The sequence below is a fragment of the Schistocerca nitens genome, chromosome 6 (genome assembly GCF_023898315.1).
Source record: "Schistocerca nitens isolate TAMUIC-IGC-003100 chromosome 6, iqSchNite1.1, whole genome shotgun sequence".
Lineage (NCBI taxonomy): Eukaryota > Metazoa > Arthropoda > Insecta > Orthoptera > Acrididae > Schistocerca > Schistocerca nitens.
Window position 1 is genome coordinate 230,427,807 of NC_064619.1, and position 144,179 is coordinate 230,571,985.

The window sequence follows — 144,179 nt, forward strand, 5'->3', positions numbered from 1 at the left end:
GGTTCCGTACACAACCGCAAACATTTCTCCACTAATTTATTGACCGGCTTGCCTTGCAGAGGATAAATATATTAATAGATTAGACGACGACTTTTGAAATAATAAACGTATTACTTACTTCTTTCCATCTCTGTCGTTTTCATTTGATTATGCCTTTTATAATTAAAGATTTCTTTCCAACGTAGATAGAATCTTCCAAGTAATCTCTCAAGATTACACCCCTCAAAGTGATCTCGTAAGAAGTGAATCTTGTGTTACAGATTTGAAGTTCATTTGTGACGTTTCCGGAGCTACCACATTCCGAAGTCAGTTAATCGAGCACCCTTTTGAATAGCTTACACCTTCATTTCAGTCAACAGGTTAACAATAACACCGACCGTTGGGAGCATAGTGCAGCACGTATGTGTGCGTATTTAATCGTTGTATTGTTTCAGTTAATAAATCTGGATCGTTACCATACACCTGGATGCTATGATTAACTTAGTAATAAAATATTTCTCCAGTTCCATTAATCAGTCACTCCCTGGCAAAACGTGGTTCGTTGAATAACACGTCACTTTTCTCGTTCCCTCCAGTGGACAAGGGATCAGAGGATTTCATTAAAAAAGAAAAGAAAAAAAAAACGGTGGACGCTCCAGTTTACTGAAATTTCGGTAGCACAGAAATTCTCTGCGGGGGCAAAGTCGCGTCAGTTCGGACAAAGAACGAGAATATTCGGTTATGTTCTTCATTTTTGTCTATATTTTTTACTGTAGGGGATATCAGCTCGTTTTAGTACTTTCTCTTTCTTAACTCTAAAAGCATACCGGGCATAAAACTGTTACCCTGTTGCAGTGTCATTGTAGTCGATAATGGCCTCAGTTCACCGAGGAAGAGACTTCATAAGTTTCTCCGTAAGTACCATAGCAAGCTGAAGTTACTCATTGTTGACGAGACCCCAGAGATCTACCGAAATGCGAGGACGTTGATTGATACGTTCCCACAATATTCCACACAGTCCAAGACATTTTACATTGATTTAAGACCTATTGATTTATGAAAACAGTCGGGAATCGGTAGGGTGCCAGTGCGTTCCTTGAAATCAGGAATGTAAATGTGGTGCACTGCGAATCGGCTGTTACCATCTTGAAGACAGGAAGTTACATGGATTATTAATCAAGAACAAAGGGCAACACGTGGCAATCTAGGATGGTGAAACACCTTGATTTGTCTTCACGGTAATTTGAATGATGGAACATTTACATCTACATCATGTACATCAATATTCCGCAAGCCGCCTGACGGCTTGTGGCGGAGGGTACTTCTGGTACATCTTCTTCGTTCCACTCGTGAGCGCCGCATGGGAAGAATGATATTCGGTAAACCTCTGCACTAGCTGCAATTCCTCGAATATTCTCTTAGTGGTCATTTCGCAACATGTACGTGGCAGGCAGGAATATGTTACCCGACTCTTCCCGGAAAGTACTCTCTCGAAACTCCTACAGTAAACATCTCCGCGATGCAACACGCTTCTCTTGTAGCGTCTGCCACTGCAGTTTGATCACGATTCCGTGACGAAACGCGCAGCTCTGTCTCTTCTAAACAGTCCCGCCTGGTAAGGATCCCAGGTTGATGAAAAATCCTCACGAATCGCTCGAACGAGCGCCGTGTAAGCCTTTTCCTTCGTGGATGAGCTACATTCCCTCAACATTCTTCCTATGAATCTCAATCTGGTGTCAGCTTTTTCTCCTATTTTTTTTATATGGTCATTCCACTTAAGGTCGTTCTGGACAGTTACTCCTAGATATTTTACTGTAGATACTATTTTCAGCAGTTCGTCTTCAATAATGTAGTTGTACAGTAGTGAATTTCTTTCCCTATGAATGCGGTATATGTTACACTTACTTACATCCGGGATCAACTGCCAGAGGCTACATCATTCATCAATCTTCTGCAAGTCGATACTATCTTATGGCGTTGCTACCTTCTACATCTACATCTACATCTACATGACTACTCTGCAATTCACATTTAAGTGCTTGGCATACTATCTCTCTACCATTCCACTCCCGAACAGCGCGCTGGAAAAACAAACACCTAAACCTTTCTGTTCGAGCTCTGATTTCTCTTATTTTATTTTGACGATCATTCCTACCTATGTAGGTTGGGCTCAACAAAATATTTTCGCAATCGGAAGAGAAAGTTGGTGACTGAAATTTCGTAAATAGATCTTGCCGTGACGAAAAACGTCTTTGCCTTAATCACTTCCATCCCAACTCGCTTATCATATCTGCCACACTCTCTCCCCTATTACGTGATAATACAAAACGAGCTGGCCTTTTTTTGCACCCTTTCGATGTCCTCCGTCAATCCCACCTGGTAAGGATCCCACACCGCGCAGCAATATTCTAACAGAGGACGAACGAGTGTAGTGTAAGCTGTCTCTTTAGTGGACTTGTTGCATCTTCTAAGTGTCCTGACAATGAAACGCAACCTTTGGCTCGCCTTCCCCACAATATTATCTATGTGGTCTTTCAAACTGAAGTTATTCGTAATTATAACACCCAGGTACTTGTTGAATTGACAGCCTTGAGAATTGTACTATTTATCTAGTAATCGAATTCCAACGGATTTCTTTTGGAACTCATCACCTCACACTTTCTGTTATTTAGCGTCAACTGCTACCTGCCACACCATACAGCAATCTTTTCTAAATCGCTTTGCAACTGATACTGGTCATCGGATGACCTTACTAGACGCTAAATTACAGCATCATCTGCGAACAACCTAAGAGAACTGCCCAGATTGTTACCCAGGTCTTTTATATAGATCAGCCGGCCGAAGTGGCCGTGCGGTTAAAGGCGCTGCAGTCTGGAACCGCAAGACCGCTACGGTCGCAGGTTCGAATCCTGCCTCGGGCATGGATGTTTGTGATGTCCTTAGGTTAGTTAGGTTTAACTAGTTCTAAGTTCTAGGGGACTAATGACCTCAGAAGTTGAGTCCCATAGTGCTCAGAGCCATTTGAACCAACCATTTATATACATCAGGAAGAGCAGAGGTCCCAGGACGCTTCCCTGGGGAACACCTGATATCAGTTAAGTTTTACTCGATGATTTGCCGTCTATTACTACGAACTGTGACCTTCCTGACAGGAAATCACGAGTCCAGTCGCACAACTGAGACGATACCCCATAGGCCCGAAGCTTGTTTAGAAGTTGCTTGTGAGGAACGGTGTCAAAAGCTTTCCGGTAATCTAGAAATACGGAATCAACTTGAGATCCCCTGTCGATAGCGGCCATTACTTCGTGCGAATAAAGAGCTAGCTGCGTTGCACAAGAACGATGTATTCTGCAACCATGCTGATTGCGTATTAATAGATCGTTCCCTTCGAGGTGATTCATAATGTTTGAATACAGTATATGCTCCAAAACCCTACTGCAAACCGACGTCAATGATATAAGTCTGTACTTCGATGGATTACTCCTACTACCCATCTTAAACACTGGTGCGACCTTCGCAATTTTCCAATCTGTAGGTACAGATCTATCGGTGAGCGAGCGGTTGTATATGATTGCTAAGTAGGGAGCTATTGTATCAGCGTAATCTGAAAGGAACCTAATCGGTATACAATCTGGACCTGAAGACTTGCCCGTATCAAGCGATCTGAGTTGCTTCGCAACCCCTAAGGTATCTACTTCTAAGAAACTCATGCTAGCAGCTGTTCGTGTTTCAAATTCTGGAATATTCCATTCGTCTTCCCTGGTGAAGGAATTTCGGAAAACTGCGTTCGATAACTCCGCTTTAGCGACACAGTCGTCGGTAACTGTACCATCGGCACTGCGCAGCGAAGGTATTGACTGCGTCTTGCCGCTTGTGTACTTTACATACGACCAGAATTTCTTCGGATTTTCTACCAAATTTCGAGACAATGTTTCGTTGTGGAACCTATTAAAGGCATCTCGCATTGAAGTCCGTTCCAAATTTCGCGCGTCTGTAAATTTTAGCCAATCTTCGGGATTTCGCGTTCTTCCGAACTTTGCATGCTTTTTCCGTTGCCTCAGCAATAGCGTTCGGACCTGTTTTGTGTACCATGGGGGATCAGTTCCATCTCTTACCAATTTATGAGGTATGAATCTCTCAATTTCTGTTGCTACTATATCTTTGAATTTGAGCCACATCTTGTCTACATTTGCATAGTCAGTTCGGAAGGAATGGAGATTGTCTCTTAGGAACGCTTCTAGTGACACTTTATCCGCTTTTTTAAATAAAATTATTATGCGTTTGTTTCTGGTGGATTTGGAAGAAACGGTATTGAGCCTAGCTACAACGACCTTGTGATTACTAAACGCTGTATCAGTCATGATGCTATCTATTAGCTCTGGATTGTTTGTGGCTAAGAGGTCAAGTGTGTTTTCGCAACCATTTATAATTCGCGTGGGTTCGTGGACTAACTGCTCGAAATAATTTTCGGAGAAAGCATTTAGGACAATCTCGGAAGATATTTTCTGCCTACCACCGGTTTTGAACAAGTACACTCCTGGAAATGGAAAAAAGAACACATTGACACCGGTTTGTCAGACCCACCATACTTGCTCCGGACACTGCGAGAGGCCTGTACAAGCAATGATCACACGCACGGCACAGCGGACACACCAGGAACCGCGGTGTTGGCCGTCGAATGGCGCTAGCTGCGCAGCATTTGTGCACCGCCGCCGTCAGTGTCAGCCAGTTTGCCGTGGCATACGAAGCTCCATCGCAGTCTTTAACACTGGTAGCATGCCGCGACAGCGTGGACGTGAACCGTATGTGCAGTTGACGGACTTTGAGCGAGGGCGTATAGTGGGCATGCGGGAGGCCGGGTGGACGTACCGCCGAATTGCTCAACACGTGGGGCGTGAGGTCTCCACAGTACATCGATGTCGTCGCCAGTGGTCGGCGGAAGGTGCACATGCCCGTCGACCTGGGACCGGACCGCAGCGACGCACGGATGCACGCCAAGACCGTAGGATCCTACGCAGTGCCGTAGGGGACCGCACCGCCATTTCCCAGCAAATTAGGGACACTGTTGCTCCTGGGGTATCGGCGAGGACCATTCGCAACCGTCTCCATGAAGCTGGGCTACGGTCCCGCACACCGTTAGGCCGTCTTCCGCTCACGCCCCAACATCGTGCAGCCCGCCTCCAGTGGTGTCGCGACAGGCGTGAATGGAGGGACGAATGGAGACGTGTCGTCTTCAGCGATGAGAGTCGCTTCTGCCTTGGTGCCAATGATGGTCGTATGCGTGTTTGGCGCCGTGCAGGTGAGCGCCACAATCAGGACTGCATACGACCGAGGCACACAGGGCCAACACCCGGCATCATGGTGTGGGGAGCGATCTCCTACACTGGCCGTACACCACTGGTGATCGTCGAGGGGACACTGAATAGTGCACGGTACATCCAAACCGTCATCGAACCCATCGTTCTACCATTCCTAGACCGGCAAGGGAACTTGCTGTTCCAACAGGACAATGCACGTCCGCATGTATCCCGTGCCACCCAACGTGCTCTAGAAGGTGTAAGTCAACTACCCTGGCCAGCAAGATCTCCGGATCAGTCCCCCATTGAGCATGTTTGGGACTGGATGAAGCGTCGTCTCACGCGGTCTGCACGTCCAGCACGAACGCTGGTCCAACTGAGGCGCCGGGTGGAAATGGCATGGCAAGCCGTTCCACAGGACTACATCCAGCATCTCTACGATCGTCTCCATGGGAGAATAGCAGCCTGCATTGCTGCGAAAGGTGGATATACACTGTACTAGTGCCGACATTGTGCATGCTCTGTTGCCTGTGTCTATGTGCCTGTGGTTCTGTCAGTGTGATCATGTGATGTATCTGACCCCAGGAATGTGTCAATAAAGTTTCCCCTTCCTGGGACAATGAATTCACGGTGTTCTTATTTCAATTTCCAGGAGTGTATTTTTGCCAACATATCGAGGGAAGGTTGAAGTCCCCACTAACTATAACCGTATGAGTGGGGTAGTTATTTGTTACGAGACTCAAATTTTCTCTGAACTGTTCAGCAACTACATCACCGGAGTCTGGGGGTTGGTAGAAGGAGCCAATTATTAACCTAGTTCGGCTGTTAAGTATAACCTCCACCCATACTAATTCGCACGGAGTATCTACTTCGACTTCACTACAAGATAAACCACTACTGACAGACACAAACACTCCACCACCAATTCTGCTTAATCTGTCTTTCCTGAACACCGTCTGAGACTTCGCAAAAATTTCTGCAGAACTTATTTCAGGCTTGAACCAGCTTTCTGTACCTATAACGATTTCAGCTTCTGTGCTTTCTATTAGCGCTTGAAGCTCAGGTACTTTCCCAGCACAACTACAACAATTTACAACTACAATTCCGACTGTCCCTTGATCCAAGCACGCCCTGTATTTGCCGTGCACCCTTTGAGATAGCAGCCCACCCCGTACTTCTTACAGACAAGAGCATCATCTGCGTTCTAAAAGAGCTTCCGACACTTTCTACTGGATAATTTATATACTTTGTAAACAGTGATGGTCTTGCTATGCTTCCTTGAGATACTCCGCAAATTCCGCTGACATGTGTCGATTTTGTTTCGTTAAGAGCGAAATGTTGAGCTCTGTCTGCAAGGGGATTCTGAATTCAGTCTCAAATCTTGTCCAACACTCGGTAAGCTCGTATTTTTTCACTTAATTGCCCTAAGCCAAGGAATATGGCATCAACGAAAGACACTCTTCACACGGCACAGCAGTCCCTCCGACCTCACCTACACACTGTGGATTAAATGCGTCATGCCCTCGACACCCTGCATCGTATGAAAAGAGGCGAAACCACTACTCGTCAGACCACACCATACGTCTCCAGTCAGCAGCTATACAGTTTCTGTCCTGTTTGGCCGGCCGAAGACTTGCCGTTCTATGTGCCGATGTGAGCTATGACCTTATGCGAGGTACTCGACCCGAAACTACCATTTCAAGCAGTTCCCTTTGCAATTTTACCGCTAAAACTTGTTGGGATATACCTGCATTCCCTGACAGCAGCAATTCCTCTCAGATTAGAAACCGACTGTCATCGACAATATGTGGTACTCGTTGCCAGTCCCTATTGGCTAGGATATTATCATCAGCTATCGTATGCAGTGCTACGTGGTTGCGAATGGTACACCATTCCTTGTAGACATCTTACACAGTCCTCGCTTATATCAGGCGGCTTCATTCACAGTGTGGTCAAGGGCACGATAGCTGCTCCTCTGCCATTACGTCACGTCTCTACGTGGAGTGGGGCTGAGTAGGGGATGTGGGTTTGGGGGAGGGGGGGGGGGAGCGTGTAGGCATTATGCAGGTCTTGGAGTCACTCACGTCCATCTAGAAAGTAGTTACTGAGGTTAACGAAAGGGATCTTGGCTTGATGTACTCGACGATGCTCTTTAGCTACACTGTCTAATGGATCGTCCTGAGAAATACCAAACAAAGATCAGCCTGAAGATGCCTAAATAAGGTGAAAGGCGTAGTTGAAAAAAAAAATAATAAAATTGCAACCAAGACTGTTTTCAACTAATAGAATTTCCACATTTTGAAATTAACTGAGAATATTTCAGCTTTGAGGAAAACATCACAACTACAGAAAAAGAAATTACGATGTTAGTACAGAAGATTATTTACCGTTCCGTTGCTGCAGTAGTTTGTAATCTCCCATGACACTCATCTGTCACATAACATAAAATCTGTTGTTGTAGATCACCCACCACGGTTTAGCAAATAGTCCATACCTTGTAACCAGGTGCGTAGGGGCTAACTGTGCTGGGTAACCGGAGCGTTGTGCCTGACCAACGAGTTTGAGGGCCCTTGCGCCTGACAGAAGGAAACGAGGAAAACAAGGAATAACTAAAGCGGAAAGAACGCTGTAGTGAAGTATTTTTCTATGTTATTACAAACAGAATCATTTTTTGAAGTACTTATGAGGTAGATCTGAGAGTCGTTTACCTACTACACACAGGCCACTGATTACTCTGCATGAGATCACTTACAACAATTAGTTAGACCTACAGAAAACACACAGGAACATACATAATAATAAATGCAATCTCAAACCACCCACATAGTGACAAACAAGTTGCGATCAGATAAATGCTAAACAGACGCAATCACATTCGCTCAAACACTTCTGATTGCCACTATATTAAAGATAGTTACAAAGAAATACAAGCACACACGCGTAACACAAAAATAAATACACAAATGATAGGACAAGCAAATCAAATCACTCCAACATATACAAAGAATTATCATAGGATAGTAGCATATTACCATAGTAAATTTACATATAAAATAGGTAATATATTCAAAATACAGACCATAATGATTGACTACAAAATAAATAACTCAATATAAGAAACATATCCCTGAATTAAAACAAAAACCAGAGAGATACCAACAATATATCCAAGAGCTCTATTGCAGGGACTGTGAAAGATGGTGATGATGATGATCGGTTTGCGGGGCTCTCAACTGCGCGGTCATCAGCGCCTGTACAAAGTCCCAATTTTTACATAGTACCATTTTTTACACGGTCCAATCTAGCCACTGTCACGAATAATGATGATGATGAAGTGATGAGGACAGCACAAACGCCCAGTCCCTTAAAAGAGAAAATCCGCAATCCCGCCCGGAATCGAACCCGGGACCCCGTGATCCAGAGGCAGCAATGCTAGCCACTCGCCAACGAGCTGCGGACGGGGACTGTGAAAGAATGTACCTTTGGATGACTGGGAAAACATTTGACACAAGTTATAAAGAGCATATCACGGCACGGAAATACGGTGAAAACCCCTCAAAATTTGTAGAGCACCTTAAACAGGAATACCAAAGGCCAAGCACAAAAGATATGAGTATCACAAAAATCAGTAAAGACAGAGGTCTCCTTCCTTTTCAAGAAAACTCCCACACATACAAAATGTAACACACAATAAAGAGTTACTCAATGGCCTGATAAATACTGTAAACAAAACTCTATATAAAATAATTGGAAAATCAAGTAATGAGGGACGAAACACTTTTTCTTTCCTATCCCCCGCTCTTTCTGGCTCTACCCCTCCTCAGCCCTCTCCCTGCAACTCACTCTCTGTTCCAGAACTTCGCATTCACTGTTCACTCACGTTTCCCTACTCTCCCAGCTCCTCCCCCACCTATTCAGTATTTAGAGCTCCATCCCCGTCACTATGGCTTCATTTCTCTTACACATTAAATAAATACATGGTAACGTAATTAAACGAGGTAACTTACGAATAACGAAACGCAGAGGAAGGGAACATTTTTTGACCAAAGGACAAGCTAACGATAAAGTTGGCAATACTCTACAAAAAACACGAGACATACGGTATTTAGTCGGAAAGATTCAAACAAACAACAGTGGTGGACATTGTGTTGCGCTTCACATCAAGAAATGCAAACTTCTCCAGAGCAATGTGGGATAGGCCTGAATCAATACTGCCAAGTGAAGGAATACCTTCGTGCAAGCAGAAGGCGTTTTCTGACGCGAGCGAAAACTAGACATGAAATCTGTGTGGACATCAAGCCAAATCGTAAATACCTTTCATTACGAGCCACTGATAATATTTTATTTCAATAAATAATACGCGTTTGGTGACCAAGTTACGCATTTTCTTGTAGCCGCAATGACGGATTTAAAATACGAACAATAATTATAAAGCAAGTACGTACAATATCGTCACGCAAACGAAGAAAGGAATGGACTAAATTTGAACAAATATTGAGGCCAAGGCTATGACGAAATTTAGGACCTCATGATAAAAAAAAAGCTCTGAGCACTATGGGACTTAACATCTGTGGTCATCAGTCCCCTAGAACTTAGAACTACTTAAACCTAACTAACCTAAGGACATCACACCCACTCATTCCCGAGGCAGGATTCGAACCTGCTACCGTAGCGGTCACGCGGTTCCAGACTGAAGCGCCTAGAACCGCACGACCACACCGGCCGGCCACCTCATGATACAAATTGGCACTGGAAGCAAATACAGAACACACATGACGTGAATGAAAAATGTAGTACATTATTTAACATAGACTTTCGAAAGAAGGATCCTGAAAATTAAGGTTCCTAGATTAAATGCTCCTGAATCCACAGTAACAAACAAAATCACCAAATCACGCAGAACAAACACTAACACACTTGGAAGGCTACAATGTTAAATCACTTTACAATTTAAACTGTAAAATACTGAGCAAAATCATTATAGAATCTAATTATAGGCATTATCCCGTCGATGACGAAGTGGTTCAACACGGAGCACACCCACGAATTAAGGAAGGTTCCGTGAACTTCTGAAAGCAAGAGGAATATACAGCTGTTATTTGTCTCCGAAATCGAACAGATCTACTGCATGGTAAAATGATGAAGGTGTCCTCTTGGTTAAAATATTCCGAAGGTAAAATAGCCCCCATTCGGATCTCCGTAAGGGGACAACTCAGGAGGAACTCGTCATCAGAATAAAGAAAATTAGTCTTCTACGGGTCGGAGCGTTAACTGTTAGATCGCTTAATCAGCCGTCACGTTAGAAAATTTTATAACGGAAGTGGATAGGTTCATGTTAAAGGCACTGGCAAAAAGTAAATTTCGATTGCAAGAAGAACAGGACTAACGGTCAGGTGAACACAGTGTTATAAATACAAAAGCAAATACGAGTAATGCAGAAATAGGTGTAATAATGAAGAAGAAAATAGAAACGTTGGTAAGTTATTATGAACAGCGTAACAGCATAGTGAACGCATTATCTTAGCAAAGATAGACACGGAGCCAACTCGCACCACCTGCCAACTAGAGTCTCAGGTAATGAAGCAATTGAAAGAATGTATGATGTAATAAAAGAAGTTATTCAAATATTTAAGGGAGAGGTAAATTTAATTGTGAGGTGGGACTGGAATTCAGTAACTGGGAAAGAAAGCGAAGGAAATATGCTAGGAGTGTATCAATTGGGCGAAAGATATGAAAGAGTAATTCATGTGGTAGAATTTTGCACAGAGCGTACTTTAATCATCGTAGACACTTGGTTTAAGATTCCTACAAGAAGGTTGCATACATACAAAAGTCCTGGAAAGACTGTAAGGTTTCTGATTGATTACACAGCTCTATAAAAAAAAATATTTTTCTTGTTGACAGTGATATGTGAACGTATAATGGGCATATTTGGTATGCTGAATCTGAATTTGAAAAGCGATTTCCCCATTTCGTTCTAGTTTGTTAGATACAGGCTACCTCTGACATGTAGCGAATAATCGTTAAATTATTATCAGTAAATCGATTGTGAATTCCATAATTCTGTATGCCTATTTGTTTCATATTTTGCGACTGCGTATGTACAAACATAATATCTTACACGTTACACGGTATAGAGGAGAAGGCGAGGTTGTGGGATGTGGTAGTAATTTGGGACAACCTCACGTGTCTCACAATTTCAAGGAGAGTCAGTTGGTCACACTGCTGCCTTGAAGGTCAGGGACCTCCACCCCCTTGTTTGTGCTCAGAGCGGCAGTCGAGGGAGGAACGAATGTGTGAGAGGACGCCATTTGTGTAATAGCAGTTAAAAGGTTTTGTTAGTGAAAAATATCTCGTCCATTGTATCAAGAAAAAGGGATGTCAAGATTAGTTATTACATTACTGTTACTTAATAGGTATAGATTATACTGTAATATGTCTTATTAGTTCCGCCTTGTCATATTTATAATAATATACTTCTGCCAACATAATTTTTATTTTATGTCATTCTTTTCATAGATAAACATGAGTTCTTCACGTAGAGCTTGCTTCAACTTTCTTGATGTGTTCTGCTATATTTGTGGAGAATACACTCTGCAAGAACAAGGGAAGAACATTGCTGACTTTGTGAAACAAACTTATTTGCGTATTTTGGGATTAAACAGGGAGACGAAGATAAACTTTGGGCTCCTCATAAAGTTTGCAGATGCTGTCTCTAGTCTTTACGACTGTGGACTAATGAAGGAGTTTAAACTTTGGAGTGCTAGTGGTGTGGCGACAGCCAAAAACCACCATAATGATTGTTATTTTTGCATTGTCAATGTAAAAGGTGTCAATCGCTATAAATAGCGTAAGTGGGAATATCCCTATCTACAGTCAGCAAGGTGACCTATGCCACATAGTGATGGCATTCCTGTACCAGTGCTCACCAATCTGCCATAACTACTTGCTTCAGATTATGATGATTTGCAGGACTTGAACACTAGCAGTAGTAGTGAATCTGATTACGAAGGAAGTTCCACAAGAAATCAGCTCTTCAGTCAAGAAGCGTTTAACAATTTGTTAAGAGACCTGGCCTAAATGAGAAGAATTGCCTACAACCAGGAACTAAAATCACAGCTTACCATACAAGAGAAGAACATCTGCCTCCATACTTCAGTCAAGATGATGCACTTGTTTACTGAAGTGACATCCCTGGTTTACTACTTAACTATCAATCTCAAGACTGGAGGCTTTTTGCCGATTGCTCAACCAGAAACCTAAAATGCGTCTTGCCACATAATGGTAACTGTGATGCATCCATTTCAATTGGCCAGTCGACTAAATTTCATGAGGAATACGAAAACATCCAGATGATTCTCCAGAAACTTCATTATAGGCAACACCAAAGGCTTATCTGTGTTGATTTAAAAATGGTTAACTTTTTGCACGGACAGCAAACTGGATACACAAAATTTGCATGTGGAACAGCAGAGAAAAGCACGACCAGTGGGTAAAAGTTTCATGGCCATCAAGAGATAGCTTTACTGTATGAGCAGCTAATATCGTAAAAGAACTATTAGTTGATAGAGACAGAATCATGATTCCACCACTTCATATCAATCTTGGTCTAATGAAGCAATTTGTGAAGGCATTGAACAAAAACAGTGACTGTTTCAAGTATATATGCAAATCATTCCCTGGAGTCAGTAATGAAGAATTAAAAGCTGGTATATTTGATGGAGGGCAGTGTGGAGGGTAAAAATCGTAGAGGGAGACCAAGAGATGAATACACTATGCAGATTCAGTAGGATGTAGGTTGCAGTAGGTACTGGGAGATGAAGGAGCTTGCACATGATAGATTAGCGTGGAGAGCTGCCTCAAACCAGTCTCAGGACTGAAGACCACAACAACAACAACATATTTGATGGTTCCGAGATTCGGAAGCTTATACGTGATTTGGAATTCATTAAAGTTACGAATTTCATTGAAACATCTTCCTGGAGCAGTTTTTTTTCTGTTGTCAAGAATTTCTTGGGTAACCACAAAGGACATAATTATGAGGAACTGGTACAAAACATGCTCAGAAACATCAAAAGCTTGGGGGCTGATATGAGCATTAAGATTCACAACCTCCACAGCCGCCTTGATAGATTTCTGGACAATATTGGTGATTACAGCTAGGAACAAAGTGAAAGGTTCCATCAAGATATTCAGGTGATGGAAGAACGATATGGAAGTAGATGGGACAAGCACATGGTGGCAGGCTACTGTTCGAATCTTCAGCGTGACTGTCCTGACGATCAACACAAGAGAAAATCACAAAGGCGGAGTTTGTCCATATGGTAATTGTAAATGTTTTTAAGAGACTGTCTGTGTTTCCCTTTCTTCTTCTATTACAAGCTGAATCTACAATTAAACTGCATTTTTGTGATCCTTTTCATATATTTCTTTCATTTTCATTTGACTATGTACACAACATACCTCACAACTGATATTTTGAATATTTGTTTATTTTTTTATCTACATATTGTATGTTGCCACAATAAAAAGGGCCAGTCTAGCAAAACGAATGACATATTCGAATTCAGGGCCATAAAGTTACCCTAAATTCACTGTCAATTAATAGGCAAAATATCACTGTTGACCAGAGTTATATAATGGTAAGACAGAGATTCCAGAACTAGACTTTAAACGGCAAGACATTCCTAGGGGCAGATGTGAACTCTGACTACAATGTGTTGGTTATGAAATGTAGATTAAAACTAAAGGAATTGCAAAAATATAGGAATTTAAGGAGAAGGGACCTGGATAAATTCAGAAACCCAGAGGCTCTTAAGTGTTTCATAGGGACCATAAGGCAAAAATTGACTCAAGCTGGGCAAAGGAATAGAACAGAGTAGTGGGTAGCTTTGGAAGGTGAAGTAGTAAAGGCAGCAGAGGATGAAATAGTTAAAAGGATAACGCCTAGTCGAAATCCTTGGGTATCAGAGGATACACTGAATTTAACTTACGTAAGGACAAGATATAAAATGTAGCAAATGAAGTAGGGAAAAAAAGGAATACGTGCATGAGATTGACAGAAAACGCAAAATGGTTGAGCAGGAATGGGCAGCGGACAAGTACAAGGCTGTAACAGCATGTATAACTCGAGGAAAGATAGATACGCACTATAGGAAAATTAAAGAGACCTTTGGAGGAAAGAGAAGAAATTGTACGAATATCAAGAGCTCAGATGGCAAATCAGTATTAATCTAAGAAGAGAAAGCTTGAAGCCATTATTATAGAATCGGAAGAGGAAGTACATGAAGATGAGAGGGGAGATATGTGACACTGAGAGAACAGTTTGAAAGAGCACTGAAACACCTGAGCCGAAACAAACTCCCAGAAATAGATGACATTCCTTCACAACTGCTGTATCATTGGGAAAACCGTCCGTGATAAAACTATTGCACTTCGAGTGCAACATGTGTGAACATGAAATACCCTTAAATGTCAAGAAGAACGCAAACATTCAAATTCCAAAGAAATCTGGTGCTGAAAGATGTGAATATTACCAAACTATCAGTTTAATAAGTCTTGGTTGGAAGATATTGACTATGCTTAGTTACAGAAGAGCGGAAAAACTTGTGGATGCCGATCATAGAAAAAATCAGTTTAGTTTTTTGACAATGCTGATAGGAATACACTCTGAAATTCTGAAGGCAGTCGGGGTAAAATACATGCAGCGAAAGGTTAGAACTCGTACAGAAACCAGTCGGCAGTTATGAATGTCGAATGGCAGGGTAGGGAAGCAGTACCTCAGAAGGGAGCAAGACAGGGCTGTAGTCTATTCCCATTGTTATCCTATCTGTACACTGAGCAGTCAAGAAAATTAGAGACGGAATTAAAATTCAGGGAGAAGAAAATAAAATTTTGAGGTTTGCTGATGACATTTTAATTCTGTCAGAGACAGCAAAGGGCTTGAAAAGCAGCTGAATGGAATGGACATTGTTATAAGATTGACATCAGTACAAGCAAAACAAGGGTAACGGAATGTAGCCGGCTTAAATCAGGCAGTGCCGGGGAAATCAGATTGTGAAATGAGAAACTACAAGTTTTATATGACTTTTGCTATTTGCAAAGTAAAAAAACTGATGATGGCCGATGTAGAGAGGATATGAAATGTAGACTGGCAAGGGTAAGAAAAGTATTTCTGAATAAGAAAAATTTGTTAACGTCGAATATAAATTTAAGTGTTAGGATGTCTTTTCTGAACATATTTGTCTGGAGCATATCCTTGTACGACTGTTGCACGTGGACAACAAGCCCTTCAGACCAGAAGAAAATAGAAGCTTTTGAACTATTGTGCTAGAGAAGAATGCTGAAGATTAGATGGGTACATCGCGTAACAAATGCGGTAGACTCTACCGAATAGGAGTGAGGAGAAAAGAAATTTGTGAGAAAACTTGACAACAAAAAGGGATGATTGATAGAAGACAACCTGAGACATCAAGGAATCTTTAATTTATTATTGGAGGGAAGTGTGTGTGGCAAAATTTGTAGAGACCAAGAGATGAATACAGTATGCAGGTTCGAAAAGATGTAGCTTGCAGTAGTCGTCGAAGATGAAAGGGCTTGCACAGTATCCTTAGAGCTGTATCAAACCAGAATGAGATTTTCACTCTGCAGCGGAGTGTGCGCTGATATGAAACTTTCTGGCAGATTAAAACTGTGTGCCGGACTGCGACTCGAACTCGGGACCTTTGCCTTTCGCGGGCAAGTGCTGTACCAACTGAGCTACCCAAGCACGACTCACGCCCCGTCCTCACAGCTTTACTTCTGCCAGTACCTCGTCTCCTCCTTCCAAACTTAACAGAAGTTCTCCTGCGACCTTGCAGAACTAGCACTCTTGAAAGAAAGGATATTGCGGAGACATAGCTTAGCCACAGCCTGGGGGATGTTCCCAGAACGAGATTTTCACTCTGGAGTGGAGTGTGCTCTGCTATGAAACTTGGTCGTGCTTGGGTAGCTCAGTTGGTAGAACACTTGCCCGCGAAAGGCAAAGGTCCCGAGTTCGAGTTTCGGTCCGGCACACAGTTTTAATCTGCCAGAAAGTTTCATATCAGCGCACACTCCGCTGCAGAGTGAAAATCTCATTCTGGAAACATCCCCTAGTTCTGCAAGGTCGCAGGAGAGCTTCTGTTAAGTTTGGAAGGTAAGAGACGAGGTACTGGCAGAAGTATAGCTGTGGGGACGGGGCGTGAGTCGTCCTTGGGTAGCTCAGTTGGTAGAGCACTTGCCCGCGAAAGGCAAAGGTCGCGAGTTCGAGTCTCGGTCCGGTACACAGTTTTGATCTGCCAAAAAGTTTTGTATCAAACCAGTTTTCTAAATGAACAAGCGAATGATAGAAAACGCTTCGCATGGCAGCTTTGTAGGAGCATGTAAAGTTTGTAGTATGCCAATTTTGTTGTAATTAAAAAATTTATAAAATTCAGTCTCTTCAGGAAAAGCCGCTTCAGACAAACAGTGAAAAACGGTGACTGGCCTACAAAATAAAATTACTCCGAATATAACTGCTGCGTCGAAGATCTTTCTGTTCATTAAACGTACATTCTTGTGAGGATTTGTCATGCGTTCGCAAAAATACGTCCGCAGAATGATGTAATGAAATTGGCGCCAATATTTTGGGCGCCAAGGACTGGCAGATGTCAGATATGTGTTGACGGGTTACCTCATGCCCTGGATGTCGTTGTCCCTTTCTCTTGCTGTATTTCACGGTCTTTTTAAAGTTTTTCTGAAGAGGGACAGAAACATTCGTGTTACTAGCCATTCGACTAGTCTTGCACTGGTGCAGAAGTGCGGCGAGGGCCGCTGGGCAGGCTCCTGTATTGTTAAAAACTGCCTCATGTAGCAGCAGATATGAGGAAAACAAACGTACAATTAAAGAAATTATCCGGCGATAACTGCAGGTGGGTAAATGGGCTGTGGCGTGCAGGACACTGCCCGCCAGGATGAGCTGCCTCTGCTGACCGAAGGAAAGAAAGGAAAGAAAGGAAGGAAATAAGAAAAATTTAAATGGGAAGGAAAAGTGAAAATGTAGTTAAAATTTTCTGGGTTATTATGCCGCGTCATATTTCTACTAAAATGATCGACGTTCCACTCCTCTGCTGGTATCTTCCTCAGGAGCTTCTGGTGTTCACTACTGCTAGAACACTGTCAGAGACGAGTGTCGCGTTCTCTTATAAAGGGCAGTATCTCTCGTTCGTGCTGGAGAAGTGACAGTATTGGTTAAAATTCATGTGGCTACCATTGGTGGGGCTTAGTCATAGGCTAATATTCCCGCTCTGATGCAGAAGAAGGGGCGTTGTTGTCTAATCTCCTGTGGATACCCTTTATAAGAGGACGCGACACTCGTCTCTGACAGTGTTCTAGCAACAGTGGACACCAGAAGATCCTGAGCAAGATCCCAGAAGAGGGATCGAAACGTCGATCATTTTAGTAGAAATATGACGCAGCCTAATAACCCAGAACATTTTAACTACAGTGATAACGGCCAAGAAAGCCGGCAGAAGTACATAAAAATGAAAATATTTATAAAATCGAAGGGTACAGAAAATCCGTTCCTGTGTTAAAATAATCAGCCTTTTGGAAATCATTCTGAGGTTAGAGTATGAGAATCATTTACCTCCTTTACCCTGTTGAAAGATGACTTTCGAACGTTAGCGAACAATAGTTAATTGAATCTATATAACTGAAAGGACAAGATGTCAGCAAGTTGTTTTGGCCAACGATATGATGATTGTATCTCACTGTGTTTAACTCCCTATGCACTGTCATTGTTCAAGCTGGACACTGATTGTATGCCATTTTTTACCACCACGCTCCGCAATGCTCGACGGTCCCTCGTGCGTCAGTGCTTGAGTTAAGCCTGGTCATAGCTGGCCGCGGTGGCCGAGCGCCTCTGGGCGCTTCAGTCCGGAACCACGCGGCTGCTACGGTCGCAGGTTCGAATCCTGCCTCGGGCATGGATGTGTGTGATGTCCATAGGTTAGTTAGGTTCACTTAGTTCTAAGTCTAGGGGACTGATGACCTCAGACGTTAAGTCCCGTAGTGCTCAGAGCCATCTGAACCATCTATGCCTGGTCGTGGTTTAGCTGCGGTTGTTCCTTCACGTTTCCACCTCACAGACACATAACCAACAGCAGACTTGGACAGCTCCAGAAGGGCAGAACGTCCCTGATGGATCTGTTTCTCGGCAGACATCAAATGACCAGGCCACGTTCGAAGTCACCGAGCCCTCCCGTTCGAAAAATTCAGCTGCCACTGCTTCTCCACTGACAACGCCATACACCCCACCTCCTGTTATAGTGCCATGTCCGTCTCTCACGACATCTACTTATCAATGCTATATTTAATATGGGTGTTCAGATCCTCTTTACCAGATGGTGTGTTCGGTAAATGTCGAGTCCAACAATAAATGAGCCTAGCAGTGTATCATTTGAGAAACTGAGTGGTTAACATCTAGCACATTTTCCCATCTATTATATTAATGATAACTCTGTTATATCACTTGCTACCATGTAAAATACGCACGTGTTTCATTTATCATTACATTTCAAACAAATCTAATCGTATCAACTGCACACTTCAACTCCTTGCTTTCAGAGCACTCACACAAGGTTGGCGCCGGTGGCAGCACCTACAATGTGCTGACATGAGGAAAGTTTCCAACCGATTTCTCATACACAAACAGCAGTTGACCGGCGTTGCCTGGTGAAACGTTGTTGTGATGCCTCATGTAAGGAGGAGAAGTGCGTACCATCACGTTTCCGACTTCGATAAAGGTCGGATTGTAGTCTATCGCGATTACGGTTTATCGTATCGTGACATTGCTGCTCGCGTTGGTCGAGATCCAATGACTGTTAGCAGAATATGGAATCGGTGGGTTCAGGAGGGTAATACGGAACGCCGTGTTGGTACCAATGGCCTCGTATCACTAGCAGTCGAGATGACAGGCATCTTATCCGCATGGCTGTAACGGATCGTGCAGCCACGTCTTGATCCCTGAGTCAACAGATGGGGACGTTTGCAAGACAACAACCAATCTACACGAACAGTTCGACAACGTTTGCAGCAGTATGGAGTATCAGCTCGGAGACCATGGCTGCGGTTACCCTTGACGCTGCATCTCAGACAGCAGCGCCTGCGATGGTGTACTCAACGACGAACCTGGGTGCACGAATGGCAAAACGTCATTTTTACGGATTAATCCAGGCTCTGCTTACAGCATCATGATGGTCGCATCCGTGTTTGGCGACATCGCGATGAACACACATTGGAAGCGTGTATTCGTCATCGCCATACTGACGTATCACACGGCGTGATGGTGAGGGGTGCCATTGGTTACACGTCTCGGTCACCTCTTGTTCGCATTGACGGCACTTTGAACAGTGGACGTTACATTTCAGATGAGTTACGACCCGTGGCTCTATCCTTCATTCGATCCCTGCGGAACCCTACATTTCAGCAGGATAATGAACGACCACATGTTGCAGGTCCTGTACGGGCCTTTCTGGATACTGAAAATGTTCGACTGCTGCCCTTGCCAGCACATTCTCCAGATCTCTCACCAACTGAAAACGTCAGGTCAATGGTGGCTGAGCAACTGGCCCGTCACAATACGCCAGTCACTACTCTTGATGCACTGTGGTATCGTGTTGAAGCTGCATGGGCAGTTGTACCTCTACAGGCCATCCAAGCTCTGTTTGACTCAATGGCCAGGCGTATCAAGGCAGTTATTACGGCCAGAGGTGGTTGTTCTTGGTACTGATTTCTCAGGATCTACGCACCCAAATTGCGTGAAAATGTAATCACATGTCAATTCTAGTTTATAGATTTGTCCAATGAATACCCGTTTATCATCTGCATTTCTTCTTGGTGTAGCAATTTTAATGGCCAGTAGTGTATTATGGCTCAGAGCATCATGAAAAAATTCTGATATATCGAGGGCGTCGGGACCAAAAATATTTGGGACACACAGCTTGACAATATTCCACTGCACTTACTCGTAAGCGTACAACAAAGTTTTACAGACGTTTCAAACTCTTAGGTATAAGCCAGTTATATATAATGCATAAACGTCTAAAATACTACTATAAATCGCTTTCTGAAACCATAGCATTCATAGCGCTCAGTGTTCTGTCATAAGTGGCTCATTAATAAATACCTCAACTTTCGTGTGGTAGAATAATGAAAAGGAAATTTACAGACATCATATTTTCTTCTGAGTAACTTTGAGACGATGAATTACCGCTTGATAACAGCTAAAAAGTTGCAGTATACCAACAAGATACTCATTCTTCATCTAGCTATACTTTAATAAGAGTCACGATTACACACCACAGCAAAATTATTCAAACGCCGTCTGAATGGGAATTAATATTAATACTACCATGTCTATCGCACGTGTTTGACATGATTTCTCCATTCTAGATTACTTCAAGATGTGCCTTGGTTGTGGATGCAGGAATATATGTTCGCTGGAATGTGTAAACAGTGCTCTTCGAAACAATGTAACAAGTTTACGTATTCCACTATGTTTTGAGAACAGTTTCGCGTATCGTTAGGTTCTTCTACATGTTTGATACAGATACAATTCCTTACTGTCATTCTAATCAATGGTACAGCGCGTCTCAGAGATTTTTTTTAATCTAAGTGGAAAGAAAGTACTGCTTGTATACATATAACGGAATTAAGTTGATTTAGGAACAGCTTCAGACCGAAGTTCAGTATAAAAAAAAAATGTTGAGTCGGCATGAAACGACTCTGCACCAGGATGTTGCGGCAGCATATCTGCGCAGAGAGACTGCCCGTTAGACAGATATCGGAGATGAGATTATGAGACAAGGTGACATTACGTGTAGGCGCGATTATTTTCCGTTACGACACTGAAAGACTACGTAGTAAAAGCCAGTGTCTCAGCCTCCAGAAAGCTGAGACATGTAAGTTGCAGCGCCATTCACAGCGTCTATAATAGTTAGCTTAGTCTGTCGTCGACGCAGTAGGAGATATCGCCCGAAACACTGGTGGTACCCGTCTACTAATGCTGTTAGCGAGTGGCTTAAAGTATTTCACTTTTGTCTCCTGCGACTCACCGAACGCTTTCAAGTGTCACACTTGCTTTATATTGATGAAATGCTGTTGGTTTCTCCCCTATGCGACACTTATCTACGAGCTAAACTTAACTAGTGTGCAAAATATTTGATCAGGTGAACATCCGCAATTGGGGAGCATATTTATAGAATAAAAAATCCGCATCAGTTGCTAGTAATTTTCTTAATTTATTCTACGACCGGTTTCGAAACTTAAAGTTTCATCTTCAGGTGCCACCATATAATTATGAAAACACGGATGTGTGGTGGTCGGACCAGTCAGTCGTTGGGGATCACACCCATGCCAAACAAACGCGTCGCCCACCTGGACAGCACGACACGGAAGAGAACATCAGTCGGCCACTGTGAATAATTCTGTTTATTTACACAAATAGTGACCTTCAAGGGTTCGAACCTACAGCTTAAGATGGCTGTCCACGTTTATATAATACCTGCTGTTGCTTACATTAATTGTTGAAAAACACGACCAACAACTAATGTAAACAGCTATAAATGTAATACAAACGTGAGCAGTTATGTGAAAATAAGCCAGTCGGTTGGGAGCCGGTAACGGCGCTGTTTCTGTCAATAAACAGCAATATTCACTGCTGATGGCAACTGTTTGCTTCTTTGCAAGAAACAACATCTGAAAACTTTAGAATCAGTCTGTTTCCTGGTATTCACTTACAAAATTCTTAATTATATATATTTATTTCCTAATTTGTGTCATTATTTTTATGAGGTTGTGAACGAGCAGTATAATTCTGTGGAATCAGAATACCTTCTCAATATTTTGGATAAAAACATAGCTACCTTGTTTTTTCAATCTCCCAACGAATGTTGGATTTCGCACATAGAGCACCTTACATTTCTACTCTTCATTTCATTTTAGTATTACTGTATATAAACCTTTATCCATCTGTGATTGTCAGATGGTTTTTGATTATAGGGTGAACACTAGCCACCGAGAATCATCAAATAAAGGCCAGTCTTCCCAAATTTATTAAACACTAAGATACAGACGTAAGCCCTTTTTAATGTAACTGTGTTTTCTTCTGTTTTTGCTCCAGAATACATCTCTATGAGAAAAATTCAGCACTAAAGCTTCTTTGTAGGTCTGACAATAAAGTACGCAGTAAAACCACGTTGAACTGGGGATTTTTGTACTATTGTTTGCGGCCGAAAGCTGTCTGACTGATAGCAGAGTGAGATTTGAAAACGAACTGAGGAAGTTTCTTCTTGACAACTCCTATTCCTTAGAATAATGTCTATTATTGCAATGTTTAAAAGGTGGTTGGTAGGAATTACTAACGCACATCTGTACATCTTTTTTCTTAAAAAACCTTAGAAAAGTTCAACATGTAACGTAATACACAAATTAATTTACGAGAAACGTAAAATGACAAGTTCCAAGTCTTTACGATTTATCGTGCGAAACGATCCACGGGACTTGAAACTAACCAACCGACTGAATAGTAAACTGTCCGGATGTTCATTCCTAACGTTTACACCTCTCTAGTATGTAATATGGGCTTCCATGTGGCGATACATTAGTACGACCGCAACAGCAGCACAAAAATACCCTTACTCAGTCTCTTAATTTTGAGGAAATACGAAACAGCTTCTCGGTTTTGATGTCATTCTTGAAATTCTAACAAACTATTTGCTTCTGTTCATACCAACTATAACTAGAGTATTTAATGTATTCCACTACCCTGGTGTTAAGTCTTATCTCATTCTACCAGAGAGAGATTTGTTTTTGTTTAGTACATCCCCTGTACTCCCTGTCTTCAGCCAGCCCGTACTTCTAGTCAGTGCCTTTGTTCTCTCAGGCTTTTATAAGCTGACTAAAATGTTTTGCCGTGACTGCACCCTCCGGCTGACAGTTTTTTCCTTGTTTGCGAATTAACTGTGGTTTTCTAAAACTGCACCTTCTGCAAAATACGATTTCTTTCAATTTCCTATTCTTCACCTTGCAAGGTGCCCTGGGTTAAAGCTCTAGTCAATCTTTTTTTGCCACTGGCATGCTCAGAGTATCCCTTCTCGAGATGCAGGTCCCTCACAACGGTCCAGGTCAATGAAAAGAAACTGTGCTCAAGGAAACAAAAGAAAAGCGTTGGCCCTGACACGTAGACTGTAGCTGTGAGGCCTGATTAAACATTAAAAAAAATTATTAAGTGGTGATGCGGACTGTCAGCTACTCTAATGAAGTAACGGTTACAAATTAAGTACATTTATTGGGTATGAAGTCAATGATGGTTCAGAAGAAACAATTATCAAACATCGTCACGGAAGAATGAGTGCATATACACACATGAGTGTATGGTAACTGAGGATGTTCATAGAAAAAGGACTGGAAAAGTTACCTGAAAAAAGGCCCAACGAACAACAAAGTGTGTTAAGTAACTGCTAATCGTGAAATTGGAGTGTCGGTGACGACTGCTTGGCAAGGTTAATGAGTAAAGAGAAATAAAACCCCAAAGAGTAAAATCAAGGCCGAAAGGACATCACACAGTAACTGATTGATTAATCTGAACTAAAATGCCGATCATCCCGTACGAACTTCTTACATCATTAGTGCGACACTTGCATCATTTATGGGAGACGAGACGCGGTGAGGTCACAGGCGGCGACGGATAATGGCAGTATGCAGCTCGTCTGCTCGTGAATAAACTGCCCCTCTCACGGTAACGAAATCTGTTCTCTATTCATATCAATGACGAAGGCTATTTACTATGGCTCCATGCGTAGAAGTGCGTGTACTACGGCTCCCGGGTCTTCCGTGGTGCGAGCCCACCAAAAGTGGTATTTTGGCCAATCTGAAACGGCGTTCTTGATTCCACCAATCAGAAACGTCCTTACAATTTTGTTCTGGAAGATTTGGCATCGCTTTTTGGAAGATTCTGAACGCCAACCTATCGCACTGCTCGTTTCGGGAATTTTGCGAGTGCCGTCCTATGACACATCACCGTTCCCAAAGATTCCAAATATAACCTATCACAGGGTGTCCCACCAAAAACTTCATGTAACCTTGTCTTGTCAATGTTTACGCTCAGTACGTCAGCGGCCGTTGGCACTAGACAAAAGACTCACCTGTGGAGGCGCCCCGTGGTTACTGCACAATGTCGCGATGTTATCGCACGCGACACACCATTTGCGTGGGTGGTCTGTCCTTTGGAGAAACCATTGTTTTCATATTCGCCACGCGAGGACAGGGAGAGTTCGCTGAACTCAGCACGCAAGTGCATTCTTTCCCGAGTGTTGTTAATTACCGTATGGCAAAGACGCACGCCTTCTTCTGCCGCCGAGAACGCTCCCACAGTCGGGTAGCCGCCGCTGCTCCCCCCTCGCGCATCGTGTCAGCTGCCTCGTCAACTGAAGGCAGGCCAAGGCGAGCATAAACTGTAAGGGCCGTGTTTTTACCTCCCACTAATTACCAGAAATAATTCAGCGTGCAACTTTACAACTAAGACAAGTTCAAGGAAATTCTCGACAATCGTGACTCTCTCATACGGATAATTCCACGCTTCTGCACGTACAGCGGAATTTATTGATTAATTAGACTTATCGTACGGAAGGATGAAGTGTGCTGAGGAAAAAATAAATAAAACACGAGGCTCGCTACAGCCAACATGTTTCGGCACCTGTGTGTCACCTTCAATGTGTCTCGTTCTATTTTTGTGAAAATATTATACAATGTTTGTGGGTGGTTTCATATTTTACGCCTGATAAATATATTTTGTTCTTATTACTCGCCTAAAACTGTATATATCTACATCTACATTAACATCCATACTCCGCAAGCCACCTGAAGGTGTGTGGCGGAGGGTACCTTCAGTACCTCTATCGGTTCTCCCTTCTATTCCAGTCTCGTATTGTTCGTGGAAAGAAGGATTGTCGGTGTGCCTCTGTGTGGGCTCTAACCTCTCTGATTTTATTCTCATCTCTCTTTGCGAGATATACGTAGGAGGGGGCAATATACTGCTTGACTCCTCGGTGAAGGTATGTTCTCGAAACTTCAACAAAACCCCGTACCGAGCTACTGAGCGTCTCTCCTGCAGAGTCTTCCACTGGAGTTAATCTATCATTTCTGTAACGCTTTCGCGATTACTAAATGATCCTGTAACGAAGCGCGCTGCTCTCCGTGTGATCTTCTCTATCTCTTCTGTCAACTCTATGTGATATCTATATATATGTGGTTTATCTGGTGGGGAAAAAGTTTAGGACGGCACCGGCAGCTGTGTATGCAACACCAAATTTTACTACCTCTTGCCTTGATTCGATGTACTGTCGGATGAGTCTATAGTGCACCATCGCTTTACATCGCAAATATTAAAAACAGAAATATTCCTCAAACTCTTATTTAGTAGACAGTAATTTCAGTGATAGTTAAAGATATCGTCAGGCTTTGCTAATGTGTCTGCCTGGAAAGGGTAAATAAAATAGGCTGGAGAACACGTTAATTAATTGGATAAAATCATTTAGGATGATATTGTGGAATAAACCAGGTAGCTATGGTTCAAACCAAGAGTGAGCACATGGAGAATGTTGGCCTCACGTGGATTTGCAGACACAAATAAAAACAGTTAAATAATGTTTAATTTGTGCAGTGGAAATTATGTTGTCTTGTAGTGCGCGCAGACACAGCAAGACCTGCTAGCAAAGTTCATGAAATTGCACATTAAGTCTTGAAAACATCAACAAATGTTCAAAATTATAAAGTATAGTTTCCCACTGCCAACTGCCATGTACACTGAAGTTCGATACTCTCAAGAATCATTACGCAAAAAAACACCCATCAACTTCATCAGACAGAATAGAGATAATAAATGCAGGGAATATTCGCAATTCACAGCTGCCTCCAATCCCGTACACCAAATTACATCTCGCATAATCAATTACCAAAAATAACTCACAGTCAAATCTTCTAAGTCGAGTGAAAAGCTAGAGTCTGTAACTCGCTGTCATGGCATTACTTTGAGTCTAAACAAATTGTGGAGTATTTCCATTGAGCGCGGCTCCTCGGCCGCACTGCCTCTCGACAATAACGCACACAGCAGCAGCGACAAAAGTTTGCTGACAGACTTCCTCTCGCACCTATCCAGCAGCGCTTGAAACTTGTGAGACGTCACACACTACTGAATTCCATTTAATTACTTAAATACTGCCTACCCCCATGAACCATGGACCTTGCCGTTCGTGGGGAGGCTTGCGTGCCTCAGCGATACAGATGGCCGTACCGCAGGTACAACCACAATGGAGGAGTATCTGTTGAGAGGCCAGACAAACGTGTGGTTCCTGAAGAGGGGCAGCAGCCTTTTCAGTAGTTGCAAGGGAAACAGTCTGGATGATTGACTGATCTGGCCTTGCAGCACTAACCAAAACGGCCTTGCTGTGCTGGTACTGCGAACGGCTGAAAGCAAGGGGAAACTACAGCAGTAATTTTTCCCGAGGGCATGCAGCATTACTGTATGGTTAAATGATGATGGAGTCCTCTTGGGTAAAATATTCCGGAAGTAAAATAGTCCCCCATTCGGATCTCCGGGCGGGGACTACTCAAGAGGACGTCGTTATCAGGAGAAAGAAAACTGGCGTTCTACGGATCGGAGCGTGGAATGTCAGATCCCTTAATCGGGCAGGTAGGTTAGAAAATTTAAAAAGGGAAATGGATAGGTTAAAGTTACACTCCTGGAAATGGAAAAAAGAACACATTGAAACCGGTGTGTCAGACCCACCATACTTGCTCCGGACACTGCGAGAGGGCTGTACAAGCAATGATCACACGCACGGCACAGCGGACACACCAGGAACCGCGGTGTTGGCCGTCGAATGGCGCTAGCTGCACAGCATTTGTGCACCGCCGCCGTCAGTGTCAGCCAGTTTGCCGTGGCATACGGAGCTCCATCGCAGTCTTTAACACTGGTAGCATGCCGCGACAGCGTGGACGTGAACCGTATGTGCAGTTGACGGACTTTGAGCGAGGGCGTATAGTGGGCATGCGGGAGGCCGGGTGGACGTACCGCCGAATTGCTCAACACGTGGGGCGTGAGGTCTCCACAGTACATCGATGTTGTCGCCAGTGGTCGGCGGAAGGTGCACGTGCCCGTCGACCTGGGACCGGACCGCAGCGACGCACGGATGCACGCCAAGACCGTAGGATCCTACGCAGTGCCGTAGGGGACCGCACCGCCACTTCCCAGCAAATTAGGGACACTGTTGCTCCTGGGGTATCGGCGAGGACCATTCGCAACCGTCTCCATGAAGCTGGGCTACGGTCCCGCACACCGTTAGGCCGTCTTCCGCTCACGCCCCAACATCGTGCAGCCCGCCTCCAGTGGTGTCGCGACAGGCGTGAATGGAGGGACGAATGGAGACGTGTCGTCTTCAGCGATGAGAGTCGCTTCTGCCTTGGTGCCAATGATGGTCGTATGCGTGTTTGGCGCCGTGCAGGTGAGCGCCACAATCAGGACTGCATACGACCGAGGCACACAGGGCCAACACCCGGCATCATGGTGTGGGGAGCGATCTCCTACACTGGCCGTACACCACTGGTGATCGTCGAGGGGACACTGAATAGTGCACGGTACATCCAAACCGTCATCGAACCCATCGTTCTACCATTCCTCGACCGGCAAGGGAACTTGCTGTTCCAACAGGACAATTCACGTCCGCATGTATCCCGTGCCACCCAACGTGCTCTAGAAGGTGTAAGTCAACTACCCTGGCCAGCAAGATCTCCGGATCTGTCCCCCATTGAGCATGTTTGGGACTGGATGAAGCGTCGTCTCACGCGGTCTGCACGTCCAGCACGAACGCTGGTCCAACTGAGGCGCCAGGTGGAAATGGCATGGCAAGCCGTTCCACAGGACTACATCCAGCATCTCTACGATCGTCTCCATGGGAGAATAGCAGCCTGCATTGCTGCGAAATGTGGATATACACTGTACTAGTGCCGACATTGTGCATGCTCTGTTGCCTGTGTCTATGTGCCTGTGGTTCTGTCAGTGTGATCATGTGATGTATCTGACCCCAGGAATGTGTCAATAAAGTTTCCCCTTCCTGGGACAATGAATTCACGGTGTTCTTATTTCAATTTCCAGGAGTGTAGATATAGTGGGAATTAGTGAAGTTCGGTGGCAGGAGGAACAAGACTTTTGGTCAGGTGATTACAGGGTTATAAATACAAAATCTAATAGGGGTAATGCAGGAGTAGGTTTAATAATGAATAAAAAAATAGGAGTGCGGGTTAGCTACTACAAACAGCATAGTGAACGCATTATTGTGGCCAAGTTAGACACAAAGCCCATGCCTACTACAGTAGTACAAGTTTATATGCCAACTAGCTCTGCAGATGAGGAAGACATTGATGAAATGTATGATGAGATAAAAGAAATTATTCAGGTAGTGAAGGGAGACGAAAATTTAACGGTCATGGGTGACTGGAATTCGAGAGTAGGAAAAGGGAGAGAAGGAAACATAGTGGGTGAATACGGATTGGGGGAGAGAAATGAAAGAGGAAGACGCCTGGTAGAATTTTTCACAGAGCATAACTTAACCATAGCTAACACTTGGTTCAAGAATCATAAAAGAAGGTTGTATAAATGGAAGAATCCTGGAGATACTAGAAGGTATCAGATAGATTATACAATGGTAAGACAGAGATTTAGGAACCAGGTTTTATATTGTAAGACATTTCCAGGGGCAGATGCAGACTCTGACGACAATCTATTGGTTATGAACTGTAGATTAAATCTGAAGAAACTGCAAAAAGGTGGGAATTTAAGGAGATGGGACCTGGATAAACTGAAAGAACCAGAGGTTGTACAGAGTTTGAGGGAGAGCATAAGGGAACAATTGACAGGAATGGGGGAAAGAAATACAGTAGAAGAAGAATGGGTAGCTCTGAGGGATGAAATAGTGAAGGCATCAGAGGATCAAGTAGGTAAAAAGACGAGGGTTAGTAGAAATCCTTGGGTAACAGAAGAAATATTGACTTTAATTGATGAAAGGAGAAAATATAAAAATGCAGTAAATGAAGCTGGCAAAAGGGAATACAAACGTCTCAAAAATGAGATCGACAGCAAGTGGAAAATGGCTAAGCAGGGATGGCTAGAGGATAAATGTAAGGATGTAGAGGCTTATCTCACTAGGGGTAAGATAGATACTGCCTACAGGAAAATTAAAGAGACCTTTGGAGAAAAGAGAGCCACTTGTATGAATATCAAGACCTCAGATGGAAAACCAGTTCTAAGCAAAGAAGGGAAAGCAGAAAGGTGGAAGGAGTATATACAGGGTCTATACAAGGGCGATGTACTTGAGGACAATATTATGGAAATAGAAGAGGATGTAGTTGAAGATGAAATGGGAGATATATTACTGCGTGAAGTGTTTTACAGAGCAGTGAAAACCTGAGTCGAAACAAGGTCCCGGGAGTAGACAACATTCCATTGGAACTACTGACGGCCTTGGGAGAGCCAGTCCTGACAAAACTCTACCATCAGCTGAGTAAGATGTATGAGACAGACGAAATACCCTCAGACTTCAAGAAGAATATAATAATTCCAATCCCAAAGAAAGCAGGTGTTGACAGATGTGAAAATTACCGAACTATCAGTTTAATATGTCACAGCTGCCAAATACTAATAATAATTCCAATCCCAAAGAAAGCAGGTGTTGACAGATGTGAAAATTACCGAACTATCAGTTTAATATGTCACAGCTGCAAAATACTAACGCGAATTCTTTACAGACGAATGGAAAAACTGGTAGAAGCTGACCTCGGCGAAGATCAGTTTGGATTCCGCAGAAATGTTGGAACACGTGAGGCAATACTGACCATACGGCTTATCTTAGAAAATAGATTAAGGAAAGGCAAACCTACATTTCTAGCATTTGTGGACTTAGAGAAAGCTTTTGACAATGTGGACTGGAATACTCTCTTTCAAATTCTAAAGGTGGCAGGGTAAAATACAGGGAGCGAAAAGCTATTTACAATTTGTACAGAAACCAGATGGCAGTTATAAGAGTCGGGGGACATGAAAGGGAAGCAGCGGTTGGGAAGGGAGTGAGACAGGGTTGTAGCCTGTCCCCGATGTTATTCAATCTGTATATTGAGCAAGCAGTAAAGGAAACAAAAGAAAAATTCGGAGTAGGTATTAAAGTCCATGGAGAAGAAATAAAAATTTTGAGGTTCGCCTATGACATTGTAATTCTGTCAGAGACAGCAAAGGACTTGGAAGAGCAGTTGAACGGAATGGACAGTGTCTTGAAAGGAGGATATAAGATGAACATCAAGAAAAGTAAAAGGAGGATTATGGAATGTAGTCGCATTAAGTCGGGCGATGCTAAGGGAATTAGATTACGAAATGAGACACTTAAAGTAGTAAAGGAGTTTTGCTATTTGGGGAGCAAAATAACTGATGATGGTCGAAGTAGAGAGGATATAAAATGTAGACTGGCAATGGCAAGGAAAGCGTTTCTGAAGAAGTCAAGTTTGTTAACATCGAGTATAGATTTAAGTGTCAGGAAGTAGTTTCTGAAAGTATTTGTATTGAGTGTAGCTATGTATGGAAGTGAAACATGGACGATAAATAGTTTGGACAAGAAGAGAATAGAAGCTTTCGAAATGTGGTGCTACAGAAGAATGCTGAAGATTACATGGGTAGATCACATAACTAATGAGGAGGTATTGAACAGAATTGGGGAGAAGATGAGCTTGTGGCACAACTTGACATGAAGAAGGGACCGGTTGGTAGGACATGTTCTGAGGTATCAAGGGATCACAAATTTAGCATTGGAGGGTAGCGTGGAGGGTAAAAATCGTAGAGGGAGACCAAGAGATGAATACACTAAGCAGATTCAGAAGGATGTAGGTTGCAGTGAGTACTGGGAGATGAAGAAGCTTGCACAGGATAGAGTAGCATGGAGAGCTGCATCGAACAAGTCTCAGGACTGAAGACAACAACAACAACCTAAATACTGATCACTATTCAGTTTTGAAGATAATTACATACACATGTAACACGCTGAAAAAAACAGAGAAATTTATTATGGATACTTAGCGATCTCTCACTGAAATATCGACACAGCATTAAACAAATTATTAATAAGCTTCACGAATTCATGCCTGAATCTGGCATTGCAATGTGTTAACCCTTACGAAAAGTTACTAATACTTACCAAATAAACTATGGTCGCTCACCCACTACGAATGTTTTAAGAATCTGAGGAGACCATGCGCCATTCATACAATGTGTAACTGTGGAGAATTTGCATATTGACATTTAATAAACCGTCTATAGTTGTTGATACACACATCTGATTTTAAATGCAGCTATTGTGGTGGGCACAGACGTCGTCAACTTTCGTGTATGAACGTATTGTTTCAATGGTTCATTCGTTATTAATTTTGCAAGCTATTATAGTGAAAAGCGTGTAATAATATTTAATATATTGGGTCTAGAATATTATTCTTGAAACTGCAATTAGCTCGACTCATGGACGTGAAATTTCTGGTGTATTTGGTTTTTCAGCAAAATGTTTGTGGGGAGTGTTACGCATTTTCGTATAAATATGTTGTTCCGTGTTCGATTTCAACCAAGTTTTCCGCCCATAATATTGTGGCCAGCCACATCCTGCATTCTTTACACGCCTCGCGCTAGCCGGTCATTTCTACATACCCAGTCAACCTCAGCCGCCAGAATCACTCACCACCTCTTTCCACCCCGCATTCCCGAGTCTCGCAATCTCATAATTTGTTGTGTGTGTGTGCGTGTGTGTGAGTGTGTGTGTGTGTGTGTGTGTGTGTGTGTGTGTGTGTGTGTGTGTGTATGTGGCTGTGGGCCAGGGGCTGGATCACCTCAAAAACTCTCACTAACCAGTCAAAATTAGTGATATACTTGACAAAAGCAAAACGATGAACAAGTGGACGGCGTGAATGACATAGCATCTCTCGATGTGTGTGGCAACATAAATTATTAATAAATCTTGTTTTTATGCATGAACACATATGATGGCAGGTGAGAGAGATGTAAAATGTATTTAAAAATAACAATCCTTACGCAAATTTTCCCAGTACATTTTACGTGACTTGCTGTCAGTCCACAAAAGCCAGTAAAAGCAAGCGAGCCTATGGAATTCCACATTAACAGTTGTTGTAGTTTCAGGAGAGCAATCAGAACGAACAAAGAAAAAAACATGATGTAGTATTTGGGAGTAAGACCAAAGATGTACTTCTTGTGATATTATTAGATAAATGAAACTAGACGCACTGAAGATGATACATGGGTGCAGATTCATGTTTGGAAAGAGAACAGAAAAAATTAATAAACAATGTTTTGCAGAAGTCAGACTATAAAAAAACCTGAATTTGAGTAAGATATAGCTATTCAATCTAACCTATCTCAGTTTCGTAGGCTTTGAATAATTACGATGATTCCTCTCCTTTGGACCTGCATTACTACTATTCGAAACATGACGTAAAACACAAAAACAGCCGACATTTCCCAATAACATCTTACGACTAAACGAAATAAGAAATTGAGCTACAACACTGAAATGCCATTCATTTTCTATTGTTTTCATCGTGATGTGTTTTGCCCCCCGCTGTAACAACACATCTGTCGGTAATCGGCTTTGTTGTGTGCCTTAGACCGTAATATTGATCATCGTATACGTACAAGGTGTCCCGCATTTTTACGGTCAAACTATTACAAATAGTAGAGTATCCTAACCTGAATATCTTAAAATACGAACTAATGGTCGAAATAAATATTTACCCGACGTAAATACACTACACTTTATGGTAACAACGTAAATTCACAGTAACTACGCTGTCTAACATAAAAGGAAAGCAACGTGAAGAGAACGGGAGAACGAAATAAAACTTCACGGGTTGAAAGGGTATGTGATTTTATTTCAATGATCAGAACATCGAATCAAATTTATGGAGAAAATGGTAATATGCGCCCATTTATTAGCATGGCGTTGCAGCCCGTCTGGTCTGGATGCACGCACTGCCTCGATTTCGAAGGATGTCATAAACCTGTCGTATCCACTGCTGAACCACGTTCGCTGTCAACCGTTGTACACGGTACATTACACAGGATGTTTGCATAAGAACATGCAAAAATTTAACTGGACGTAGAGGATGCTCGACTGAACAATTTGAAGCAAGGAAGCTGGCGCTGGAGAAGTCACCTTAAGGAGATAACAGGAATAAAATCACATTTTTTTATTTAAAATAGTTACAGTTAATTGCAAAAACCATCACTGACACAATGAACGTAACATTTGTACCGTATCTTACAGAATGTACTGAAACTGAAGGCCATCAGAGCAAGCATGACATCTGCGAACAAGATTCTGACTCACCCTGACAAATATCGCTGGTGTGTTTAGAATCACTTTACAGGCAGCGACGATTCTGGCGACTAATTCCATCTCCGTATCCACAGGGGTCTCATACACAAGTGACTTTAAATATCCCCATAGGAAATAATCAAGGGGATCTAGGCCAGGTGGCCTCGCGGACCATGGAATAGGACCTGTCCCTCCAAATCCAGCGACCAGGAAATACAGCACTGAGATGGTTGCGAACATCCATAATGAAGTAAGGCGGTGCGCCGCCATGTTGTATCCACGTCCTCTCCCGAACAGCCAACGGTACGTTCTCAAGCCACTCGAGCACGAACCTCAAGCACACGTGGCCATTCAGATGGCCATGTAGACTTCCAAGTAATCAGGCTCGCCCTCCATGTTTCCTTCCAGGAAACAAAGAATGTACATGTCAATAAAAAGCAAAGTACTTGTCAACATGTACACATGTTAGTTGTAAATAAACTGGAAAACAGTAATGGTAGACAAAACTGTGGACAAGTTTACTTCCATATCGCCTTAAGCTGGCTTATCCAACACCAGGTTCCCTACCTCAAATTGTTCAGTGGAGCATTCTCTATGTCCTATTCCATTTTTGCACGCTCTTACGGAAACACCCTGTATAAAAACTCGGTACTGACACTGGTATGGTGTGCTGGCCTGTGTGGCCGTGCGGTTCTAGGCTCTTCAGTCTGGAACCGCGTGACCGCTACGGTCGCAGGTTCGAATCCTGCCTCGGGCATGGATGTGTGTGATGTCCTTAGGTTAGTTAGGTTGAAGTAGTTCTAAGTTCTAGGGGACTGATGACCACAGGTGTTAAGTCCCATGGTGCTCAGAGCCAACCACTGGTATGGTGTTCGTTTATCAGATGGTGCCACATGCGTTCTATTTGGGACATATCTGGATATCTTGCTACCCATGGGTTACCTCAGAATCATGTTGACTATCTACAGTCACACATGTCATGTACGGACGAGCAATGACCTGTAGAAGAATGGCACCACAATACTGTCGCGTGAGAGATAAGACCAGAGGGCACAGGATATCCGTGACGTTCCATTATGCCATCGGATCTCCCTCACTCGCTTCCAGGCATGACTTGACGTCAAACCCACTCGTTACCCACGCCATGATCCCAGGAGTAATACCGTTGTGCCTATCCAAAACGTTGAGAGAATGAGACCTCTCACCAGGTTGCCGTCATACTCACCAGATATGGTCATCCGTGATAATGCTGGGCCGCGATTCATCGCTGAACACCAGCTGAACATGATACGAAGCCATTCACCCAGCTTTCCATGCTTCCTGTTTATGGAAGGATTCCAGATGCAGCCTACGCCTGAGACAGTAATTCCCTAGTCCGGAAGCTGATAGTCTCCGACCAATGGTTCGGAATGACACAGCATGCTGCATGGAATCCTCTACTTGTTGTTGCGCGACAGGCACAGGTATAAAGCGGTTAGGATGTGCATCGTGCACGATTTGGTGATCTTCCCGTCCGGTGGTCAGACGTGATGGACTGGAAGCTTGGCGACGAATAAGTTTGCCTTCATGTTCCCACTCAACAGTCTACCATTGTGACGTCCGAATGCCCCACAAATCTGAATATTACCTGATTCGACCATCAGACGCATTGGAGACCCACAATGACACTATGTTAAAACTCTGTCAGGTGCTGATGACGCTGTCTCACAGCAGTGTGCGGTATCTCTGTGTCCTTGACAGTGATCACTCGACATCTGTGCTGCTCACACCTCTTGTATATACTACCACAGTGACGACCATGATAAACACTTTCAAGACCCTGTTGGCCCTTCTACCTGCGATAGGGAAATGCAACGTCCGCCGATGCATATCCGGCGATGGTGAGCAGGTGTACGAAGTTACACTGGTTTCTGGCCATATCTTATGGGTGTCTCCGTCTTTTTGTCAGGCAATGTATTCAAAGACAAAATGCATTAGTAATCCATTAACGAAACTGAACTCTATAATCAAATTACTTGGATCCATTACTTGCGCACTTTGTTGATGATAGAGGTACAAGTGCTGCTCTAGAAATGTTGTCCGCGCCTCGTTCTACGACACGTGCATTTCATGGACAAGCTGATGGGTGGTTTACAGTGAATCTTCCCCCAAACGTTACAAAGTGTTCTCCTAAAATTTTGCTGTGCGTGCAGCCCTTTCTGAAGAACTCCCCCAGTGACTTGAAGCACCCATTTTCTTATCAGCTTCTGTACACAATGAAAAAATTATTCCAATGAGAATGACGCATGGTGCGAATTTTTTCTTTGCACATACATTAGCCTTTCTGGGCGCTGCTTCCTGCTGCACCATAAATTATATGCGTTTTTGCAAGTTCTTAAGACAAATAACCTTCCATCGTGTACATCCATCCATGTACTTAAAAAAAAATTGAACTCCTCCATGGTCACACCACACAAAATTGTGGAGCGTTTGTAACACAACGCCTCCAGCGTCGCTACTGCGTGCAGTCATTTGTTTTGAAACATGAGCATTTTACAAACAGGCATTGTTCAATCAAGAAAACATACTAGCTAAAGTATATATTTTTTTAAAAAAGGAAACACAGTCCGAACACGCCGTGAAAACCCAACATACCTGTGATAATATCTTCTCGGATTGACAGCCGAGTCAATGCGTTGTTCTCCAGCAACGTTTCAGCAAGTTTCTTACTTGCCATCTTCAGCCGAAGTGTCGGGTTCATGTCCCGTACGGATCTTTGCTGGAGGACAGCACATTGACTTGGCTATCAACCCGAGAAGATTTTATCATCGAGATTCGCCGAGAAGGTCTGCGTGCCCAGCATACCTATCGGCCGCCCGCCGTGTCATCCTCAGCCCACAGGCGTCACTGGATGCGGATACGTTGGGAGGGGGGGGGGGGGGGGGTGGTCAGCAAATCTCTCCCGACTGTATGTCAGTTTACTTCTCAGTCAAGTAGCTCCTCAGTTTGCCTCACAAAGGCTGAGTTCATCCCACTTGCCAACAGCGCTCGGCAGACCGGATGGTCACCCAGCCGAGTGCTAGCCTAGCCCGACAGCACTTAACTTCGGCGATCTCACGGGAACCGGTGTTACCACTGCGGCAAGGCCGTTGGTAAATTATTTACTTAGCAAAGAAAAATCTACCAACAGTTGCACATTTTCAGAAGCTGTTATTTTATTTACACAACCAGTTTCGGCATTTCAAAATTCCACCTTGATGCCCATATGCACTCCATGTAGAGAGAATTAGATACAGCGATGCATGCATAATCGGAACCATCAGTACATGAATTTCGTGAATATTTTGTGGAGTGTGTACTTCGACAACGACTGCAGCATCTATGTATCTGATTCTCTGCACATAGAGTGCATATGGGCCTGAAGATGGCATTAATGAGATCCACAAACCGGTCGTGTAAATAAACAACATCTTCCGACCAGCCGCGGCCCGTATCCACGGAAAATCAACAGAGTTTGAAGTGTTTATTTCCGACCATTGGTTTCTTACACAGAACACGAAGGCTATAATCCTGTACTGGCTGTTCACATTTGACCGAAGAAGTATGGGACGACCGGCATATTACGACATAAGTTGCACCGATGAGGCAAGGCATTGTGACCACCTGCTTAAAGTATTGGTTCACCCTTGGAACGCAATACAGCAGCGATTCTGCATGCCAGGGATTGAACGAATCCTTGGTACGTATTCGGAGGTTCGTGGCGAGGGATGTCTACGCACAGGTTACTCAATTCCTTTACATTATGGGCCGGTTGTTTGTGGGCCTGTGGCTGGCGTCCTTTACTTGTTCCACCGAGATCAGTTCATGAGAATTTGGTGGACAAGACACGAAAGTGATGGGCTCTGAACACTATGGGACTTAACTGCTGAGGTCAGCAGTCCCGTAGAACTTAGAACTACCTAAACCTAACTAACCTAAGGACATCATACACATCCATGCCCGAGGCAGGATTCAAACCTGCGACCGTAGCGATCGCGCGGCTCCAGACTATAGCGCCTAGAACCGCTCGGCCACTCTGGCCGGCCACGAAAGTGAGCTCATTATCAAGTTCATCAACTACTGTAACACGAGTCTGGCCGTGTGAAACGAATAGTTTTCCTACTAAACCATTTCATCGCCGTCGAAGAAGACATCAGAATACACTGATCCAATAGATCATGTGCAACCGCCCGCTCGACGAAAGATCCCTACCTAAAGACGAGAAAACCGCACAGGTCACACCCATATACAAGAAAGGCAACAGGATTAATCCACTACATTACAAGGCCATATATGCAGAAGGATTTTTGAACATATGATCGAACGTAATTAACTGTCTCGAAGAGAACGGTCTATTCACACATAGTCATCACGGATTTAGAAAATATCGTTCTTACGAAACACAAGTAGCTCTTTACTCTCACGAAGTGTTGGTTGCCATCGTCAAGGGATTCAAAAATGGTTCAGTATTTCTAGATTTTCGGAAGGCTTTTGACACCGTAACTCACAAGCGGCTTGTAAAAATGGTTCAAATGGCTCTGAGCACTATGGGACTCAACTGCTGAGGTCATTAGTCCCCTAGAACTTAGAACTAGTTAAACCTAACTAACCTAAGGACATCACAAATATCCATGCCCGAGGCAGGATTCGAACCTGCGACCGTAGCGGTCTTGCGGTTCCAGACTGCAGCGCCTTTAACCGCACGGCCACTTCGGCCGGCACAAGCGGCTTGTAACCAAATTGCGTGCTTATGGTATATCACCTCAGTTAGGCGCCTGGATTTGTGATTTCCTGTCACAGACGTCACACTTCGTGGTAACTGACGGAAAGTCATCGAGTAAAAACGAAGTGATTTAATGTGTTCCCAAAGAAAGTGTTATAGACCCTCTGTTATTCTTTATACACTCCTGGAAATTGAAATAAGAACACCGTGAATTCATTGTCTCAGGAAGGGGAAACTTTATTGACACATTCCTGGGGTCAGATACATCACATGATCACACTGACAGAACCACAGGCACATAGACACAGGCAACAGAGCATGCACAATGTCGGCACTAGTACAGTGTATATCCACCTTTCGCAGCAATGCAGGCTGCTATTCTCCCATGGAGACGATCGTAGAGATGCTGGATGTAGTCCTGTGGAACGGCTTGCCATGCCGGTGCACAAATGCTGCGCAGCTAGCGCCATTCGACGGCCAACACCGCGGTTCCTGGTGTGTCCGCTGTGCCGTGCTTGTGATCATTGCTTGTACAGCCCTCTCGCAGTGTCCGGAGCAAGTATGGTGGGTCTGACACACCGGTGTCAATGTGTTCTTTTTTCCATTTCCAGGAGTGTATATATAAACGATTTAGGAGATAATCCCAGCAGCCCTGTTAGGTTGTTTACAGATGATACTGTCGTTTATCGTCTAGTAAAGTCACCAGAAAATCAAAACAAATTGCAGAGAGATTTAGAAAAAAATATCTGTATGGTGCGGAAATTGGCAGTTGGTCCTAACAATGAAAAGTGCGAGATCTAGCACATAATTCTAAACGGAAACCGTTGAACGTCGGTTACATGATAAATCAATCAAATCTAAAGACCCTAAGTTCATCTATGTATCTAGGAATTACAATAACGAGGTATTTAAATCGGAAAGAATACGTAGAAAATTTTGTGAGGAAGGCGAATCAGAAACTGCGTTTTATTGGCAGAACACTTAGAAGATGCCACAGATCTACTAAAGAGACTACCTATACCACGCTTTTCTGTCTTCTTTTGGAGAACTGCTACACGGTGTGGGATCCTCACTAGATAAGATTAACGGAGTACGTCTACAAAGTTCAAAGAAGAACAGCACATTTTGTATCATCGAGAAATAAGAGAGAGAGTGTGACGGACATGATATAGGAATTTGGGCGGACATCACTAAAACAAACTCGTTTCTCATTGCGGCGGAATCTTATTACGAAATTTCAATCTCCAGCTTATTCCTCCGAATGTGAAAATATTTTGCCGACGTAGAGCTACATAGGGCGAAACATAATCGTAATAAAAGAAGTGAGATCAGAGCTCGCACGGAAAGACATAGGTGTTCGTTTTTTCTGAACGCTGTTCCAGAGTGGAATGAAAGAGAATTGAAATTTTAAACATTTTGATATGCTGAGGTCCAGCAACAGTATGTTAACTTAATTACAGAATTTAATGAAATTGTTGTCAAACTGACCACGGTTTCGACAGCTCTAAGACGGTCTTCGTCAGAATAAAAATTACATAGGATAACCAAGAAAATATAATGAAATGACTCAGAAATACAATATAATTAATAGGATTATTTCCATATACTGCACAAACAGTGTACTTACATGTAATCATACCATAGGTGAAAAACATCTGACCAAAACGCTCTTGACAAATTGAACTAATCAAAAGAATAACAATTGAACTGTAAAAATATAACATGTTTGTCAATTAAAATAAAATGTTCCATCGAAATACGATGGCAGTCACGAAGTCTCTTAGAACCAAACAACTGCATCAAACCACCGCTACCGTCAGACTAGACGCCTAACAGGACAAGGCACCCACAAGTTGGACACGAAAACAGCTTCGAGCCATCTAGCAAGAAGTGACTGAATTAGAGACAATAACAAATGAGGCACTGTATAGACAATTTAACATTACAGGCAACAGCAGAAATAAATGCATGAAAATTACAACACACAGCAAAGGTCTTAACTTATAAATGACATACAGTTCAAATGTACAGTCGTGGACAAAACGAGCGAGACCCCTCGCCTTTTCGTTATGCTGATCCGCACGGCTTTAAAGTCTGCTACACAGCATAACAGGCAAGGCGACGAAGTGCTACCAACATACTATGCACAAGCGTGAAATTGACAAACTATCTGAACTTTTTTAGGCTGTTTTCAATAATTTGTAAGACTATATTAATGCTGATTAGTGTGTTAAATACAACACGTAAATATAAGACAGAACTGAAAGAAGAAACGCTAATTGGTATGAACTGTACCAATAAAAATGAATTTCAACTTATCGAGATATCATAGTTGTTTTAGTAAGACAAAGAACCCCGGATCGTTACGAATTAGCAAAATATTATCCGCTTTCGGCCGCGAAACGGTCTGTGTCAACGTTCAGACCAGTCATACTGGATTACCGTTGCTGACCTACCATGAAAGTGTGCAAATTTAACAATGCATGAAGATTCATAACGAAATTCAGTTAAAAATCATTCAGTGCCACACGTAAGTCAGTTCCGTTATTGACAGAAGCGGAAAAAGTAGGCAGTAACATGTATGAAATTCTACAAGAGTGTCATATTGACATGCACAGAGCGACAGTACAGAATAAAGGTAGCGATAAAACGTATTGGGGGCGCGAGAATTTCTTAAAATTGCTTTACTGATATTCTACCTGCCTCCATCGAGATTAGAACCGAAAACAAACCAGACCTTCCTTTCACTACGCTAGCAGACAACCCAGGCAGCCCTCTATTATTACCCCAGACATGAATAAGCCGGCAATTTCGCAATGAAAATGGCAAAATCATCTGCAGTTTCTGTTGCATAGAGCTTTCTGGACTCAAAAACATGAATTTTCTTCGTTTATGTAACCGCTTATGTGCAACCATTCGGGATGTTTATCGAAATAGCAAAATACTGTTATTAGAGAGTAAATTTAGTAGGATATTTCTGCACCACCCCAGGAAATAAACGGCTACACAGCTGCCAAACGTATTCTACACTGTTTCGAATTCTCCACTAGACTCGCCACAGCCGGAAAACGTTCATTAGCCTAAGTGTTTCTTAAGCTAGCTAGCAATGGGAATGTTCGCACTTCTAAAACGCGGTAGCATTAATACTGGGATGTGAATTACCACGTGTATAGGCAAATGGATTCTATTTGCATTCCTGTAAACGTTATTTGGATGGAAAGCGTAGCTACGATTAATATGCTGATGTATCGACTACAACTAGCACATTTCGAATAAAGAGTAGGGGGTGTTATTTATGCGGCCCTCATCTTCAGTAGCTGTCGTAGCTGTTTTCGTTGTTAGGATTTCGTCACCTAAACCGGTAAAAACGGAACCCTACAAGTCTCACTATCTTGACCGTCTATCGGTCTACCCAACCTTTAAAACCCGTTTACCGCCAGAACGGGTAGACATCATAAGCGGAAATGTATCGCACTTCTTGCGGTAACCGGTCCCTTGTTGGTGTAAAAAAGTGAGCTTCTATGTCAACGCAATCTAAAGATACGGCCGTTTATGAAAAGAAAATTTACGCGAAAGGTCAAAAAATGGCTTCAAGAACTATGCGACCAAACTGCTTATGTCATCAGGCCCTAGACCTAGAACTACTTAAACCTAGCTAGCCTAAGGACATCACAGACATCTATGCCCGAGGTAGGTTCCAACCTGCGACTGAAGTAGCCGTGCGGTTCGTGACTGAAGCACCTGGAACCGCTCGACCACAGCACCCGGCGGAACCCTATTCACCTCATGTATAATGATAAACTGTATTCGCCAGCAACTCAGATCGTTTGATCACGGAACTTTTACGAAGCTACATTCAAACTTTGTTCGAAGTCGTCTGCAATATCCATTTATAAACACCCTAGGAACGTCGTATGCGATATCCACTTCTGAAGACGCTGGCAGATACTGCAGTACCATAACAAGTAGGTAAGAATTTATTGTTAATGGTCCATGCATCACACTTTATTTCAATATCAATTTAACGCGCCTAGGTGTTCGTATATGGCTGAAACTAATGAACAAAAAGTAAATAAATAGCAAACAACTTCGATATTCAAATCAAATGAAAGTCACATGTCGCAATTACAACATAATTTCGTTGTTACATCTACATGACTACATCAACAAGATTTCTTTGCAATACAGACTTACGTGCCTGGCAGAAGGTTCGGACTATTTCTCTACCGTCCCAGTCATTAACAGTGTGCGGGAAAAAGGACCACTTAAATCTTTTCTTGCGAGCCTTGAATTACATTACTACTATGGTTTCTTCCTGTGTAAGTTCTCGAGGATTGGCATTCAGAACAGATGTTGGTGATTGAAATTTCGTGAAAAGATCTCGCAGCAACGAAAAACGCTTTTGTTTTCATGAATGTTACCCCAAATCGATTATCAAATCTGGGACCCTCTCTCCCCTATTTCGTGACATTACAAATCGTGCTACCGTTCCTTGGACGTTTTTTGCATGCGCAGTCAATCACGTCTGTCAAGGATATTATAGCAGTGGACGGACAAAAGTAGTGTAGGCAGTGTTTTCAGTTGGCCTGTTGCGTATTCTTAGTGTGCGGCCAATTAAACGCAGTCATTTGTTTGCCTTCCCCACAAAAGTATGTTTTCGATCGTTCCAGTTTGAGTTTTACTGGGTACTGAGATGAACTGACAGTGCTTCGACTTGTGTTTTGTCATATAACCGAAAGTTAATTGCCGGCCGCGGTGGTCTCGCGGTTCTAGGCGCGCAGTCCGGAACCGTGCGACTGCTACGGTCGTAGGTTCGAATCCTGCCTCGGGCATGGATGTGTGTGATGTCCTTAGGTTAGTTAGGTTTAAGTAGTTCTAAGTTCTAGGGGACTAATGACCACAGCAGTTGAGTCCCATAGTGCTCAGAGCCATTTGAACCATTTTTTTTTTAAAGTGAATTATTGTTATTGGACGCAGCTTTCGTCTTTAATGTATTCCTCATTCAACAGAGTACACTCCTCCTACACCACTTATAACTGTTTCAAAGTATTAAATTGTTACTGATGTTACCAAGTTGCAGTTGTCATCTACATCTACATCTACATCTATACTCCGCGAGCCACCTTACGGTGTGTGGCGGAGGGTACTTATTGTACCACTATCTGATCCCCCCTTCCCTGTTCCATTCACGAATTGTGCGTGGGAAGAACGACTGCTTGTAAGTCTCCGTATTTGCTCTAATTTCTCGGATCTTTTCGTTGTGATCATTACGCGAGATATATGTGGGCGGTAGTAATATGTTGCCCATCTCTTCCCGGAATGTGCTCTCTCGTAATTTCGATAATAAACCTCTCCGTATTGCGTAACGCCTTTCTTGAAGTGTCCGCCATTGGAGCTTGTTCAGCATCTCCGTAACGCTCTCGCGCTGACTAAATGTCCCCATGACGAATCGCGCTGCTTTTCGCTGGATCATGTCTATCTCTTCTATTAATCCAACCTGGTAAGGGTCCCATACTGATGAGCAATACTCAAGAATCGGACGAACAAGCGTTTTGTAAGCTACTTCTTTCGTCGATGTGTCACATTTTCTTAGAATTCTTCCTATGAATCTCAACCTGGCGCCTGCTTTTCCCACTATTTGTTTTATGTGATCATTCCACTTCAGATCGCTCCGGATAGTAACTCCTAAGTATTTTACGGTCGTTACCGCTTCCAATGATTTACCACCTATGGCATAATCGTACTGGAATGGATTTCTGCCCCTATGTATGCGCATTATATTACATTTATCTACGTTTTGCCGTTTTGAAACAAAGGAAAATATTATAGCGAAATGTAGCAACTAAGAAGCGGAGTATCCAAATAAATAAACATTTCCGGTTTAAGAAGTTGCAGTAGGTCTACTATACAGTAACGTAAATTAGGAGCCAAGTCCATTAGTAGATCGTTATCAGGAAAATCAGCCCTCATAATGCAAAGTGTCACTACAAGAAATAAAGTTTCCGAACATGTCAATGAGTAGTCGAGGAAAGTGGACGCATTCTGTCTACTGAATCCCAACGCACGCCACTTACGAGGGGACACGCCAAGCGTCATATCCCGATCTTGCTGAAACTTCGCTCAGTGAAAGAGGGGACAAAATAAGCGAACACGTGTCTTGGCTTATCTGCTTACACTCTACCGCTTCTGAGAAAACGACGGTCAAAGTTATCAATGCGCTGTCGCTATAGTGTAGATACCTCTTAGCGGGTAAGGATTCAACTGAAGCGGTGGCTCTGCGGCTACCATAGCGACTTCGGAACTTTGCGCTGCGAGTTCGAAACCCGGTTTTTCCTCCCCCCCCCCCTCGCTCTCTGAATTATCTACGAATGTTTATTCCAATTTATGTTGAAACACTGTTGTCGTTATTCGTCAGTTAATTTACTGTGTAAAGAAATAAGTTAAAAAGGGAACACGTAGTGCGTAGTGGGGCGATCACTCTGTTGTACAAATAATTCAGAAGCCAAGATCGCTTAAATACTGTCTGCTGGATAACCGGTTTCAACACACTAAAGGTGCCATAATCGGATCTGAATGTAGATTAACATTTATAAACCATTTGGATATAACGATACATGAGGCAGACCAGATGATTTTAGATCAGCTTGTCTCATTCGTTTATTATTTTTTAATTAATTTATTACACATAAAGTTAATTGGCGAATAATGACAACATTATTTCAACATAAATTAGAAAAAAACATTCGTAGATAATTCTGATAGAGAGGCAGGAAAAAATAGTAATAAAAAACCCAATATGGTCTCGAACACGGGAATCAAAGTTAAGAAGGAACGACGGTAGCCACTGAGCCACCGCTTCAATTGCGTTCTCGGCTGCAGAAGGTATCTACACTATAGCGCGTTGATAACTTTGACCGTCGTTTTCTCGGAAACGGTCGAGTGTCTGCAGATAAGTCGAAACACATGTTCGCTTATTTTGTCCTCTCCTTCACTGAGCAAAGTTTCCGGACAATCAGACCGAGCGAGGTGGCGCAGTGGTTCGACACTGGACTCGCATTCGGGAGGACGACGGTTCAATCCCGCGTCCGGCCATCCTGATTTAGGTTTTCCGTGATTTCCCTAAATCACTCCAGGCAAATGCCGGGATGGTTCCTCTGAAAGGGCACGGCCGACTTCCTTCCCCATCCTTCCCTAATCAGATGAGACCGATGACCTCGCTGTCTGGTCTCCTTCCCCAAAAACAACCCAACCCAACCGGACAATCAGCCTATGACACCTGGCGAGTTCTCCTCGTTAGTCGAGTCGCTTCTTACGCCCGGTGAGAATTATGTATGCCTCAGAGTAAACTGCGCCACTTGGAAACACGGCGAGCGAGGATAAACACGTTTTCCTTCTTATAAGGCAACCTTCTAGAGCTAAAATTCACGAAGTGTTCTTCAGGTTGCCTCATATATTTCAGAAATGTTTCTTGCTTTAGACCTGCCGCATATGCAAAACGTAAACATTTCATTTCATGTAATATTTATCAGGATAAGACATGACAAGAGTGGACCAGTCCCTTCTGAGAAAAATTACAGATTCTAAGTTGCTCCACTATGTAATGACACGGGTACGGGCTTGCGACCTCTCGTTTATGCCATCGATTTCCGTGTTACACATACTTGGCCACTGCGTTGTGGCTGCCGTCGTGGAGGAGGCAGTCTGTTTCCTACAAGCGCTGTTTCCGCAGCAGATAATAACCGCGACGAATCATTCAGTCAACGCTAAATGGCCCATCTGGCTGAGGAAGACAAGGGCGCTATAATAGCACTCCATGCAGAGGGATCTTCAAATGGCTATATAGCAAGAACTATGGGTCTTCCCAGGTCGACGGTAGCCAGGTGGATCAGACGAAAGGAAGAGAGTGGTAACCTGAATGGGAGGCCTCATGGCCGTCGCCGCAAAACAACAGCAGCTCAGGATCAGCAGATACGCCGTTTCAGTGATAACCACCCATTTGTCAACGCACGACAAATTCAGCAGACTTTGGGTCTCAATGTTAGTAGTAAGACCGTCACTCGTCGTCTAAGGGAAGGTGGACTGAGAGCAAGAAGCGCTGCTGTGAAAGTGACATTGACTGTTTCCCACAGAGAAGCTCGCCTTGCTTTTGCTGCTGAAAATGTCGACAAACCTCTCCAGTTTTGGAGGCGAGCGATTTTCACGGACGAAAAAGTTTTCTCTAAGGCATCAACCGGAAAAGTATTTGTTTACCGGCCTGAAGGTGCTAGGTATAATCGAAAATATATTACAAAAAAATGGTTCAAATGGCTCTGAGCACTATGGGACTCAACTGCTGAGGTCATTAGTCCCCTAGAACTTAGAACTAGTTAAACCTAACTAACCTAAGGACATCACAAACATCCATGCCCGAGGCAGGATTCGAACCTGCGACCGTAGCGGTCTTGCGGTTCCAGACTGCAGCGCCTTTAACCGCACGGCCACTTCGGCCGGCCGAAAATATATTACAGTTGCCGAAGGAATGGCAGGGAGTCGGTAACGGCATGGGCATGGATATCGGCCGAAGGGTGTGGGCTCCTGTGGGATGTGGAAGGAAGATTCGATGCGCGCAATTACATATCAATTCTGGAGAACGTGATGTAGCCTTCTGTGACAGCAAGATTTGGCGATGATCAGATCATGTTCCAACAAGATCGCTCGCCTATTCATATGGCACGTGTAGTTAAGAGGTGGTTCGACGACCATAGTAATATTACTGTAATGGAATGGCCACGTAAAGGAGCTGACATGAATCCCATTGAGAATATTTGGGCAGAAATGGTCAGAGTAATACGAGAAAAGGGGCAGTCACCGTCGACTCACCTACAGCTTTCTGATGTGATTCATGACGCTTGGAATGAGTTACTTGAATCTCCTAGTTATGTGGCTCGAGTTGTGGGCTCAATGCCCAACAGACTTCGAGCTGTTGTGGAAGCCGAAGGAGTCTATACGCGATACTAAGCAGCATCAGCGGAGGTGTTTTTTTTTCAGCCCTTCACCAATCAGCTGCAACAGCTGTTTCAAGTTTTTTCTTTATTTACAGACGTATATTTTATGTAATTTCAAGGAAACGCAGTAAGTGAAATGTGGACAAACAAATTAATTCACAGCAAGATATGTAATATTTAATTTGACAAGAGAAGAAATACACACCTTATATATTCATGCAGTCTGTAAAAAATACATGACACACGTGTATATGCAAGACGGGTACAAAACAATTCAGCACAAATGAAAAATATTGAGGAGAAGCTCGCCGACGAAGGCGTAATTGGAGAACAAATGTTGGGCTAGAAGGAGAGGTAAGGAGGCCCGAGAAAGCAGAGAAAAATCAAATACCCAATAGACTTTGAGTCGTTGTCGGAGCAGAGGGCGGTTGGTATATGCGATTCGGAGCAACAGTAGAAGAATAGTTTTATTTACTGATTTTTGAGGCTTTATTTTGTGACGGTTAAACACTGCTGCGTCATGAGACTCACTATTTGTTCACATGTGGCTAAACATCAGAGGTGTAAAAAATTTTGAGAGATGCCGAAGTTCTCTGGAAGAGTAACGTGTTTTAGACAAGAAGATGATTTTTAGTTCATTTCATTTTAACCATTCACACTATGCTTTGACATTCTAATCTTTGATTTCATTTTATTATCATGTATCTTTTCTTCAGTGAAAGTCAACGGTAGTAAGTTTCAAGATATGAAGAATAACTGGAAGTTTTTAATTTGTGGAATAGAGTATAATATTTTCAACAAATCTGTAGTTATAGGACATATTAAGAAGCAAGTCAAAAATGGCATTGTGGAAAGATCAGGTTGGTTTCTAAAGGGTAACGACGGTAAAATAGCAAATACGAAACTATGGGTAACAACTATTGTTGATGGTGAGGAGCCATAATCGATATGCCACTATTCTGTAATTGTTTTTCGGAAGTTTATCGTCAATCCTAGGACTGAAACCGATACTCTGTTTTACGTAAAGAATATAACCTTCAAAATTTATTTAGCAGCGCAGAATATTAAATCATAGTTTATAGATCAGGAACCTAATCCAACTGCCTTTAATTTTATTCTCACGGATGACATTGAGACAGTAAATAACAAGAGAAATAACAAAACTCTCAGAATTAATATAGAGAATTCAAGTGTCCAGTGGATTCAAAAGTTTGCTATAATAGCGAATAATTGCTTTTACTGACTCCTTCATGCCTACGTCTTCTGTCAGACAATATTTGAAACTAGGACAAGCAAGGTAAACAATTTTTCCACAAATTGTCAAATTGGAAGTCGGAGAGCCAGTTACATAAATTACGATGACAACAAACGTTTTTCAAATAAACTGATCACAGGAGGCATCCAACACATTTATTGTGTGTTACATGCACAGTATGTAAACTGGCAACGCCACCAACACACAATACCACTAACAAGGGAACATCCCCATCGCACCCCCCTCAGATTTAGTTATAAGTTGGCACAGTGGATAGGCCTTGAAAAACTGAACACAGATCAATCGAGAAAACTGGAAGAAGTTGTATGAAAAAATAAGCAAAATATACAAACTGAGTAGTCCATGCGCAAGATACGCAACAACAAGGACAGAGGAAGCTCAGGAGCGCCGTGATCCCGTGGTTAGCGTGAGCAGCTGCGCAACGAGAGGTCCTTCGTTCAAGACTTCCCTCGAGTGAAAATTTGAATTTTTTTCTTTTCAGACAATTATTATCTGTCCGTCCGATGCGAGGTAACTGCGCCGTAGTATGATGACGCTACACCGAAACAAACATCGAAACACATGACGTCAGTCGACTACAGCGCACGGAAGAGAGAGTATTCCTGCTAACGAGGCTCCCTGGCTGGCAGTTGACTGTTCGCTACTTTGGAAGAGAGTGCATTAAATACGTGAGACGCATTCCGTGGGCAATACGAATCCAGCAAATAGAGCTCGCGACTTCAGTAACAATGTCAATGAATATTTTCCGAGCTGTAAGGCATCGGAAAGTTCCTTAAGGGATCGAACGATTGTCGAACATTTGTATGATTATTTCATACATTTGTTGATAAACAGTACGTGTGGTGATGATTGTCTGAAAATTAAAAATGAAATGACTCACTCGAGGGAAGACTTGAACCAAGGACCTTTCACTCCGTAGCTGCTCACGCTAACCACGCGACCACGGCGCTCCCGAACTCACACTATCCCTGCGCATGGACTACTCAGTTTGTATATTTTGCTTATTTTTTTTCATAGTTCCACACAACTTCTTCCTGTTTTCTCGATTGATCTGTGTTCAGTTTTTCAAGGCCTATCCACTGCGCCAACTTATAACTAAATCTGAGGAGGGTGCGATGGGGAGGTTCCCTTGTTAGCTATGAAACAACTGTAGCAAAACGGAGCATCCTCGTTATCCATGTGATGAATAAGACGACTAATTCGCAACATAAATGTCAATGTAAGCATCAATTTATGTTGGAACGTGCTTCCTGGACCAAATAACATACGTTTCCTACGTCTTCAATACGAATCATGAAGCAAATGTAATTTAAAGGACATAAAAATAACGAGCGATTTTACTAACATAATTATGAACCACCCACGAACATAAATCGATGATCACATAGTTGTCAAAGTACTCTACAGTATTGCCATTGTCCATTAGACTAGCAGCAGGAAGAAAACGTTCGCTCAGCTGTGCTGAGATATCTTGCACTGACGAAGCTCGCACTTCGAAGACGCCACAGCATCGTCTGCCACCATTTCATGGGAAACGAAATATCTCAAGTGTACAGCCTTAGACATTAAAACACCGCCGGCGCAAGCACCGTGCGATCCGCGATATGACGCCGTTGAAAGCACGGCTAACCCGCGCCGGCAAGCTGTTAATCTCATCTGATGTTGCTAACAAGTTATTTACTTCTGGTGAATGATTTTCTGCGCAGTTCATTTAAAATAGAATAACTAAAATATATTTGATGTTACGGAAGACGAAGGACGCCTAATTCATTTCCCTCTCTTTACTTATGATGTTACATTCGCAATCTGAGCATACGTATTATCCATAACCACACTTCAGCGCCACACAGATATGTGAATTCTATTCACCTAACGTAGCCAATAAAACTGACCGGCCATCTGCACAATCTGGCAACACTGTAAGATACGGAAGCGTTAGGAGGAAGTGTTGTCTACTTCCGAAATGTTCTCGGATTGTGTGAGCCCGTGGTCTAGTGCTAGCCGGCACGGTAGCTCAGCGTGTTCGGTCAGAGAGCCGGTTGGCCTCTGTAATAAACAAACTGAGTGGAAGGATCAACCACCGAACTTGAGCAGGATGTCCTGCGACGTCCGCAACGACCAAACACAACGATCAATAATGAACAATAAGAAAAAAAAAGAAAAGAAAAAATGGTAATCGTCATGCATTCTAAGCTTATGGTCGCCTGTTCGTGTCAAACTATTTTTTTTTTTTTTTTACCACATTTCGGTCTAAAGTTATGATTCTGATTGAGCATCGAAGGTAATTCGTTTAACATTCTACCACCAGCAACGACAAGTATTCCAGAAACAATTCCGCAGGACAGCTCATAGCTGCGCCGCGATCATAACAGCTTAAGCCGTCGGCACACGGACCGTGCATCCGAACGTTGAGCGTTGAGCGTGCAGAGTTTCTGACGTCATAGCGTGGAATAGCACGTTCGGGAGTCTTTCCGAACGTGCAGAGCAATATCTGGCATGTCAGATATTAAGAGCGTGGGTCTGAGCGTTGACCAATGAGATGGCACAACGCCACCTACGTCACACGCACGCCTTCCCCCTTCGGTACAGAGTTGTGAGGCGCCATATTGGCATTCATTTGAAGCCTACAAGTATATATGCCATTTCTGAGCACCAGCAAATTGAGAATCGTTGGAAAACCCGTTGTTAACTCTGTGATTCGTTCCAATAAAATAATGAGAAACATCATATTCGTGGCAAAAGAATTATTGTAACTTGCGTATTATGAGAGTAGGCAATTTGAAGGCAGCGACATACTGAAGATTCACCCAAAACGTATTGTTCTTGGCACAATTTCTTATAATTAAATTTCAGTTAGTAACATATCTACGATTAAGGTTTCCAGCAAAGGGTAACATAATATATTACATATACTGGACGATGGTCGTTCAGCGTAATGTGTACCGTCACTGTCCTCGAAAGAGTGGTTTGTTAAGGGCGGCGGTTCGCGACTCGACACTTCCAAATTTTTTTTCCTAACATTCGCGTTTTTATTAGTTTATGATGCTTTATTATTACTTTAATATAAATATATACTATAATATTTGATGTTACGTAAATATAAGTTCTCCTTTTTTTGAGGGGTGACTTTGTTCGATTGGCTTAATCTACAGGACAGCTTGCGCTACTTGACCTTGGGGTTTTACTAAAATGTGAGAATGATGAAATAATGTTTATCTTATGCGGAAAAGTATTCCAAATTTGTAATGCACTGTTTGTAATGGAACTTTTGTAAGCCTGTGTCCTCATTGATTGGACATGGTACTTTCCTTTTCGTGGACAATGGAGCAAATATGCGTTTTAATACACCTAACGTGGGAATTTTACGCGCTCCCGTTGAGTAAACAGTTTTATTTACGAACTAGAAACATCCCTCAACTGCCGCTGGAGTGCGTTGCGATCGCGTATACCACGTTGGGTCCCACGTCCCGTATGCACAAGTTGCATCGTTCCTGAGCGTTCAGCAGCACGTTCAACTTGGCACGCTCAACGTTAACGTTCGACAGCAAGGTCCGTGTGCCGACGGCTTTACGCTCGAGCGTTTCCTCGCGCTGCAGCGGCTACCGGCCACCGGCCAGACGCCACCCGCCGCCTGAAATCCGGCGCCGCCCATATGAACGCGCGCGGCGTTGTCAGTGTATGTATCAACTGTCATTTTCGAATTTGAAGTTTTAGTTATCATCTTGCAGTTAAGCACTGGATTTTGCATACTTGAAAATCATGAACTGCAGTTAAGCATTGTAAAATTGAGTCGCAAGTGGAAAAAGGTGTAACATCTGCGACACAACGTTTACTTTTGGTATAACAGAGGGCTGAATGCAGAGGAGGCAGCTAGAAAGATTTGAACTGTGGTTCCAGCGAGTGCTTTTGGAAAAAATACGCCAGAAAAAGATATTCGTGTTTCAACAAAGATCGTTCTGGCATTAATGATTTTCCACATTAAGGAAGTCTCGACTACTGATATATGTGATAGATTACCATTTATCCATCATGCGACATTTGCATTCAACAGGCAAAGTTCAGAAGTCTAGTGTAGGAGTACTGCATGCTCTAATTCGAAACAACAAAAATCAACGGAGTGACTATTATTGAACGTCATCAGGTCACTCATCGAGCATTCCTATGCAGTACTGTTACTGGTGACGTATTTTGTTGCCTTTATTGTTAACTTCCTAAGAAGAAATAAAGGCTGAGCCCCAACAAAAGACGTAAACTCGAGGAAAGAGTAACGTGAACATGATATTTTACATCTGATAATTCCAAAAGTGTGTTTTGGGCTACGAATTCTGCCCCCAGGGTGTGTGCAACACAGCTGGAATTTGTTGCCAACAACTGAGACACCTTTCTTTCGCAGTGTAAGAAAATCGAGCAACAAAACTACATCACCTGTGCTACTGCTTGATAACTCACTCTGTTGATTTGAGAAACAATACTATCCAGGAGATTGATAGGAAAGTCGTCTGTCAGGCACTTGTATTGATAGGGAAGTCCTCTCTCAAGCACTTGTCCCTCTCGTCATATATTTGTAAAATTTTACCTTTCCCGCTCTTGATCGATCAACCGTCAAGGCAATTCATTTCTAGACGAAAATACTCTTAAAACTACTCTGGTTTAATAACATCGTTAGAACCAGTAGGTTTCTACAGGCGTAGAATTTGTAAACAACTTTAGCATTGTCAGATCGTTTTAGATATCGTGAAAGAAAATTCTGCTGCTGATTAATTTCTCTTTGATAATTACTGTTGCGTTTAGTAAACTAATGGAAAATGCAATTAAAATATTCACTGTACTAATACAAATTAAATTCAGCTTACTACAGAAACATCACGACGGCAGTCTATCTTAATAAAGCATTAAGTGTCTGTGAGACGATTGAGCCTATTTTAACACGAATTAGTAGGATATTACCAACTTTTGACTTCGAAAAGATCTGTATTTATTTCATTTCCTGTACCATTCGTAAGTATTATGAAAATGTGACATTTCATAGATAAAATTATGTATTCACAACAACAAAAAATATGTCGGCAGAAAACAAAAGTGGCATTATGAATTTGGCAGTACCGTAAGGTTTTCGCTCTGACACTAATAGTTACTGAAAGTAGCAAGGCGAATTTTGCTCGAGCGTTGTCTTACGATTCCCTTATTGAGTTTTTATCAGCTTGCTTGTAGCTGTGCTACAAAAGAATTAAAAATCTGGCTTTCTGCGAGTCTCGAAAGGCGAACGAAAGCAGCTTGCACCTGTTAGCTAAGCATGAACTGGTTTTTTCCTAAAGTGGGAAGACATCCTTTTGTGGTTGAATTGTTGGCAAATGTCAGTCAGACGTGTGCCGTTGGTCTAAGCGTTTCGGTGTGTTGAATTTGTACCAAAGATTTTTCTACAGGTTTTTTCTGCCCAAATAGAGAGTTGAAGTTTCCCATTAGTATTTTCACGTCATCCTGGTGAATTTTGCTCATAGTATTTTCGAGTGTGTTCCAGAATTTTTCCCATTCGGTTCTAAGCGCTACAGTCTGGTACCTACCTCGGGCATGGATGTGTGTGATGTCCTTAGGTTAGTTAGGTTTAATTAGTTCTAAGTTCTAGGCGACGACCTCACAAGTTAAGTAGCATAGTGCTCAGAGCCATTTGAACCATTTTGAACCAGAATTTTTCGACATTTTCGGTGTTTTTCTTATTTTCGATGTTGGTGGGGACACGTGCATTGATGAGTGTATATTTTTTACTGGGGCTCTGAATGAGGATAGTACCTAAGCTTACACACTACTTAACCTAAATTATCCTAAGGACAAACACACAAACTCATGCCCGAGGGAGGACTCGAACCTCCGCCGGGATCAGCCACACAGCCCATGACTGCAGCCGGCCGAAGTGGCCGTTCGGTTAAAGGCGCTGCAGTCTGGAACCGCAGGACCGCTACGGTCGCAGGTTCGAATCCTGCCTCGGGCATGGATGTTTGTGATGTCCTTAGGTTAGTTAGGTTTAACTAGTTCTAAGTTCTAGGGGACTAATAACCTCAGCAGTTGAGTCCCATAGTGCTCAGAGCCATTTGAACCATTTGAACCCATGGCTGCAGCGCCCGAGACCGCTCGGCTAATCCCGCGCGGCTACTTAAAGTATACTCGTCCACAAAACCCATGTGGACAATTATCTGATAATCGGTCAAGATTTGCTTTGTCGCAGCTCTTTAGCATACAAGTCCATTTACTTTCAGGCTCCTCCTTACAATTCTTGCAATGCAAGGTAATTGAAAAATCCCATCCACTCGACGCCAACTGAGGAACTGACTGGTGCATGTGTTGTTCAACACACAGTAGTTGTCAGCCTCACTAGAATCAATGACTGTGTGTGTGTGTGTGTGTGTTTTCGTGTTCATGCACAATCTGAAATAATACTATTAACATTAGAGAGACAACCAACAATAAATAATTCATCAAATGTGACTGTAAAGTATTTTAATGCGATGGGAAGTTACTAACTGAATTTTCACCCAACCCACGTCCTGCATATTACGTTAAGTAAGATGTATCAACTCCATAGTATCGTAGCAGAGACAGTGCGCTCTTGTTGTCGATGCTCGCGACAAGCGCAGCGATCAGCAGTGCCCAATGCCGCCGCGATTTGTTTATGTTGGCTGAGCGTGGACACTGCAGCAGACGCTTCGCCATAAACAGAAAGAAATCACCTTGGCTCTGACCGCAGTGAACGGATATCACTGCCTGCGTGTTCTTATAGTAACCAACGTGAGACTCTGCTCACAGGTGCCATGGAGCAATTGCAACAGGTATCATGTCATTAGTCATCAGAATATTAACCAGTGATCAAATGTCCACTCTATTTGAATCCCAAGAAAATAGGAACCTTCTCACAAAGGAATGTGAGGTGATATCAAAATTTATCCAACATACAAAGATTAACTGCAGGGCTTTCATGTATGCAGTAGTAGCACACAAGGAAATATTATGTCTTGGAAGCGTATATTTCATTTCCTCTTCTCATATTAACGCCCTTGTTTTAGTATGAAGTGGGAAAATAAACACGAAAAACTTAAGTTCCTGAGAAGCATATAAGTCATTTCCTCTTCTCATATCATAACTTTTGTTTTAGTATGAGGTAAAAAAAATAAACAGTTTAGGGTTCTGAAACATAATATGACACCAGATTCTTATCGTAGGCGCTATCGGAAACGCAAAAAGCAGGGAGCTGTCCATTGTTTTGTCCAAAAGTCTGTTTCCTTTCATGCATTACTCACGTTAGGAGAACCGGCCGTGGTGGCCAAGCGGTTAAAGGCGCTACAGTCTGGAACCGCGCGACCGCTGCGGTCGCAGGTTTGAATCCTGCCTCGGGCATGGATGTGTGTGATGTCCTTAGGTTAGTTAGGTTTAATTAGTTCTAAGTTCTAGGCGACTGATGACCTTAGAAGTTAAGTCGCATAGTGCTCAGAGCCATTTGAACCATTTGAACCACGTTAGGAGATTCTTATTTAAGGACTTGTGGGCATCAAGTTCTTCAGCAGAACAAGCCTTATGTTATTGTGCTAATTACGGTATAGAAAAAATGCAACAAAGACGAGTTCCCCTGGAGCAGTGAGGATATTTGCACATGTCTGTATTCAGCAATGACCGCCAGCTGCCACAACACTTCACAGAATCCTTGCGGCAGGCAACACATCTGTGCGTGCACTTCAGACTTCATTCAGTAAGACGTCAGGAGTTGGATGGAAACGTCAAAGTCGTATTCAATCCAGAATGAGGTGTTATTAAGGTAGTTGAACGTTCTAGCAATTACACTTCTATAATCCCCATATGCGTATTCCGATAGCCAAAAGAACCCGTTAGTGCGAAACCATCTGGAACTGCATTAACATCAAACTGCAAGAACTTGAGACAATACGTGGACTCTTCTCTTCGCTAAGTGACCTGTTACTGATATTTAGGATTCTCTCCGTCCTAGGCGTAGTGGAAATGGAACTTCAGAGGCGCCGGCCCGGGTGGACGAGCGGTTCTAGGCGCTACAGTCTGGAACAGCGCGACCGCTACGGTCGCAGGTTCGAATCCTGCCTCGGGCATGGATGTGTGTGATGTCCGTAGGGCCGGCCGCGGTGGCCGTGCGGTTCTAGGCGCTTCAGTCCGGAACCGCGTGACTGCTATGGTCGCAGGTTCGAATCCTGCCTCGGGCATGGATGTATGTGATGTCCTTAGGTTAGTTAGGTTTAAGTAGTTCTAAGTTATAGGGGACTGATGACCTGAGATATTAAGTCCCATAGCGCTCAGAGCCATTTGAACCATTTTTTGATGTCCGTAGGTTAGTTAGGTTTAAGTAGTTCTAAGTTATAGGGGACTGATGACCTCAGCAGTTAAGTCCCATAGTGCTCAGAGCCATTTGAACCATTTTTTTTGAACTTCAGAGGAGCTTTCGCTATTCTTGACAAACATGAGAAACTTGTAATCACTGCGAGTTACAACTGCGTGATGATAATGGTTTAGGTTGTCAGTAGTTTTGGTGGTGTTATGCTGTCAAACTGCTTACAGCAACGTTAATGGTGGCGCACATAATTTAGCGCTGACTACCTACTTAAGTAAAGATAGTGTTGTGGCGTCGTCGCTTGTCTTTATTTGGCCTCAGCTTGAGTAATCCGATTTAACAAACACAGTACTACATTCGCGGGCTGCTATGATACAGTATGACTACAGAGATGATCGTGCGGGTATTACATTAATTCTGCAATGAATTGCTTAAAAAATATTACCCTCAGCTATGCAGCTGGAATGACTCATTACACAGGTACTCTATGTTGCACTTAGTTAAGTGATCAGTTCGCTGCAATCCTGCTTCTTCTGTTTGTAAATGCTTGTATACGTCGAAAATGGTTCAAATGGTTCTGAGCGCTATGGGACTTAACGTCTGAGGTGGTCAGTCCGCTAGAACTTAGAACTACTTAAATCTAACTAACCTCAGGGCATCAGACACATCCATGTCCGAGACTGGAGTCGAACCTGAGACCGTAGCTCTCGCGCGGTTCCAGACTGTAGCGCCTAGAACCGCTCGGCCACCCTGGCCGGCATACTTGTATACTGACCATTCGTTATTTGACTAAATATGAACTACAATCTAATTCGCATGTATATGACATGGGTTAGCTCCGGCACGAAGATATGACTAACGATTGGATGCCGTTGGAGTCCCGTTATTTTGATGGCAAGACTAATGTTCGCAAATCACCTCTATTGCCTCCAAAAACAATTGCATCTTAAATATCGAAGGACCGACGTCCACACTGTCACAGCGCGTTGAAATACAGCAACGACAGCAGATGAAAATTTGTGACCGACTGAGCTTCGAACCTAGACCTGCTGCTTACTAGACAGACGTGCTGACCACTGCACTATTATTTTTTTTTTTAAGTTTGAGAAGTCTTTCAGCACCAGGTAGGCGGAGGCAAAGAGGGCAGGGGTCGAAAATCCGAGGCCTGGCCACAATGCCTCCCCCATACCCGTCACTGAGCAGCTGCATTATTCGCATGTATTCCATGTTTGCACCCATATATTCCTTTAAATTGTTAAACAAAATTGAAGTAGTAATTAAGGTAAAATAAATTACAGATTATCGCCTCCAATGGAGTGCGTTCGTTGTGGAACATAACTTATAACAGTGAACAGGGTGACGGAAAAATAAATAACAAACATTCATTCAGAAATATATTCACAATTTAAGTTATTATGCACTGGATGCATATGAAGTCTGTAAGGAAGCCATATATTTTTCAACAAATGGAAGAAGTTTCGGAGCCGGAGGGGGTTTGCCAAATTAGAACAGTTCTGATTTAAGAACCGACGTAAAAGAATATTCCAGGAATAAAAAAAAGTGAAAGAATAGTATTCTGCTTCTAATCAATAAAACTGTCCACCTCTTTGTAGCCCACATAAAGCAATAGATAAAAAAATTTTAAACCATTCCTTATATTTGTTATTCTTCTTCAGCTTAAAATGTTCTTCTGCAATATAAAACATGCACTCTTCTAAGTTCTAAGTTTTGTTTATTACGACCTAAAACAAAAACTGTCCCAGAAGCCACGAATAACTGTTATTCTTTGCGGATGGGTAACATTTCCAGTCAGGTTTAAATGGTTCAAATGGCTCTGAGCACTATGGGACTCAACTGCTGTGGTCATCAGTCCCCTAGAACTTAGAACTAATTAAACCTAACTAACCTAAGGACATCACACACATCCATGCCCGAGGCAGGATTCGAACCTGCGACCGTAGCAGCAGCGTGGCTCCGGACTGGAGCGCCTAGAACCGCACGACCACCGCGGCCGGCTCAGGTTTAAAGCTTCAGTTATCGGTATATGACTTTCTGAGGTTCTGTGGATAGTGCTAATTTCTTCCTAGTCCAGTTCCAAATTCTGATTCTATTTTCACATAAGAAGGTGTGCGCTACAGTTTCTACAAGCCCACATTTGTCGCAGTATGAAGATGGTCTCAATTTGATGTTTCATAATCGTTCCGCTGTGGGTATGGTTTCGTTTACAACGTCGCACCATACGACACTGACTCTAGTTGGTATAATTTTATTGTTGATATTTTTCCAGACGTTCCTCCAGTTTTTTGTAGGTTAATTCACAGGAATTGGTTTGTGTAGACGATGTCTGGTAATATAATCATAGACGGTTCTAGTGTTGGTTTGTGCTGGTGGAAGTCTTGTACAGCTCCAATCGCCATAGTACTTTCGGACGTAATCTAGGCTGGCGTGCTACATTAACAGGAGCGTTCCTATCTCCAGGATCTAACGAGAGGAACAGAAGTTTCGTGATGCTTATCTTAGTGGCATGTATTAGTTTAAAGGCACGTCTTTAATTCCAAGTCGTCTGTTTTGCCTCTGCAAAGTCGCCGTGTGGAAGGGTACTTTGAAGATATTTTGTTTCCACACATACCAAGAGGCTACAGCAAATATTTTATGTGCAGTGACCTGCAGTATCGGTAAGACTGCTGTGACATGATAAATTTTGCTAAGTATGTATGTATTTATAAACTGAACTTTCTGCAGTCAGTCTAACGATCGCATCTCATGGTCCATCAACACGGTTCCGATGACATTAAGTTTCCGCTCCCAGTTGTTCGTGGCCATGCGCTTGGGGTTCGCCCTTAACCACAATCCGAGATGGAGACTCACTTCAGTTACATCTAACCAGTGCGCACTTATTGCACTATTGTAGGAACCGAGATGCAGTATTTTGGATTTAAAATTTTGTAAATTTGTGGTGAGAACGTATGGGACGAAGTAAGCTTACACACTACTTAATCTAACTTACAATATGGACAATGCCGGAGGGAGGACTCGAAGCTCCGACGGTGGGCACTGTCGGGATACAGCAACCAACCTCTCTGCAGCACATATCTACACACGCTCCTCATCAGACGCGAATTCCCATCTTTGCCGTATACCACATACGCGGTACCCCCCTCCCCCCCCCCTCTCCACCCCGGCCATTATTCCACTAGTTCGCGGCCACACTGTATTCCCGCGAGGGTTCGGACGATGTCGTGCGTCAGGGTTCGGACGATGTCGTGCGTCTAGCACTGAAAACTTTAGATGACCCGTCGAAAGCCAAATAATTATACAGGATGTTTCAGGAGAAATAGTAATTATTGTAGGAGATGGTAGTATAGACAAATTGCAGAAACAATGACATATAACATGTGTCCAATTTTTATTGAACATACATATAGCTGGGTTGTAATGAATCTCGAGGTAGCCCTGGATGGAAAAATATTATGAACACCTCACATAAATAATGTGTTCCACTGCGAAAGACAATCTTATTAGCACTAGAAGCTGCTGTAGGGTAAAATGGGGTCTAAACCCAGTACTTACTGGATATACACCTCTGTAAAAAGACCATTGGTAATTTATAGGCCTATAATATGAACAAAGTCGAACAGAAGGTGGCTGCTAGGGAGTCTGGCAAAGTGCAGAGAGTGATCCGCTTTCACAAACAGATGGAATTAGCAGGACATCCACTCCTGTGATTGATATTACGCTAGACATGCCCGCCTTACACCTGTGGCTTAAAATGGAGACAGCGGCAGGGACATAAAGGCTAAAAATTGGAAATAGCTGGATATAGTTAGAATATACGGAATCCCAAATCAGTATGGCGCTGGCTCGGGAAATGCCGACTAACTATACAATAACTTGTAGCTGTTTCAATAAACCTTGCCATGTAACAGTTGGAGGCAGGGAGCAGTGGAAGAACGAACCACTAAACCGTGCAGGAGACATAATATAGTGGTTTGCTGACAGGTCGAAAACAGATGAATGTACCGGGTCTGGTGTACTGCCTAGAATCTCTTTAGGGAGGACGGCCACAGTATTACATGACATCTTCTATCAGCAAGTGCACGGAGGAGAATTAGAGTAGACCCTACAAAAATCGTAGCATCTACTTTTATTCAGACAGCCAAGCAGCTCTGAAATCTCTATCAGCCCGTACAACTAGATCGAAGGTCGTTGCAGAATGCCATGAAACATTTTCTTTCGGACATGTCCGAAAGAACAGACACCACACATATATCCATATACAGGGTGTTTCAGGAGGAATAGTAGATATTTTAGCACGTGGTAGTACAGACGAAATGGATAAAAAAATTCCATATAAATGCGTCCACTTTTTATTGAGGACAGAGATACAGCTGTTAGTACGTAACCCTAACAAACTCAAATCAAAGGCAAATGAGGACGTTCAAAGTTGATTTTCAAAAATTTCCCCACCAACTTCAATGCACATTTAACTTCTCTTGATAACACCACGTGTAGCTCTTCTGAGGTCGTCTTTGCGTTCTTTTGTGAGGGCTGCACTATTCATAATCCGAACGATCAAATCGGCTCTTGGGTTTACTTTTTCTTTGTAGACTTCGCCTTTAACCATCCCCACAGGCAAAAATCCAAAGAGTGAACGTCCAGGGACCTTGAAGGCCAAGAAAAGTGCCCATATCTAATGATCGATCTTCCAGAAAATGTTAGGTTTGGAGAATGTGTCACCTGACGACTAGAATTTGCAGGAGCCCCGTCATGCTGGAGGAACATATGCATTCCTGTAGCCAAATAAAACTCTTCCAATAACGCTGGAAGTCATTTTCAAGGAAATGTAGACAACTGGGTCCTGTAAGGACCAACATACGAAACGGAAATGCATTGAACCCAGCTGTATGTACGAATTAAAAATTGGACACATGTTATATGGCATTTCTTCTGCAACTTGTCTATACTACCACCTCCTACAATATTTACTATTCCTCCTGAAACATCCTGTATAATTATTTGGGTCTCGGCGGCTCATCTAAAGTTTTCAGTGCTAGGCGCACGACATCGTCCAAACCCACTCGGGAATACAGTGTGGCCGCGAGCGAGTGGAATAATGGTCGGGGGGCTTGGTCTCATAAGTTAGATTAAGTAGTGTGTAAGCTTACTTCGTCCCATACGTTCTCACCACAAATTTACAAAATTTTAAATCCAAAATACTGCATCTCGGTTCCTACAATAGTGCAATAAGTGCGCAATGGTTAGATGTAACTGAAGTGAGTCTCCATCTCGGATTGTGGTTAAGGGCGAACCCCAAGCGCATGGCCACGAACAACTGGGAGCGGAAACTTAATGTCATCGGAACCGTGTTGAAGGACCATGACATTCGATCGTTAGACTGACTGCAGAAAGTTGTGACAGTGTGGACGTCGGTCCTTCGATATTTAAGATGCAATTGTTTTTTGAGGCAATAGAGGTGATTTGCGAACATTTGTCTTGCCATCAAAATAACGGGACTCCAACGGCATCCAATCGTTAGTCATACCTTCATGCCGGAGCTAACCCATGCCATATACACGCGAATTAGATTGTAGTTCATATTTAGTCAAATAACGAATTGTCAGTATACAAGTATGCCGGCCAGGGTGGCCGAGCGGTTCTAGGCGCTACAGTCTGGAACCGCGCGAGAGCTACGGTCGCAGGTTCGACTCCAGTCTCCGACATGGATGTGTCTGATGTCCTTAGGTTATTTAGGTTTAAGTAGTTCTAAGTTACAGCGGACTGACCATCTCAGACGTTAAGTCCCATAGCGCTCAGAACCATTTGAACCATTTTTGAAGTATTCAAGTATTTCCAAACAGAAGAAGCAGGATTGCAGCGAACTGATCACTTAACCAAGTGCAACATAGAGTACCTGTGTAATGAGTCATTCCAGCTGCATAGCTGAGGGTAATATTTTTTAAGCAATTCATTGCAGAATCAAAGTAATACCCGCACGATCATCTCTGTAGTCATACTGTATCATTAACAGCCCGCGAATTACTCAAGCTGAGACCAAATAAAGACAAGCGACGACGCCACAACACCATCTTTACTTAAGTAGGTAGTCAGCGCTAAATTATGTGCGCCACCATTAACGTTGCTGTAAGCAGTTTGACAGCATAACACCACCAAAACTACTGACAACCTAAATCATTATCATCACGCAGTTGTAACACGCAGTGATTACAAGTTTCTCATGTTTGTCAAGAATAGCGAAAGCTCCTCTGAAGTTAAAAAAAAATGCCTCAAATGGCTCTGAGCACTATGGGACTTAACTGCTGAGGTCATCAGTCCCCTATAACTTAGAACTACTTAAACCTAACTAACCTACGGACATCACACACATCCATGCCCAAGGCAGGATTCGAACCTGCGACCGTTGCGGTCGCGCTGTTCCAGACTGTAGCGCCTAGAACCGCTCGTCCACCCGGGCCGGCGCCTCTGAAGTTCCATTTCCACTACGCCTAGGACGGAGAGAATCCTAAATATCAGTAACAGGTCACTTAGCGAAGAGAAGAGTCCACGTATTGTCTCAAGTTCTTGCAGTTTGATGTTAATGCAGTTCCAGATGGTTTCGCACTAACGGGTTCTTTTGGCTATCGGAATACGCATATGGGAATTATAGAAGTGTAATTGCTAGAACGTTCAACTACCTTAATAACACCTCATTCTGGATTGAATACGACTTTGACGTTTCCATCCAACTCCTGACGTCTTACTGAATGAAGTCTGAAGTGCACGCACAGTTGTGTTGCCTGCCGCAAGGATTCTGTGAAGTGTTGTGGCAGCTGGCGGTCATTGCTGAATACAGACATGTGCAAATATCCTCACTGCTCCAGGGGAACTCGTCTTTGTTGCATTTTTTCTATACCGTAATTAGCACAATAACATAAGGCTTGTTCTGCTGAAGAACTTGATGCCCACAAGTCCTTAAATAAGAATCTCCTAACGTGGTTCAAATGGTTCAAATGGCTCTGAGCACTATGCGACTTAACTTCTAAGGTCATCAGTCGCCTAGAACTTAGAACTAATTAAACCTAACTAACCTAAGGACATCACACACATCCATGCCCGAGGCAGGATTCAAACCTGCGACCGCAGCGGTCGCGCGGTTCCAGACTGTAGCGCCTTTAACCGCTTGCCACCACGGCCGGTTCTCCTAACGTGAGTAATGCATGAAAGGAAACAGACTTTTGGACAAAACAATGGACAGCTCCCTGCTTTTTGCGTTTCCGATAGCGCCTACGATAAGAATCTGGTGTCATATTATGTTTCAGAACCCTAAACTGTTTATTTTTTTTACCTCATACTAAAACAAAAGTTATGATATGAGAAGAGGAAATGACTTATATGCTTCTCAGGAACTTAAGTTTTTCGTGTTTATTTTCCCACTTCATACTAAAACAAGGGCGTTAATATGAGAAGAGGAAATGAAATATACGCTTCCAAGACATAATATTTCCTTGTGTGCTACTACTGCATACATGAAAGCCCTGCAGTTAATCTTTGTATGTTGGATAAATTTTGATATCACCTCACATTCCTTTGTGAGAAGGTTCCTATTTTCTTGGGATTCAAATAGAGTGGACATTTGATCACTGGTTAATATTCTGATGACTAATGACATGATACCTGTTGCAATTGCTCCATGGCACCTGTGAGCAGAGTCTCACGTTGGTTACTATAAGAACACGCAGGCAGTGATATCCGTTCACTGCGGTCAGAGCCAAGGTGATTTCTTTCTGTTTATGGCGAAGCGTCTGCTGCAGTGTCCACGCTCAGCCAACATAAACAAATCGCGGCGGCATTGGGCACTGCTGATCGCTGCGCTTGTCGCGAGCCTCGACAACAAGAGCGCACTGTCTCTGCTACGATACTATGGAGTTAATACATCTTACTTAACGTAATATGCAGGACGTGGGTTGGGTGAAAATTCAGTTAGTAACTTCCCATCGCATTAAAATACTTTACAGTCACATTTGATGAATTATTTATTGTTGGTTGTCTCTCTAATGTTAATAGTATTATTTCAGATTGTGCATGAACACGAAAACACACACACACACACACACACACACACACAGTCATTGATTCTAGTGAGGCTGACAACTACTGTGTGTTGAACAACACATGCACCAGTCAGTTCCTCAGTTGGCGTCGAGTGGATGGGATTTTTCAATTACCTTGCATTGCAAGAATTGTAAGGAGGAGCCTGAAAGTAAATGGACTTGTATGCTAAAGAGCTGCGACAAAGCAAATCTTAACCGATTATCAGATAATTGTCCACATGGGTTTTGTGGACGAGTATACTTTAAGTAGCCGCGCGGGATTAGCTGAGCGGTTGCCGGCACGGTAGCTCAGCGTGTTCGGTCAGAGGGTTACGTGCCCTCTGTAATAAAAAAACTGAGTTAATTGATCATCAACGAACTTAAAACGGATGACTTACGACGTCCGCCCCGAGCAGACACAACGAACAAAAGCGAACAAAATTACATTGAAAAAAAAAAAAAAGCGGTCTGGGGCGCTGCAGTCATGGGCTGCGTGGCTGATCCCGGCGGAGGTTCGAGTCCTCCCTCGGGCATGAGTGTGTGTGTTTGTCCTTAGGATAATTTAGTTTAAGTAGTGTGTAAGTTTAGGTACTGATGACCTTAGCAGTTGAGTCCCATAAGACTTCACACACATTTGAACATTTTTTTATACTTTTAGTAACCAACCCACCCACGATCATTACGTAAGATTTCTCGAAGTCTTAGGGAATTGATTTCATTAAGTCGTCGACAGTGTAGCGTGATGGTTTACTTCCCAACATATGTTTTCTATATTTGTCCAAAGGTCGCTTGCTTTGTAGATCCACGTGGCAATGGCCTTGTTACCTCTGCCCACATATTCTCTATCTGGTTGATGTTTGGTGATCGTGGAACAAACGGCAACAGCTTTATCCTCTCTTGGGCCTGAAACCAATCTCGCACTGCTCTGCTATGATGGATGGGGCTCTGCTCCTGTAAATAAACTATTATCTCGTTAGTCCATGTATTTATATTTAAATAACGTATTTGTAATAAGCACATTGGATTATTATTTTCCACAGTGTTTAAGAATTCAGGCCCTGTCTTAGATAATTGATCTATTTTCAACAGTCCGATTAAGAATGTGATTTGCCCAGTCTATCGCATGATGAGAGTCGTAGTCAGATATCCACATTAAGACTGCCTAGCTGAATCCGATTAGAACTACAGAAATCGTATAATTTGAACGTCTGTATTGCAACAATGCTGCGCACATAAATTCCTATATGGAGTAACAGGTAGCAACTGTCTAAGAAAAAGTGAGAAATATGTCTTCTAGCAGCAATGTAACGTAATTATAACCCATATTTATGTGATGGAAATACTGAATCGAACAATACACATCTATTTCAGTGGTGGGAAGATACACCATATCGGATTTGCTGATGACATAATGACAATAATAATAATAATAATAATCGCGTGTGGCGGATAGGGGAAACCCTCCCCCATATGGGTGGTACCGAGGAAATCAAATACTAGGGGTGAACCAAATAATAACACAATCCTGAACGGCTACCAAATCCGTTGAACCCAAAATCCAGACACGTCTGAGTGAAAATCACCGCTACTCTGGTCACCGTCTCTTAGCTCAATGAGCTTGGCTGAAAATATTTGCTTTCAAAGGCTTCAACACCCTCTGGTCCTGTCCGGTCCTGGTAACACCCAAGCCAAACCAATGAAACACAAGCAAACATGAACTATGCAAGCAAAGTCAACTTTACCCCAGGTGGTACACAACCCGGCTGTCGACAGGCGGCAGTTGGATTTTCGGATTCTGAGGAGTCCAGGTTAGCACGGCAGAGAATATCGAAGATCTCTGGTAAATTTCCCTACAAGGAAGAAACATGCATTTAAAAGTAAACACCGATACATTGATCCAAACACGAAAACTAAATAATCTCACAAAAGAAATCCACCGACAAAAAATTCTCATCCTTGCTCTTTAAGAACCACGACTAATTGACAATGAAACCTTGCATTAGGGAAACCATTGCGTCTTCAAAAGCAAAATACAACAAAAGGTAGCGAAAGGCGTACCAATCTTCGGCATTGCATTTCTCGAACACAGATCTATCATCAACTCTGTCAAAGAAATCACACCCATCAACAATGAAAAGGTTCAAATGACTCTGGGCACAATGGGACTTAACACCGGAGGTCATCAGTCCCCTAGAACTTAGAACTACTTAAACCTAACTTAACCTAAGGACTTCACACACATCCATGCCCGAGGCTGGATTCGACCCATCGACCGTAGCAGTCGCGCGGTTCCGAACTGAAGCGCCTAGAACCGCTCGGCCACCGGGGCCGGCCCATCAACAAGCGACTTATGACTATGCTCATTCAGTGCCACAGTAAAAAATATACGCTCATCATGCACGTGTCCCCACCAACAACGAAAATAAGAAAAACTCCGAAAATGTCGAAAAATTCTGGAACACACTCGACAATACTATGAGCAAAATTCACCAGGATGACGTGAAAATACTAGTGGGAGACTTCAACTCTCTATTTGGGACAGAGAAAACCTGTAGAAAAATCTTTGGCACAAATTCAACACACCGAAACGCTTAGACCAACGGCACACGTCTGACTGACATTTGCCAACAATTCAACCACAAAAGGACGTCTTCCCACTTTAGGAAAAAACCAGTTCCCAGGTAACATGCTTAGCTAACAGGTGCAAGCTGCTTTCGTTCGCCTTTCGCGACTCGCTGAAAGCCAGATTTTTAATTCTTTTGTAGCACAGCTACAAGCAGGCTGATAAAAACTCAATAAGGGAATCGTAAGACAACGCTCGAGCAAAATTCGCCTTGCTACTTTCAGTAACTATTAGTGTCAGAGCGAAAACCTTACGGTACTGCCAAATTCATAATGCCACTTTTGTTTTCTGCCGACATATTTTTTGTTGTTGTGAATACATAATTTTATCTATGAAATGTCACATTTTCATAATACTTACGAATGGTACAGGAAATGAAATAAATACAGATCTTTTCGAAGTCAAAAGTTGGTAATATCCTACTAATTACTGTTAAAATAGGTTCAATCGTCTCACAGACACTTAATGCTTTATTAAGATAGACTGCCGTCGTGATGTTTCTGTAGTAAGCTGAATTTAATTTGTATTAGTACAGTGAATATTTTAATTGCATTTTCCATTAGTTTACTAAACGCAACAGTAATTATCAAAGAGAAATTAATCAGCAGCAGAATTTTCTTTCACGATATCTAAAACGATCTGACAATGCTAAAGTTGTTTACAAATTCTACGCCTGTAGAAACCTACTGGTTCTAACGATGTCATTAAACCAGAGTAGTTTTAAGAGTATTTTCGTCTAGAAATGAATTGCCTTGACGGTTGATCGATCAAGAGCGGGAAAGGTAAAATTTTACAAATATATGACGAGAGGGACAAGTGCTTGAGAGAGGACTTCCCTATCAATACAAGTGCCTGACAGACGACTTTCCTATCAATCTCCTGGATAGTATTGTTTCTCAAATCAACAGAGTGCGTTATCGTGCAGTAGCACAGGTGATGTAGTTTTGTTGCTCTATTTTCTTACACTCCGACCGAAAGGAATGCTCGATGAGTGACCTGATGACGTTCAATAATAGTCACTCCGTTGATTTTTGTTGTTTCGAATTAGAGCATGCAGTACTCCTACACCAGACTTCTGAACTTTGCCTGTTGAATGCAAATGTCGCATGATGGTTGAATGGTAATCTATCACATATATCAGTAGTCGAGACTTCCTTAATGTGGAAAATCATTCATGCCAGAACGATCTTTGTTGAAACACGAATATCTTTTTCTGGCGTATTTTTACCAAAAGCACTCGCTGGAACCACAGTTCAAATCTTTCTAGCTGCCTCCTCTGCATTCAGCCCTCTGTTATACCAAAAGTAAACGTTGTGTTGCAGATGTTACACCTTTTTCCACTTGCGACTCAATTTTACAATGCTTAACTGCAGTTCATGATTTTCAAGTATGCAAAATCCAGTGCTTAACTGCAAGATGATAACTAAAACTTCAAATTCGAAAATGACAGTTGATACATACACTGACAACGCCGCGCGCGTTCATATGGGCGGCGCCGGATTTCAGGCGGCGGGTGGCGTCTGGCCGGTGGCCGGTAGCCGCTGCAGCGCGAGGAAACGCTCGAGCGAAAGCTGTTATGATCGTGGCGCAGCTATGAGCTGTCGTGCGGAATTGTTTCTGGAATACTTGTCGTTGCTGGTGGTAGAATGTTAAACGAATTACCTTCGATGCTCAATCAGAATCATAACTTTAGACCGAAATGTGGTAAAAAAAAAAAAAATAGTTTGACACGAACAGGCGACCATAAGCTTAGAATGCATGACGATTACCATTTTTTCTTTTCTTTTTTTTCTTATTGTTCATTATTGATCGTTGTGTTTGGTCGTTGCGGACGTCGCAGGACATCCTGCTCAAGTTCGGTGGTTGATCCTTCCACTCAGTTTTTTTATTACAGAGGCCAACCGGCTCTCTGACCGAACACGCTGAGCTAACGTGCCGGCTAGCACTAGACCACGGGCTCACACAATCCGAGAACATCTCGGAAGTAGACAACACTTCCTCCTAACGCTTCCGCATCTTGCAGTGTTGCCAGATTGTGCAGATGGCCGGTCAGTTTTATTGGCTACGTTAAGTGAATAGACTCGGACTTAGTCTCTGTAGCAGGCGGCCGGCGGTCAGTTTTTATGTCTAAAACTGCACGCCAATGTGTTTCATTCACGTATCTGTGTGGCGCTAAAGTGCGGTTATGGATAATACGTATGCTCAGATTGCGAATGTAACATCATAAGTAAAGAAAGGGAAATGAATTAGGCGTCCTTCGTCTTCCGTAACATCAAATATATTTTAGTTATTCTATCTTAAATGAACTGCGCAGAAAATCATTCACCAGAAGTAAATTACTTGTTAGCAACATCAGATGATATTAACAGCTTTCCGGCGCGGGTTAGCCGTGCTTTCAACGGCGTCATATCGCGGATCGCACGGGTGCTTGCGCCGTCAGTTCGAATCCTTCCCCGGGCATGGATGTGTGTTAAGTTAGGTTGGTTTAAGTAGTTCTAGGTCTAGGGGCTGATGACGTAAGCAGTTTGGTCGCATAGTTCTTGGAGCCATTTCTTGACCTTTCACGTAAATTTTCTTTTCATAAACGGCCGTATCTTTAGATTGCGTTGACATAGAAGCTCACTTTTTTACACCACCAAGGGACCGGTTACCGCAAGAAGTGCGATACATTTCCGCTTATGATGTCTACCCTTTCTGGAGGTAAACGGGTTTTAAAGGTTGGGTAGACCGATAGACGGTCAAGAAAGTGAGACTTGTAGGGTTCCGTTTTTACCGGTTTAGGTGACGAAATCCTAACAACGAAAACAGCTACGACAGCTACTGAAGATGAGGGCCGCATAAATAACACCCCCTACTCTTTATTCGAAATGTGCTAGTTGTAGTCGATACATCAGCATATTAATCGTAGCTACGCTTTCCATCCAAATAACGTTTACAGGAATGCAAATAGAATCCATTTGCCTATACACGTGGTAATTCACATCCCAGTATTAATGCTACCGCTTTTTAGAAGTGCGAACATTCCCATTGCTAGCTAGCTTAAGAAACACTTAGGCTAATGAACGTTTTCCGGCTGTGGCGAGTCTAGTGGAGAATTCGAAACAGTGTAGAATACGTTTGGCAGCTGTGTAGCCGTTTATTTCCTGGGGTGGTGCAGAAATATCCTACTAAATTTACTCTCTAATAACAGTATTTTGCTATTTCGATAAACATCCCGAATGGTTGCACATAAGCGGTTACATAAACGAAGAAAATTCATGTTTTTGAGTCCAGAAAGCTCTATGCAACAGAAACTGCAGATGATTTTGCCATTTTCATTGCGAAATTGCCGGCTTATTCATGTCTGGGGTAATAATAGAGGGCTGCCTGGGTTGTCTGCTAGCGTAGTGAAAGGAAGGTCTGGTTTGTTTTCGGTTCTAATCTCGATGGAGGCAGGTAGAATATCAGTAAAGCAATTTTAAGAAATTCTCGCGCCCCCAATACGTTTTATCGCTACCTTTATTCTGTACTGTCGCTCTGTGCATGTCAATATGACACTCTTGTAGAATTTCATACATGTTACTGCCTACTTTTTCCGCTTCTGTCAATAATGGAACTGACTTACGTGTGGCACTGAATGATTTTTAACTGAATTTCGTTATGAATCTTCATGCATTGTTAAATTTGCACACTTTCATGGTAGGTCAGCAACGGTAATCCAGTATGACTGGTCTGAACGTTGACACAGACCGTTTCGCGGCCGAAAGCGGATAATATTTTGCTAATTCGTAACGATCCGGGGTTCTTTGTCTTACTAAAACAACTATGATATCTCGATAAGTTGAAATTCATTTTTATTGGTACAGTTCATACCAATTAGCGTTTCTTCTTTCAGTTCTGTCTTATATTTACGTGTTGTATTTAACACACTAATCAGCATTAATATAGTCTTACAAATTATTGAAAACAGCCTAAAAAAGTTCAGATAGTTTGTCAATTTCACGCTTGTGCATAGTATGTTGGTAGCACTTCGTCGCCTTGCCTGTTATGCTGTGTAGCAGACTTTAAAGCCGTGCGGATCAGCATAACGAAAAGGCGAGGGGTCTCGCTCGTTTTGTCCACGACTGTACACTCCTGGAAATTGAAATAAGAACACCGTGAATTCATTGTCCCAGGAAGGGGAAACTTTATTGACACATTCCTGGGGTCAGATACATCACATGATCACACTGACAGAACCACAGGCACACAGACACAGGCAACAGAGCATGCACAATGTCGGCACTAGTACAGTGTATATCCACCTTTCGCAGCAATGCAGGCTGCTATTCTCCCATGGAGACGATCGTAGAGATGCTGGATGTAGTCCTGTGGAACGGCTTGCCATGCCATTTCCACCTGGCGCCTCAGTAGGACCAGCGTTCGTGCTGGACGTGCAGACCGCGTGAGACGACGCTTCATCCAGTCCCAAACATGCTCAATGGGGGACAGATCCGGAGATCTTGCTGGCCAGGGTAGTTGACTTACACCTTCTAGAGCACGTTGGGTGGCACGGGATACATGCGGACGTGCATTGTCCTGTTGGAACAGCAAGTTCCCTTGCCGGTCTAGGAATGGTAGAACGATGGGTTCGATAACGGTTTGGATGTACCGTGCACTATTCAGTGTCCCCTCGACGATCACCAGTGGTGTACGGCCAGTGTAGGAGATCGCTCCCCACACCATGATGCCGGGTGTTGGCCCTGTGTGCCTCGGTCGTATGCAGTCCTGATTGTGGCGCTCACCTGCACGGCGCCAAACACGCATACGACCATCATTGGCACCAAGGCAGAAGCGACTCTCATCGCTGAAGACGACACGTCTCCATTCGTCCCTCCATTAACGCCTGTCGCGACACCACTTGAAGGCGGGCTGCACGATGTTGGGGCGTGAGCGGAAGACGGCCTAACGGTGTGCGGGACCGTAGCCCAGCTTCATGGAGACGGTTGCGAATGGTTCTCGCCGATACCCCAGGAGCAACAGTGTCCCTAATTTGCTGGGAAGTGGCGGTGCGGTCCCCTACGGCACTGCGTAGGATCCTACGGTCTTGGCGTGCATCCGTGCGTCGCTGCGGTCCGGTCCCAGGTCGACGGGCAAGTGCACCTTCCGCCGACCACTGGCGACAACATCGATGTACTGTGGAGACCTCACGCCCCACGTGTTGAGCAATTCGGCGGTACGTCCACCCGGCCTCCCGCATGCCCACTATACGCCCTCGCTCAAAGTCCGTCAACTGCACATACGGTTCACGTCCACGCTGTCGCGGCATGCTACCAGTGTTAAAGACTGCGATGGAGCTCCGTATGCCACGGCAAACTGGCTGACACTGATGGCGGCGGTGCACAAATGCTGCGCAGCTAGCGCCATTCGACGGCCAACACCGCGGTTCCTGGTGTGTCCGCTGTGCCGTGCGTGTGATCATTGCTTGTACAGCCCTCTCGCAGTGTCCGGAGCAAGTATGGTGGGTCTGACACACCGGTGTCAATGTGTTCTTTTTTCCATTTCCAGGAGTGTATATAAGAAATGTAAAACTGGAAAGGAAAACGATGTTTAAGAGTCTACATTGAGGAGAGTATCGCCATTCAGACCTATTTTAATTAGCGGCTCTTTACCTTGAAAAAAGTCTCTATTGGGTAATTGCAACTGTTGGTTCAGAATGATACCGTCCTTCAGAGATAGGTGTTTAAAACTCTCTAGCTCTTCTAAGATGTTAAGTCTAAAGCTTTTCTTCTCCGACTTCAAGTCTTTTAGATCTTTTAGATCTTTAGGATTACGCCCTGTGATTAACAAATGGTCAACGAAAGTTGAATTTTGAACAATGGTGCCTTTTTTGCCGTGAAACCGTTCCTTAAATCGTGTGGCAATAGCTCGGCCTGTCTGGCCTATGTAATAGGCAGGACAATTGCCGCAAATAATTTTATAGACATCAGAATTATGCGGAGGGGAGGTATATGATATTATTTTTTAAAGAATTATTAGTGGAGGAGGCTACTCTACAGCTATATTTACTTTGAAGTAAATACTGTATTCTGTGAGAATCTGGACCCAGAAATGGTACGGAGAAAAAATTTTTCCTTTCGTTAGTTCGTTATTAGAAACGCCTAGGGTAGTGACTCTGTTATTGGTTTTCCTACAAAAAATACTATCTACTATAGAAGGATCATAGCCATTATTGGCAGCCACAGTTTTAATTAGATTGATTTCGGAATTGCTATTGTCAGGACAAAGGGGTGTGGAGGTGGCTCTATGAATAGCTGAATGAAAAAAGGCCATCTTATGAGAATGCTGGTGTACTGACGCGAAAGGAATAATTTGATCAGAACTGGTTTCTTTGCGGAAGATATTCAAGCTAACTTTATCATCTACTATCGTAAGAGTGAGATCTAGGAAATTCAATCGCCGAAACTCATTTTCGCGTTCACAGGTGAAACAAAGATTTTCATGTAACTCGTTGAACATTTTAAAAAGTTTATCAATACCGTCATTAGGCCCTTTTTATATGATCAAAACCTCATTGACGTTGAAAAATTACTGAAAAACTTTACTTCTAAAGAATTAATGAGTACATCTGCAAGGATACCCGCTAAGGGGTTCCCCATTGCAAGGCCATCTACAAGTAATTGCTGATATAGTATTCCATTAAATTCAAAATACTTGTATTTTACTACAATACGAAGCTTAATTTTTATTCTTGTGATTATTTTAATTTGACAAGAGCTTTATTGCTCAGATATTGTTCACCTATTGTGTGATTACATGTAAGTACACTGTTTGTACAGTATATGGAAGTAATCCTGTTAATTGTATAGTATTTTTGAGTCGTGTAATTACATTTTCTGGGTAACCCTATGTAATTATTATTCTGATATAGACCGCCTTAGAGCTGTCGAAACCATGGTCAATTTAACAGCATTTTTATGCACCCAAGGTGGCTACACGTACATCCTGTAATTATGTTAACACACGGTTGCTGAATTTCAGCCTATAACAATGTTTTAAATTTCAAGATTCCTTTCTGCCGAGGTCTAGAGGGCTGTTGCGAAATACAAAGGCTTGAAAATGAACATTGTGAATACAGATATGGCAATTAATTTCAATAAACAACGAGAAGCAAGGGGACTAGTGCTCAATTATATGAAGTGTTATTTGAACTTTTATGTCTGAAAAAATAATTTCCCTGTATGCTAAGGAAGATACTTTAAATGAAAAAGCATATTATTTGTATTTAGAATTAACAAAAAATTTTTAATGCTCATTATAATATTCAAATTGATAATTTTTGTTTCCACCTTAATGAATAATTAGAGAACTGTAGACAAAACGTTCTCATTAGACATGAAAAGAAAGTGAACAAACTGCAATTCTTCCTACCTGTAAAATCAAGTAATCCACCTAGTTCTAAAGAAAAGTGGTCTTATATTCTATGACAGAGTTTTAAATAAGACTGGCATTAATTTTACAGAAGCAGAAATGTCTCTACTAGAGAAAGGCATTAAGTATAACGTCATGCCCAAAGTATCCAGCCAAAATGTACTTCAAAAGTTTCTTGTTGATTTAAAATCAGGCCTAGACAGTGCAAAAATTGGATAGTTCCCGTCAGACTAGACCAGCTCATGATGTTTGTAATAATGTCAGCAAAAACCTAACGAATTATCGTAATATCGTTAAAACATAAATACCAAGCTTGTAGAAAAAGACTCTTTGGTAACGAAGGCTGATAAGGGTAATACTGTTGTCATTGCTAGCAAACAAGAATATGTTGCAAAAACTGTACGGTTCTTTCAGGAAAACGATATTTCCGAGCTACATGGAGGACCCCACGCCTACTTTGTAGAAAGACATCAGAACAACTCTTAATGATGCCAAAGCTCTTTATAAACCTTTCCATAAAAAATAGTTCCTCAACATGAATCCCCAACCGCCAAAGTTACGAGCTCAGTTTAAAGTCCATAAAAAAGACCATCGGATCCGCCCTATTTCCAATAGTATGAATGGTGCTTATGTCGACTTAGCCAAATTCGTGAAAGATATATTGAAAAAAATCGTTTGTTTTGCATAGCAATTATTCTGTTTCCAATAGTCAAGATTTAGTTGGTAAAATTAAAGACGTTCACTTTGGTTGAGATACGAAATTAATTTCCTTTGACATTAACAATCTTTGCCCAAATCTGCCGCTACATGAAGCTTTAGAGCAGGAGAAAATAATTTTGGTTCTTTGAAAAAAGATTTATCTGATGAACAAATCACAGACTTCATGAATTTACTGCGTATTGTAGTAAACTATAATTATTTCGATTTTAATGGAAAACTATATTAGCAATTAGATGGCCTTGCAATGGGGAACCGCTTAGCAGCTACCCTTGCAGATATGTAATTAATTCTTTAGAAGTAAAACTTTTCTGTAATTTTTCAGCGTCAACTGTAGGCATTCTTTCATACGCTAGATACGTTGATGACATTCTGATCGTATACAAAGGGCCTAACGACGGTATTGATAAACTTTTTAATATGTCAACGAGTTACATGAAAATATTTCTTTCACGTGTCAACGCGAAAATAGGTTCCGGCAATTGAATTTCGTAGATCTCATTCTTACGACAGTAGATGACAAAGTTAGCTTCAATATCTTCCGCAAAGAAACCGGTTCTGATCAAATCATTCCATTCACGTCAGTACACCCGCATTTTCATAAGATCGCCTTTGTTCATTCAGCTTTTCATAGAGCTACCTCCACACCCCTTTCTTCTGAAAATCTCAATTCTGAAATCAATCTAATTAAAACTGTCGCTGCCAATAATGGCAATGATCCTTCTATAGTAGATGGTATTTTTAGTAGGAAAACCAATAAGAGAGTCACTACCCTAGGCCATTCTAATAACGAACCTAATCAAAAAAAACAAAAATTTCTCCATACCATTTCTGGGTCCAGTTTCTTACAGAATACTGTGTTTACTTAAAAATAAATGTAGCTGTTAAGTAGCCTTCTCCACTAATAATTCTTTAAAAAGTAATATCATACATAACTTGAAACCTACGCTTACCTCTCTGCGTAATTCTGGTGTCTATAAAATTATTTTCGGCAATTGTTCTACCTATTACATAGGACAAACAGGCCGAGCTATTTCGACAAGATTTAAGGAATACCTTCTCGGCAAAAAAGGCAACATTGTTCACAATTCAACTTTCACTGAGGATTTGTTCAACACAGGGCATAATCCTAGATACGTAAAAGACGTCCAGATCTTGCACTCGGAGAAGAAAGGTTTTAGGCTCAACATCTTAGAAGAGCTAGGGAGTTTTAAACACCTATATTCGAAGGACGGTATCATTCTGAAACAACAGTTGCAATTACGCTATAAAAACGTTTTCCCAGATACAGAGCCGCTAGTTAAAAATGGTCTGAATGGCGATACTCTCCTCAATGTAGACTCTTAAACATCGTTTCCCTTTCCAGTTTTACATTTCTTATGTACATATGAGCCTTATCTCATATATCAAACAAGACCGTTACGGTATGTTGTAATTTTAATGTGTTGATTCCTGCTGTTGCCTGTAATGTTAAACTGTCTATACAGAGCCTCATTTGTTGTTGTCTGTAATTCGATTACTTCTTGCTAGATGGTACGAATCTGTTTTTGTGTCCAACCCGTGGGTGCCTTGTTCTGTTAGGCGTCTAGTCTGACGGCAGAGGTGGTTTGATGCAGTTGCTTGGCCCTAAGCGACCTTGTGACTGCCATCGTTTTTCGATGGAACATTTAATTCCAACTGACAAACATGTCATATTTTCATAGTTTAATTTTTATTCTTGTGATTATTTCAACTTCAAAAGAGCTTTTTTGCCCAGATGTTTTTCACCTATGGTGTGATTACATGTAAGTACACTGCTTGTACTGTATATGGAAGTAATCCTATTAAGTATACTGTATTTTTCAGCCATGTCATTATATTTTCTAGGTAATCCTACGTAATTTTTATTCTGATGAAGACTGTCTTAGAGCTGTCGAAACCATGGTCAATTTGACAACAATTTTATTTGGTCGAGGTGGCTATACGTACATTCTGTAATTAATAGAGAATTAGTGTGAAGGTGGTTCAGTGAATCCCCTGCCAGGCTCTTAAATGTGATCTGCAGAGTATCCATGTAGATATAGGTGTGTATGAAGGGATACAGGTGGCCACAATAATGTTGACGTAGTGCACAGCTGTCATAGTGCGTTCAGATACTAACGCCGGTGCTATGGAGTCCCAGCTAACTGTCCGACGTGCGTAAGCGGACACGACCAACGATCAGTTGTATCAAGAAAATTAAAAATGGTTCAAATGGCTCTGAGCACTATGGGACTTAACATCTTAGGTCATCAGTCCCATAGAACGTAGAACTACTTAAACCTAACTAACCTAAGGACATCACACACATCCATGCCCGAGGCAGGATTCGAACCTGCGACCGTAGCAGTCCCGCGGTTCCGGACTGCAGCGCCGAGAACCGCACGGCCACCACGGCCGGCAGTTGTAACAAGAAACGTGATTCGTCAGACCAGGTGGCTCGTTTCCACTGAGTCACGGTCCAGTCTCGGTGTTACCGTGCGCATTGCAAATCCTGACGATGTCCTAGAGCCAACATGGCCTCTACTGTTGAGACCCTTTTTCAGCAGTCAGCGCCGAATGGGGTACCTCGTAGCAGTTATGTCTGCACCAGTACTGCACTCGCTTACCTGACACAGATCGCCGTCTATCCTGTTCTACAAGCCAGCCGAAGTGGCCGTGCGGTTAAAGGCGCTGCAGTCTGGAACCCCAAGACCGCTACGGTCGCAGGTTCGAATCCTGCCTCGGGCATGGATGTTTGTGATGTCCTTAGGTTAGTTAGGTTTAACTAGTTCTAAGTTCTAGGGGACTAATGACCTCAGCAGTTGAGTCCCATAGTGCTCAGAGCCCTTTGAACCCCTTTGAACCTGTTCTACATAACGCCCATGCCTTCGATCTCCACGTTGTGTGAGGAGGCGTAGAGTAGAACAGTCAGACACCGGACCAGAACAATCTGCCCTTTGTCAAAGTCGTTTATGACAATGGGTTTCACCACCTGTGCCCCATATCGCGAGAACGATTTCCTCTGTTTACATACTTTCTTAACGCGTCACGCGCCCAAAACACCACATGGAGGTGTGCACTAAGTGGTCATAGTGTTTCGGCTCATCAGTGTATTTAGCACTGGGCTAGAAATAATGGGGCGTATGAATAAAAAAGGGAACATTCTGCGGAGAAGACTGTCAGTTTCGCGTTAGTAAAAAATTCGAAGCATGTTCTCTGACGCGGTAGTTTCTTCGCACCAGCTTTCTCCTTCCTGAGTAGAATTTCGCTGTATAGTATTTCGCTGTGTGTAATCTTCCGTTACCGGCACAGAACACACGTGTAATTCTACATTTCATTCAGCTCGCTCAAACAGGCAAACTATTAGATGCGCAATTATGGAACTGCCTTCACTGTGTAATGGAATAGTTGCACTACGTCTCGATATTACCTTTACGTACACTGACAGTTTATGATAATACATTTTCTGTCGATGTTACCTGATTTTCCGACATGCAAGGAACTTTGTTGTTGTTGAAGTTAAGAGGATACATTACGCGAACAAAATCTTAAGAATACATTACATGTTCATCTGCTCCAAACATTAACTTTCTTCGAGTTTTCTAATACAAGTTAATTTTATTTAAATGTGGCACATAATGGTCCGCTCGCGCGTCAAGTACTTAAATGTTCGGCCGTGCGGTTTCTTTACGAGAAACAGAACGCTTGCTTTGTAATAAATCAGTTAGTAATTTTACTGGTCCGCTTACTTATTTTAACATAACAAAATACAGTATAATATTTGTGCTTTGAGGAAACATGATGACGAAGATCTGACAATGCCAAAAAAATGATCGTGTCGCAAATGACGACCGACCCGGGAATGTTCAGGTGACGCCACACTGGGTGACCTCCGCATCTCTGATGATGAGACGATGATGAGGACAGCGCAACTCCCAGTCTAGGAGCGGAAAAAAATCACCCCAGTCACAGAAATCGAACCGACGCCCGCTGCGTGGTAGGCAAACCCGGTACCACTCAGCTAAGTAGGCGGACTCGGAATGTGAAGAATATCAGGGATACAGTGCACTCTGGTTATACCTAAGTCTTCTCGTACACCAGTCTGAAAATTTGGCATTGCTAAATAGTACAACATTGTTCTCATTTTCGCTTGGTTCGAAGTCTCATCCCCTCTTCCTTCATCATTTTCGGGAAGGAAGTTCGCCAGCTAAATAATGCTTTTATAGTTAAAATTATAAATATTTCTAGAGTTTTTTCTTTTCAGTATTTCTTCGGGCTATATATATCTTTTCTCCTATTCCGAGCAACAAAATTGTGCCATTTTTACTTAAAAATATTCAGTATAAATTACCATAAATTACCCTCAGTACAATTTACTCATCACGACCCATGCTACAAAACTTATTTTAAAAAACCGAGAATTTTCTCCGGTTCTGAGAAACTTCACTAGTTTTATTCGTATGAAGTCGGTGAACTTTCTCCGCAAGTTCCCCCACCATTTTACTCAAGCCGAGAAAATTATCAGACGATGTATTTTCTACTACTCGTTTTATTCATGAGAACCTGAGAATACTCTTCGAAATTCTGAGAATGAAGTACGTTCTCCGTTTTATTCATACTACCAATAACTCAAATAAAACAGTCTTAATGAATTTGACGTTTCAAATTTAATAGAAACACTGCCAGCATCCTGTATCTCCTAGTTAGCTACTTACTTTAACTGGAACATATGGATGAAACATGGTCATTTAAGATTTTAAGTCAGTGTCTTTATTCCAGGACAACGATGGCGCTTCTCTTGGACTCGTGGATTAGTGAATTCATACTTGTCGTTTCTGTGGTGACTCTCGCTATCTACCTATGGTTCGATCGTGGCTTCAAATATTGGAAGAAGAAGGGCGTACCTTTCGTGGAGCCGAACATTCCGTTCGGAAACTTCAGGAAATATATTTTGGGCCAGGAGGCCCCATGGTTTGACGACGCAAAGCTTATATAAACAGTTACCAGATGCGTTTCAAGACTTGCGGCAAAGGTAAGTTAGGCAGAAGGTTTTCTTCCACCGTAATTTGTTCTGGTAGTGTGTACACTGTCGTCAAGGTTCCTAGCATAAATAAAATCTTTGGTAAAGATTTTGTAACCTAACAGGACAACTCCATCGTGTGAAACGTATGAGATATTATAGAGGGACTGCTTTCAAAATGGTAACTTGGGCGAAAAATGTGTGTATCTGAAGATACGTAGTGATGCTTTTATATCTAGAAAGGTCAAAAAATGGTTCAAATGGCTCTGAGCACTATTGGACTTAACTTCTGAGGGCATCAGCCCAATAGAACTTAGAACTACTTAAACCTAACTAACCTAAGGACACCACACACATCCATGCTCGTGGCAGGATTCGAACCTGTGACCGTAGCGGTCTTGCGGTTCCAGATTGTAGCTCCTAGAATGGTCACGCAAGTTCTAACACAAAAAGATGAACCAGGTTTTCGTGTTGCAGTAAGGTGAACTTCGTGTCACAGTGCAAAGGAGCAGTAGATGAACAAATTTTTGCACAGTGTATATCAAAAACAGTCATCCGATTTTAAAGAATTGCGAGGTGCCGGGGCTAGCAGTGTATTTAACGCTAAATTCTTCTAGAATCTACATATGTAAATGATGCTCTAGGCCCCCCCTATTGTAACTCCGACTTTTGCTGTTGCACAAGGATAAAAAAAAAAAAAACATGCGAACTGACTCTAATCAACCCTGCCAGTGGAGTAGAAGAGAGTTTGGCACCTGCAATAATTTAATTTGATAAATAAGTTAAATAAACGAAGGTTTCATTAACATAGTGAGAAATGATGGGTTGCTCTACCGATTAACAGAATGAAAGTTCTGTCCAAAATAACAATATGATTTATTAAGACTAAACACAAAATAATAAAAGAAACACCTGAAATATTTATAATACATCAAATTGGCTCAAATTGGAGACTCATACAAACACTGTAAAGGTGAAGTTGTCCCTAAACTAGATCGTGAGGTTTAAGACGAAGTGGTATGTGGAGCCAATTCCTTGCCACTCAAATCTTATGAGAGACACACAGCTAACCTAACATTAATTGCTGCTACTCAAGACAGAACAAAGTTAGAAAAAGACGAACAGGCGCGCTCTGCTGAGCTCTGATTATCACCTAGGAAAATCCCTATCTGCCGCTGCTGCGGACATACATTACCACACTGTCTTCTTAACTGCCAGAACACGATCTGGCGTACAGGAGGCGATGGCTGGTTGCTTCGACATCCTCGACCGAAAGGCGAGAGCCGACTACCCACAAGAGCACCCGTACAAAACCGAACACAGAACATTCCCGCCCCCACGACAGTGGCCGTGGTTAAACGTTCCAATCAGCAACTCGAAAACCGGCGGAAAATTCCACTCCATTGCCGGAGCACTACCATTCCACCAATTGAGATTCTTGGCGCCAATTTCTGCGCTGATTTTGCTACGTCACGGAGCTATGCCCTGAGCAAGCCAATCACAGTTACTATTTTGCAGAAAGCGCGGGAATTTTCCCGCCACAACTGCCTGGGTACACAAGTCATTCCCACGCCTCGCTGGTAGCCCGCCAGAAAGTGTTTTCGCTAAGTTTCTGCGAAGTAACGGAACCTCTAGCCCAGCCGCTACTTCAGGCCACTGCGGGCGTGCCTCTTGACAATGTCGGCGTCTGGAAAGCATTCACTCGACTGCCTCACACACGTCGGCTTAACCCTCTCGAGATCAGTGGAGCCCGCCTGTCCCCGGGCCACCTGGGTGACGAGAGACGCTGCGTGGGAAGTCCGCGTGTGAAGGAATAGCAACTTTCCACTGCATGCAATTAGAGAGGAGAATCGTAAGATAGAAATATGAGAGGGGGCTCATGCCACCTCTCATTGCCCCTACGCCATTTTAGATTGTAATTGGAGAGCGGTTGGCTCACTTAGGAGCAAGGTAGTGAGTCAATCGCTCAAGAACAATCTTACAAACTGGCTCCACATGCCGCACTCTATAAAAGAATCACTGCAACCGAAAAATGCAGCTCATAGAGGGAGGATTATTTATGATGTAGCCAACTTCACCTTCTTAATATGGAACACTAACACTCACATCACACATCCATACCCAGGGAGCCCCTTCCAAACACCGATTCACACAGACATTCACGCTCTAAATATGCCCGGGCATGTGAGCCAAATATGGAGCAGTTTATTCTTTACAATCAGAGTTGGAGTGCTCCGCAATTAAATGCCCAAGATTTTACAACAATTTGAATCATGAAACTAACCTGAACTCACTCACACATGATACTATTTAAGTTAACAATCTCTTTGTGAGCTTTCAGAATCTAGTTACAACCTCCGATTCATTCTGTCTCCCTGCAGCAAGAATAACCTTTACAAAATGTTCCCTGAACTGATGGTCCATTCACAATGACAGTGGTGGTATCTGCTTCAGTTTATGGGGACTTCAGGCACACTGTTTGCATACACACAACAATAAATACAAAATACAAAAAAAACATGGTGTGTAGAACAATACAGTAATTTGTAATAAGAATTACAGTGTAAAACACAAACACATACAAGGTATAACATACATTACAAAAACAACACTCGAGAAAGAAATTTAAGAAAAAAAAACAAGGTTCATGGGGCATCAAGTTGTGCGTGCACATTGCACAAAGTTCACGACTGTGCTGAGAATGAGGCACTAAATCACATTGTTAGAAATATTCGAAGCACTTCACAAATTCGACAGTACTGACATCTCATAGGGCTAAACGTCGGGTGTTGTTGCTACGTTGTTGCAACGGCAATAGGGTAGGAAGACACAGTGATAGGCTCTCCTCACGTCGATTAATTGTCTCTGAGGTCTACTTGTTGGGATACATCACTAGTCTAGGCCTCTTCTCTCGCTGGACAGTACTTTATGTTTCCCAATATTGCAGTTCGATGAGGCATGATGGCACGTGGAGTGACTCCACAAGTGTGTGAGGTCATCCATACAGGATCGAACTAGGAGCGACGATTGCTAAAACTGCTCTCTAATAGAGAGGAGAAGTTAGAAATGAGACCATACATTTGTTAGTGTGGCACAATACTGCTTTGTGTATGCAGATCGGCCAATGCTAGTGAGTTGTAAAAACCCAAACAGGTGAGTATATAGCGTCCCTTTCTGTCCTGAGGCACATGGGGCGCAGGTTCTGACACGATATGTGATCTTCTTCGTGTACTCACGACAACGTGGTCTGCCGCAGGGAATCCCTCCAAACGGCTGCCGCGTCCGGAGAGCTAGCAGGCTGTTGCGTGTGGGTCGCGTGTCAGTGTCAACGGCCAGCCTCACTTTCGCTTGTGGCCCGGCGAGGATCCCGCGTAATCCCTCAGGTATACGGCCCGGTGACTGTCAGCTTGTAGGACCGGATGTTCTCGCGCCCTTCACGTCAGGTAGCGCGCTGACGCTTTCTTCTTGCAGGTAGCCGATGACCTCTGGCTGGCCTCTGTATTGCCACAATCCCCGTCATCTGCACAATTCTTACAAAAATCTTATGCCTAACTTTTCCCCATGACCTTCTATGTTATAATAAATTTACATCATGATACATTGATGGTCTGTCATTTCAGACACTCTAATTTTAATTTTATAGTTATTTATCTGTAGCTATCATAACAAAAATCATGGAAATAAATTTATCTTGATATTTGTGTAGAGACCGATCTCACTATTGTACATGGTGTGTGACGCTATATTGGATGAAGAACTAAATGTGCGGGCCCGCACTAATATTACTATTAATTATATAGATCGACAGTAGACATGCTCAAGAATTAACTACCATTAGCCAACGATCTACATTCTATGTCCTTTAATTCAATTATGTTGTTATGCAGGTCTAAGTTTTACTGTGCTATAAGGAACATGCAACTATGCTACTTTCGCTCGCTCGTCGTCCCTCCATCTCGGGTCTGTGGTTTGGTGACCTGAAAAATAGCATCTCAACAGGCGCGCGCCACACTTGTGGTAGAAAACCCCCACAATAATAATCTAGTTATTGTTAAATCCTACAGTTTAACTTATCCTAGTATATCGTACTTTCCCTTTTATTTATTTATTTATTTATTTATTTAGTTATTTTATTTATTTATTTATTTATTTATTTATTTGTTTTTTTGTTTACCTTATACAATACTCTTACATAATTCCTGTTACGCTGAGATGTCTCGCTGCACGCCGCTATTGACGACAGTGATGTGCACGCCGTAAGACATGACCTCCGAGTTTTCATTACGCCTCACTGAAACTCCGGAGACTGGGTTAGCCATGGCTATACAAGACAATAAATTTATAGTTGAACTTAATTTTGTATGTGATGCAGTATTCGCGATCAAAGCACACCTTTCCAGAGGCAATGTAATATGACCAAGCCAGGACTGGTTCCTGTTGCGGATTGAGTCGCCCAACACACGCCAGCTACAGAGTATGTCACGAATCTCCAAGTATAATTCCTTGGTTATTCATCTGTGACAGTCACGAGCAGCACGCTAAATCCCCAACCTGCACATTGGCATGGTAGGCTTTATGCCCGCATTTCTATCGTCAAGGGCACCATTGGCGTCAAACGCTCACAGGTTCACCCCGACTTGCAAGACAACGATGCTGGCGCAGCTCTGCAAAAACTATACTGCCCATATTCATCCTCGAAATCACGCAATATACCACAATCTTGCAGTGCACTGACGCGTGCCTGCAAGCATTGGTATGAACGTCTTACGAACTGGTTGTGGCCGCTATGGAGCGTATCACGACTTCTCAGAACGCTTCTAAGAGCACGTTCTTGTATGCGCCCGTTTGTGCGACATCTCGTCACTCATCTTTATCCCTTAACATGGACACCAGATAGGAAAGGACAAAAACATTGCTCATTGAAAGGTAGTGCCTCTTATCGCAACGACAGAGGAGATCCCGAACATAGACAAAAAAAGTTAACAGCAGAAAATTCTTATGCGAGAAAACGCAGCGTGTTAATACTTTAACAATCTTAATCTATTAATGCAACGATTATTGTTCCCCGAAGAAAGGTTCATATATTTGCCTATTCTACTATGTACACCACTTAAACTACTATTATTCCACGAACTTCTTTGTGTGAGAGATGTGGTGGAGTCCTATGGACTAGCGCCAATCCCTTGTCAGACTCCCCCTCCTCTGACGTGCCTTAGGATTTGCAGGTCTAATTTCAATCTCCTGGTTCTCCTGTGGTCCTTGATTTCGCTCTCTCCAGTTACGGTCGCTTCGCCGTTCGTTATTCCTCCTGACCCAGATTCCTTGTCTAGATTGACCCTGTTCCCTGACGTTCTGGTTTCCGTGTCTCTGGTTTCCATAATCTTGAATTGCGTAACCTTGATTTCCGTAACCCTGGTTTCCTAACTGACGTGCGCGATTATGCGATCTGTTGTCGTCTGCCCTTGCTGGCCCGTGGTATTTGTTACTTTGCGCCATCTTCCTGTCCTTTGCGTCTTGTTTATCGAAGACTACTTCGAGTTCGCGCAATAGACTCTTGAATGCTTCGATGTCAGATCCACACTTGCCGACAAGTGTCTGTTGATACCTAACAGGCAATTTGGAAAAACAAAATTTGATGATTTCTCCCTTGCTATATGGACTATCTAAAAACTGATTCTTCTTGAGTAAATCATCAAAAAATTTGGTTGCGCTCTTATGCCCGGACACTTCCAGTTCAGGACAAAATATTATTTCGCCTTTAATCCTGTCTTGCGTTTCCTTTGACCAGTAGATCCCCAGGAACGCATCAACAAATTCCTGATAAGTCTGACACGTCGCTGCCACACCCCGCATCTTTTCCGCGGCTTGGCCTTCGACGTGTCCACACATGAATTCTAATTTTGTCAGGGTTGGCCATGATGACGGTAATGAATTTGAAAACTGCATCACCCAGCTCTTGGGATGCATCGACCCTACATTATCTCTGAACTTTGGAATTTTAGTATCGACAGGAAGTGATTGTGATCAAAATCCTGTCCGATCCTCGCACTGGTGTTGTCACTCGTTTCCGATACTTGCACGTCTGCTGAGTGTCCTGATCTATCTTGCTGATAACTGTGATGTGCTACCTCCGTATCACAGTGGCAGTGGCACTCAGAATTCACTCTCCTAAGTGGGCTACAATTATTTGAGCTATTACTAGGTGTTTCTGCGTGTGCATTGTTAGTTCCGCACTCTGTCACTGGGCTAGAGCACGGCGGGCTTTTCCTCGGAGACACAATTCTGTGTACTCCATCATTGGTATCCGAACGCGCAGAGCTCGTGTGCCCGTTTCGCTCTAGTTTTGCTATCCGACTCTCTACTTCTTTCATTCGTTTCGTGATGTTCGTAACCGCAATATTACCTTGGGTTTTTAAGAGCGTTAGGGATTTTGAGTGGGCTTGTGTCGCACGTCGCAAGCAACCTGCGAGTTGAGAAGTTACTTTTGCGATTTTCATTGCCCCTGTTGCTGCCGTTCTGGCTAGGCCTGCTACTTTTTGTGCTACAATTGACATTTTTTTTGCTTCTCCACATTCTTTCTTTATTGTTAGTAATTCCCCACGAATTTCTCCTATACGCGAAACTATTGCCTCAGTGTCCTTCTTACGCTGTTCGAGATCAGTGGAGCCCGCCTGTCCCCGGGCCACCTGGGTGACGAGAGACGCTGCGTGGGAAGTCCGCGTGTGAAGGAATAGCAACTTTCCACCGCATGCAATTAGAGAGGAGAATCGTAAGATAGAAATATGAGAGGGGGCTCATGCCACCTCTCAGAATCATAACTATTATGTTGAGATAGGTTCGTGAACAACGTACTGTGTGGAAGAGGAAACTCTCGCGTTTGACATGGTTCCCGCTACGTAGACGCAACGTACGGCCACTTCAGTTCTAGCAAAAATGGTATCGGGAGAAAAAATTGTCAAATGGCTCTGAGGACTATGGGACTTAACTTCTAAGGTCATCAGTCGCCTAGAACTTAGAACTACTTAAACCTAACACCTAAGGGCATCGCACACATCCATGCCCGAGGCAGGATTCGAACCGGCGACCGTAGCGACCACGCGGTTCCAGACTGTAACGCCTAGAACGGCATCGGGACAAAATAAAGCGCAATGTGTTCTACGTTTTGCGCAGTACGGGTCAGTAACAACCGTTCAGCATGACTTTCGTACCAGGTATGGTGTGGATCCTCCTATAGCACAAAGCATTAGGCGACGGCGTGAGCATTTCCGAGAAACAGATTGCTTGTGTAAAGTCAAATCGCTGGCTGTCCCCGAGTGTCTAATACAGACGACGAACACGTCCGCCATAGTTTCACAAGAGTCTGCAGAAATCCGTTCGCCGTGCAGCTCGACAGCTGAACATACTCACGTCTAGCGTGTGTTCAATGAATGAACTGATACATCGCATAACAGCAGCTGTAGAAGATATTCTACATGTTCATTACTTTCAGAAATATAGGCGTGCCAAATTGGATGTCTCTTTTCGATACACCCTGTATTTTGTTCTCGATTGGCACTCTTATATTCTTTCTAAAAATACTCGGGGATTCAAATGCCCTTTAGAGAATCTGTGAAGAGTCAATTTGTTTATATTTTTTTAAATGATTTCGGAATGTAAATAAAACTATAGATAATGCTTCGCTTTCGGGTTGACTACCGCATTATATAACGATAGGCACAGCAACTGCGACAGATAGTGGCTTAAAATACACGACTGTATCTGAGACAAACATCGAAAGATTTGGTGACTAGCGTCACACACGAAGAATTTCTGTCATATAAACTGACTGACGGCCAAAAAGGGAGCGCAGATAGACATTACAGTAGATTTTATAGACGAATGTTGTATAATCTCACTTTTACATTAAGGCAGATCAAGAAACTGCTGCCTCCTGAAACAAATAATCGGCGAGAAGCGTAAACAAAGTGGCATGTGTATCTCTTGCAGGTGGCTCCTTTTGAGACAGCGTCAGCAGAACCTGCAGGTAAGCTATGCTGGAGCAGGAATTCCCAAACTTTTCCTCTGACGGAATACTTCGAAAATCCTGGTATTTAGATGGAACAATTGTTTATTTCGTGGGTTAATTAGTTTTTTAAATGGGAATGATTTGATTTATTCGCTGATTACTCCAGTCTTAAAACATAAAAAAATTAAATTTTATAAATCGGCAAAAAGTAAACAAAAAAAACGCCCTGTTATTAATAGTTCTTTGCGGAGTGCTAGAGAAGAAAGAAGGCAGGGAGGGGGAGTGGGTGGGATATTATCAGCTTAATAGATTTGCATTTGGTGTATCAATAAAGTAACTTGCGTAAAAAGATAGCCTTAGGTTTAAACTATGAAAACAAAAATTATGTAGAAAATTACAATTAAAATATTAAGAGTATACAGGAGTGCGGGAGGAACGTCATAACCATACCTGATTTACGTACGGCAAAACATTATAGGACACTGTGTAAAAAGAGAGAACCTTCGGTGAAATTATGTAAACTTATCGTTAAAATATTTAGTGTGTGGAACAAAAGATGTGTAAACTGTAAAAGGTATAAAATAATGAAATTATACGTGATCCGGGTAGCCGTGAGGTCTAGGTTGTCTTGTCGCGGTTTGCGCAGCTACCCCTGTCGGAGGTTCGAGTCCTCCCTCGAGCATGGGTGTGTTTGTTGTCCTTAGCGTAAGTTTGTTTATGTTAGATTAAGTAGTGCGTAAGCCTAGGGACAGATAACCTCAGAAGTCTGGTCCCATAGTCATTACCACAAATTTTCATTTTTTTATACACGCTCCAGTCTCGTCAACGTGATCACCGCCTATGTTCGACGTCAACCGGCTACAATTACCCATGGACGGCAGGTAGCAGAACTAGCAGAGGAGGATAATAAGTCTTCCCGGGCCACGCGGGAAACAATGGAATCGTTGTTGTAATGCGGAAACGAAACGCTTTGTCCGACTCGCAAAAGGCCATGTAAGTCATGCTCAAAAGCGTCCGATCGACCTGAAAATGCATTTCACCTGATTCGCATGCAACCGGCATAACACGCGCAGGTCCTCTAATCGCTCCTCGGTACAGTCGTTTGACTATTGAAAATCAGTCCAACATGTCACCACTAGAAAACCCTGCTCTGTATCGCAATGACTCAAGATGTGAAGTAATACCACGACACTACAAATATCAGGGAACACCTTATCACAGGTAAGACTGTCCTTAAGGCTTGTAAGCTCACATTTATTACAATAAATGACATACCTGAAATGTTACCACTCTTATTATTACGTCAGATAGGTAATGCACGTAGTAAGTTCGTCGTATTTATGATTTCTTCTTCTTATTATTTAACAAAAAATTACATAAAAATTTAGGTTTTTCACGAGCAGCTAGTTGGGAATATGTATGAACTTAAATTGACACGACCGTCTCGTTCTGCATATGTATTCAAACCCAGGTCATGCAGACTAAGCAAAGATTTCATGAAGGAAACTAACAGTCATTCCTGACTAGGCATACAGAGCGTGATATACCTCGATTTTAGGCAGAATCAGTTACCAAATATCAACTTTAAATTATATAACTAAACATTTTTAACGGACGTGAATTCCTACCCAGCATCTATCGTCCCTGTTAACGAACTACGAGAGATATTAAATATTACTTTTTCACAAGTAACTTACTTGAAATGCCGTGAGGTAAAGCTTTGTGTTGGACAGGGATTCGAACCCAGAACTTAATCCGATTGGTATCGATGCACATTCAACTGTGACATTTCGGATTTTCTGGGCAGTAGGTAGATGTTTTAACTGAAATGACGAGACGACACATTAATTTTTTCCTTCCCAGGAAACATCTATTGCTGTTATATTCTAGAGAAAACGAACGTTAAATATGGATTTGTTACACCAACAGCGACATGTGAGCATGTTTGAACCAGAAAAAAATGTGACTAAGAGTTCAGTGCTGACTGGGAATCGAACCCCACACATATCGTTGTTGACTACATACAAAGAGACGTCAGCTACCGAATTTTTCTCCACCAGTAGCTCCGAGTAACATCCTTGAACTTGCAGTGATCTCGCAAGTAGTTCTGTGTCTCGCTGGGAGTCAAAAACGTCAGATATCATTAGTGTTGACAACGAATGAAAATACATTAAATATCAAAATTATTATCCACCAGCAGATAGGTGTTCTCATGCTAGAGCTTGATAATACATAATGAAAACTTTAGTGCCGGGCCAGAAATCGAACCCATTCACGCGCAATATGTGGACTTGTTGAGGAATGTGCAGTTTTGAACAAACAACAAATTGTAGTCGAGCTGTATTGTCAGGAAGGGATCAAATTCCGCGTTAAGGGTGGTCTGAGTTGCATTAATATTTCAGAACCAATTTTATCGACATACAGAAACTCAAATAAAAGGTAGAATAAGTGTCCTGTGACCCTACATAGCGTTTGTTCCGTCACTAGAAATAAATAACTAGTATAAGAAAGGTTACAGGTGATAGAGTTTCTACATGTCGGCACTCCTGACTTTATTATGGTTCAACCTAACGTCTACTTGGTAGAGAATGAATATCATTTTTATGATAGAAGAATGAGTCTGATAGGACAGGATTTGGTGGTCTGTTGGATTGCTGATGGGTTCAAATAATTATGGTTTGGGTTTGATTCCAACTTCTGCTGATGATTTTTGATAGGGAGAGACAGATTCTGTTCTCTTCTGGCTACGCCAAGTGAAGAACGTATAATGGAATTGTGGTCTGAAAATCACAGTTGCGCCACACTGGATGAGAATTCAGACACACAAGCTCCCTGTAGTGGTTTGCAGCATGTTCAGTACATTCATTCACTTGGTTACACAAATCACCATGAACTAGCTGCCTCGGCTACCCAGTGCATACATTCGACTCTACTTTGTAATCACTGAAATAAAATCATGTAACTCCCACCTATACAGAACTGCCAACAGTGTAGGATGCAGACATTTAAATAGGAAGTATTCCTTTCCACTTGAGCTACTCTATAGCGCTACCTGTTTGTTGAAAACGGCGTGCAGTGCAAAAGGAGAAAGCTGTAACTGTCTCTCAGAAGTCTGGATCCGGTCATATGCATTATCTCGCAGCACTGTGGAATGCGGAAGTTCTGGAGGCATTGTTGATGACTTCTGGAGGTGCTGTATCCATGTGTTAGCTAGTAGCGTAATGGTAAGCATCGCCCACCGTGGGTAAGACGTCGCGAGTTTGAGTACATTCACTGTTACATTTTTTCAAACGCAATTCTGCTGCCTGATGAAGATATCAATATAATGGAACTTTGAACACAATCCCTTCACTTCTCAACCCAAAAGAGTCGCATGTCGAAAAAGGGCTAACTACTGCGACATTTTGTTCTTTTCAGGTTTACTATATGGCCAGCCAGCAGATGCATCTCGAAACTGTTGTATTATGTATGGGTAGAGCACATCGTGCCAAAATACATCAGTAAAATATTTTCTACATTACCTGTCGTGTGGTAGTGGCATTTATTCTTCCTCAAACCTTGTTTGACAGCGTTAACTCAGAATAAGTTTTCTGCATGCATTTAATCAATAAACAGCATGTGCATTGTCAGACTGTTGTAGATAACATCAGAGAATTCGCATATATATATATATATATATATATATATATATATATATATATATATATATATATATAATTTCTCTCTCAAGTTTACTATGTTTACTATTGTTTCTGCAACACTAAAAGAAACCTTACGAAAATTGTGCACTGTATTATAAGAAATGAAATAAGACTACCCACGATAACCTTACGACGAAAGTCTGTTTTAATAAAACTGAGTATCTGTACACAAGCATGCCTCTGTCGGCACGGATTAGTAAAATACTACTCACTTGCTGGCCTGAGTGGCCGTGCGGTTCTAGGCGCTACAGTCTGGAGCCGAGTGACCACTATGGTCGCAGGTTCGAATACTGCCTCGGGCATGGATGTGTGTGATGTCCTTAGGTTGGTTAGGTTTAATTAGTTCTAAGTTCTAGGCGACTGATGACCTCAGAAGTTAAGTCGCATAGTGCTGAGAGCCATTTGAACCATTTTACTACTCACTTAGATTTCGATTGGGTCTGTATTTAATTGGTATGCTGTGTCATACTCAGGAGGTATGCAAATGTGGCATTTGATAAATAAAGTTATGTATTCCTAGAAACCCAAAATTAGCTTGTCAGCATCTGAAAGAGGCGTTATCTGTTGTTCAGTATTGTACGTTTTTCACCAATACACTATGAGCCGAAAGATTTTTCTTGCGATTTCCTAATCAGTGTTTGATCTGACTGCTTATAGCTCTTTCACAGAGGGGATTAAAACGTTACAGTTAGCGAGACTAGAACAGCGAACCATAAGAAATGCTTTTTCAGAGGTCAAAAGTTACCACAGAACTAGCGAATAAGTATGTGCCTTGGCTTCCTCTTACGAGTCCAATGGTAGTTAGAACTCGTAAACCGCAATTTAAAGGACGAGATTAGTTGCGATTCTCCTGGGCTGAAAACCGTAAATTTACAACCTTTTGTTGCACCTCAAGCCATAATAACTCAGATTATTCAATGGAAATGACAGGAAAAATCAAGTGAACTTGGAGGCTTAATTCCGTGCACACCAGGAAGTAAGTCGTCGATCACAGAGTTGCCAAACATACCTTGCCTTGTTGCCAAATCTCAGTCACAGTACCAGCAGGAAGAAGACGAACCGATGTGATCCTACAGCGGACTGGGAAGTGACCATAGCTGACATCTCAAAGACGCGGCTGCGTGGAATACGTAATGCGTCTGATTCGCATTTATGTAACTAGGTTTAGGGACTGGAGCGTAGTTGCTAATAATACTCACAACTGACTGCCAACTAAGCATCATAAATCCGTACCTCTCATAGTTGTTCCTTTCATAAGTGTACTCAAAACTAAGAAATTCATCCACGAATGTTTTCGTGCCTCGCCGATAGTCTAGCACAACAAAAAAATTAAAGTAAAAAATAATGTGTGTGTGTGTGTGTGTGTGTGTGTGTGAGAGAGAGAGAGAGAGAGAGAGAGAGAGAGAGAGGGAGAGAGAGAGAGAGAGAGAGAAAGATAAAAATAAAAAAGAATGAGAGAGAGTAAAAATTTGTTGTAAAGAAATTGAATCATGGTATGTAAAGAGATCTTTCATTAAAATGACACATTCCACATCATTACGAAATTTCGCATTCAGGATCTGTGGCACAAGTATTAAGCTAGTCAAATCTAATCTAATCTAATCATATCATATTGCTGACTAGTCACGAAGAATCATGAATTAAGGAAATTTTCGCCAATATCAGTACCCAAATCTAAACTTGAAAATAAAAGACGACAGTTTTTGTAATAAACCGGGACTCCTATCAAGACCCTTTCGTCCCTATTTACTAACCACGAAAAATGTCTGATATACCTCCATTCGGAACTAACGAACTGTGCACGCATGTAAAGATAAAAAAATAAATAAATTGTTGAAATGGCTCTGAGCACTATGGGACTTAACTTCTGAGGTCATCAGTACCCTAGAACTTAGAACTACTTAAACCTAACTAACCTAAGGACACTACATACATCCATGCCCGAGGGAGGATTCGAACCTGCGAACGTAGCGGTCGCGCGGTTCCAGACTGTAGCGTCTGGAACCGCTCGGTCACTCTGGCCGGCTTTAAAGATGAAGTGCATGATGTGAAGTTCTGTGACGGAGATACGAACCCAACACATAATCTGATTGTTAACTGAGTACAATCAAATGTTATGATCGGTTTTTATTACCAGCAGCTAGGTGTTTGAATCTAAAATAAAATACAAATTTTTGTGCCTGAGCGACAATCGGACCGCACACCTACCGTCCTTCTTTATCATTCATGAATATAGCTTAAGTATCAATTGCTTACTCACCAAGAGTAAGATTTGTGCGTGTCTGACCAGAAATAACGACACCTATTGCGCTTGTTGGCAACACATGAACAGATGTTAAAAATGCACGTTAATTTTCGTTAGCACTCCGGTGTGCATGTGATAGGGCTTGAAATTAAATTATGAATATTTTTGTACTGGATCAGGATTCGGACCCACATACTTACCATTGGAGGAGACCTAGAGAAGAAAATTCTTGGGAAAAGGAACAAAGTGTTTGAGCTATACTGTTCCGAGAGATTTAAATCCTCGAAAAAGGAGATACGAGTTCGAATTACATTGCAGCACCAAATTTTTCAACGTCTCTAATTCAATTAAGTAAAAGTAAAATAAGAGCTCTGTTCCTTTAAATGGATATCCGTTCATAAAATAAAATAAAATTTTCTAATGTAAATAAGTTTACTGGTGAGAGCATTTCTCTTTACCATGAATTCCGCCTACGTAATCTCCCAACGTAAACCGGCTCTGCTCAGTTGGTAATGAAGGAACGTGATGTATAATGCGGATTCTGGATTGTAACGTCTTTCTCTTGAGGTAACCAGAGGTAAAATAAATCTGTTTGTGCCTCTTAAAAGTAAATGCCTGAACCCACGCATTGCACCTGTGATAGTTCGTTCCACCAGTCCATTGTGGCCACATTTCCCAGCCCCAGGAGTGAGCCGTAGCGGATGATGTGCTTAGCTTACAAAGTTAGTCACGGTGGAAAAAATGCAAGTTTATTGAATGGTTTAGTAGAAGCAAGATTCTGACGCGGAGTTTATGCTATTCTCATGTCAGCAGGATGTAAACACTCTTCTAGGCATCATAGCCTCGATGTGAGGCCATTTTGAAATTTTCACTAATTCAGCAATATTTCTGAGTTCGAGAAAATCCACTGCGAAGTGTGAAGTTACCAGGTAATTCGATTATTACCGTCATTATTACTATAATTTTTTTCATACCGCTGCTGGAAGACATGTGTTGAAGATCATTTAATGTCTTTTGTCGTTATAGAAGTAGTTGCCCAAGAACAGGTTCTTTCCCTGTCTACGGAATCCATATGGTTTGGTCGACGTGACCTGTTTAAAGTTGTGAATGACGGAGAATGTTTTAGAAAATCAATTGTTTTCCTTTGCAATAAACAGGAGCATTTTCATTCTAAGCTATCCAGGTTCAAAATTTTCGCAATATTAGTTCAAATTTTATATTCGGTTCTATAATATAGGAAAGTATTTCACAGTTGTAAAACCCACATTCGATTCATTAGTCGCTGACCATAAATTCTAGCTCAGAGTGACACCAGTTTAAGGAACCTAATGTACCGAAGACTGTTTGCCAGAGCTTTTTCTCGCCGGAAAAAATGCAATTCACTCATTGGCCTCCATAAGTACACTGTAACAGTAAGTACTGTGTGTATGCAATGCATAGGGTTTGTAGAATTTTGTGGTGCTGTCTCTTCCTTTTCTGTATACGATATGCCCGACCTAAACGGGCCCTTTATCATTACAGGCCCTTGGCAGTGCAACATCATACTGGTAACAGTAATGTGCTTTTACTGACAACCTGGCTGTTCGTTTTACCCGATTTTGTAATCATTTAAATAAATCAACATGACCTTCCAGTGGGAGACATTTCGTCCCCCTTTTCCTTCTGTGAAATTTGTCAGTAAGATTTTTGCTTCCAACCGGCGAAATGCAGCAGAGTACGGCCGATAAACGATTCACTAACCAATATTTAGTGCCGTCAAGACGATTTCTTTCAAAATTGTGGTAGCTGAAGGAATGTAGTTTCTTCTTAAATCATCTTATGCAGCAACGTTCACAGATATTTCAAATAGGAAAAGCTCTTTATCCAGGTACGACGGTTGTAAAGCAAAATTCCCACAGTCTGTGTCAGGTTGATCTTTTCGTCTGATAGCACTGTGTAGCTATTTTGTCTAAGAGGTATGACAAGTAGTGTTCCTGTAGCTGTGGGAATCATTGGTTGAAAACGAGTTTAACACCAATGGATACAGCACTGCTAAATATTCAAAATGATTATCAACCTAAGTTTTGAGTTCATCCAGAAACTGAGGCGTATTTATAACATTGAAGCTAGACTGTGTATCCTTGTCTTCCTTGAGTGGGCATTGGAAGGCGTTTGCACACACGTATACAATACCATGAATACTTCGAACGCATGCAGCCAATCTTTTAAGACACTGGTTTCAGATGAAAGGAAACATTGCGCTGTTGGACTGGCCTCCAAAAGCTGCTGACCTCAATCCCATAGAGCACGTGTGGGCAGAGATGGAAAAAATTATTAGGAGCAAAAGACCTGCACCAATATCCAAGGCAGCGTTGTCGGAAGCAGTTCACGCTACGTGCGAAGAGATGTCACAGAGTGACAGATTCATTAGAAAGCTTGTTGCTTCTGTTCCCCGGCGATTAAATTCAGTTGCAGAAGACGAAGGGAACTGGACGCGGTACTGAGCCTACTGTGTTAATAGGAAGAAGACATTTTTTAAAGCACATATTGTTTCAGTTAAGTTCTCTTTACTTTGGTGCAGGGACACGCAAGTGCCAACGCAGGCACAAACGAGAGATCCGTAATTTGAATGTCAAACAGAAGGCACAGTGGTGGCTACATGGTGGCAAAGGGGTAAAGAACAAGACTACAAATAGAAAGGTTTTGGGTTCGATCCCTGGTCAATTCAACGATTTTTATGCGCCATTTTACCCTTATTTCCCCTCGGGCAGTGTTTGTCGATGTGAAAAATTCCGAGTTGCACTGTGGTCCGAAAGCCACCTTAAACTGTAGGTTACCCTATTAACTGCCTAGGTTAGTCAACTCAAAGGTCGGAGGAAAGCGACGGCATACCACCTCCAACAAGACCGTACCTAGTAAGGCACTGTGGTGTTCAAACCAATCTTCCGACTGATGACAAAGTTAATGATCTTCGGGTTATTAACATTTTTGTGTTTTCATGCTGTAGCTTTGATACCAGTAAACGTAAGTAACCGTCCGAGCACTGTTACCGTTCAAGTTGTCAATGTGGTAGACGGATATGCTGTCGAACCCAGTTACAATTTTTGTCATGCCTATGTTTCAGTCGAATACCTCTCTGTGCCTTTTATCGAAGCCGCACTTATGACTGGAAAGTACAAAGGACACACTCTATATATCCCCAGGATACCATTTATCTCTACGGAAGTGCCATTCCAATTTAAAAGACTGCAGTTCCAATCAAATTAGACTACAGCTTTACAATTAACAAAGCGCAAGACAAACTAAAATGTTGCAGCATGAACCTCAAAGACTCCTGATTCTCTCACGGTCAACTGTAACTAGCTTGCTGTCGAGTAGGAAATTCGAAAAATTTGTACATATATACCTCAGATATCAAAATGAAAAATGTTGTTTATTAACACGTACTATGCCGGCTGGGGTGGCCGAGCGGTTCTAGGCGCTACAGTCTGGAACCGCGCGACCGCTACGGTCGCAGGTTCGAATCCTGCCTCGGGCATGGATGTATGTTATGTCCTTAGGTTAGTTAGGTTTCAGTAGTTCTAAGTTCTAGGGGACTGATGGCCTCAGAAATGAAGTCCCATAGTGCTCAGAGCCAACACGTACTATAAACAGAGTACGTTTTCAATAATAGTTTTTTACTCCTTATACATTAACCAGTATTGTTAATAGTTAGAATATGTTTTCGATAAAAAATTGTTACCTTTTATGCTTTAACTAGTATTGTAAATAGTTAGAATATGTTTCCGAAAAAAATTTTAGGTCTTGTACTTCAGAGACTACCCTTTTATTCCATTTACCACATAATCTCATATCAACTCCCTAAGCGAAGACGGGTACCACAGCTAGTAACTTATAAATACACCAGAACAAAATATACCAACTTTATTCCTACATCTAATCGTCAATCATTTTGACCTCGAGCGATGTCTAGCTACGTGCCCGTAACGCTTGCGTGTGAAACATACCACTGCTTCCGACTCTGTACATGGTGCTGTATGATCTGGCAAATTATACACGTATATTTAACAGGCATTAACGAATCCTGTTTACTGTTACTTCTAAAGCCAGACACATCCATAGATTTCTTACTCTTAACAAGACTGACACTCCACACAGCATGCTAGTCGAGTCTTCTCACCATGGCAAATAAACTACTCTCAGTAAACAATGAAACCTCTTGGCTCTCCGCACTGTAACCTGTACATTCGACCGCTGCACTAAAGAGACGACGATGGCAACGCTGCCACGACTGTCTGTGTCAGTGTCGATAGCTGGTTGCGGTTGGACGGACGCCTGGCGGCGCTTGTGAAACAGTCTGAAAACACTCAGCACTCTTTATTGTTGCATCTTGTCACAGGACAGTACAGGGTGGCGCTGACTTGGCAGAGGAATTCCGCTGTCACAGGCATTGTTGATGACAAGAACTGCTGACGGAGAGCAGCGTCGACCGACCGTGGCCTTCGTGACGCAACCGCCTCCTCCAGTGGTGCTCCTTGGTGCTAAGCAGCCCCTGTAAAGCCGTCGGCACACGGACCGTGCATCAGAAAGTTGAGCGTTGAGCATGCCGAGTTTCTGACGTCATAGCGTGGAATAGCACATTCGGGAGTCTTTCCGAACGTGCAGAGCAATCAATATCTGGCATGTCAGATATTGTGAGCGTGCGTCTGAGCGTTGACCAATGAGATGGCACAATGCCACCTACGTCACACGCACGTCATCTACCTTCAGTACAGAGTTGTGAGACACCATATTGGCATTCATTTCAAGTCTATATGTATATATGCCGTTTCTGAGCACCAGCAAATTGAGAATCACTGGAAAACCCGTTGTTATTTGTGTGATTCGTACCAATAAAAAATGAGAAACATCATATTCGTGGCAAAAGAATTATTGTAACTTGCGTATTATCAGAGCAGGCTACTTGAAGGCAGCGACACACTGAAGATCCACCCAAAACGCATTGTTCTTGGTAGAATTTGTTGTAATTAAATTTCAATTAGTAACATATCTACCATTAAGATTTTCAGCAAGGGTTAATGTAATATGATTAAGTCACAGAGGCATGTTGTTCGTTTAGTATGGCGGCACGGTAGCTCAGCGTGTTCGGTCAGAGAGCTGATTGGCCTCTGCAGTAAAAATCTTAGAGGAAGGATCAACCACCGAACTTGAACAGGATGTCTTGCGACGTTCGCAGCGACCAAAACACAACGATAAAAAAAAAATTGTGTAGTGAGTAGCGTCACTGACCAATATAGAGTTGTTTGGTGAGGCGGTGGTTCCCGTCATATCTCTTCCAAAATTTTGTTTTTCTAACATTCGCGTTTTTAGTAGTTTTTGATACTTTATTATTAGTTTAATATAAGTATATAAAATAATATTTGATGTTACGTAAATATAAGTTCACCTTTTTGATTCAAAAATGGTTCAAATGGCTCTGAGCACTATGGGACTCAACTGCTGTGGTCATAAGTCCCCTAGAACTTAGAACTACTTAAACCTAACTAACCTAAGGACAGCACACAACACCCAGCCATCACGAGGCAGAGAAAATCCCTGACCCCGCCGGGAATCGAACCCGGGAACCCGGGCGTGGTCACCTTTTTGAGGGGTGACTTCGTTCGATTGGCTTAATCTACAGGACAGCTTGCGCTACTTGTATAAAGATATTTTGCTCCTTCTTCTTTTATGATTCGTAATTCACATGTTGCAAAGATTCTGCTACTGGGTAGGAACTGTGATCAAGTAAGACTGACCTTGGGGTTTTACTGAAATGTGGGAATGAAGAAATAATGTTTATCTTATGCGGAGAAGTATTCCAAATTTGTACCGCACTGTTTGCTACGGAACTTCTATAAGTCTGTGTCCTTATTGATTGGACGTGGTACTTTCTTTTTCGTGGGCGATGGAGGAAATGTGCTTTTTAATAGAGCTAACGTGGGAATTTTACGCGCACCCGTTGAGTAAACAGTTTGATTTACGAACTAGAAACATCCCTCAACTGCCGCTTTTTTTTTTTTTAATCTCGTTTTGTTCACTTTTTGTTCGTTGCATCTGCTCGGGGCGGACGTCGTAAGACATCCGTTTAAGTTCGTTGTTGATCGATTAGCTCAGTTTTTTTATTACAGAGGGCTGCTAACCCTCTGAACGGCTGGAGTGCGTTGCGACCGCGTATACCACGTTGGGACCCACGTACCGTATGCACAAGTGGCATCGTTCCTGAGCATTCAGCAGCACGTTGAACTTGGCACGCTCAACGTTAACATTCGACAGCACGGTCCGTGTGCCGACGGCTTAAGGCCCTCGTGCTGTGACGGCTCGTTTCACGCCCCGCCCAACAGGCGGCGGACTGGTGACGTAGCGGGCAGTAACCCACTGCCCCGTGTTGGCGGTCGCGGCTGCTCCTCTGAGTCGGCGTTGGCCCGCTATAGTGGCAGCTCCAGGATCGAGCAGCCTCAGGGCGTGCTGCACCGACATAGACGCGACCTGCGGTACTCAATCAGCATCCCACATGGTGGCCAGGAAACAGCGACCCCATGAAGTGAAACTGATGCTAACATCAGCGATTTTAGTATATTTGGCTTGGCTATATGCAGAGGTGTAATCGTCCAAAAAGCATAACTTAAACACTTTGATGGTCGCCAGTGTGGAAAGGCTTGTGATACCTTGCCGCTTGAGTACAGCTGCGTTAACTAATTCCACACCATACCAGGCATACCCTCCTCGCCACATTTTGACAGCCATGTTACGAGACAATTGAGTAACGATGAGGAAACTATTGAGAAAGCAATTATGGAGATCGATGCTGTTCTTTTCTCCATTGTATGCATTTAAAAATCACTGCACACAACGGGACGGTATGGATTCCAATCTAATTAAGCTATGTTACTATTCGCAAAGCGCAACACCCCGCTAACTTGCAACTACTGCTGCTGCAATCCTCGTTCTAACTCTGAGATTTAATGACGAAATGTTGTTGGTGTGCAACAATACCTTGGAGCACGCATTTCAAAGAAAATATCACCACATTCAGAAATAATTTTTACTTTGCTAATTACCACAACGTAAGTACAAGAACTGTCAAAAAGATTGTGAGATATTCCAGAAATATTTAGGTTATCTTTTTAGTACATTTACAGTTAAAACATTTTTATTTGACTTCTTCCTCAAATGAGTGTAATCATTTCCTACTTGTAACCTACACATGATTTAAGTTTTCTTGATGTTTGACAACTGTTGCGTTCATACTGCATTTGTTGAAAAGTTCTTAAATATTCAGTAGTTTATTCATTTCATATTGTTTAAGTAGTTATAAATTTAATTGCAGTACATCTTTACAGACTGAGATATGTGAACTTTAATCGCAATATTACTTTCATTACTCCTCACTTTTACAATATCAAAACAAACTTCCTTTCGTCAAAACACAGGTTCTCTACGAGAAAAGGCACCTACAGAAGGCGTTCGAAAACTGCTTTGTTACATCTTGACGACTTACAGACTTTGTGATTTTTTTAACTGGGAAATTCTTTCCTATTACATCGTTTGACCACGAATTCGGCGATCAGAGACTGAAATCAGTCACCCTTCAAGTATCTAGCTGTCTCTGTCCAGATATATTTAGGGTCGAATAAACGTAAATCCAACCGTGTGGAACGCAGAAACGAGGCTCAGATTTGTTGTAATGATCCTCAGGAAGTGTGATTCACGCATCAAAGAGGTGACTTACAAACTCTTGATTGACAATTGCCTAAGTTAGAGTGATGAAGAAGATAGGAAATATTGAAAGAAAAACGTCACGATCTGTTACATGGTTGTTCCGTGTGAGAGCATCACGGAAATCCTTAACGAATTGCAGTTAGAGACGCTGCAGCAAGCAAGATTTGAAGGTGGCGGGGAATTATTACGCACAAAACTTGAAGAGGTGATGTCCCAAAGAGAGCGATAAACTTTTCTTTCTTCCGACATATATCTCGACCACTGACCACGAAACGAAAGCAAGCGAAATTCCGGATCAAATGGAAGTTTTCAGACAGTCCTTGTTCCTTCATATCATTTTGGAATGGTACAGGAGAGCCGGGAAAAGAGACTGAAAGACTGCGTACCCTGCTTGACACATAGTACGGTGACATGAGTTCACAAGTGTAGCCTACATGCAGAGGACAGCTCTCCAACTTCACTTTAGCTCTGTGAGTCTGCGTATACGCACAGACCTGACCACATGGCAGCTGCAGGATGTTTGCTGCGCTCAGAACGCAGCCCACGGATGCGTCCCCCTGAATGAGGGTACCGAGCCGTCAACAGATTTCTTCCGCACAGAGGATCAAAGCGTCCAGCAGAGCGGCGCAGCCCGAGCTGAGCCGACGCCGCTTGCCGTCAGCCGTGCCCCAGTGACAAACTCAGTCCGGTGTCTGCCCGCCTCTCATTTCCCTCTCAACATCCAGTCCTCAATTGCAGCATAGTCTGACGTTTTTTAAAGGGGCGACGTTCATGAAAAACACACACTATTTAAAAGATGTACCAAATACACAACTTCCAAGGTAAGGCAACGAAATTTTTTACCATGCTCTCCATGATATAACTATTTACTATTAAGTTCCTGGGATTGTACACAATTACCTTCTTTATGGCATTTAAAAATTTTATTTAAGAAAAAATAATACATTTACATTTTCCTCAAACACTATTCAGGAGATTTCTACAAAATTTTACCTATAGTAAGCTTCTCTCATGAGGTTTCTTTAATATATCGTATAGGAGAATATTAATAATTTTTAATTATAGTTCTGTAAATATAATATAAAATTCAGCAAAATTCCACCGCCTTTGTTCCGTATCTCAGCTTATACTCAGAATTTCAAAATTTACTGTTGAGACAGCAACTATTGGCTTTATAGAAATAAGTGCACAAACTTCCATAGTTCTAGCCTTCATAGGTTCTGAGAAAAATGTACACAAACGTTACATAAATGTAATTTTCAGGAAATGCAATTTAAAGTTAACTGTAACGTTTTCTCTTATCACCTCGTCATAAGGCTCCAAATTTGTACTCAAAGGTACTTTTTCTGTTTTACTGTTTTCTACGTTCTTTCCTGTAACGTGTCTTCAACCGACTTTCCAGATGAAGTGAGGCACTGTGAATCTACTTCTCTCAAGATGTCTTGAGTTAAATTTGCTGTCTCACAGCCCACTCTGTCTGATACCTTCTTCCTCCTCATATTTACGTCATTTAATACAAGAACTGCAACATACGTGGCAACTCTGACAACTGAAGCAGATGAAAATGTGGTATTACTACACCGTTTCCATAGGAGTGAAATTAGAAACTCATTTGGATTCTGGGTTTTGCCATGAACACACTGTTTTACAAGTTCATTATCAGCCAGAAACCATTAAGTGGACATCAACGATACAGTCTGTCAGACTCTCCTTGTGAATATAGAGTTTTATACTCCTCTGAGCCCATTGATATTTACACCAGCTAATGGGGCGCAGATGAATGGGAACTCATCTATTTACAAAATGTGGAAAGGTGTAGGTCATGGGACCAATGTATCATTTGCTAAACGAGCCTAGAAAGGCATCTAAACACCACAATCAAGTTCTTTAGTGTTAATTCACCGTGAGCATACCCCCTTGTCTCGGAACATAGCACTTTGCACATGAAGTTACACTATAGCTCGCGTCACGTAAGACGACGCTTCCGCGCGCAGAGCCGGAGCAATGGAGGGATGAGAACTGCACATGCGCGAGAGCAGAGAGCGGTCAAAGTCCACGTTGCCGAACTCCGTTGCGCGGACAGCAGTCAGGTTCATTTGCCTACAGGATATCGTAAAATACGTTCAACTCTATGAGGGAATGGTAAATATTAAAACCAATTTCGATCAGTAGTCGTGAGAGAAATATTAACTCATGTCTTGACGACGTTGCGTCCACTGCTCCATAGATTTAACTCTGCGTGACGTCGGGAGGTGACAACAGCCGACACAGCTTTGTGGAGACGTGAAGGAAAATTTTTCTAAAAATGACAATTATCTTACAAGATCACTGAAACTCTTTGCCGTAATTACCATTTTTTCTATTTGAATTGTATTATAAGTGAAAATTTTATATACCACAAAATTAACTTCAAGCACAAATCGAAATCATTATGTTTGCTTGACAACTGCTTCTACTCAACAGAATTTTTAAAATGTGTATAAGATGCGTCTGTTGATGTGTTTGACTCAAGCCGGCCGGGGTGGCCGAGCGATTCTAGGCGCTTCAGTCTGAAACCGCGCGACCGCTACGGTCGCAGGTTCGAATCCTGCTTCGGGCATGTATGTGTGATGTCTTTAGGTAACTTAGATTTAAGTAGCAGTCTGCTTTCGGCTGCGGTGGGGCGAGGACGTCCGCTGCGCCCCGCCGTGCGCGACCGTGAGCGCTTGCTTGTGTTTATCTTCCCGCGGCGCGAGTTGTATTTGTTCCAAGTTCAGTGCGATTATGGCACACACATGGCTCCACGATACGATCAAAATTACTTTCCAACCAGATCACGCGCGTCCTCGAGCCTATGAAATAGAACAGTTCATACGCGACGATCTACGTTTAGATCCGGCGACTGTCGTCGGAATACATTTTTCTATAACGGCGAGCGTGGTTTATGTTAAAATGACCAGTGCAGAGGTCTGCGCGACAGTGGTTTCTAAATACTCGAACTCTCTCCGATTCAAACATTCTGACGGGCATATCGGTGCAGTGACGGTGGATCATGCAGGCATGGGCCTAAGGACTGTAAGAGTTTTTGAGCTCCCCTTCGAGGTCCCAGAGGAAGTTGTCAAGAACGCCTTCCGACCATATGGCAATGTTATCAGCCACGTTGTCGAAAAGTGGCAAACTTTCTCGACGTATAAGGTCTACAATGGTGTGCGCCAAATTAAACTTGAGCTCAAGAAACATGTGCCGTCCTATTTGAACATCGGTGGCTGTCGTGCAATCATCATGTACGACGGTCAACCGCGTACCTGTTCCGGATGTGGGCAGGAAGGCCATGTTCGATCGAGCTGCTTACAACGTAGAATTACGCAGATACCAGTGGGAGACTCCGTTTCCCCGACGGGGACGACAATCCTGCCCCTCACGTACGCTCAGACGACGATGCGCACCATAGTTGAGGACGAAACGGGCGATCAGACACATCCATCGACGCCAGAAGTACCAAGGGAGGAAGAGGAAGGACCCTCGGTGCCAACCCATATGTCGCCCCCTCCACAGCAACAACAGCAGCAACAGTCCCACGGACTCCAGACGCAACAGAACATTCAGAACGCGATGGACGTGGACACGAACATTGTCCCGACTGCGGCTTTCCTAGCTGAAGGTGATACGACGCTGGATTGCCTCCCACATTCGGATGCGGATGTCCACGTTCGAAAGCAACGTTCGCCCCGACGACGCAAGCGACGTCGACGGACCCCTTCTGACGATTGCCTCCTACACACGGCCGGTCAAGAAGGTGACATCTCATCAGACAGCATGGATGCTGCGCCTGCTGATGATCTAAGTGGTGTAGACGGTTCACTTGCCCATACTACGAGTGCCCAGTTACTTCTTGCACCACAAACGCGGCAGGTCGCGTCGATGGATGGCGATCCGTCTACCTCTACCAAAGACGACGTACGTGAGAGAGATTTAGGTGCCAATCAGCCACACAGCATCGTGTTGCACCCACTGTGGTCGGACGATGTTGAGGAACTTCCTGAAGAGGGCACGGGTGACAGGGGAGGGGGCGGCATTGGGGATGCCACTACTAGCGTGAACGACTCATAATTTGTAACGGGTTTGGTGGGTCCGGCATCTCTTGCGGTTAGCTTTTATTGCCATGGCGTCTACCCTAGGTGAAGAGGCTAGGCATCACACCTTTCGCCTTGCCACAATCAATATCAACGCGATAACGGCACCACACAAACTGACAATGCTACAACGCATGCTTGATGCGGCGGACATCGACGTGGCCCTCTTACAGGAAGTATGTGTCGCTAGTTTCCCTGACTTCTACGGATATACCGCCCACATCTCCCACGCCTCTTCTACCGATTGTGGTGTGGCTGTTCTGCTACGGGACGGTTTGGCGGCTACGGACGTACTGTACTTACCGAGTGCAAGAGCCATGGCAGTAACTGTCAACGGTGTACGACTCATCAATGTATATGCCCCTTCAGGATCAGGGAGACGGAGAGATCGGGCCCGCTTTTTTTCGGAAGATATTACGCGTCTATTTATGGGCCACATAGACGATATGGTGATCGGAGGAGATTTTAACTGTACATTATCTCCATCTGATCAGCAGCCACATCACGTCCCGTGTGCGGAATTGGAAATGCTAGTGCGTGACCTCCACCTCATTGACACGTGGCGCCACATCCACGGCCCAGCTCCTGGTTACACCCATTATACAAGCCATTCATCAAGTCGGTTGGACAGGATTTACGTCACAAGCACCCTTTCGACGGCGACGAGAGGAGCAGAGCTCTGGCCCACTGCATTCACCGACCACACAGCCTATATTTGCACCATTGCCCTCAAACCTGCACGTGTGTGGCGCAGTAGGCCCCCCTGGAAACTGAACGTCGCCCATCTGGACGAGCCGGCATGTAAAGGTGCTGTCGAAGAGTCATGGAACGCGTCCTTACGGCGTCGTGGTCGTTACCGATCGACCCTCAGTTGGTGGATTGAATGTGCGAAGCTTGCTCTTAGACGCACCTTCATGGCTTACGGCCGGGAAGCAGCGGCATGGAGGAGGAGCACGGAAAACTTTTATTACACCGTCCTACGGGAATGTCTTGCTATGGAGCCCTCACCTGACAGGCAGATCACAGTCAATCGCGCGAAAGCGCAGCTCGTCTCCTTAGCACGCCATCATTTACAAGGCGCTGTTATACGGTCGCGTGCTCCAGACATGATACAATCAGAAAGGCCATCTATGCACCACGTGCTCATGGAACGCAGGAGGCGCCGCAGGGCACTGGTAACCGACATGATAACCGACGACGGTCGACATGTGGTAGAACAAGCAGATATAGCAGAAGCCTTCTATGGGCATTACGCTCAACTTTATTCAGCAGTGCTCCCTGATATGGCGACGGTAGACACCGTTTCAGCACATGTCCACGGTACAGTTCCACCAGACATGGTACCGACTTTACTGGGAGAAGTGACAGAAGAGGAAGTGCTCGACGCCATTGGTAAAGGTGCTCACCATAAATCACCAGGAATCGATGGGTTACCATTAGAGTTCTATCGAGCCTTTAAACAACTGTTGCTACCGTGTTTGATTGAAATTTGCCAGGAATTGATGTCCCCGGGTATAACATTGCCTGCACCATTCTTGGAAGGTCTGATTGTCCCCATCCATAAGCCGAAGGGACGGAATCATGTCCGCGACTATCGTCCCTTAACGTTATTGAACAGCGACTTCAAGATCTTTTCGAGGCTGCTATCAGAACGTATTCGCGGCACACTATTGCACGTCTTGTCCGGCGATCAGACGTCCTTGGGGGGACCCAACAACATCCGCACTGCGTTATGTCGTTACAGAGATCTCATCTCCCTTGCACGGGTGAGACGTTTGCCGGCTGCCCTCGCGTCTATCGACTTTAGCCAGGCTTTTGACCGTGTGGGCCACACTTTCCTCACGGCCGTTCTACGGCGCATGGAATACCCCGACCCCTTTATCACAGTGTTGACACGCCTACTACATGGTGCAACTTCTCGAGTTCTTGTCAATGGAAGACTGACGACACCCATGCCGATCCGCCGATCAGTACGACAGGGATGTCCATTATCAACATTGTTATTTGCATTGGCCTTAGAACCCTTGTTGTGTGGTCTCCGAGACAGGCTCACTGGGATACAGTTCGGCGGCTCCATCTATCGATGCACCGCATATGCGAATGATCTGATGATCGTCATACGAGGAGCTGACGATATGGCCGCGGCTTTGGACTGGGTTGCAACCTACGGTACGGCTTCTGGTAGCCAAATCAACGTTGACAAGTCCGTCGCCTTGAGCATCGGGATTGGGCTACCGCAGGAACACATTGCCCCCTTACGCTTCAGTGATACTGTACGCTGCTTGGGCTTAGATTTCATGAACGACATGCGACGCGCGACGACGCTCAATTATCGACGCCTTCTTAACCAAATTCGGGCCGGAATTGCAAATCAGCGCTTGCGATCCCTCAACATCGTTCAGCGGGCGTATTATGCCAATGTATACCTTGCGTCCCGCATACCGCATGTCGCCCAAACGCTACCCATTCCGAAGCCCTTGGCTCGTAGCATTACGGCAGCGCTGGGATACTTCGTCACCGCTGGTATGTTACTGAAGATCAGATACGTATCTCTTACCCTCCCCAAGGAAAAAGGTGGTCTCGGCCTAGTTAACGTCCATGATAGGGCCATTGCCCTCTATGTTAGCTCACATTTATGTCTGCTGCGCCGTTGTCCTACGAGCCTCACGAGTCTGCTTCTGACGGCGCTACGTCCTGCTTCACTAAGAGCGCCGGTGCCACTACAGGACATCCCAGCGCCCCTCTTTTATATAGGACGGTTCTATTTAGAACAAAGTTATTGCAGTGTCGCGCTCACGACACCACAAATGGCCACAACTCGACGCCTATATCATGACATGCTGCAACACCGCCCCCTAAATGTGGTCGAACTAAAATATCCTGACGTACGGTGGCGCGTGGTGTGGAAGACTGTACACGATGCCATGCTTGATTCCGATGTTGTTTCTCAATGGTACGTCGTCGTTAATGGGAAGCTCGTGACGCAAGAACGTCTCTACAATATCCACATGACAGAATCTCCCAATTGTGTGGGTTGTAATACAGTAGATTCTGACGAGCACCGCCTCAGCTGTGGAGAGGCGGAACCGGTTTGGCACCTAGTGCGGCAGATGCTGGCTTATCTCTTGCGAGTTAGGCTGGAGCATATATCTGCGCGCACGTTATTGTTTCCGGATGAGACATTTTACCCCAAGACTCGAACCAACTCTGTCACCTGGATACGTGGACATGCAGTCCATTACCTCTGTCGTGACGGACACAAGGATTTCCTTGACTTCTGGTTCTATTTGCAAGAAAGACATCATGCTATTTCCGGGCATACCAGATATCGACAGTGCTTCGCAAACTACCTATGGAGTGCCTTTCACAGCCCGCCGTGTAGCTGGAATGTTCCAGGCAGTGGCAGATGAGGTCAGAACGAACTGCAAACGACCATATATTGAACAATCTTATCAGTGGGCACAGTCGCTGGGAAGCCTCACTACGACGTGGTAGCTTTCTTTTCATGCTATTTATGTTTCATATCTTCGATGGCGTCTTCATTCTGTTTTAGTTTTCCAGGCTTGGTTAACTGTGACTGTTCGCACATTGATTTAAAAAAAAAAAAAAAAAAAAAAAAAAAAAAAACGTGGGCAGGAGACCTGCGTTCAAATCCAAATAAATACACAAGAACAAAATAAGAACAAAATGAACAACAAATAAAATTTAATAAAGTATTATACCCTTTCCTTTCTTCTTTTATTTTATTTATTTATACAAAGTTCAGAGGCATATTTAAAAAAAAAAAAAAGTAGTTGGGGACTGATGACCTCACAAGTCCCGTAGTGCTTTGAACCATTTGTTTGACTCAGTTAAGCGTAATCACTGCGCGTAAAAAAGAATCAGTGGTAGTAAAGACTAATGAAAAGACTATCATAAAAATAGTAAGTTGTCATATTTTTCGCTCTTAACGGCCCTTATGAGTGTAAACTAACTCGTTCGACATTACAGTGAGAGACTGCATTTATTATCCATCGAACAAGCAAATAACTAACCATCATCTGCGAATGACTCCAGGGAATGATGACCGATAACATCGAAAACCACCGATATCTCGACTAGTAATGGCTACTGTCATTTTAGGGCCTTATCCAGTTCGTGCCTTGAAAATGACGGGTGTTTACATGTAGAAATATTGTACTTTTGACGAATTTATCCAGTTGCCTTCTCGCGTGTTATTACAGCATACAACAAGGTGGAGGAAGCTTAACTTCTCCTTGGGCAATTATAGTCTTCATAATTCAAAGGATTCAAAGTCCTAATCAAAATGGTTAGGAAGTTCTCATTATAATGTATGAAACTAATATCTTGACAAACACATTTTTTTCAAAAATATGATTCTTTAAAACTAAAAAATATTATCACTCTGTTCCAAAGTCTATATCGTAATACCACCGTCACTTCTATTTGAGTCTGTTTCCGAACAATCTTTTTGTAAATTTACGATGGTAGGTTCAAAGCGTATATCCATCATCACTTCCCTGTCAAATTACTCCTTCTGAAGCTTTTCAGCATGTCGCACAGACTATCTGCACGCTACAGCTTGGGTGTTGTCTATTGCCTCATGCACAAGCGATTCGGCGAATCTTATCTTTAACGTTTTTTTTCTACAATATCGTTGTATCCTTGCTCAAATTAACGCCATAGGGCTACACTTGCAGTGACACGTGGGTAAACACAAAACTGTGTGAACTCATCCACATGCAAGGAAGTTAAGTGTGTACGTCGGTCACGTGACTTGTATAAATTAATGAGCTGCAGGAGATCGGCACAAGTCTGGTTTATACTGTGCTTAATATTTTTGTTTTTAAACCAGGGAAAAATATCCGCTTTTCTGGTGTTTATACTTGTTGTTTCCTCTGTTACAATGAATTATAACTGGCAATGACCGACTTCGAAGCAAGTTATGACAAGAATTGTGAATCACATCACGAAACTGACAGCGTTCATTTCCGAATGGTAATCACTGCTGTTCTTCTTACAAGCAAATACAAGTTTACTCTTAGAAACAAAACCAGAAGAAGAGTCAGCATGCAGAATAATTATCTGAGAATCTATTCCTATGAAAACTTTAAAACTGCCAGTACTATCACTCATTTTCCAGCAGATCTTCCTGGAATGATTGTAATTGGCCCATGTTTAAATCGAGGTAATACACTGTTGAACTACCTCCCTCTCTTGTATCGTGAATCTCTGTATGATATGTAGTTCGTGCTGCACCTATGTCACTTCTTTGAACAAAAAACACTCTTCTAAACATATCAGGAACCAACGTCTCTTACAATTCTCTACATTGACGAAGAGCTTACCGTTGAAGCCTATTTTCTCCTTCACAACTGACCCACATTTTTGTGATGTCGGGCATTCATCATTCACATGGAGCGCTTTAAAACATTGTTGTTGAAAGCATCCATTTGTATTACAGGTTTATTGCAATTTTTATGGTTTCTAGGAGACACGAAACCAACTTTTCCTACGGTTCCTGCAGCTCTGACACGTTCGTTTACAATTCTCTTTACGGTTCTCTTGCCGACACCACATGGTTCTCAATACATGAAGATGGTATCTTTTCTTTCGGACGTGTCTCACGCTCCCCGTGAGACCCACATTCCCAACATAATGTCCACACACTACATTCGTAGTGTCCCTGCCCACGTAGACTCATTACTCGCGGCAGACAATCTTAGCGCGTCCCGTAAGAGCTCGGGCAATGCGTGTGCATCCAGCGCGGAAGAAGGTCAATGGCCGATTAGCTTTAACTGTATTTAGGAGTGTGGAAATCTCGCGTACAGACGTATGACACAAGTGACATCCAATCACACTGTCCACATTCGAAGTCCGTGAGTTCCGCGGAGAGCCTCATTCTGCTCTCTCACGATGTCTAATGACTAATGAGGTCGCTGATATGGGGTACCTGGCAGTAGGTGGCAGCAGAATGCAACTAATATGAAAAACGTATGTTTTTGACGATGGCCGGATGCTTTTGAGCACATAGTGTAGGTGTACAGGAACTTACAGTTTTCGTGCTTCACGCATATCTGAACGCCAAATTTTCATTAAGTATGGCTGTAAGTGGGGCATACATTTGTTCTTCCTTTCTTTACTGATATTTTTCTATCGTTATGCATTCATTTTACATAGTATCATACGTAATGGGTAAACTGAGCGAGGTGGCGCAGTGGTTAGCACGCTGGACTCGCATTCGGGAGGACGACGGTTCAATCCCGCGTCCGGCCATCCTGATTTATGTTTTCCGTGATTTCCCTAAATCGCTCCAGGCAAATGCCGGGATGGTTCCTTTGAAAGGGCACGGCCGACTTCCTTCCCCGTCCTTCTATAATCCGATGAGTCCGATGACCTCGCTGTTTGGTCTCTTCCCTCAAATAACCCAACCAACTTAATGGGTAATCTGCTATGCATATCTTTAATTTCCATTTCGAAAAAAATGTATGAGTAAATGATCGAAACTTGGCACCACTGAAACTATGCATAAAATAATTATACAAAAAATTTTAAAACATTCCTTCATAGAACATATCTACAAATCATGTGCACAGTAATTGTAGATAGTTATGTCATACAAATTTAATTCATTAAACATCATTTTTAACGCGATTTCATTCTTTTGGATTGAGTCCAACATTGCAGGCGATGTTGGAAAGAGGACATCTGCGTTAACAACGCTCGAATAAATGATTTCTCTTATGTATTGTACTTGGTGCATGAAAATAATTGATGATTCACGTCTTCTTCTTCATTACAGAGACTGTATAATGGGGAGTCTAGAAATCCTGTTACCAAAAACGTGTTTCGATATTTGGTACCGTCGTAAGTCCACGAGCGTAATCGTTGTCGTGAATCGTCTAGTGATCTTCATCCCACTATATTATTTTTGGCACCTTTCATTACTTTTGGGTATACCTTTTTATCCCACACTAAAAGAAATATACTTATCATAGATGTTCCTTCTATAAGCATTCGAGAGTAACTTATGTATCGCCGATATCTGCCTCTTCATACGAACACCCGACGTCCTGTTGAGTTGGACTGTATCTGGTCCCTCAGCTAATTCTTCCACTGCGCCCAACTGCCGGCCATACAGGCCAAACAAGCCAGAAGTGGCACTTGCCACGATAACATGCGAGGTATGTGTGTTGACAATGTTGGGAAAAATTAATACACTCTCTTACAGCTTTCCAATCCACTCAACATTTATTGTTGCAACAGTGTATATGGAGTATATAGGATGATTTCACGAACGCTTCTGAGGTACCAGGTATCGAAAGGTGATGAAACACACATATTAGTATGTGGTGTAGTCTCCACGGGCAGCAATGTAGGCGCTGTCTTTGGCATCCAGGCCATCGTAAGGATGACGTTGTCTGTCCTGGGATGCATTATTCCACACCTGCTCGACGTGTTGACGTAGTTCTGTCAGGGTTGTTGGTTGACGAATCGAACAAATCACTTCTCGTCCCATCATGCTCCACACGAGCTCGATTGAAGACAAGTTCGAAGATCATGGTAGCCAGAAAAGTTGATGAACGTGTTGCCGAGCACGTTGAGTTTCACTGTCAATATGTCGGTGAGCATTATTCTCTTGGAAAAGGGCATCACCTTCCTGCTGCAAGAACAGCAAAAGAACGGATCTAACAACATTTTTCATGTATCGAGCGCTGGTTAGCGTAACGTCCAGAGATACCAAAGGTGAACGAGAGTTGTAGCTTATGGCACCGAAACCCTAAGTCCTGGGGTGGGGCCAATGTGTTTAGGATGAATGCACTCTACGAAACAGCGCTCACCAGGTCTGTGTAGTACTTGCGAAAGACCTTCAGATTCGTGCAGGTAGAATCTCCTTTCATCGCTGAAGACCACGGCGCACCATTACACTTTCCAAGTGATCCTCTGACGGCACCAGTCAAGCCGTGCACGTTGATGCCGTGGGGTGAGCAGATCACGGGCTAGAGGGGTGCGTGCCCGTATGTCCACTGCTAATAACCGATTCGCAGCAGTTCGTGTTAAAAGCCCTCTTATCTGTGCTGTGGTAGTTGTACAGTCTGCCACTGCTGCCTCCACAGTGCGGCGATCCTGACGGAAGCCTGTGCTGCGTGAACGCCCAGAACTTCGTCTGTGGGTGTGATAGTGTTCACGTGACCACTGACACTAGCACTGTTGGACAGCTGACGCAGCGCGTCCAACTTGTGTGGCAGTTCTCCGAAAGGACCATTCTGCTGCTCGAAAGGCCACAATTTCACCCCTTTCAAATTCGCTCAGTTGGCTGTAGGGAGCACGAGTGCATCTCTATGGCATGGTTGCCTGTATGCTTCATACGTCCACATTGAGCCGTCTGGCTGTGAGCATTCTCTGTTAAAGGATAGACAAAGATAACGCTCTGTCAGCTAAGCCACTATGCTGTCTGTTCGCGGACGACGCTGAAATCATTAGCAGCACATCTACTATTCCGTAGATGACATATGACATATGCCGTTGTTGTTGTTGTTGTTGTTGTTGTGGTCTTCAGTCCAGAGACTGGTTTGATGTAGCACTACATGTTACTCTGTCCTGTGCAAGCTACTTTATCTCCCAGTACCTACTGCAACATACATCCTCCTTCTGAATCTGCTTAGTGTATTCATCTCTTGGTCTCCCTCTGCGATTTTTACCCTTCACAACGCCCTCCAATACGAAATTGATGTCCCCTTAATGGATCAGAACATGTCCTTCAAACCGATCCCTTCTTCGAATCAAGTTGTGCCACAAATTTCTCTTCTCCCCAATTCTGTTGAGTACCTCCTCATTAGTTGTGTGATCTACCCATTTAATTCTCAGCATTCTTCTGTAGTACTGCATTACGAAAGCTTCTGTTCTCTTGTTGTCTAAACTATTTATCGTCCATGTGTCACTTCCATACATGGCTGCACTCCGTACAAATACACTCCTGGAAATTGAAATAAGAACACCGTGAATTCATTGTCCCAGGAAGGGGAAACTTTATTGACTCATTCCTGGGGTCAGATACATCACATGATCACACTGACAGAACCACAGGCACATAGACACAGGAAACAGAGCATGCACAATGTCGGCACTAGTACAGTGTATATCCACCTTTCGCAGCAATGCAGGCTGCTATTCTCCCATGGAGACGATCGTAGAGATGCTGGATGTAGTCCTTTGGAACGGCTTGCCATGCCATTTCCACCTGGCGCCTCAGTTGGACCAGCGTTCGTGCTGGACGTGCAGACCGCGTGAGACGACGCTTCATCCAGTCCCAAACATGCTCAATGGGGGACAGATCCGGAGATCTTGCTGGCCAGGGTAGTTGACTTACACCTTCTAGAGCACGTTGGGTGGCACGGGATACATGCGGACGTGCATTGTCCTGTTGGAACAGCAAGTTACCTCGCCGGTCTAGGAATGGTAGAACGATGGGTTCGATGACGGTTTGGATGTACCGTGCACTATTCAGTGTCCCCTCGACGATCACCAGTGGTGTACGGCCAGTGTAGGAGATCGCTCCCCACACCATGATGCCGGGTGTTGGCCCCGTGTGCCTCGGTCGTATGCAGTCCTGATTGTGGCGCTCACCTGCATGGCGCCAAACACGCATACGACCATCATTGGTACCAAGGCAGAAGCGACTCTCATCGCTGAAGACGACACGTCTCCATTCGTCCCTCCATTCACGCCTGTCGCGACACCACTGGAGGCGGGCTGCACGATGTTGGGGCGTGAGCGGAAGACGGCCTAACGGTGTGCGAGACCGTAGCCCAGCTTCATGGAGACGGTTGCGAATGGTCCTCGCCGATACCCCAGGAGCAACAGTGTCCCTAATTTGCTGGGAAGTGGCGGTGCGGTCCCCTACGGCACTGCGTAGGATCCTACGGTCTTGGCGTGCATCCGTGCGTCGCTGCGGTCCGGTCCCAGGTCGACGGGCACGTGCACCTTCCGCCGACCACTGGCGACAACATCGATGTACTGTGGAGACCTCACGCCCCACGTGTTGAGCAATTCGGCGGTACGTCCACCCGGCCTCCCGCATGCCCACTATACGCCCTCGCTCAAAGTCCGTCAACTGCACATACGGTTCACGTCCACGCTGTCGCGGCATGCTACCAGTGTTGAAGACTGCGATGGAGCTCCGTATGCCACGGCAAACTGGTTGACACTGACGGCGGCGGTGCACAAATGTTGCGCAGCTAGCGCCATTCGACGGCCAACACCGCGGTTCCTGGTGTGTCCGCTGTGCCGTGCGTGTGATCATTGCTTGTACAGCCATCTCGCAGTGTCCGGAGCAAGTATGGTGGGTCTGACACACCGGTGTCAATGTGTTCTTTTTTCCATTTCCAGGAGTGTACTTTCAGAAAGTTCCTGACACTTAAACCTATATTCTTCAGAAACGCTTTCTTTACCTTTGTCAGTCCATATTTTATATCCTCTCTACTTCGACCATCATCAGTTATTTTGCTCCCCAAATAGCAAAACTCATCTACTGTTTTAAGTGTCTCATTTCCTAATCTAATTCTCTCATCACCACCCAATTTAATTCGACTACAATCCATTATCCTCCTTTTGCTTTTGTTAATGTTCATCTTATATCCTCCTTTCAAGACACCATCCATTCTTCCAGGTCCTTTGCTGTTTCTGACAGAATTGCAATGTCATACGCAAACTTCGAAGGTTTTACTTCTTCTCCATGGATTTTAATTCCTACTCCAGAATTTATTTTGTTTCCTTTACTGCTAGCTCAATGTACTATCGGGAGTAGCATACAACCCTGTCTCACTCCCTTCCAAACCACTGCTTCTCTTTCATGTCCGTCGACTCTTATAACTGCCATCTGCTTTCTGTACAAATTGTAAATAGCCTTTCGCTCCCTGTATTTTACCCCCGCTACCTTCAGAATTTGAAAGAGAGTATTCCACTCAACATTGTCTAAAGCTTTCTCTAAGTTTGCAAATGCTAGAGACGTAGATTTGCCTTTCCTTAATCTATCGTTTAAGACAAGTCGTAGGGTCAGTATTGCCCCATGTGTTCTAACATTTATACGGAATCCAAATTGATCTTCCCTGAGGTCGGCTTCTACCAATTTTTTCATTCCTCTGTAAAGAATTCGTGTTAGTATTTTGCAGCCCTGACTTATTAAACTGATAGTTCGGTAATTATCACGTCTGTCAATACCTGCTTTCTTTGTGATTGCAATTAGTCAAAAAATGATTCGAATGGATCTAAGCACTATGGGACTTAACATCTGAGGTCATCAGTCCCCTAGACTGAGAACTACTTAAACCTAACTAGCCTAAGGACATCACACACATCCATGCCCGAGGCAGCATTCGAATCTGCGACCTTAGCAGGAGCGCAGTTCCGGACTGAAGCGCCTACAACCGCTTGGTCACAGAGCCTGGCTTGGAATTATTACATTCTTCTTGAAGTCTAAGGCTATTTCACCTGTCTCATACATGTCCTCACCAGGTGGTAGAATTTTGTCAGGGCTGGCTCTCCCAAGGCTATCAGTAGTTCCAAAGGAATGTTGTCTACTCCCGGGGCCTTGTTTCGACATAGGTCTTTCAGTGCACTGTCACACTCTTCACGCAGTATCGTATCTCCCATTTAATCTTCATCTACGCCCTCTTCCATATCCATAATTTTGTCCTCAAGTACATCGCCCTTGTATAGACCCACTATATACTCCTTCAACCTTTCTGCTTTCCCTTCTTTGCTTAGAACTGCGATTCCATTTGAGCTCTTGATATTCATGCAAGTGGTTCTCTTTTCTCCAAAGGCCTCTTTAATTTTCCTGTAGGCAGTACGTATCTTACCCCTAGTGATATACGCCTCTACATCCTTACATTTGTCCTCTAGCCATCCCCGCTTACCCATTTTGGACCTCCTCTCAATCGCATTTTTGAGACGTTTGTATTTCTTTTTGCCTGCTTCCTTTACTGCATTTTTATATTTTCTCCTTTCATCAATTAAATTCAAGATTTCTTCTGTTACACAAGGATTTCTTCCAGCTCTCGTCTGTTTACGTTCTTGATCCTCTGCTGCCTTCACTATTTCATCTCTCAAAGCTACCCATTCTTCTTCTACTGTGTTTCTTTCCCTCGTTCTTGTCAATCTTTCCCTAATGGTCTCCCTGAAACTCTCTGCAACCCCTGGTTCCTTCTGTTTATCCAGGTCCCATCTCCTTAAATTCCCACCTTCTTGCAGTTTCTTCAGTTTTAATCTACAGTTCATAACCAATAGATTGTGGTCAGAGTCCTCATCTGCCCCTGGAAACGTTTTAAAATTTAAAACCTAGTTCCTAAATCTCTGTCTTACCATAATATAATCTATCGGAAACCCTACAGTGTCTCCAGGCCTCTTCCATGTATACAACCTTCTTTATAATTCTTGAACCAAGTGTTAGCTATGATTAAGTTATGCTCTGTTGAAAATTCTACCCGATGACTTTCTCTTTCATTCCTTACCCCAATTCCACATAAGATACTACTTTTCCTTCTCTTCCTTTTCCAACTGTCGAATTCCAGTCACTCATGACTATTAAATTTTCGTCTCGCTTCACTATCTGAATAATTTCTTTTATCTCATCATACATTTCATCAGTTTCTTCGTCATCTGTGGAGCTAGTTGTGAGCCGTGTGTGGCTCGCTCTCGTGCCATCTCTTATTTTACATCCTGTTTTTCGTGTGCTCCCACCTTGTATGTTAGTTTCAATTTCTTTTGTCACTGAGTTGCAGCTTTGTCTGCCCGTGAGCGGCAGCAGCAGCGCCTATCGGTACAGCCCTCACATGTTATCTTTGCTGCACTGCTATTACTTCCCAGTTGTCATTTGTCATGGACTCAGTTGGAGCGTGCCAGGAGTGCAGTTCGGACTTGCCAGTCGGGGAGTTGGAACACAACACTAGTTCAGTGGAGTTGGAGCAGCAGTGAGGCCCGCCATGTCCATGGCCCGCTCAACCGTTCCCGCCACATATCACTTGAACCGGGGACGGTCATCTTGCAACGTCGGTCAGTCATCTTACTGGACGACATGAATTCGCTCGCCGATCGCTCGTGGGTTGGCTGTGTGTGAATCGTCTCCAAATTTGTCCTTGTGATTGCACAGCCGCTGCTTAGTGTCATTCAAGTATTTGTGCAAGTGTTTGTCAAACTGTGTGTGTAGTTGGTGTCATTTCCACTGACAAATTGTTTCAAATGTTGACAGAGTACTGGCAGTGAGTCGGTCGGTTGGTGCAAATCAGCCAGGAAAGGTCCGCGCAGCACATTGGGCCAGGCCTGCTGGCGGTCTCAATGCATTGTCGGAGTGTGTAGGATCTGTTCCTATTGCTACGGTGTTCGTGGCTCACCAACCCAGGACATAAAAGTTGAGTGGTGATTTCATTACCGAAGCCACACTATTCACATTGTGCCGTTGGTTTTCATGGTTAGCTGTTGAGGGTACTCCCGTGAGCAACAGACAGTTTTCGAGCTGGCGAAAGTTTAGCCACCATCTCGTGGAGTTTAACTGTATTTTGGTTATTTGAAGTCAAAGTGCTCCACCGGAATTTTCTGCCTTGTGGCCGTTAGCGTTCCGGTTAACTGCCCTGGCCGCTGACATAAAATTCAGGCAGTGTCCTTTCCTCACCATGTTGTCGCTGTCTAACACGTGTGTGTAGTTTTGACAGCTTATGCATACTTGGTTGTGGGCGGCTACGCCTTTTGCGTGTTGGGTTTGGAGTTCCTTGTGCACTGGTCGAGTGGAAGGTAAGTCGTCTTGTCGGTTTGTCCGTTGCGTTGACTGTCTCTTGGTTGGGTTGCTGGCAGATCGGATATAGTTGGACCGACTACATGTCTCCCCTAAGCGAACGTTAATATTTCAAATGCAGACCGACCCCTGAAATCTTCTGAGCGCGGCTGGCTGTAGTGCCTTTTCTTATTGGTGTTTGTGTATTTTAATGGCTTACAGCCGATGGTTTGAATTTCTATGCTTTTAGTTGCGTTTTAAATATTGGGGCTTCAGCCGCTTTAAAATTGAAAGTTCCTTACTTGTCAAGTCTAGCATTGTTTGGGCCTTCAGCCTCATTTAAAATATTTCTTTGGATAAATCTTTGAGCCTTCTGCCTTTTGAAAATTTGTTGTAGTTGTGTTTTTCAATAATGGGCCTTCAGCTGCTTTTAAAATTTAAATTCCTTACGTGTTAAATTTTAGATTGTTTGAGCCTTGAGCCTGTGTAAAACATTGTTAAATATAAAGCTTTGCGCCTTCTGCCTACTACAAATTATTTTAGTCGTTTTAAGTAATCGGCCTTCAGCTGTTTTTAAATTAAACTTCTTGTCTTTCATGCATCAGACTGTGTGGGGCCTTCAGCCTGATTGAAAATAAGGCCTTATGCTTTGTGTTCTTTTTAATTATTTTCGCCTGCAGTCTTAAATCATGGGCCTGCAGCCGTCTTTAGATTAAACTTGTTTGCTTTTCAATTGTTAGATTTTCTTGGGCCTTCGGCGATGTTATAGAACATACTTACATGAGGCCTTCTGCCTTGTAATTATTCTTTTTTGAGTCTGAATTTGAAGTTAATGGCTTTCTGCCGTTTTTAAATTTAAGTGGTTGTGCCCTTAAGGCATAAGATAGTGTTGCCTGTTCGGCCGATAACTAAGTTCAACAATTTTTGCTGTATTGTTTGGACAGATAAATAAAGTTATGTGTTTGAGTAACTGACAGCTCCCTTTTGGCCCCTTTCCACAATTCCAACTACCTGTTCTGTCCTGCGGAATTAAGCAGGGAGTTTCAAGTTGGTATATAAACTTGTACTACAGTAGTAGGCGTGGGCTTCGTTTCTGTCTTGGCTACATTAATAAGTTCACTGTGCTGTTCGTAGTAGCTTACCCGCACTCCTACTTTTTTTATTCATTATTAAACCTACTCCTGGACTACCCCTATTTGATTTTGTATTTATAACGACGCCCTCCTGATTAGTGCTCGCCGGGAGAACCAATGGGGGACTGTTTTACCTCCGAAATATTTTACCCAAGAGGGCGCCATCATCATTTAACCATACAGTAAAGCTGCATGCTCTCAGGAAAAATTACAGCTGTAGTTTCCCCTTGCTTTCAGCCGTTCGCAGTACCAGCACAGCAAGGCCGTTTGGTTAATGTTACAAGGTCAGGTCAGTCTATCATCCAGACTGTAGGCCCTGAAACTACCGAAAAGTCTGCTGCCCCTCTTCAGGAACCACACGTTTGTCTGGCCTCTCAACAGATGCCCCTCCGTTGTGGTAGCACCTACGGGACGTCTATCTGTATCGCTGAGGCACGCAAGCCTCCCCACCAACGGCAAGGTTCATGGTTCATGGGGGGGGGGGGGGGGGAGGGAGATTTGGCGTCATCGGATCAAAATCCAAGTCGTCTTTCCAGGTGCAATGTTTATTTCCGGCAGTGTACATCACGCGCCTTAAATTTTGTCAGTTTTTTGCATAAGGCAGCTACATATTTGGAATTTAGATCAGTATATACTTGTTGCAGGGCTAGAAAAAAGGAATAGTTTGGCATGCACTAGTGTGAACCGAATGACGTGTAGTGATACTATGTGCGTCTGAGACCAAAACTAGAAAAAGAAGAGAGAAATATACTGAAGAAAATACTATTCCCTTAAATAGGTGGTGAGAGGTGGATACGAAGACCTAATGAAGAACCATACCGGAGCGTCAGGAAAACATCAGGAGAAATCAGACTGAAAATGGCTAGGACTGCTGGACATATGATCAGAATGAATATGAACAGAATGACGAAAAAAGTTTGGGAAACAACAATCAGGACAAGAGGAAGTTTAGTAATCAAGAGGGTGTTGAACTCCAGAAGGACGGGACAGAACTGGGTCTCAAAGTAGAAGGAAGGAAAATTGGAGAATCAAGTACACACACACAGACACATCAGTGTGCCAGACATCGATGACAGAGAAGGATACAGGGTAGAGAGACAGCAGAGGAGCAGATAAGAGAAGAAAATACTGAAGATCTCCGAAGAAGTGCGGGAGTGAAGAAGTAAAAGGATGAAGGAGTTCCGGGAGGAGAAAGAAAAATGCAATTCATGGAGAGAGAGAGAGAGAGAGAGAGAGAGAGAGAGAGAGTCACATTGGAGACGCGTGTCACGGAGGTTGCTCGCACTTAGTAGCAGGCCATACAATTCCCGCGTGCTTATTACCTGTTATGATTTTTATTACGTGTAGTGCTGTCGGTATGTTCATGGCAGATAGTCTTTAAGGATATTACTAATTGTCTCTATAGGTGCTTTGTGGAAATGTGATGGAACCGTTGAAATGAAAGTGGTATTCGTCGACTTCTTCGTTAACGTGCGACCGTTACTGACCTTCACTATACCTGTCAGTAAAGGACCCCATCACCAATTAAAGTTTATGAAGTCGTTCTATATGTGTCTGTCATATCAAGGAGGGGAACAGAATTATATGCAGCATCTTGATAGTAGGGGAGGAGCTTACATCACAGATGACAGTGTGGGAGATGGTTTCTTTCCTGTGCTTCAGGGCTGCCCTCATACAGAAACTTCTTCGCTTAAGATGGATAGTGGCGATATAATAAACAGGTGAATAATATCGCGTGGTTATAACTACAGTGCATGTACTCACGGAGGTCCAGCGCACGCTGTAAATATCGTGTGGCTGAGAAATTTGGCAGATATGCTAAAGCGTCAGTGCGAGACAGATTTACACTGGAAAAAACTTAGTTCCGTTTTCCGCCAGGTGTAAATCTGGCGTCGTACAGCATCTCGTCGATGTCCTCAGGGCTCATAATGAGCAAATTGTGTAAGCAGCAGCTACTAAAAATCAGCATTACGTCTTCCGCATTTGTTTCACATTTTATACCACGTCTTCTTTCTAATGCATTACGTATATAAACATTTCTGTACGTATTCCTTGCATTCACAGCGCACTGGTGACCAAAATTGGAACTCTTTTTTTTTTCAGTGTAAATCTGTTTCGCAAAGAGCAGTAGAATGTCTACCAAGGTTCGCTGCCAAACGGTTATTACAGTCCAACTGGACTCTGTGCCGCGAGGGGCAGCCGGGCGGTCTAGGGCGCCTTGTCACGGTACGTGCGGCTTCCCCCGTCGGAGATTCGAGTCCTCCCTCGGGAATGGGTGTGTGTGTGTGTGTGTGTGTGTGTGTGTCGCCTGTAGCGTAAGTTAGTTTAAGTTAGATTAAGTAGTGTGTGGGCTTAGGCAGTTTGGTCCCATAAGCCCTTACCACAAATTTCCAACTTCCTCGAATCTGTGAGTGTCGGCACTGTAATGACAGACATACAGTATCTTAAGAAATGTGTTGGACAGATACGCTGTTTATCCATGTTACTAAATGACTAAAATGGTACACGGTACATCTCGAAGTTACCAGGCTGCCCAACTAACGGTTTCAATGTGAAACAAAAAATTGATTTCCTATTTGATATAATTGTCGATCAAATTTAAAAATTTAAAAATCCGTTAGGATATTTGAACTGAGAAGTTCAATGCAGTGAGATAATTCTTCAAGTTTGTAATGAATCGTTCAAAACCCTGTGATGTGATAACCATGAAAATCACCAATGGACTGGCCCCAAGTTTGGCGTCACAATGTAGTGAACTCAAACATCTCGTCTCTGGTACGAAATGAGATGCAGATTTCTAATGAGATAGCTCTATCGTGAGAGCCAATAATGAAATGACGTCAGTACTTAAATTAACTGAAATGAAACAGCAAAATGTTATGAAATTGAAGCGTTGATAAGCTGATGGAAAAGATTTTCCTTTTACTGCAGCATCTTTTATATAAAACTACAAATCTCAAGGTCTATTTGACTGTTTATGAACCCGACTCAGTTATTAAGGAGAGGGATGGCGGAATGAGTCACCTAACCATTTTTCATAGTCATTTGTCTTGTGCTGATTCTGTATGGCGTTGCGCTTCGCAGCTGTGTGACATGAGTTGGCAGCACTCTCACGTGTCCTGCCGCTTCGCAGAGAGGCCCCGGAATGGTCACCCTCATGGCAAGTCGCCTTGGGTTTCGTCGTTATGACGATGTCGGAAGGCGGAAGTTAGGCTACAGTATTGTAATGCTCAGTCGAGTGGTCCATTCTCAAGCATTGGTTACTAACAATTTGTCCAGTTAAGATGGAACAGGAAAAAAATAAGTCACAAGGTGACGATGAACATTAGAAAGAGAAAAGGAGCAAAATCAAGCTAGGAGACTAAGTAAGCGATGGGTGGCAGAACATCCATGTCCTCTTTCTTCAAACTGTATCACCAAGTGTCTCTCCACTTCTCGTCACTCTGCTTAGCTCACAGACGACTCGAATTTTTCATTATCATGCAGTTGTCATTGGCGGACTAAATTTGTCACTCAGTGATTGATTGCCATTTCATCACCGCACCTCCAAGTGCAGGGCAGAGATTTTCTCCATTTCGTGGGCTGGTTTGTGACTCGGGAGCTGGTGTCTCTCTCACTGATAGCTGTCGAGGCTTTTCTCAGCACCTGTCGCACATTATTTCGATCTTTTTCCACATTCTTTATTTGCTCTGAAAGCAGTAACAACACTTTTTTTTTATAGCAGATGTCTCTGTATGACGCCAGCACAATTTTTTGCTAGTGCTTTGTCTACGCTACTGGCCATTAAAATTGCTGCACCACGAAGATGACGTGCTACAGACGCCAAATTTAACCGACAGGAAGAAGATGCTGTGGAGAACTGTAGGGCCCCCCTAGACAGGTCAGGCGTGCACTACACACCGGAAGCAGCTACTAGGGTAGCAGAGTACGTGTGGCGTGCACACGGGGGTTTTTTAGGTTATAGGGACCCCCCCTTGGGCGAAACGATAAAATACCTGACGGCTTACCAGAGAGAACATCAGCATCGTTGATAAAGAACGTCCGTCCTCAGAGACCAAAAACAGGAAAAGTTAACGTAATATTGGTAAACTGCAGGAGTATCCAGGGCAAGGTTCCTGAATTAGTATCGCTTATTGAAGGAAATAGTGCGCATATAGTATTAGGAACGGAAAGTTGGTTAAAACCGGAAGTGAACAGTAACGAAATCCTAGACACAGAATGGAATATATACCGCAAGGATAGGATAAACGCCAATGGTGGAGGAGTATTTATAGCAGTAAAGAATTCAATAATATCCAGTGAAGTTATTAGCGAATGCGAATGTGAAATAATCTGGGTTAAGTTAAGTATCAAAGGTGGGTCAGATATGATAGTCGGATGCTTCTATAGACCACCTGCATCAGCAACCGTAGTAGTTGAGCACCTCAGAGAGAACCTGCAGAACGTCGTGAAGAAGTTTCGTGATCATACTATTGTAATAGGGGGAGACTTCAATCTGCCAGGTATAGAATGGGATAGTCACACAATCAGAACTGGAGCCAGGGACAGAGACTCTTGTGACATTATCCTGACTGCCCTGTCCGAGAATTACTTCGAGCAGATAGTTAGAGAACCAACTCGTGAAGCTAACGTTTTAGACCTCATAGCAACAAATAGACCGGAACTTTTCGACTCCGTGAATGTAGAAGAGGGTATCAGTGATCATAAGTCAGTGGTTGCATCAATGACTACAAGTGTAATAAGAAATGCCAAGAAAGGGAGGAAAATATATTTGCTTAACAAGAGTGATAGGGCACAAATCGCAGAATATCTGAGTGACCACCATCAAACGTTCATTTCTGAGGAAGAGGATGTGGAACAAAAATGGAAAAAATTCTGAAACATCGTCCAGTACGCCTTAGATAAGTTCGTACCGACTAAGGTCCAAAGCGAGGGGAAAGATCCACCGTGGTATAACAATCATGTACGAAAGGTACTACGGAAACAAAGAAAGCTTCATCATAGGTTTAAGGGTAGTCGAATCATAGCTGATAAGGAAAAGCTGAACGAAGCGAAAAAGAGCGTAAAGAGAGCAATGAGAGAAGCATTCAACGAATTCGAACATAAAACATTGGCAAACAATCTAAACAAGAACCCTAAAAAGTTTTGGTCATATGTAAAATCGATAAGCGGATCTAAATCCCCTATTCAGTCACTCGTTGACCACGATGGCACCGAAACAGAGGACGACCGAAGAAAGGCAGAAATACTAAATTCAGTGTTCCGAAACTGTTTCACTGCGGAAAATCGTAACACGGTCCCTGACTTCAGCCGTCGCACGGACGCCAAAATGGAAAATATTGAAATAAACGATATCGGAATTGAAAAACAACTGCTATCACTTAGTAGCGGAAAAGCATCCGGACCAGACGAGATACCCGTAAGATTCTACAGTGATTATGCTAAAGAACTTGCCCCCTTTCTATCAGCAATTTATCGTAGATCTCTGGAAGAACGTAAAGTACCTAGCGACTGGAAGAAAGCGCAGGTCGTTCCCATTTTCAAGAAGGGTCATAAATCAGATGCGAATAATTATAGGCCTATTTCGCTTACGTCAATCTGTTGTAGAATAATGGAACATGTTTTATGTTCTCGTATTATGACGTTCTTAGATAATACAAATCTCCTTCATCATAACCAACATGGATTCCGCAAACAGAGATCATGTGAAACTCAGCTCGCCCTATTTGTCCAAGAAATTCACAGTGCCGTAGACACTGGCGAGCAGATTGATGCCGTATTCCTGGACTTCAGGAAGGCATTTGATACGGTTCCGCACTTACGTTTAGTGAAAAAAATACGAGCTTACGGAATATCGGACCAGGTTTGTGATTGGATTCAGGATTTCCTAGAAGACAGAACACAATATGTAATTCTTAACGGTTCAAAATCTGCAGATGTAGAGGTAATTTCAGGAGTACCGCAAGGAAGCGTGATAGGACCTTTATTGTTTACAATATACATAAATGACTTAGTTGACAACATCGGTAGCTCCGTGAGGCTATTTGCAGATGACACGGTTGTCTACAAGAAAGTAGCAACATCAGAAGACTCGTACGTACTCCAGGAAGACCTGCAGAGGATCAATGAATGGTGCGACAGCTGGCAGCTTTCCCTAAACGTAGATAAATGTAATATAATGCGCATACATAGGGGCAGAAATCCATTCCAGTACGATTATGCCATAGGTGGTAAATCATTGGAAGCGGTAATGACCGTAAAATACTTAGGAGTTACTATCCGGAGCGATCTGAAGTGGAATGATCACATAAAACAAATAGTGGGAAAAGCAGGCGCCAGGTTGAGATTCATAGGAAGAATTCTAAGAAAATGTGACTCATCGACGAAAGAAGTAGCTTACAAAACGCTTGTTCGTCCGATTCTTGAGTATTGCTCATCAGTATGGGACCCTTACCAGGTTGGATTAATAGAAGAGATAGACATGATCCAGCGAAAAGCAGCGCGATTCGTCATGGGGACATTTAGTCAGCGCGAGAGCGTTACGGAGATGCTGAACAAGCTCCAGTGGCGGACACTTCAAGAAAGGCGTTACGCAATACGGAGAGGTTTATTATCGAAATTACGAGAGAGCACATTCCGGGAAGAGATGGGCAACATATTACTACCGCCCACATATATCTCGCGTAATGATCACAACGAAAAGATCCGAGAAATTAGAGCAAATACGGAGACTTACAAGCAGTCGTTCTTCCCACGCACAATTCGTGAATGGAACAGGGAAGGGGGGATCAGATAGTGGTACAATAAGTACCCTCCGCCACACACCGTAAGGTGGCTCGCGGAGTATAGATGTAGATGTAGATGTAGATGCAAATGATTAGCTTTGCAGAGCATTCACACAAGGTTGGCGCCGGTGGCGACACCTACAACGTGCTGACATGAGGAAAGTTTCCAACCAATTTCTCATACACAAACAGCAGTTGACCGACGTTGCCTGGTGAAACGTTGTTGTGATGCCTCGTGTAAGGAGGAGAAATGCGTACCATCGCGTTTCCGACTTTGATAAAGGTCGGATTGTAGCCTATCGCGATTTGGGTTTATCGTATCGCGACATTGCTGCTCGAGTTGCTCGAGATCCAATGAGTGTTAGCAGAATATGGAATCGGTGGGTTCAGGAGGATAATACGGAACGCCGTGCTGGATCCCAACGGCCTCGTATCACTAGCAGTCGAGATGACAGGCATCTCATCCGCATGGCTGTAACGGATCGTGCAGCCGCGTCTCGATCCCTGAATCAACAGATTGGGACGTTTGCAAGACAACAACCATCTGCACGAACAGTTCGACGACGTTTGGAGCAGCATGGACTATCAGCTCGGAGACCATGGCTGCGGTTGCCCTTGACGTTGCATCACAGGCAGGAGCCCTTGCGATGGTGTACTCAACGACGAACCTGGGTCACGAATGGCGAAACGTTATTTTTTCGGATGAATCCAGGTTCTGTTTACATGATGGTCGCATCCTTGTTTGGGGACATCCCTGTGAACGCACATTGGAAGCGTGTATTCGTCATCGCTATACTGGCGTATCACCCGGCGTGATGGTATGGGGTGCCATTGGTTACACGTCTCGGTCACCTCTTGTTCGCATTGACGACACTTCGAACAGTGGACGTTACATTTCAGATGTGTTACGACCCGTGGCTCTACGCTTCATTCGAGCCCTGCGGATCCCTACATTTCAGCGGGATAATCCACGACCACATGTTGCAGGGCCTGTACGGGCCTTTCTGGATACAGAAAATGTTCGACTGCTGCTCTGGCCAGCACATTCTCCAGATCTCTCACCAATTGAAAACGTCTGGTCAATGGTGGCCGAGCAACTGGCTCGTCACAATACGCCAGTCAAAACTCTTGATGAAATGTGGTATTGCGTTGAAGCTGCATCCAAGCTCTGTTTGACTCAATGGCCAGGCGTGTCAAGGCCGTTATTACAGCCAGAGGTAGTTGTTCTGGGTACGGATTTCTCAGTATCTATGCACCCAAACTGCGTGAAAATGTAATCACATGTTATTTCTAGTATAATATCTTTGTCCAATGAATACCCATTTATCATCTGCATTTCTTCTTGGTGTAGCAATTTTAATGGCCAGTAGTGTAATTATCTACCGGCGTTCAATATTTGTAAGAAATCTTGTTGCTGTCAGGCAAACATTTTTAAACAGACTGTTCCATAGTTCACACACCTCTCTGGGCGAATTCTTGGGGCTCTGTGCCTAGGCTCCAGCCTAGCGCCTGTAGGGATCCATCAGTTACCGTCAAGTCTCACACTTTTTTTAACAGGCGACAACAGCATCTGCGACCAGGAGTTTTTACGTTCTTCCTCGTTCACAATATTGACGCTTTGGTTTCAATGCTTTGTGTTAGTGCCTGCAGGGGTCCACAATTATCTGCTTGTTTCTCATTGTGAGTCCGACTTTCCACAACGAGTCCATTCTTAAACGAGCTTAGGGCATCCGCCACCCTACCACAATGTGGCTGCAGAATGCCCCCTATGTCCACGTCTCTGGCGATCGCTGTAGGAGATCCATCTTTCCCCTTTTGTCGTTGGCACTGGTAGGCGGCGAAAGTGGCCACTGGCAGAGGAATCACACAGTTCATTGGAATAACTTTCAGACTTTAGATGTGGAAGTGAGAGACTCCGGGAAAAGTAGCCTGTTCATTCTATGTTGACTTGGCCCGTAGACACACTCTTCAAGAAGAGAAACAAAACTCTTCACTCCCTAGAAGTAACACAAACACTTCACTCACTAATGTGGGATTTTGTGAGATATTACATTTTCATTTGTACCCTGGCATTCCAAGCCCAGTGAACCATTTACATAACTGGCTGCCCTTGATTAAACTGGTACAAGACATGCACAAATAAACAAAAATCAAAACAAGTAAACAATACATGAGGAACATAAATCACATTGAACGTGGTGATAACGTCACAGATGTCCATAAGAGACATACAAAAAAGCGTAGAATTCTGATGTGTGAGAATAAAAATAAAACATGCACAGTAACACTGTTCATGGAGGAAGTATACGTCACAAACGGAAACACTGTACATATACAAGATACCTAGAATTAAGAGGTGTGCGACTATAATAAACCAACCCATTAATGATATTTATCAAAGAGTTACATGTCATAAATGCCAACATGAGAAACAAGCAAGACACATAGAGTTAAGACACGTGAAACAACTGAATTTTACACTACAATAATTTTCGTCAAAGAGTTCTATAAAATCGATAAAAAGTGGGTTTCATTTCATACACTTGGTCATGCAGGTAATAAATGCTGATGACATACATTTTTGGGCTGATATGAGCCAGCGTGAGAATATGGAATGGTTAACACCGAAACGTTTTTACCAACAATGCAGTACGTTCCTCCTTCGTGTGTTTGGTTCCCCCAAACAACACATATAGTAATGAGATTGGTGTCTTCTTTTCTTCCACAGAACCTAAAATAATTATCTATACTGTACGTATCACAGATCCTTGGGAGACCTCACTCTTGGTCATTTGCTTTCATAGTGTCAGTTGTGCAAGCCATGCGTGTGGACTCGAATGTCAGAAATGAAGATAAAAAAATCTTGCTTGTAGCTAAGTTTGTATATTTTATTGATCTTACCCTATCTTAACTTACAACATGAAAAATTATCCTAATGTGCCTCTATACGGGTTCCATGCAGTACTCTGCAAAAAGAAATTATCTTCTCCGCCGACTGCACGGTGCCTACGGCGACTCTCTGTGTGCTGGAACAGAAATATCATCAAATATTGGTGCGTGTATGGTTCTTACTATACACACTAGCGATATTGCACTCTTACGAATATGGTAAAACAATATTATGAAACATGTACATATCACATTACAATTAAGTATACACAACAACAAGAAAAGATAATATACATGGATATGGCATTGCACTAGCATGAACAGCGTTATGATCCCACGTAATGGGAACTCTGGTTGTTGTTGTTGTGGTCTTCAGTCCTGAGACTGGTTTGATGCAGCTCTCCATGCTACTCTATCCTGTGCAAGCTTCTTCATCTCCCAGTACCTACTGCAACCTACTTCCTTCTGAATCTGCTTAGTGTATTGATCTCTTGGTCTCCCCCTACGATTTTTACCCTCCACGCTGCCCTCCAATGCTAAATTTGTGATCCCTTGATGCCTCAAAACATGTCCTACCAACCGATACCTTCTTCTAGTCAAGTTGTGCCACAAACTTCTCTTCTACCCAATCCTATTCAATACCTCCTCATTAGTTACGTGATCTACCCACCTTATCTTCAGCATTCTTCTGTAGCACCACCTTTCGAAAGCTTCTATTCTCTTCTTGTCCAAACTGGTTATCGTCCATGTTTCACTTCCATACATGGCTACACTCCATACAAATACTTTCAGAAACGACTTCCTGACACTTAAATCTATACTCGATGTTAACAAATAACTCTTCTTCAGAAACGATTTCCTTGCCGTTGCCAGTCTACATTTTATATCCTCTCTACTTCGACCATCATCAGTTATTTTACTCCCCAAATAGCAAAACTCCTTTACTACTTTAAGTGTCCCATTTCCTAATCTAATTCCCTTAGCACCACCCGACTTAATTAGACTACATTCCATTATCCTCCTTTTCTTTTCTTGATGTTCATCTTATATCCTCCTTTCAAGACACTGTCCATTCCGTTCAACTGCTCTTCCAAGTCCTTCGCTGTCTCTGACAGAATTACAATGTCATATGCGAACCTCAAAGTTTTTACTTCTTCTCCATGAATTTTAATACCAACTCCGAATTTTTCTTTTGTTTCCTTTACTGCTTGCTCAATATACAGATTGAACTACATCGGGGAGAGGCTACAACCCTGTCTCACTCCTTTCCCAACCACTGCTTCCCTTTCATGCCCCTCGACTCTTATAACTGCCATCTGGTTTCTGTACAAATTGTAAATAGCCTTTCGCTCCCTGTATTTTACCCCTGCCAACTTCAGAATTTGAAAGAGAGTATTCCAGTTAACGTTGTCAAAAGCTTTCTCTAAGTCTACAAATGCTAGGAACGTAGGTTTGCCTTTTTTAAATCTTTCTTCTAAGATAAGTCGTAAGGTTAGTATTGCCTCACGTGTTCCAACATTTCTACGGAATCCAAACTGATCTTCCCCGAGGTCCGCTTCTACTAGTTTTTCCATTCGTCTGTAAAGAATTCGCGTTAGTATTTTGCAGCTGTGCCTTATTAAACTGATAGTTCGGTAATTTTCACATCTGTCAACACCTGCTTTCTTTGGGATTGGAATTATTATATTCTTCTTGAAGTCTGTGGGTATTTCGCCTGTCTCATACATCTTGCTCACCAGATGGTAGAGTTTTGTCAGGACTGGCTCTCCCAAGGCCATCAGTAGTTCTAATGGAATGTTGTCTACTCCCGGGGCCTTGTTTCGACTCAGGTCTTTCAGTGCTCTGTCAAACTCTTCACGCAGTATCTTATCTCCCATTTCGTCTTCGTCTACATCCTCTTCCATTTCCATAATATTGTCCTCAAGTACATAGCCCTTGTATAAACCCTCTATATACTCCTTCCACATTTCTGCCTTCCCTTCTTTGCTTAGAACTGGGTTGCCATCTGAGCTCTTGATATTCATATAAGTGGTTCTATTCTCTCCAAAGGTCTCTTTAATTTTCCTGTAGGCAGTATCTATCTTACCCCTAGTGAGACAAGCCTCTACATCCTTGCATTTGTCCTCTAGCCATCCCTGCTTAGCCATTTTGCACCTCCTGTCGATCTCATTTTTGAGACGTTTGTATTCCTTTTTGCCTGCTTCATTTACTGCATTTTTATATTTTCTCCTTTCATCAGTTAAATTCAATATTTCTTTTGTTACCCAAGGATTTCTATTAGCCCTCGTCTTTTTACCTACTTGATCCACTGCTGCCTTCACTACTTCATCCCTCAGAGCTACCCATTCTTCTTCTACTGTATTTCTTTCCCCCATTACTCTCAATTGTTCCCTTATGCTCTCCCTGAAACTCTCTACTACATCTGGTTCTTTCAGTTTATCCAGGTCCCATCTCCTTAAATTCCCACCTTTTTGCAGTTTCTTCAGTTTCAATCTGCATTTCATAACCAATATATTGTGGTCAGAATCCACATCTGCCCCTGGAAATGTCTTACAATTTAAAACCTGGTTCCTAAATCTCTGTCTTACCATTATATAATCTATCTGATACCTTTTAGTATCTCCAGGATTCTTCCAGGTATACAACCTTCTTTTATGATTCTTGAACCAAGTGTTAGCTATGATTAAGTTATGCTCTGTGCAAAATACTACAAGGCGGCTTCCTCTTTCATTTCTTCCCCCCAATCCATATTCACATACTATGTTTCCTTCTCTCCCTTTTCCTACTGACGAATTCCAGTCACCCATGACTATTAAATTTTCGTCTCCCTTCACTACCTGAATAATTTCTTTTATCTCGTCATACATTTCTTCAATTTCTTCATCATCTGCAGTGCTAGTTGGCATATAAACTTGTACTACTGTAGTAGGCATGGGCTTTGTGTCTATCTTGGCCACAATAATACGTTCACTATACTGTTTGTAGTAGCTAACCCGCACTCCTATTTTTTTATTCATTATTAAACCTACTCCTGCATTACCCCTATTTCATTTTGTATTTATAACCCTGTAATCACCTGACCAAAAGTCTTGTTCCTCCTGCCACCGAACTTCACTAATTCCCACTATATCTAACTTTAACCTATCCATTTCCCTTTTTAAATTTTCTAACCTACCTGCCCGATTAAGGGATCTGACATTCCACGCTCCTATCCGTAGAACGCCAGTTTTCTTTCTCCTGATAACGACGTCCTCTTGAGTAGTCCCCGCCCGGAGATCGGAATGGGGGACTATTTTACCTCCGGAATATTTTACCCAAGAGGACGCCATCATCATTTAATCATACAGTAACCGAATACAGGCGTATCCTCTCAACCTCACGCTGCGCATGGAACCCATGCTCACACATATACAATCATTTACTCGTCTCTCCACATTCACCCCATGATTCCCACAGTCCATGCACACACAAAATGACTACCTAAACATAATAAAAACATTCTAATTACTATAACAGAAAATATGTACACAAAATATGAAATCTTCTTATGTACAACTTGTCTACAAAACTACTGCTGTACACTGCTCTGTTGAATCGCATTATGCTCTCAGGCTGTAGGCACTACATTCGCCAACCTCGCTCTCGTCGTCATAAATACCGCAGGCAGTCGGCGCTACTAATTCTCGTACTACTTATTGGCCCCCGTACAAGTATAACGACTTTGCATTTTCTTTTCTGCATCCGATGGTGTATGCATTTTCATCAGGACTCAATCTCTGATGCCGTAAGTCTCACGAGGACGTGATCCCTGACCTCGTACGTCCTCACCCCTCTTCCCTCCTCCTCTGCGAGTCTTTTCGTCGCCTTATCTATCACGAACTTCAGGGCCCAATTCATGTGTTGCTGGTGTCTCTCTGCCTCTCTTCCCGTCAGAGGTTTCACAATCCTATCAGCCACAGACTTTCTCAGTTTCCTGAATTGTAGGACTATGTAAAGAAAGTGGTTCTCTACTTCCTGTTAGTCATGGACAAAAAAAATGGCATTGTCTTTGTGAGAACGTGCAGAATTTTATGTGAGGCCAATAAAACGTCAATTTTAGTCTAAATATGGTATGCCAATGTTTACGTAATAAAACGTAAATTAGGTAATTCAGTACAATTATTATATAGATGAGATAAATCACTTTAACGGGGGCCAAATGAACAATTAAAATCAATATAATTCCAGTAAACCTGCAAAAGTAAAGAAAAAATTATTGTAGGGGCCTATATAGAAATCGCGCATCTGCTAGATGCCCACGAAATACGTAATTTTGTTTTGAAGCTTACAGCCAATGAGAAAATAGGTGCAGTTTTCAAGTATTAATGGCGGACACCATCAGCTGGTAATATACGTAATTTTATGGTAGCTAATTTTACTACACAAAAAATAAAATATGTACTCCTTCCAAAATAAGTTACAAACAAACATTAAAACAACGTTATAATGAGCAGCAAAATATCTGAGAAGAATTTTGAAAGAAAATTAATAATTGAACTTTAATTTGGCGGGTTTTCAACACTGTCAACAAGACGAAATAATGCAAAGAATATTTATTGGAACCAAACAAAACTGAGATATTGTGACAGTATTTTTAAAATAGATAATTTAACTGCAATTGTCTTTAATTTTGAAATGAGAGAGAGCGTAATAATTTTCTTTTATGTCTAAACTGTTGCTGCAGGCAGTGCGATGACGTCAGCGGTGGCCCGCGCGGACGATGTGTGAAGTAAATCCTGATTCGTGGCGTGAAGATAATGATGGATCCTCCTGTTTCATTAATATTCCAGTTACGGCGGTGGTCCACGTCTCCGTTGTAGTCGAATCAGCTGGCAGCACTGGCGCGATAATAATAGTTCCAGTGTGTGCGTTGTCGGTACGCGCGCGACGTTTTATTATTAAAAGTTTATTGATCACGTGGTGCGGGTAGGTCGGAATTATGCAATGTCTTTATTATTTACGATATATAGCCGGTTAATGCCAATACTTCGCACAGTTCTTTCACCGTATTGCCACAGGAAAACAGTCACATGTGTTTATCACTACAACAGTCCGTTAAAGATCACTCCATTTACGTCGTCGTCTTTAAGACAGTTTGGTCGATATAGTAAATGTTCCTTGATCAAATCACAGCACTGTTCTTTTACTTAACATTTTGGTTTGTTCCACTTTCACGCTATTCTAAGAGTTAGTGACTCCACACGACAATGGTGTCTGATTCATGGCTAATTGTCATAAGTTCACACAGTTTGTAAAATAGTCACCGCAAATATTAGACAAACTTTCCAGGTTTTGCTGTGCACTTAATAATGCACGATCTCCTATTAACACAGCGGACGCACTGTAATTAATTGTTCCTCCGCATATCACCGTCTTTCACGCCGAACTTTGCCACGTTTTTCCACCCGCGATCCGGTCACGTACCACAACAACTCTCTATCGATAGTCGTTCGCTCTCTCTCTGACACAGTACTTCTCCTAGCCTAACCACAGATTTACAAAGCATATAGAACCAGAACATTCATATTCGTACAATATAAAATATAAAACAGTAGCAAAATGAATGAAGAAACAATGTGACGTATTAACAAATAAAGAATAGTTGAAATAAATGATACATACGTACTATGACAAGGTAATGCACAAAAGAAAAAAAATGTTATCTACTTTCGGGGAAAGCAATGTCTTTACAACTATCGGTCTGTTTTTTTTTTTTTTTTTTTTTTTTAAGTCATCCGTCTACTGACTGGTTTCATGCGACCCGCCATTAATTCCTCTCCTGTAATAACTTCTTTATCTTACAGCAGCATTTTCAACGTGTCCTCAACTATTAGCTGGATGTTTTCCAGTGTCTGTCTTCCTCTACACTTTTTTCCCTCTACAGCTCCCTCTAATACCACGGCAGTCAATCCTTGATGTCTTAACTCGTGTCCTGTAATTCTGTCCCTTCTCCTTCTCAGTGTTTACCACATATTCCTAACCTCTCCGATTCTGCGCTGAACCTGCTCGTTCCTTACATAATCAATCCACCTAATTTTCTACATTCGTCTGTAGCACCAATACTACAGCTGTAGCAAATGCTTCGATTCTCTTCTATTCCGGTTTCCCCACAGTCCATGCTTCACTGCCATACAATGCCGTGTTCCAAACACACATTCTCACACATATATACCTCAAATTAAGGTCAATGTTGGATACTAGTAGACTTCTCTTGGCCAGGAATGCCCTTTTTGCCAGTGATAGTCTGCTTTTGATGTCCTTAGTTAGCAGAATTCTTTAACTTCATCTACTTTGTGACCATTAATCCTGACGTTAAGTTTCTTTCTGTTCTCATTTCTGCTACATCTCATTACTTTCGTCTTAACTCTCAGTCCATACTCTGCACTCAACAGACTGTTCATTCCATTCAGCAGATCACGTAATTCTTTTTCACTTTCACTCAGGATATCAATGTCATCAGCAAAACTTATCATTGATATCCTTTCACTTCGAATTTTAATTCGACTCCTGAACCTTTCTTTTATTTCCGTAATTGCTTCTTCGATGTACAGCTTGAACAGCGGGGGCGAAAGACTACTTCCCTGTTCCAAATCCTTTTTAATCCTAGCACTTTATTCTTGGTCGTCTACTCTTATTGTTCCCTCTTCCCTATCATACATATTGTATAGTACCCATCTCTCTCTCTCTATAAGTTACCCCTATATTTCTCAGTATTTCGAACATTTTTACACATTTTACAATGTCGAACGCTTTTTTCAAGTCAACAGACCCTATGAAAGTGTCTTGATTTTTCTTTAGTCTTTAGGGTATTAGATTAGGAAATGAGACACTTAAAGAAGTAAAGGAGTTTTGCTATTTGGGGAGCAAAATAACTGATGATGGTAGAAGTAGAGAGGATATAAAATGTAGACTGGCAATGGCAAGGAAAGCGTTTCTGAAGAAGAGAAATTTGTTAACATCGAATATAGATTTAAGTGTCAGGAAGTCATTTCTGAAAGTATTTGTATTGAGTGTAGCCATGTATGGAAGTGAAACATGGACGGTAAATAGTTTGGACAAGAAGAGAATAGAAGCTTTCGAAATGTGGTGCTACAGACGAATGGAAAAACTAGTAGAAGCCGACCTCGGGGAATATCAGTTTGGATTCCGTAGAAATACTGGAACACGTGAGGCAATACTGACCTTACGACTTATCTTAGAAGAAAGATTAAGGAAAGGCAAACCTACGTTTCTAGCATTTGTAGATTTAGAGAAAGCTTTTGACAATGTTGACTGGAACACTCTCTTTCAAATTCTAAAGGTGGCAGGGGTAAAATACAGGGAGCGAAAGGCTATTTACAATTTGTACATAAAGCAGATAACAGTTATAAGAGTCGAGGGACATGAAAGGGAAGCAGTGGTTGGGAAGGGAGTAAGACAGGGTTGTAGCCTCTCCCCGATGTTATTCAATCTGTATATTGAGCAAGCAGTAAAGGAAACAAAAGAAAAATTCGGAATAGGTATTAAAATCCAGGGAGAAGAAATAAAAACCTTGAGGTTCGCCGATGACATTGTAATTCTGTCAGAGACAGCAAAGGACTTGGAAGAGCAGTTGAACGGAATGGATGGTGTCTTGAAGGGAGGATATAAGATGAACATCAACAAAAGCAAAACGAGGATAATGGAATGTAGTCGAATTAAGTCGGGTGATGTTGAGGGTATTAGATTAGGAAATGAGACACTTAAAGTAGTAAAGGAGTTTTGCTATTTGGGGAGCAAAATAACTGATGATGGTAGAAGTAGAGAGGATATAAAATGTAGACTGGCAATGGCAAGGAAAGCGTTTCTGAAGAAGAGAAATTTGTTAACATCGAATATAGATTTAAGTGTCAGGAAGCCATTTCTGAAAGTATTTGTATGGAGTGTAGCCATGTATGGAAGTGAAACATGGACGGTAAATAGTTTGGACAAGAAGAGAATAGAAGCTTTCGAAATGTGGTGCTACAGAAGAATGTTGAAGATAAGATGGGTAGATCACATAACTAATGAGGAGGTACTGAATAGGATTGGGGAGAAGATGAGTTTGTGGCACAACTAGACCAGAAGAAGGGATCGGTTGGTAGGACATGTTCTGAGGCATCAAGGGATCACCAATTTAGTATTGGAGGGCAGCGTGGAGGGTAAAAATCGTAGGGGGAGACCAAGAGATGAATACACTAAGCAGATTCAGAAGGATGTAGGTTGCAGTAGGTACTGGGAGATGAAGAAGCTTGCACAGGATAGAGTAGCATGGAGAGCTGCATCAAACCAGTCTCAGGACTGAAGACCACAACAACAACAACTTGCTTCCATTATCAGCTTCAATGTCAGAACTGCCTCTCTGGTGCCTTTACCTTCCCTGAACCCAAACTGATTGTCATCTAATACATCCTCCATTGTCTTTTCCATTCTTCTGTATTTTATTCTTCTTCGAAACTTGGATGCATAGGCTGTTAAACTGATCATGCGATAATTCTCGCACTTGTCACATCTTGCAGTCTTCGGAATTGCGTGGATGACATTTTTCCGCAAGTCACATGGTATGTCACCAGACTCATACATTCAACACACCAGAGTGAATTGTCCTTTGTTGCCACTTCCCACCTATGATTTTAGACATTCTGATGAGATGTTATCTATTCCTTCTGACTTATTTGATCTCAAGTCCTCCAAAGCTCTCTTAAATTCTGGTTGTCATGCTGGATCCCCTATCGCCTCCAAATCCACTCCGAAGGTCGTTTTGACTTTCCTGTATACTAAGTCAGTCCTTCCGTCAGTAATTTCTCTTTCGAATTCTTCACATTTCTCATGCAGTAGTTTCGTCATAGCATCCCAGCACTTTCTGTTTATTTCATTGTTCAGCGACCAATATTTCTGTATTCCTGAATTTACCCAAACATTTTCGTACTGCCTTCTTTCGTCGGTCAACTGAACTATTTTTTCTGTTGCACATGGTTTCTTCGCAGCTACTTTCTTTGTACCTTTTTCTCCTTTCCAACTTTTGTGATTATCCTTTTTAGAGATGTCCATGCTTCTTCAGCTGTACTGCCTGCTGAACTTTTCCTCATTGCTGTATCTACATCCTTAGAAAACTTCGAGCGTGTCTCATTGTTTCTTAATACCTCCGTATCCCACTTCCTTGCGTACTGGTTCTTCCTGACTAATCTCTTAAACTTCAGCCTACTCTTTTATCACTACCAAATTGTGATCTGAGTCAATATCTGCTCCTGGGTACGCCCTACAACCCAGTTTCTAATTTAGGAATCGCTGCCTGACCATGATGTAATCTAACTGAAATCTTCCCTTTTGACCCAGCCTTTTCCAAGCATACCTCTTCCTCTTGAACAAAGTGTTCGCTATTACTAGCTGAAATTTGTTACAGAAATCGATTAATCTTTCTCCTCTCTCATTCCTTGTCCCAAGCGCATATTCTCCTGTAACCTTTTCTTCCACTGCTTCCCCTACAACTGCATTCCAATGCCCCATGAAAATTAGATTTTCATCTCCCATGACGTACCTTTCGGCATCCTCATATACTTTCTCAGTCTCTTCATCTTCAGCTTGCGACGTCGGAATGTATACCTGAACTATCGTTGTTGGTGTTGGTTTGCTGTTGATTCTGATAGGAACAACCCAATCACTGAACTGTTCACAATAACACACTCTCTGCCCTACCTTCCTATTCACACTGAATTCTACTCCCGTTATACCAATTTCTGCTGCTGCTGAGGTTACTCTGTACTCATCTGACCAGAAATCGTTTTCCTCTTTCCATTTCACTTCACTGCCCCCTACTATATCTAGATTGAGCCTTTGCATTTCCCTTTTTTAGATTTTCTAGCTTCCCTACCACATTCAGGCTTCTGATATTCCACGTCCTGAATAGTAGAGCGTTATCCTTTCATTGCTTATTCATGCTTTTTCTCTCGGTCACCTCCCCCTTGGCAGTCCCTCCCAGATATACGAATGGGGGACAATTAGGGAATCTGTTGCCAATGGAGAGATCATCACGACACTTCTTCAATTACAGGCCACATGTCCTGTGGATACACGTTACGTGTCTTTAATGAAGTGGCTTCCATCTGCCTTCTGCATCCTCATGCCGTTGATCAGTACTGATTCTCCTGCCTTTAGGGGCAGTTTTGCACCCCAAGGGCAAGAGAGTGCCCTGAGACTCTGTCTGCTCCTCCATCCTGTTTGACAAGGCCGTTGGCAGAATGAGTGCGGCTCCTGATGCCGGAAGCGGTGGCGGCTTCCGAACGCGGTACCGAGGAAGTTTTGATTACTAATCAAAGACGCTACCGCTAGACTCTATACCCGGTAGGAACATGACCTAGGCAGTGTCTCTATCAGAAAGCAATATCCCAAAGAACACTCGCAGCTGGCACATTGTAATCGACCTCTGGATGTCAATTATTGAAACTTGGTTGTGAGGAATAAGACAGACGAATGAGAGAAATTGTGATTATATTTCAGACCGGAGCATCAGCAAAGTCTGTACTGGCGGCCCATCTTTAACCGTGCAAAGATTGTTAATATCAGACTTCATGAGGGTAAAATCTAAATGCTCTCAGGTCCAAACTTTGATCGTGGAATTTGCATTTAAAGCCACGCCAATTACTGACGATCAATTGCATCATCGTATTAAGACGACCAACGCAGGACCGTTTCTTTTCTGAAACATATTTTTAGAAAACCAGATTAGCATAAGGAATGACAATGAAAATGGCAAACGATTTAAGTAAACATTCGCAATATTATAGTTTAAGTGAAATTTTACATCATAAAATTACATGACTTTCTCCAATACTTCCGTTCAGGAGGAACGCTATCAAGCAATAAAATGAACACGATACTATGGGACCACCATTTGTATTTAAAACAAGCCCCTAATGAAAATACAGTCAGAGGACATCCATAAAATTCATGCTATCTTTGAAATCAGGAAGCTGTGAGGATGATAATAAAATGTGGGATTACACACTGAATAGTTCTGCAGCTTAGACTGAGGGTTTCTAATTGAGGAGCAGTCAATGTGATCTCTACCTTTTCTAATCCTCCCTTCCAGCTTGGGGACGTGATAATCGTTGCATGATCTGAGGGGAGCTCTGAGCACTATGGGACTTAACGTCTGAGGTCATCAGTCCCCTAGAACTTAGAAGTATTTAAACCTAACTAACCTAAGGACATCACACATAGCCATGCCCGAGGCAGGATTCGAACCTGCGACCGTGGCAGTCACGCGGCTCTGGACTGAAGCGCCTAGAACCGCTCGGTCACTGCGGCCGGCTGAGAGGAGCCTCTTGGGCTTACCACATGTTCGCACATAGGCTTTTGTCAAAATTTTTACACGGCCTTTTGTTGTGGTGCGGTTTGTGGCGTAAAGCCTGACGTGCTTCGTAAATGTGTCAACGACAACAAAAATTAACTGCTGCCGAACTGCCCCTTCGAAGAGGGCGTTAATTATCAGCATGCACAGGGTCATTTCACGCTTCTGGTTTGACGGCGTGCACTTCACAACGTGTTTTACATGCTGGCACATATCTTATTTTCTAAATATCTCCGCAAACTTCCGTCGAAATTTAGTATGTTTCTACTCCTTGACGATTATCGCATAAAACTTTGTCGCTCTGCAGTGGCCAAGGTGTTGAGGATAGCCGCGCGGAGTGGCCGCGCGGTATGAGGCGCCACGTCACGGATTGCGCGGCCCCTCCCGCCGGAGGTTTGAGTCCTACCTCTGGCATGGATGTGTGTGTTGTTCTTAGCATAAATTAGTTTAAGTTCGTTTAAGTAGTGTATAAGTGTAGGGACGGATGACCTCGGCAGTTTGGTCCCACAGGAATTCACAGATATTTGAACATTTTTGAGATGATGACTGCTCTCGATTACATCCTCCAAACCTGTGTCAGGCAGCCAAACTTTTCACCTTCGTTTCTTCACATGCCACCGCAGGAAAGTACACAATATGGCACTATTCCTGTTCTCGCATCTTCTCCTCCCACGACGTGCACCAAAAGTCCTTTACTATACGGATATCTGGCTGCTGGTCTTTTTCTGTGGCTAACTTTTTCCTTTATCATTCGATGCTCGCTAGGTCCCATAGTTCTAACATGGCCATTAAGACCTCGCTACCTTCTCGCTCAACGTGTTCACCGCCGTCCTTCCGCGAAGAATTTCGGCTTCAGCAGTCGGCAAGTTTGTTGCGTTTACCACGGCAATAAGAGATTCGCAGATCGTATTCTTGAATTTCCAGGGCTCGTCGCATCACATTACTCGTTTATTTTCCGTAACGAGATCTGAACCAGAAGTTTTTCCACGCGGGGTAGCCGCGGAGTCAAGGGTGACTTGTCACGGATCGCGTGGCTCCCCCATCGGGGGTTCGAGTCCTCCCTCGGGCAAGGCTGTTTGTGTTCTCCCTAGCGTGAGTTAGTTTAAGTTAGATTGAGTAGTGTTTGGAGACCGATGACCTCAGCAGTTTGGTCCCATAGAAGCTTACCACAAATTTCCAAAAATTACCAGAAGTTCGCTGGGCGAAGTTTCCGCCTGAAGTTTCCTGGCTGACGTGTGTTCCAGCAACATGCAGAACACGAAGTGACTTTGTTGAGAGCAAAACTCGATGTGTCCCTGCTGAGAGCAGAACCTGCAGTGAGTAAAGGGCGCAGAGCGTGTCTGTTCTGCGAACTTCCCCTGCACCTCAAGTAACAACTGCCAAGCAATAAAGTTATCTTTATCGTCACGCCAATGGAAAAATTAAACTGACGCCGCTGTTATCTGACAAATGTACGGTAAATGCAGCTATACCAAACAAGTATAGTGATGTC